We start from the raw sequence: 132,025 nt of genomic DNA, 5'->3' as shown, positions 1-132,025 counted from the left end.
GTGCACTCAAATACATGTGCAATCCAAACCATGTGCAGCTTTGGGATGATGGCCAACAGCACACCAAATGGATTACTGGTGTTTCACAAAGGACCAGAGACACTGATTCAGTTCTGTTGAGTTATCAGCTCACACACAATTATATTTATTAACTGTTTTGCCAGATTCCAAGGCCAAGCTCTACCTAGAGAATTATGCCCACTTTCAGCTAATTATCTCCCCTTCTTTCCCCCAAAACTACTCTAGTTCTGCCTTGCAACACTGCTGGACCCCACCACCAGGGTAGCTCACCTGTTTAACCTGCAGAGGTCCTCCTCCCCCCCACTATAGCAGTATGTTGGTCCTCAGCAGGCCTTGGGCATGGCAGCCAAACACCAATCTCAGTGTCTCCAGCAGTCGGTTCCAACAGTCTCCAAAGTCCATTTACACATCAGTAGTCCATTAGCCATTAATTCAGTCTCCCTTCCTCAAACTTTCCTCCTTCTAATACCCACACCAAATTCTCCCTTCATCAGGTGCTTTTATGCCCGAGGGCCCTATTGCCTTCAAGTGGCTGCAGCTGTACATGCCCAGGCCTTAACCCTTAAAGGGGACAGTGCTGACACCACATCCTATCTCCTTGAGGTATCTTGTGCATTTCCATTACATTGGCAGAGTAAATTTATAACACTGTAGTAGGGAGAGGGAGAAAAATACAGTATTAACTAAAAGCAATATAAAGGCAATATAAATAACTAGGATTCTCCCAGCAGGGGAAAAATCTTCACAAAATCTTTATGATAACTTTATGATATTGTGTCTGTGAGACTGCTCTCCCTCTCCCTCTCCCTCTCTGGTAATCACCAGAAAAAGAACCACCCAGTCTAGCTGTCACTTCATCTAGCAGGTAGAACTGTATGGTGGTAAACAGGGGTTGGGTGCTCAAGGCCTATAGCAGTGGTACTCATACCACTGGTGGTACTTGAGGTGGTGTCCGGTGGTACACATGGGACCCCCAGACCTTTGCCGCCTGGAAGTAAGACCAGCAATGCAACATGACAAACAGTGGTAGGAGGTTTGACTCAACAGGCAGAACTCCAGCATGTGTTTTGCGCACGCTGGAAAAAGCCCTCCTACCCGCCCTTAGCCTCATACCGGTGTTTGTTGCATCGCACATCCAGAAGAAACTGGTGATAACGTCCATCACTAGTTACTTCTCATGGTACTTCCAATAGGTGGGCCATGCGAAGCAATACGGCAGGGGACAAACGTTGAGAAACGTTGGCCTATAGTTTGGGGACCACCACATTAGAGCAGTGGTTCCTGACCTTTTCTCACTTGCATACCCGTTGGCAGCCCATTTCCATAAATTGAACCCCTCATATTAGCAAAATGTTTGTAATTAATATAGTAGTTGTTATTTCAGATTTATATGTTTTCAACTACTGATGCATATCTGATAATACACAAATTAATGACCAGAAACTAGCAGTTGCTGGAGCTTTGTCAGCCAGCCAGCCAGCCTTCCTGTCTTGCCAGCTCCGCAACGCATTCTAATACAGACCTGCCTTTTTCTGCCATTATTCAATTCTTTTTCAAGTACTCCTAAAGGTCCTGGCAAGTACCCCTGGTGGTATACATAACCCAGGTTGGGAACCAGTGCAAAGCATGAGTATGCCCTCTAGTGGCTGTGGGTTCAAAAAGCAAGGGACTCACATCTGTAACTTTTTTGAGCACACCCTTAGAGACTTGCCCTCTTGTGGGTATGGATTGCAAGTTCAGGGAAAAGATTCAAGGCATTTCAGGCTGGTGGTCACGCAGCTGTAGTTTCACTGATCAGTGCATTGGTGACAGCAACAGGGATAAATCTGGTTACAGTTCACTTTGGTTAAGGTCCCATGTAGGAAACTAGGAGGGTCAAAAAATACTGCGGCAGATCCCCACTCTGGAGTTTTTGGCTTACTCCTCACTAACAGCAGAGTTTTTATTTCCATGTAATCAGTGCACTCTCCGTAACACTAAAATGCAAAAGTTCACTGTTAGTCTGTTCCTGGAAAGGTCCTGGGTATATTGTATAATGCCTTAAAGGTGAGCTGGTAACCTGAGCAGGAGTCTGAACCAGAGCCTATGCAGGCTGGATAGCTAAGAGTTTTCTCAATGAAGAAAGTGGAAGATGACACAAATGAAGCTGCCTAACAGCCCAATCCTATGCATGTCTCATCAGAAGTAAGTCCCATTAGTGTCAATGGGGCTTACTCCCAGGAAAATGTGGATAGGATTGGGCTATAAATTACCTGAGAAGAAAACACTCATAGTGTTTAGTAGAGCCTTAGGACCACTAAGACTCTCTGCTACCATGAGACCGGGCAGTGTTGAATGCAATGCTGCAGCTTTACAGATTAGGCCAGTGGTGCCCAAACCCCAGTCTAGGGGCCACTTGCGGCCCTCAAGGTCTCCCAATGCGGCCCTCAGGGAGTCCCCAGTCTCCAATGAGCCTCTGGCCCTCCGGTGATTTGCTGGAGCTCACACTGGCCTGACAACTGTTCTCAGTGTGAGGTCGACTGTTTGACCTCTTGCATGAGCTGTGGGATGAGGGCTTCCTCCACTGCTTGCTGTTTCACATCTGTGATGCAGTAGTGGCAGAAAAGGAAAGGCCAGCCTTGCTTTGTGCAAGGCCTTTCATAGGCCTTGAGCTATTGCAAGACCTTCATTCATTCATAGAAGTTCATCTTTAAAATATACATTTATGTAAATGTATGTAAATTTATTCAAATTTTAAATGTAAATTAATTATTTTTTTCCCCTGTGTCAGAGAGATGATGTGGCCCTCCTGCCAAAAACTTTGGACACCCCTGGATTAGGCGTATGGAGCAGACTAGCCATAGTTGATATTTGAAAGTATCAACTTTCTGATACTTTTGATACTGAACAACAAAATAACTTCATTGAGGGCAAATGGTGTCCAAAATGGGCCATATGCTGTAATTGGTCACCACAAATGCAGACAATGGAATATACAGAATCTAAATATAGGGGAAAGATAGATATAAATTGGAATGGGATGTGAAGTTGAGTGAAAAAGGGTACAAGAATAATATACATGGAGAAGGAAAAGGCATACTTTTTCTTTTATATTTTACTCCCATTCTTTGTTAAGTTTGGCACTTCCTTGTAAGTTCTAATAAATCTCTTATGGATTTATTTTATTAATGTATTTAAATCCCCCTCCCCTTTTTCTAATTGAGTTTTCTTTTCCCATAAGAACTGTTTTTTCCATAAAGTTTGTGAACTAAAGGCCCAATCTGATCTTCTAGATCAGTGATTTTCAACATTTTTCATCTCATGGCACACTGACAAGGTTCTAAAATTATCAGGACACACCATTAGTTTTTTGACAATTGACAAGGCACACCATGCTATTGGTGGGGGGCTCACATCCCCCATTGGCCCTACTAATAAATGACCCTTCCCCAACGCCTGCAGCACACCTGCAGACCATTCATGGCACACCAGTGTGCCACGGCACAGTGGTTGAAAATGGCTGTTCTAGATACACCAGTGTATCTTTCCATAGCCCTGCTGGTGTAGAAGTTAACTTGCCAACAGCCACACCACAGATGCCAGCACAGGATCAGAAAAACATTCTGCCAGTGTAACTCAAGGAGATGCCGGGGCAACTCTACGAGTGGAGAGGCTAAAATGGGGAGGAGGTGGGGACACCATGTGGGAAGGACATGGGAGGGATGAGGAAGTGTTGATATATGTCAGATCATAACTCCCTTTCAGAAGATGGACACACTCCCGATGCTGGAAAATACACCAATGATAGAGCTGGTACAGGTAGGAGGAGCCCCATAAGGAACAATAGGGAAGGGACAAATTGCAGAAAATTGAAAGTCTTGTCACTCCCTGCCCCACCCACTCCCCCACAACAGAACACAGGATACAGTACAGACTACATTTGGACCCACAGTTCCTAACCTTCCAAATCTCTCTTGCCTCCTCACTTTCTTCCTGCCAATAATACACTGCCTTTCCATGTCTGCATCATGAACCTCTTTGGTCAGCAGCAGGAATATGAACACATCACATCATCCCAGTGTATCGATGCGCACCTGGAAGGGCTTTGGTTGAAAAATCTCCTTGTTTACTATTTTGATCAGGGATGCATCTTGGAGTATGGTGGAAGCAATAAGTTTTTTTCAGCAAGCTTGATGAACTTGGCTGTGAATGCAATATTTGCGTGGGTTCACCCTTTTTGGTTGTAAACACAACTGCATCAACATGGCCTAATTTCCTCAGGGCATTACAAATGAAACTCTCCCCCTAATACTCCATATTCACCCATTCAGATCCTGGTTTTTTTTCAAATCTATGGCGGTCCTCACTAGATTGACTCTTTGTCTCATCACTGAGAGGTTGCTGGCACTTCTTTCTGCAATGAAGATCTTCAGATGGCCAGAGACGGACACCCGTCCAGGGAGATGTGTAAGAATTCACACAGAGACAATGTTGTTTGCCTCACAATGTGAGGTGACAAAGGCACCTTATTTAATTGCAGGCTATTGCAGCTGAGCTCCATCTAATCTAAAGGAGTCCAAGGAAGACAAACAGCAGCATGACCATAGAGTGCAGACAATGGAATAGCACCTTTTGTTTTATACTAAGCAAAGCTAGAGATGTCCCAAATGCACAGAAACAAAAATGGAGCTCCTTTCATTTGGGGTTGTAGCTCCAGCTGAAAGCAACTTTCTGTTACAACACCTTAGAGTACCAGACCAGTGCTGGAATAGAAAATGGGACAGAACAGGACAGAAGATTTTGTCATAAACATTATGGATCAGAAGCTTTCTGTCTTGTTCTGAGAAAACCATGTTGTCAAGGCAGATTTGCACCACGAACTTATGTCACAACTGATGCACACTGATGCCAAGCGGGGCTCCTAGACACTCTACATCAACTTACTGTAGCCTAGACGACGTCTTCAAGTTTTCTGTAATGCACAGGTGTTCTAGATTAGGCCAAATAGTGTGGAAAGCACTTCTGCAGGCAGAAAATTGAAAACCACTGTTCAAAGTAGTAGAAAGCCCTTTGGAGCAGACAAAAATGGAGCTAAGCCAGTTGCAGTGGCATCGCCAGGGGCTGCGGTGCCCCAGACAGTGACATTGTGATGCCATGAAATGACATGATGTCACTTTTGGGTTCTCCTGAGCCAGAACAGCAGGTGGAGCACGTGTACACTCACAGTGGTAGCTTTAGCAATGTCTGAAAATTGCTGCGGACTATGCTGTGGGTGTGCATGTGCTCTGCCTGCTGTCAGGAAGTGGCTAGAATGGGGGTTCTTAGCTATTATGGCTTGGAAGCGTGTGGGCAATGTCTGGTTAAAAACTACAATAAAATGAGGAACCGACACCCAACAGGAAAGGAAATATATGAGGGAGAACAAACTCCAAAAGGTCCAAGTTATTGTAAACAAATGTGCGCATATGCATGAATGCATGCCATGCTCACCCTCCACAGAGCCCCACTGTTTAAGCACAGATAACCTTCTTCAGGGGGATTCCAATTCCAATTCAAATTGCACTGCTGTACTACTAAAAATGTTAGGTTCTCCTTGTTAATAAATGATTATTTAAGCATGGGGAAAATTCAGGAGGATGGCAGGCAGGTAACAACATTGTGTGACTCCCCTGTGAAGAATGAGTAAGTAAAGTATGATGACTGTATGATGATGATTGTATGATGATTGTAATGCCATTGTACAAATCGATGGTTAGGCCACACCTGGAGTATTGTGTCCAGTTCTGGTCACCACATCTCAAAAAGGATATAGTGGAGATGGAAAAGGTGCAAAAGAAAGCAACCAAAATGATTACTGGACTGGGGCACCTTCCCTGTGAGGAAAGCCTACAACGTTTGGGCCTCTTCAGCCTAGAAAAGAGGCGCCTGAGGGGGACATGACTGAGACATACAAAATCATGCAGGGGATGGACAGAGTGGATAGAGACACACTCTTTTCCCTCTTGCATAACACCAGAACCAGGGGACATCCATGAAAGCTGAGTGTTGGGAGAGTTAGGACAGACAGAAGAAAATAGTATTTCTTTACCCAGCGTGTAATTAGTTTGTGGAACTCTTTGTCACAATAAGTAGTTATGGTATCTTGCCTGGATGCCTTTAAAAGGGGATTGGACAAATTTCTGGAGGAGAGGTTCATTATGGGTTACAAGTCATAGTAGGTGTTATATAGTGGGTCCATGCAAAATAAGGAAGGCATAGAGATAACAGCTCAATACGTTTATTCCATCTTTAGAACAGGACCTGGCAATGAATCGGAATGAATCTGACACAAGGCAAACACCCCTGGCTTTTTATAGCTTTTAGCTCTGCCCAGACTCCCCATGATTGGTGCAATTGAAACATTAACTAGAAGGCCATTTTGATCCACCACCCGATTGGCCAGCCAGAAGTCTGGGCCAATCAGTCCTGCATAACTTGTTTACATAACAGTAGGTATGCGCAAGCTCTTGGTTTTAGAGACAGGCTGCCTCTAAATCTGATTGCCAGATGCAGGGAAGGGCAGCAGGACGCAGGTTGTACCTGTTGTCTTGTGTGCTGCCTGGGGCATTTGGTGGGCCACTGTGAGATACAGAAAGCTGGACTAGATGGGCCTTTGGCCTGATCCAGCGGGGCTCTTCTTATGTTCTTATGATGGTCCCAGACTAGAATGCCCCATCTGAAAGGGCCACTATGACCACAGCCTGAAGATGAATTAGGTCACAGAAATGATAATAATATGGCTATTGTACAATGTACCCTTTAGGAAAGCAGTCTTACTGGAATAATATTAATGGGACAGGAAATGGCTGTTTGGATAACTATTCTTGCTTGCATTTACCTTACAGGCACAATGGTAGCCTACAAACATCTGGGTCAAACAAACACATTAATTTCTAAAAACTCCATTTCCAATAAAAATTTAAGAGGCAAATGGGACAGGATGACAGCAGATCACAATCGTTTAAAGGTGAGCCTGTCCCAATCACAAGTACACAGTAGTGGTTGGAGGGCCCATTGCAATAACAGGTTAGAGGCATTGAACTCTCTTCCCTCTCCTCCCCCCTCCCCCACTACTTCCAATCTGCTCCTCCAAGCACAGTTTTCTTAGTTGGGCCTTGGTTCTAGAAATAAGATCAGCCGCAAAAAAAAAGTGGATGGGGCAACTGACTGTGGGGAGGGAAGCTACAAACTGGGGGAAATTTCAGCTCCCTCCACTTGCAGCTGCACCTCTTTCTTAAAATCGAGTCCTGCCCTCTGCTCCATATTTCATTGGGACAGACTGACATATAAAGAGACAAACCTGTTTTGGTTGCTGCAGCAGCATCTAGTTTGGGGTGAATATTGCTTTTATGAAATCCCATTTGCTTATATAAGCTGTGTAAATTGGCCTCTTGGTACTGTCATCATTTCATGGTGGGAAATACATTTTCATTGACTTATCCAATGTAGATAACTTATTGCTTCTGTACAGAGCCCGGGTTTGTGTAGCTGCTTTCTGGAATTCATTTTGTTAAATCAGAGGGGAAGTGCTTTAAATACGTTTATGCTGCAATAAAAGAAGGCTTTTCTTTACAGCTCTGCTGATCACTAGGAGGAGAACATTATAACAACATCTGACAACAAATCAATACATCCATCTGAGAGCTGGTGTGATTGAGTGGGTAAAATGTTAGACCAGGAGTGTCCAAAGTTTTTTGCAAGAGGGCCACATATCTCTCTCACATTGTGTCAGGGGCTGGGGGAAAAAATAATTAATTTACATTTAAAATTTGAATAAATTTACATAAGTTTACATAAATGAATATATTAAAGATGAACTTATATGAATAAATGAAGGTCTTGCAATAGCTCAAGGCCTATAAAAAGCCTTGCACAAAGCAACGCTGGCCTTTCCTTTGCTGCCGCTACTGCATCACAGATGTGAAACAGCAAACAGTGGAGGAAGCCCTCATCCCACAGCTCACGTGAGAGGTCAAACAGTTGCCCTCATGCTGAGAGCAGTTGCGTTGGGCCGGTGAGGGCTCCAGCAAGTCTCCAGAGGGCCAGAGGCTCATTGGAGACTGGGGACTCCCTGAGGGCCGCATTGGGAGTCCTCAAGGGCCACAAGTGGCCCCAGGGCCAGGGTTTGGGCACCCCTGTGTTAGACTGTGGGTAGGGAAATTAGCCCAGAAATTAGCCCTGCAGTTCTATGCACTCTTTATGTTCCTATAAATTAAATGAGATTTACATCTGAGTAAACACGCATAAGATCACACTGCGGGACACCTTCTCAGCCCTGAATTCTCTGGGTAGCATCCTCTGAGCCAGTGGTTCCCAAACTGTGGGTCTGGAACCCACCAGTGAGTTGTGACGCGATTTTGGGTGGTTCGCGAAACTGACAGGGCAAATTAGGCTGTGTGTGTCAAGGGTTAAACAAGTTACTATGGGGGGGAGCACTGCTGCCCAATCACCATTATAGACACGCCCTTGGCACTTATAAATCAAGCAGCAGCCTCTAGGGCAGAAGTGGAGCTAAAGGGGGTGCTGCTGTTGTAAGTATGGCATGGTCTGCAATGTACTGCGTAAGTGGCCCCTGCTGGATGTTGGAGCCATTTGGGGCAGCTGTGGCAATATAGCTAAGCAGCTGAGGGGCTGCTTTCATGGTGCCTTGTGGAGTGTGCTGTACTTACTGTGCCGCCACCCCCCAGCTCTGCTTCTGCTCTAGGGTCTCTAAAAAGTTTGAGAACCACTGTTCTAATCTTCACCTTCCTATCCATTAGCATTGGCAAACTAAGCATTTACCTCTCAAATGGTCTTGGAAGGATGGATATACAGCACTTTTAATGCCAAAACCTCATTCTAATCATGTTTTCTTAGACGGATGGGAGTGCCATTTAATATGTTTAGGGAAGTATCTTAAATATTATTATTATTATTATTTAAATAGGTATTTTATTTATTTATTTATTACAGATACAGGTGAGGAAAATGGGTTGGACCTGGAGCTGGTACTACACAGGTTACACATGAGGGTATTGGCCATAGATTACAACATGCATTATTAAAAAAAAAAAAAGCAATCAAACGACTGAAAAAAAACACAATAATCATCAATACAAAAGCTATCATATTTGGCAGTATAAAAATTTAGATTTATCTAAACACTCGATATTGTTTAATTAAAATTATCTATCCAGTCATAAAAAGGCTTCCAATATTTTTTTACTCTACCGAAATCTCTCTTTTATTCTTTCTGTTAAAACTTCCATTTCTGCTATTTCATAAATTTTGTCTATTAAATTTTCTCTAGCTGGAACATCTGTAGAGTTCCATTTTTGTGCAAACAATATTCTTGCTGCTGTAGCAATATGTACAATAAGGTATTTCTTATATTGGTCTTTAATTTCTGATGTCACATTTAGGAGGAATATTTCTGGTTTGAATGGTAATACACAATTCAATATCTCTTGCAATAATTTATGTATCATTTTCCAATATTTCTTTGCTTTTTCACATGTCCACCACATATGATAAAAGGCTCCTTCAACCTCTTTACATTTCCAACACTTATTTGATGAACCAGAATACATTTTTGCTAATTTCTCTGGAGTTAAATACCATCTATAAAACATTTTATATAGTTTCTCTTTAAAAGACACCGCTTTAGTTATCTTAATATTTATATTCCGAATTTGTTTCCAGTCGTCCATCGGTATATTATATCCAAAAAATTTTGCCCAGTGCACAATTGCATCTTTGACTGTCTCATCCTCCATTCTTATCTCAAGGAGAAAACTGTACATTTTAAAAATATATTTCCCCCCATCAATCAAAAATATTTTATCAAAACATATCTTTTTCATAAAAACCTATTTTTTTGTGTTTTTGTAATCTTGTTCTTATTTGCATTTCGTTCCACCAGTTCAATTTTATTCCTTTCTCTTCTAACTCAGACTTACTTAGGATTTCTCCTTTAACATTCAACAAATTGCTGTATGGTTTATTTTGGTCTTTTAAAATCCAGTTTGGATTAGTTGCTATTTCAAGTGGTTTTAGCCATCTGGGTAATTTAGAGTATATCTTGTATTTTATCTGTTCCCATATCCAAATTAAAGATCTTCTTATAATATGTTGTCTAAAATATCCATGCTGTTTAACTTTATCATAAAACAGGAATGTGTGCCAGCCTATTTGTAAATCATGTGCTTCTAATATTAAAATTTTGGTATTCGGTATGAGTCCCCAATCTTTTATCCAGTTTAAGGCTGCTGCTTGGTAATATAACTCCCAGTCTGGTAATCCAAATCCTGCTCTTTTTTTATCATCTTGAAGTTATTTTAGTCTCATTCTCGTTTTTTTCCCTTGCCAGACGAATTTTGTAGTAATTTTATTCATTTCTTCAAAAAAAGTTCTCTTCAAAATAATCGGAATAGTCTGAAATACAAACATTAATTTTGGTAATATTTTCATTTTCAGTAGAGCTATTCTTCCCATTAGGGATAGTTGCAATTTATTGTATTTCTCCAAATCTTTTTTATTTCTTTCATTAATTTAATATAGTTGTCTTCCATTATTATACTTGTCTTTTTTGTAGTTATAATTCCTAGATATTTTACTTTGTTTGTTATATGTAGTCCAAATTCTTTTAATCTTTCTATATCATTATCTTTTTTTAAGTATCATTTTGGTCTTCTGGTAATTTATTTTTAAACCTGCCACTTCCCCATATTCTTTTAAGTCATCTATCAAAAATTCTATGGAATTGAGTTGATCTTCCAAAATAAATACCAAATCATCTGCAAACGCTTGTAATTTGTATTCTTCACTTTTAATTTTGAGCGGTTTCATCCTGTTATCTTCTCTTATTACATTATTCAATATTTCTAGTGTCAAAATAAACAACAATGGTGTAAGTGGACAACCTTGTCTTACTCCTTGTTGAATGTTAATCTTTCTCGTCAATTCTCCATTTTATCTTTGCTTTTTGATCCGAATATATTCCTTGTATCATCTTAGTAAATTTTGGACCAAAATGTAATTCTTGAAGACAATCATAAAGTTCCAATGTATCTTAAATATTATTATGGAAACTAATAATAACAAGCATAAGCTATTGGGAAGTTCTTTTCCACAAGACCTACTGATATGAATGCCTGGTCAAAGTGCTCTTTCACAGTTTCCATTGGCTCAACAGGGCTTGCACAGAAGAACTTCCCAGTAGTGCATGTGGACCACAAGTGGTGATCCATGAAGGAGTGACTAAGGGCCAAATCCTATCCAATTTTCCAACACTGATGCAGCTATGCCAATGGGGTGTCTGCTGCATTCTACAATGATGGAGCACTCATGGAGGCCTCCTCAAGGTAAAGGAATGTTTATTCACTTATGTGGGGGCTACACTGTGGCTACATCAGTACTGGAAAGTTGGACAGGATTGGGCTCCAAGGCTGCAATCCTATCTATATTTAACCAGGAGTAAGCTCCATTGTACTTCTGAGTAGACATGCACAGGATTGGGCTCTAAGAAAGCATCGGTCACAGTTCAAGCACCACTGATAGTTCCAAAGGAACAAGTTGCTTCTATAAAGACTAGAACTATCCTGAAACCTTAAATGCTTCATTGAGCAGAGTGCCCCTTCTGGGCTCCACCTTGCAGCTGGGAAAGTAGAGGCCTTAAAGGGGCAGCCTTCTGACCTGAGCTGAAGTCCTGGTCCTACCTCTTCCACCAAATCAAATCCTGGCTTGCCTGTAGCCTGTACAACAGGCCCTGGGAAGCATAAGATTCCTGATGTGGGAGGGTCTGGTTCTTTAGGGGACTCAGGCACTGCTGATGCTCCTGTTCAGGGGGAGGGGGGCTTCAGGCTATTCTGGTTTGGGGACCTGGCCTATATCTAGAGCTGGCCTTGTCTCTTCAGGATCAGAGTCACTACTCAGACAGAGCAGAGGTCATGATACCGATGGACCATGCCCAGTTTTCTTTCAGCTGGGAGGACTGCTTAATCCCATCTTTTAATTGTTTGTGTTCTGTAATTTCAACAGTGCAATGAATGAATTCAAACTCTCTGAAGCAAAGAAAACTAAACTTTTCATCTTCCCATGGACCAAGCAATTTTTCAGAAGAAACACTCAAAAATCACAGAAAGCAAGCCCGACAGTTATTTTCAGAAAGTAAATTTGTAGAGCCCCATATAGATACAAATAGATTGCCTGCTGCAATAAATTCACCCATCTCATGTCAATAGATCCTAGCTTGTCAGGTGGGAAAATTAAAATGTTATTGATTGGGTAAGTTTAGCAAAGCTTTTGAAAGACTCTCTTTTCAAAAAATGCAGCCTGCCTCGTTTGATGCAAATACTGCCGTTGAATGATCTGCAAATGCCACCTCTGGGGCAAATGATTTCATTCCACACAAGCCCTTCTCTGATCTTTCCCTGCATAAAAAATAATGGTTTTCCAATTCAGCACTGACCTTTTTGAAGACTACCTCCATGAGCCTTGTTACCAAATATCTAAGGCCATGTCTCTATCAGATTCATTAAAGGACTAAAAGGCCCAATCCTATCCAATTTTCCAGTGCTGGTGCAGTTGTGCCAGTGGGGTGTGTGCTGCATCCTGTGGTGGAGAGGCAGTCACTGGGTATGGGAACATTTGTTCCCTTACCACGGGTCTGCATTGTAGCTACACCGGAGCGGGAAAGTTGGATAGGATTGGGCCCTAAGGCTGCAATCCTAACCACACTTTCCTGAGAGTAAGCCCCATTGAAAAAAAGGACTTACTTCTGAGTAGACCTGGTTAGGATTGTGCCCTGAGATGCATGCTGAACTCTGAGCTTGTGGTTGAGTTTAATCCATGAATCCAGGAATTCCTGACCTACTTAATAGAAAAAGTTCTCACCATCATCATCACAGTCATCATCTGAAAGATCAGAGAGCCTACCCCAGACTAACAAGAAAGGGGTGTTTAGTAAGTTTCATGCTTTAAAAATTGACTACTTGTGTTTAACAATGTGGCCCAAGTTAAACCCAAGCCACAGTCTGGTATCTTCACTGGGGGATGCAAGGGTAAATAGAATGCCAGATGCAGGGGAGTGGCAGGGAGATGCAGGTATCTTGTGGTCCTGTGTGCTTCCTTAGTCACTTGGTGGGCCATTGTGAGATACAGGAGGCTGGACAGGATTGGCCCTGGGTCTGGGTGACCAGACGTCATACCTGCAAAAGAGGACAAGGCACCCCAAAATGTAGGACATGCAAGAAAAACATAGGACATGACAAAATAAAAGCTAAAAACACTTGTATATTGATTTCATGCGGTTAAATATATATCATTAAATTTAAAACAATATTACATATGGTTTATTGATTATCAGAAGGCTGTGCACTGCCTGCAGAGTTTGCTCACAGGGAAAAGTTCTTTTCTAGGACACGAGGCTAAAAGAGAGCACACGTCCTGGAAAAAGAGGATGTCTGGTCAACTTTGTCCAGTGGGGCTCTTCTTATATTCTTATCTTCAAATATTTTTCAGTCACAACTGGCAGGTGCTGTTGCAATTCAGATAACCTTGTACAACCCCATTTTCTCTGCAAAGACAACTGTGATGTCATGAGAGCATGTTGGAAAGATCTCTGGATCTGCTTCTCCTCTCCCCATGACTTGTGAGTCTCTTAAAGTTTGTCTTTTCTATGGCCTTTGCAAAATGGCCACCCCTCTGTCAGCACTCTTGCAATCCCTCTCCTAATTAAAATTCTAATTAGTGATGGATACCCTTCCCTGGTTGAGGTTAGGATTGGAAAGGGCAAATCCGAGCTGTAAGTCTGCACATGTGTAGGTGTTTAAGGAAAATAGCTTGGTTAATTCTGACCCCATCACTGCAGGTGCAGTGGGGTCTGAAATCCAGCCCTCACTGCCATGGTCTCCATCCTTCTGAACCTGGCTGCTGGGTACACATTGGCAGTTTCTGCTGCTGTTCATTCATGACAGTCGTGGTGAGAAGGTCACTTTGGGTGCAATCCTAACCCCTTTATGTCAGTGCTTTCCAGCACTGACAAAAGGGCAATGCAGCTCTGAGGTAAGGAAACAAACATTCCCTTACTTTGAGGAAGCCTCCGTTAGTGACACCCAACTGCAGGATGCAGGATGCAGCACATGTCCCATTGGCAGCGCTATGCCAGTGCTGGAAAACACTGACATAATGGGTTAGGATTGCACCTTTTGTCTCCACCCCTTCCCCTCTTTCTTCCTCCCTGTCTTCAGGGTGCTTAAAAGGCTATTATGGCAGCCAGGCAAGTAGGCGGAATTCTTTTCTGGCTTGGATTACGGTTTGGACTGAATGAGGTGCGAGGCTGTCCCCAGTCAGATACTGGCATATTGTAAGCATGTTAACTTTATATTGGCAACACACTATCAACCTCTAAGATCTGCTGCCCCAATTTCTAATGATGACTAATGGCCTTAAAAGGGTTTAAGACACATTTGTGGAGTTCAGCTCTATCAATACCTGTTAGCTGTGATGGGTAAAACAAACTTCCAAGTTTAGAGGCAGTCTGAATACCAGCAGCTGCTCGGGAGTTCATCATGGGGGGAAGGTCTATTGCCTTCATGTCCTGATCATAGGCTTCCTGGAAGCATCCAGCTGACTACTGTTGGAAACAGGATACAGGATGCTATTTTGGCAAGATCCATCTTGCCATTTCTTATGTTTATATGTACTAGTTCACATGCAGAGACATAAGTAATGAAAAATAAATGTAGCCACCACTGTATCCTATGGCCTTTTGACTTCATGAACTTCATGGACTGAGAGGTTTGATGCTATAAGTGCACACGTGTGTCCATAATGTGTATAATTAGAATACATGACCTCTACAGATGGAGTCACATGTCTTCACAATCCATTGATCCTGATTCTGAAATTACATGAAGAATGACACCTAATGAGATGAGAAGTCCTAACCACAGGATTTAGAAGAGGCTGCAGATCTCTGTTGCCTCGCAGGATGTGTCTTTTTATTGTCACATTTGATATCTGGCTACTTGCTGGGTAAGTCCTTATTTGCCTAGTCTCCTTGGTGGTTCAGGTAATTAACTCACAGCCATGCAGGCTGGGATGGTATTGAAGCACCAGGGCAACCTAATTATCAGTCACTTTTCCTAATAATTATCCAGCATAGTTAGTTGCTTATGAATTTGTAGATGACTAGATAATTAAATATGGCCAGGTGTGCATCTAAACAAGGATCGTGCTAGAGCACACTTTAGCAAGCATTGTTTTTGGCAGTCAGAGGGGCAGCCCAATAGGGTTGGGCTCTTGGAATGCTTTTGCACACAGGCTGGCAGAGCCCATAAAAGTGTTGTGCAATCTAACCCCAGAACAATGTAGCTCAAGGCACAGCTGCTATGTTCAAATTACACCACTTTCCCCCTCTACTGCTCTTGGCACATTTGCCAATGAACAGAAACTGCAATGTTGCATACCACTGTGGAATGAATGCACATTTGACCCAAAATGCAGCTTCTGCTGCTGTTCTCCAGAGTTAGGTGGCAGGCAACTTCTGCCCATAGCTTGATGAGCATCCACAGGATCAAGGCCAAAGTCAATGGCAGGGACCATCCAGGTATGGTTTGCATATTCAGAGAGACAGCAGCACTTAGAAAGATAATCTGTTGCTAAGGTGACAGTGTTGCAAGACTATCAATTTGGAATCCTCATCTCAGGACTAAACTAAATATTTGGCAGGACAACTGTGATTAGTTCTTCCCATGGTATGTTACTAGCATGCAGGTTCCCAGCTTTGAGTGTGTGTGTGTGTGGGGGGGGGGGTTTAGTATCTTCTACCTGCATAACAACCCTGATCCATAAAAATGCCTTCCCAATAGCTGCTTTTCTATAGCCACCATTTCCTCTACCTGCTTCATCCATCTCTCAGAAAGTAGCATCTTCCCAGTTCTCTGATCTGTGCCAAAGCTAGAAATTATGCCCTACTTGAGCTGATGCTGAGGTCTGAGTTGACCTGAGCAGTGACACAGCCAAAGCCATTAGGACGTGCTTGTCTAGACTATGACATCTGTAAAAACACCAGGGACGCAGTTCTACCAAGATATGCACTGGGATCCTGCACAAGGTCCCACTCCTTGCATGACATCATTAGAACTCCAGAGGCAGGTAGCAGCCCTTTGTTGACGGGAATTGAAAATATAAGCCCAGACACAGATTGTGCTATTAGGGCAGAACTATATGACTCTGCCTCTTTTCCCAGGTAATTTGCTCCTTAGCTATGATAGTCCAAACTACAGTTTGCACTAGTTTGCCTTCCATGGATCAACAACAGTGATCTGATCATTGCATCTGAACATAATGCACATTTTTAGTGAGTATTTCTAAAAGTATGCCCAGTTCTCAGAGACCTATTGGTGCATGTACATAATGGATACAGTCGTACATAAGAACAATTAAAACTGTAACCCCTGCTAATTGGGTAAGAGGCACTTTTTCAAGTGGGTGCTCCTTTTTTTAGCAGGGGGAGAGTAACTGGCCCATCTCACCCCAGCACTGTCTGTTCTAGTGGCTGTCTGCTGGTATTCTTTTGCATCTTTTTAGATTGTGAGCCCTTTTGGGACAGGGAGCCATTTAGTTATTTGATTTTTCTCTGTAAACCGCTTTGTGAACTTTTAGTTGAAAAGCGGTATATAAATACTGTTAATAATAATAATAATAATAATAATCAACTTTGTATGTCACTTGCAAGGCCGCTGACATTAGGTGAAGGATGAAACAGCCTTAGATATTATGCTTTTCCAAATTCCAGTTGAACGAAATCTTCAAAGACCTCCAAAGCGTGTTCCTCCTGTGTTATTTTATGAGCACATTATAGATTCAAGTCTCATCTGTGGTATCTGGGATCATCATCATAAGCACCACATCAGCAAAAGAGAGAGAAAGGGGCTGAGATGTTAAATAGCAAGTCAGAAGAGGGGGATGTAATCAGATCTCACTGAGAACCTAGCAAGGCAGGAAGGAGAAAAGGGGCTCACATCATTGCAGTGTAACCGTGACGTGAAAGAGGGAGCTTGAGAAGGAGGAAAAAGACAAGGATTTATCAAGTTTCTCAAGCATCATGAAAGTAGTTATCCAAATCTTGTGCTTCTTTCTCTTAATAACCTTGTACAAGTGTGCAGTAATAACTGGGGTAAGTTGTTTTGTTTTTCCTTAAACCTCGCTTGTCTAATTCTAACCACTGAATTCTAATCTCACCAGTGACTGTTTGTTGTGAACTTGTGTTCTACTTGCAATGAAGGTGGATCGTGATTTTGGCATGTAGAAGACAGAACAAAACAAGCAGCCTGATCTGCAGAGAAGCAAAAATCTTGTTGGCAAAAGCCCAAAGTGCATTTTAAAAGCCACATTCTGTTGTGAGATATGTGTATTATCTGCTTTTTAATGTAAGGAGGATTTTACAGAAGTATTTTCTTATACAAATGCTCATGGCTGATTCACATTGTGGTTCCAGTGTTTAGGTTTTACACACCAGTAGTAAAGTTATACTATGCAGGTAAGCCTAACTGAACTCTAAAGTAAATGATTTGTATGTGAACATGCTCAGAGTGAGAGTGAACATAATTAGCCATATGAAATATTGGAATAAATTCCATATTTAACATAGAAGTAGCACTGTTGCTTCCCCAAATCAAGAAATATGCCCACCATCTGGATTTTCAAAAAAATTCACTCTGCAGAAAAATCTTTTAAAAATCAACAGCAGTGAAATTAACAGCAATTGTACTTTGTTGTAAGTCTTGCAGAATCTTCCTTTTTTCACAAAGCTCCAAATCCTGGAGTTATGGAACTGGCTGCAAAATTTGCATCCATGTATTTCAAAGGATGTTTTTAACAGTCTTGGATATATAATTTTTTTTAAAGGGACTATCGAGTTATGTAAATGTTCACAAGTTTGTATGCAATTTAAAAATGCCAAAACTTTAATTTTATTTCACATGCAGGATTTCTGTCGTGCATAATCATTTTTTCCTTTATCTTTAACAAACATATGTGCAACCCAGTCTTATGCACTTATGCAGAAGTATGTCTCATTGTGCTGAATGGCTTTGGGTTGCAATCATACATCTACTGTCTTGGGAGTAAGCACCAATGAACTTGGTGGGACTTACTTCCAAGTATGCATGTATAGGATCATGCTGTAACTCCCTGCAATGGTGTTTAGGATTGCAGCTTAACAATGCATGTCTACTAAGAAGTAAGTCTCATTGTGGTCAGTGGGGTGACTCCTAGGAAAGCACGTGCAAGATTGCAACCTTCCTTACATATGACATTCTCTGTTGATGGCTTTTTTGTAGTTTTGTCAAGTTAGCTTATCTCCAGCACTTCCTAAATAAAGGCATGAAGTTATTTATTCAAAGTATTTTTATGCAGCTGTTCTGCAGCTCAAAGCAGTTTACAAAAATACTTTGTGGTTATCAAACTCAGAGCTGCCTCACAGCCCAATCCTATGCATGTCTACTCAAATGTAAGTTCCATTAGAGTCAAGGGCTTACTCCCAGAAAAGTGTGGATAGGATTGGGATGTTAGATGTTACATTTCAAAAGATCTTCCAGGTACCCTTTCTCCATCAAAGGGTTACATAGCATCTCATGCAGAGATGTATGGAAAACCATTGCAGTTACATCTATGATCAGAAACATTTCATTGTACAAACATTTTAAATCATGGAAGTAGCCCCCCCAAACAGTCCATGAGCCCTTTGATCACTCTTTATCCTGCAAGCAGACCAGTTAATGGAGCAGTTCTTTGTATATATCAGTCAAATGCCTTAACTTTGACACCAGCTTTCAAGTGAAATTCTCAAGAAAAATTATGTCTAAAGCTGATGGCACCTGCTCCCCTAGGTAATCTGGAGGCTACGGATGAAAAGATGTGTGTTTTTGATGTTACGTGCTTTGCAGTTGTGTGCTTGTTTTTCTAAAACACTAAATACGTAGCAGCAATAGGGGAGCCCTGACATGGATCAGGACTGCAGCGTGGGGGAGGGAGATTGAACCCTTAGCCTCCATCATGTCTGGAGCCAGATTTCCCCCTTCAGGTGCTCTTTGTCCAGGTCAACCCAGGTCACATACAAAGGGTTCAGTTTCATGTGTCTGCTTTAATTTACGTAATTCAGTGCAATAATCAACCCTGCTATGAGCACCACTAGCCTCCTTTTATTACTGCACTTTATATGCAAAATTTGTAGCAATTTATAAGAGTGGTAGCCCTGGTCATTTGTCTATTGTTGTCTTCAACTATCAGTCAAGGATTTACTGAAAAACCCAGGCATTCCAGACTGACTTGGACTGCAAGCTGAATGTATAGATGGAATGGTAGCTGGTACACTCCATTCTCTTTGTTCATCTAGTGCAGGGGTGCCCAAACCCCACCCAGGGACACTTGCAACCCTCAGGGACTTTCAATCCAGTCTGCAGGGAGCCCCTAGTCTCCAGTGAGCCTATGGCCCCCCAGAGAGTTGCTGGAACCTGTGCTGGCCCGACACAACTGCTCTCAGCGTGAGGGTGACTGTTTGACCTCTTGTGTGAGTTGTGGGACGAGGGCTCCATCCACTGCTTGCTCTTTCACATCTGTGATGCAGCAGCGGCAACGAAGGAAAGACCGGCCTTGCTTTGTGCAAGGCCTTTTGTAGGCTTTGCTTTGTGCAAGACCTTCATTCATTCATATAAGTTCCATCTGTAATATATTCATTATGTAAATTGATGTAAATTTATTGAAATTTGAAATGTAAATTAATTATTTTTATTCCCTGCCCCTGACACAGTGTCAGAGAGATGTTGTGGCCCTCCTGCCAAAAAGTTTGGACACCCCTAATCTAGTGGTTGGCCCAGTTTGTTTCCGTATGTACCTGGAGAGCAGGCATTTTGGTTGAGTTTCACAGACTGATATGTTAACATATTCATTTTAGGAATGTATTTTAGGATTTTTATTTTATTTTAGGAAATGATTGCTATCGGAAGTTCACTACAATGCATAGTTAATATGTAAAGGAACAGAATTCTAATTCACTTGCACATATGTGCAAATCTCATAGGTGTAGGAACTTCTCATGTACAGGAATGCTCAAGCATGTGGTTCTCCACCTGTAGCCTGTACTACATGTTTCTCAACATGTAGTTGGGACCTGTCTGCAAATGTCTAAGGAGATTCAACTCTGAGTTAAGCAATTTTTCAAATAATGTCATTGACCCTGGAAAACCTCCAGTCTGACTAATTAGTTCATGGAGAAAGTGGGGTGCCTGTAAATATTCATTTACAGGTCTATGTAAACAATCAGTAATGAAAACATGTTTGAAAATTTGCATTATGAAGCAGTTTTTTCCATATGCATGTAATCATGGGTGTTTGTGTTTGAGGTATTTGTTACCAGTGAGTAAGATAGGATTACAGCCTAAGTTTTACTGAACACAATGGGCTTACTTCTGAGTAAGATAAAAACCATTTTCAAATATCTCTAATAATGCGTCATAGATAAACAGTTCTTCACATCAGTAAAATGTCAATATGCTCAACTCATATTTTAAAATCTACAAATAATTTTTCCTTTTTGATGTGAACATCACATGCCATGGAGTCTTTCAAAATTAGTCTATTCTTTGAGAAAGCTGGTATTCTTTCGTTCAAAATGAAGTTGCTTCTCATGACATGAAGATCTTAGTCAGATTATTTACATAGACCTAAAGCAGCAGCAGAATCCAGATTAATTCAAAATCAAGCACCAAGTACAATTGTTACAACAACCCATCACAAAACCTCCTCAAACAACAATAAAAAAATCAATCAAGGCAGAAACAGCTAAACTTTGTTTTCTAATAAGTGGGTACTGATGGCTGCATTCTTGATGGGTTACTTCCTGTTCCTTAAATAACTCTGATGGCTTCAGTATGTGACAACTCATGAATAGGCTTGGCAGAATTTCATTTTTATTTGTTTAGCATTTCCTTGAATAAGACTGATGCATACTTTTCCCTGTCCTTACTTAATTTGAACTATTTGAATTTTAACAGATGCAGGAAATGGCATTATTACATATTTGTCCTGACTTATCTATTTAAATTGTCACAGCTGTGGCGCACAAGTGACTCAGACCACTTTTGAGTGACAGTGGAAGCTGATATTTAAGGAGATGAGCCCACTTGCTGCTACTATAGACCACTCACAGAAACATATTTGATACTCAGAGAAATGTGTAGTCAGAAGGAAACTTATGACTTTTCATCCGACTCTGTGCTCAAAAGCCAGATCCATGATATCCAAACCCTGCTTACAGATTAGCCCACTTCATATGATATGATAACCATATGCTGCCAGAACATTTCAAGAGTGACTAGCTGGGGCTCTGCCAGAGATACTTGTAGGGTATGGAATGATAAGAACAAAGGTGCAGAAGGGTTATTTGGAGTCTGGCACATCAAGGCTCAGCCTAGGAACCTGTTTTTTACACCAGGAAAGTGTAAAGTTTATGTGAAAGTTTATGTGAAACACTAATTAGAGGTTGTTCATTCATAAGTTATCACAAGTCCTTCCTGCTTTTATGCTTTTATGTAGACAAATCAAGAAAAAAGAGAAAGGGAAAGAATCTCTCTGTCTCTGTCTCTGTCTCTCTCTCTCTCACACACACACACACACAGTAATCAAGCTATGTCTCTGTTAACACTTTCCTTAGTCACAAAACTATCTGCTTGTTCCAAAACCTTGGAATACATTGCAGGCGTGAAGCATCAGCCCTGAGGGTGATCAAATTTTTTACTCTGTGACCTCCCCACTCCCAGAAAAACCCACTGTGTAAATCTAGAACAGGGGTCTCTAAACTTTTTGGCTGAAGGGCCGCATCAAATATGTGGCACAGTGTCAAGGGCCGGGGAAAAAATTAAATATAAAATTTAAATAAATACATTAGAGATAGAACTTAGATGAATGAATAAATGAATGGGTTCAAATGTCCAGGACTTCTCCAAGCATGAACACAACCCAAGAAATAAAGCACACACTTAAATGGACCCCCATTCCCTCACCCCACAAGCACAACTCTGGTTGTGTTGGTCAACTGGGCCAGAGGTGCTCAGGGGATCAGAGACTGGTCGCAGGCTGGATAGAGGCTCGTCGCGGGCTGCATCTGGCCCCTGGGCTGGGGTTTGGAGACCCCTGATCTAGAAGTTAATCATTTTGTTGACCTTTGATTATTGGCAAATTTTTAGAACTTGCCCTGGATCAGCGACAGCAGTAGTCTCTTTGTTAAGGAAATTCCCACTTCACTTATTGCAGGAAACAAAAACCTCTCCAAGAATGCCCCATGGCCTTCTGGAAGGCTTCTAGCTGTATAACTAACATCTGTCACCAGTTTCTTTATTGATAATCACAACTTAATCATAGCAGCAATCATGAGTGGCTTCAGAGGTCAGCCAGACGGGGCACACGCATCAGAGGGCCCACCTGGCCAGGCTGACCCTGAACCCTTAGTACTCGTGGCAGTGATGGTGTTCAGTGTGCCAACAAAAAGCAGGGAGGAATGCCTGTGCAGGGTTTAGCCCCTGACCCCAAGCAGTCTGGCTCCAGCATTGGTAGTAACGCAGTGTTCATGGGGTGTATAAGTGAATACTTGAATTCTCCTAGGAAGAGAAAACTATAGGACAAGAGGAATTCCTTGACTTCCTTTGTTTCCCTTTCCTTTCAAAAGCCTGTAATTATTTTTATTTTGACCTTGTTTTTCCTTCTTGCGTATTCCAAAAATAAAATAACATTTCACTGTGTCATGATGCCCACAGATTTTTTTTAACTTCCTAAAACAAATGCAAATATTAGATATAAAATGTCTTGTCTTACTCATGCCATAATCCTGTAGTCCACATCTGTTATGTGATTGACGTCCCCAACTGTTTAAGCAATTTTCTCTTGCTGATTTGATCAGTGTTCTTCAGTGCAAAACTGTGGGTGACTCCCACAGTCATTAAGTGCTTGATGGAGGCCTCTTGGAAATACTGCCAGGGGCTAGCTAGCATGCACAGAATTTTCAAGTGACGAAAGGCTTGAATGTGCAGGCAAGTGTGACTTTGGACTTTTTTTCTGCACTCCTGCAGTATTCTCAAACCCACCAGAAACATTTCTGGCTTCCAAGGGTGACTTGATACATCACATAGGAGGGGGAATAGCTGGAGCAGCAGGGACAATCTCCAAAAGTGGGAAAACTATGCAAGATGCACTGTGTGGTTTTAGTTTTTTAGACTGCAGTTTTTTAGATGGCTATCTTTTTCATGACACACTTTCATTCATGTTACCCTGCCAGGCCATAAAAACATAACAATAACATAACAACCCAATGGTTGTTATAACTCAACACCCAATACAACGGTTTTCAACCACTATGCTGTGGCACATTGGTCTGCCCACAAATGGTCCACAGGTGTGCTGTGTGAGTTTGGGGGAGGGTCATCTATTGATAGGGCCATTAAGGGATGTGAGCCTGTGGCTGGCAGTGTGGTGTGCCTTGTCAATTGTAAAAAAAAATGACGTACCTTGGCAATTTTAGTGCCTTGTCAGTGTACCATGAGATGAAAAAGGTTGAAAATAACTGCTGTAAAGGTTCAAAAATCATAGGCTACTTGCTTATTTTGAAGGCCACTATGATTTTAGACATGCCACCAGCATGGCTGGTCTTCTCCCTTTAGCCATCTGTCAGTCATAACCGGGATGACACTCCCCACCCCCATTCCTAAGAAGCTATTCACTAGAAATGTGTAACTTTAGTTTGCACATTCAGCTTATGTTAGTATTTCCCCCTTAGTACAGTTCACATGGCTAATTGGTATTTCTGTCATGTCTCCTAGGCCTGTGAGAGGGATCTCCAGTGTGGTGGTGGGACCTGCTGTGCCATCAGCTTGTGGCTCCGTGGACTCCGGATGTGCACTCCTTTAGGGCAAGATGGAGATGAATGCCACCCCATCAGCCACAAGGTATTTGCAAATAGCTGCCACTTGTTCATGGCCCACTAACAAGTATAAAATGCTCTTAATGACTGCTGATGCATATTTGGGAAACAAGTATTACAAAATCAGTGATATGCATTTTCTGAGATGTCAGGACCATTGCATGATATAGTCTACCTACCACATACCTTAAATGCAATTGGTTCTCAAGGTGTGACATTTATGAAGTAGTTAATTCATGTTCTTTTCCTTGCACAAATATTTACCAGGGTTGCACTGATGATATATTAATGTTCTCTGTGTTTTCTGTTTACTCTTAAAGGTCCCTTTCTTTGGAAAACGGCAACATCATACCTGCCCATGTTTGCCAAACTTCATATGCTCCAAATTTATCGATGGCCGATACCGATGTTCAATAGATTTCAAGAACATGGACTTTTAAAGAGAAGAATTTCATGACCTTTCATACTTCGCTACTCTCTGCAGTACACAGCACTGAAACACAATCTTCTCTCTTTTGTGTCTATGAGGACCATTACCCTTCCATTTATACAAACATTGTCTGTTGACATGAAAGGCGTTATAGTATCCAAAGCCATCAGTGATCCATTATATTAGTATAGAAACACACATGAACTGAGCTTACAAGCAAATTAGGGGAGATTTCAGAGTTGCAAATGCAAGTTATTCTATTCCCCCACCAGCCCACAGCATGCAGCTCCACCATTACATCTTGTGCTGCATGCTATGGGCCAGCCAGGGATCAGACAGCCCATGATAGATAAGTAAAGACATTTTTACTTACCTCCTCATAGGCTGCCTGATCTCCTCAAACTTATGCCAGCTCTTTTGCCTCTGGGGGTAGGTCCAGGCTGGGAAGGGGGGGATAGGATCTGGTGTGCACCTCTGCCACTGAAATCCATCCCCCTTTTGCCTGTTCCCCACCCCAGCCACCAATTTACAGGTGATGGCGGAGGTTCTGTGGGCCTCCATTATCCACGCATCGTGTTCAGGGCTTTTCACTGGTGGCACTGGCCCACAGAATGGTGGACTAGCTGGCCTGCCACTGGCCCAGGTCTTATGCTCTCCAGATTGCGAGATCCAACAGTGTAAGGCCTGGACCAGATTGGGCCATTGGGTCACAACTATCAGTGTGAGTTGGCTGTGTTTGTGTAAGTCTCTTCCCGATATTTTAAAAAAATCTCTACTGTATTTAAAACCAAGAGGTTGTATGATGGCCAAATATATGAAAATGTAACAGCCTTCAATGTGTTCTCCTGAGACTTACACCATATAATACAATTTTCTGAAAGAGAAATAGTCTTAATGTGCAAAATACCTTGTACACTCTAATAGATGAAGCATGGTATGATGTTTCCACTGTGAACCCATGGATCATGTACCTGACTACAACTCCTGTGTAGATTTGTACTCCTCTCCCTTGCTTTGGCTGAGTGATTGGCTTTTTTTCCCCCCCCAGGCAGGTACTCAGCATGTTTATCCAATGACGCATGTACTTGATGCCTTAAACAAAATAAGAAAAGCAAATCCATGCTTTTCAAACTTGCAGTGTTGTCTAGGAGAAAGGAAGGGAATGTACCTTCATCATTGCCACAAGGGCCATCCAACCAGCACTCGACACAGCCAGCTCCTGCTGAAGCAAAGGAAAAACTCGTTATTCCTGAGCTTGTTCCAGGTTGAAGTTTGTACCTCTGTCCAAAACAGGATGAGGGAGGATTCATAGCAGGCTCACTACTCAAGATCAGTATGCCTGTAGCAGCCCCACAAGGACATTGCTCTGAATATGGATAGAAGCCTGGAATTACAGGGTCTGACTATGTACCTCATTATCATATGGAATGTTTCCCTGTAATGTGTTTACTGTCTTGTGTACTTTGTTGTAATATGAATTATTTTCCTGTAGTTCATCATCAATTATATATGTACGGAATGTCTGCCTTGGGATGGTTAGAAAGCTTTGCTTGGAGAAAGATGATAGCTTTTCAACAGTCACCGGAAAGCAAGATAATTTTTCATGAGTGTGTGCTCATCCCACTTGGGAAACCTGTTTTGCAGTTTTGATATAGCTCCAAAAACTACTAATCCTATTTGACCAAAGTGACATTGGAGGAAAAAGAAATGTGTGCGTACATCCCAGGGAAAAATGGATGACTCTTTTCAAAGTGTTTTCACCTTCCTTGAAAATTATTGTCAGGCCGCACTTGGCACTGCATAGTAGTTTAAACATGACTGAGCACAACTAATAACTTTAGCTATTTGTGGAGATTCCTAGAGACTACATCGCAATCCTATCTTGTGCTGGAACAGGCAGGCTAGGTGGCCTGCACAAGACAGGGCCCCAAAGTGGCTCAGCCAGACGTAAGGGAAAACTCTTCCCCTTACCTCCGGGTAAGCCATTGCAGCCCCAATGGGTCTGCTCAGACTTGCGCCACCTCCTGAGGTGGCACAAGTCCAAGGAAAGCAGAGCAGCTTCAAGCCACTCAGAGCTGCTCGGGAATGGCGTGGATCCAGCTTAAGAGCCGGGTCCCAGGCCTACCTCCCACTCCATGCCCACTCCAGGACCGCCCTCTGCCCGCCTTCCCCACCCTGGAACACCTCCCTCCCACCTCCATCCCGCCCACCCCAGAGCCTTGCATCAGCCGGGCTCAGCTGATGCAAGGCTCCCCAGCAGAGTTGGCGTGGAGGCTGGATTTAGCCTCCGCAGGCCAGCCTGCGTCCCTGCGCCAGTCCAGCCAACTCATGAGGAGGTGCAAACGTGCTTTATGGTATGTTTGCAACACTCCTGGGCCAAGACAAGGGACTTGTGCCGGCCCAAGGGCACCTCAGGATTGTGCCCTATATGTCACTCCACCCCCACCTGCACCCACTGCTGTCTCACCTGCTGCCCTGCTCTTCATTGGCCTTTGCCTGTTTCGGTGACACCATGTGATGATATGCTCCATCCTCTTCCTGTACTTGTTTTTGAAAAAGGAAAAAGGGAGAACCTTTTACTTGAGAACCTGGCTCCTGTGCAACTTGGGGCCAGGTTCACAGAATGCTGTCCCTGTCCCCGTCCCCCACTATGTGCGGCTGCCCCAGCCCTCCATTCTGAGGAAGGCCTAAAACCGGTGCTCCAAAGTCCTTCTAAGGACCTAAAATGTTACTTCTGGTTTCCGTCTGAAAACAAGAAGTGGGATTTAGGGCCTTCTAGAGGCCTCAGCACAGGGTCTCTGTACAGGGCACTGTGGGGGGGGGATGGGGATTGGATGGCATTTGCAACCCTTCCCCCCCCCAGGTATGCCAGTGGAAAAGAAAGGTTGCATGAAGGAGAGTGATGGTCTAAAGCAGTGTTTCCTCAAAGTGTGCTCCTAGGAGCCCTGGGTCGCCCCGAGACTCCTTCAGGGACACCATAAACATACCATAAATGGCTGCCATCTTCGCTGCACTACTCTGTACATGTGCTGCTGCTCTGCCCCCCCCCCCCCAGACTCCACAAACGTGCAGGTGGGACTTCCTGAGATTTCCATTTACGAGGATAAAGGGCTCCAGAGACTGAAAAGTTTGTGAACCGCAGGTCTAAAGCATCTCCCACAAAAAGAGAGGCCCCCTGATGCTCTCTGATCTTTCTGAGACCACTACCTGATGGACAGGGCAACTGGATAGGCTAGTCCTGACTATCAGGAAGCAACATACCACATAAAACTATTTGAAGTGAATTGGGATAGTAACATTTTCCTGCTTACCTCTTTTGTTTGATAATGGGCTGGAGACAGGCATGCGTCTCATGCTTACTTGTTCTTAATTGCCAGTCCAGGAAGAAAGAGGGCAAACTAGAAGGGCTTTCTTTGTAAAGCAGGAAAGAGTTGCAGTGCTATTTAGTTCTGCTCCTGTTTTGTAGACACCTGAGGCTGGTGCGTGCATGCGTGTGCACTTCTGTGCCCGTGTCTGGCCTGCATGTGCTGAAAGTGGACCTGCATTTATCATAAAACAAAGATCTGGGATGATGGTGGATGAAGGTGACTAAGCCTCACTAAATACCATGAGGGTTTCTCTGTCACACCATAAAATTCTGAGAGGATTCTTTACTTAGAAAGGGAATGCTTAAAAGCACCTGTGGGAAGACTAGGATCTCATATTACAAAAGAGGATGCCCCAGACTATGGAGAAAGCATTGGCGCATGATCAAAAGCAGCTGCTCAAGAATTTGTGCAAGAGAGGAGGCAATCAACATGTCAACACTGCTGTGACCACTCTCAGCAATGGCTCTAAGGTTACGTCTGCAATTTGTACTGCTTTTTCATTTTGAGAACAAAACAGACCCCCTGAAATTGTAACAGCAGATAATGAAGCGGTCTGTATATGTCTGCCAAATGGTTTAACTGACTCCTGTATTTCATTCATTCCTATCAGGATTGTGATTTTTTTTTTTTAAGCATTATTCTAAGAACTAGGGTGTAGTCCCATAAAGAAAACTTTGATCTGAATCTGAGGAACTGGGTTCAAATTCTATCTTGTCTTTGGGCAAGTCAACATCCCTCAGCCTCAGGTCCTCCTCTGCAAAATGGAAAAAATAATGGTGTTTTTTACAGGATCATTGTATGTAAGCACAATAAAGATGATAAGGCACTTTCCAAATTTAAAATGTTGTGCAAGTGATAAGTACTGTAATCTTATTGCTTGCAATTTTACTAAGCAATCTTAAGTACTACTACAAATGACATGTACTAATATGTAATAGTCCCCGAAAGCAGATGTTATCTAACCCTGGCAGCTGTGTGCTGGGGGAGAGGGTCTGTTCATGGAATTGGTACTTGCCACACAACATTCCAATCAAATCATTGGTAGAAAAGGTGACCTTCAACATAAGTTATGTTGTATCATGCTTTGTTAACTCAACAAGATAAAGACAGCAACAAATATGATTTGATTCATTTAAGTATTTTGGTATCAAATTCAAATACCCTTTTAAATCAGTATAACATGTACCGATCAAATGGACCTCAAACTGAGGTTTTATGAGGGCTGCTGGCTTCTCTTGGAAAAAGCCAAAGACAGCTGTGTGCTAATTTGGTAATGTACATTTGGGGGGGGGGGGAAGGAACAATAGTTTGACATTTATAGTCCTACATTCTTCTCCACTATTATGAGTTATACTTTCAATACAAAGTACCTGCTTAAAAAAGATTTTCAGTAATTTTTTTTTCATTTTTCAGTTTGGGACAAAGCACACTATTCATTGGATTGCACTTATGGAAACTATCAAAACAAAATTCATTGGAAGAAGAAAGCAACTGGATGGTTTAAATATGTTTTTAAGCCTGCAATCCTATAGACCATGGTGGTCCAACACAAGTCCCACAGGCCGCATGTGGCCCATAAAACCTCTTTTGGCAGCCCTCGAGAATTCTGCCACACCCACTACCTCCTCCTGCTTCAGCAATTTTTCAGTCTCCCTGCCATGCTGTTCTAGCTTCTCCTTTAGAGAAGGAGAAGCTGGAATGGTGCGGCAGGGAGATTAAAAAAGCCCCGCGACACCCACCGCTTTCTCCTCTGTTTGCTTCTCCTGCCACCCAGCCCCAAACACAGAAGTAATTGGCAGTGACATCATCACGATGCCGCCATTACTCCCACGTTTGCCCCTTCAGGGGATGGGGCCAGCGTACTATGGCCCCCTTAGTGATTAAAATTGGACCACCCTGCTATAGACACTTACATGGGGTAAATTCCATTCAAGTCAGTGAAGCTTACTTTTGAGTTATACATTCATAGGATTGCACTATAGATGTGATAATTTGCAAGAATCATGTTCCCTATTGTAAGGAGCAGATTTGAATGTAAACTAATCTTCTTATGCTAATTACATAAAGTTATATATTTAAACAGTCTACAGAAAGAAAAATGTGATGGGTGGTGAAATAAGAATTAACCAAATGTCAAAGCCCCAGTTTCTGAAAGCTGTTGCTAAGTTTAAACACTCTGTCTGGAATCTTGGGATGGTCTGGTGTAGGGACAAAGGACCTTTACTGGTGTTTGTCATCTTACTTAGAAATCATACTAGATAAGCACCACTGGGGTCATGCATAACCCCTAAAAAGAACTGGTATTGACACAGATAAGACTTGGTGCAGCTCATCACTGAAGACAACACAAGGAATATTCAATATGAGTCAGTGGCGCTCCTGGGGGTTGGGGATAAGAATAGGCCCTCAGTTTGGCTGTACTTGTCGTAAGAGGCGACTAAACAGCCACCGGGTAGATGGGACTCATCAGCCTGGGAAGGCAGCTCATCTGAGAGGAGGAAAACTCTGATCCCAAACGTCCACTGCCTTGTGGCTACATCCAGTTATGGAAAAGGCTTCAGGAGTCAACCTCAAGGCAAAATCCGGAGCCAGAGTCCCTGAGGCAGTTCATGGCTGAACACAGTCGCTTTATTGGAACTCCTGCGACGCTGCTGGAACCAACAGTATTGGCTTCTGCCCTTCCATTGGACCATTTCAGTGACATGGAGAGGGGAAATTTGCTGCAAGGGTAACAGTCTATCCTCCATATCTACTTTACCCAGGCTTTGCATACTGGAGAGGACACTGTTCCAGAACCACTATTCAGAGCGTGATACCATAGTCTTCCGAGACTGAAGGATGCCAACAAGAGGCGCTCAAGCAACCTCATTCCACACAATCCTTGCAAAGGCAATGGATGTGGTACTTGGGGGAAAGGACCCTCATTTTCACAAGAACAGATATAGTAACTTTGTTTTGAGCTCCAGGAACTGTGACATCTCTACACAGGAAATCACACTCAACAGGAGACATGCAGACTTTGTTCACTGAATGAAAAGCAACAGTGTGTGTGTATTGTATTAAAATGGATGAATTTGGAAAGGGTTATCTATGAACACACCAATAATGTTCCTGGAGTACTTATGAGGCTGGGTAGCCAAGGCTGAGCCATGACAGGACAAAGAAAATGAATCACAGACAAACAAAAAAAAACACAGAAAAATAGCCAAGCAAGGTAAATGTTGTTGGTGAAAATGCACCTCTGTGTTATTCTTAGACAAACAACAGAAACATTCAGAAAGTGGGGGAGGAATAAAGAGATGATGGCTGGTGTGAGGGAAGCTGGACAGTTTTTAGCACCTAGCATGTAGCACCCATTCTACCTCCTTTCCTTTCCTGGGCAAATCGGGTGTTGAGTCACTGCTACCATCAACACCCCTCTCTCAAGTAAGCAGAGAGCCCTCACACCTTTGTGATTCCCTTTAAAAACCCCAACAGTAAAAAGGGTAAATCAGGATGGGCAGAGAGAAGGCATGCTTGTGCCTTCCTTAATAAACTTGAGTCTGGCAGGAATGTCAGTAAAACTATAAAGAGCTATTCAAAGGGGTTAGATTCAAATCACATGAGATACACTTACAGTCTCACATATACATTTGCATAGGTGTTTGCAGGGTTAGGGTACAGTAGGCAAATTCACTTTTAAAGCTTATCAAATTTCCATGGCATGCCGTTCCAAAATCAATACGAAATATCTATGCTTATTTGAACAATACTTAAAAAGTTCCTCACTGATTGTGTTCAGAAGATACTGTACTTGTTGTGGAATGAAGATAAGGGTGGTAGATTTGCTCTGGATATAACATTCCTGGAAATATACCAAGGGCATAGGAGGATGCTAGCCAATCATTTTGTCCTGTTCAATTGCCTTTCAGTCATAATCTCTGTATTTATGAAAAATAAAGACTGCAATTCAATTCACACTTATCTGGGAATGAGTCCTACTGAACTCAGTGGATGTTCCTTCTGAGCAAACGTATTTAGGATTGAAAATAATAACCTAACAATAGGCAGAGAACCATCACTATAAATGGGGAATTCTTTTTCTCAATGTTAATTCTGAGCCAGCCCAGCCATAGCACTGAGGAAGCTGCAGAGAGCAAGGGGCACAGTTCCAGGGGCCCTGGCCAGCTACAGCTCTGCTGATGTTTTTGAGAAAGAGCTGCTACCTCCCCTTTGGAAATAGCTGCACAGAGACAATATTCCCCGTATTCTGAGGTCATGCCATTGTAAGCCTCTGGATGTTCCCTGGCCATTCTCAGGGCATTGATACAGCCCTAAAGGAAAGGAAATCAAGAAGTGACAGATACCACAGATGCAAATAAGATGACAGTATCATGGCCAACTCTTGATCTTTGAATATGCTTATGTTACGCTGCTCATATGCTTATATTACGCACAAACATAAGCATAAACATATGCTTATGTTACGCACCATAAGACACAAAGCAGAGGTGGGAGAGGCCATAATTTTAATTTGCCTTGGGCAGTAGAAAACTTTGGGCTGGCCATGTCCAGTCATCACCCTCTATGCACTGTAGAGGTCTTGTGCTGTTCAGCATGCGCAATAGTTGATGATGCTCATCATTAAAAACATGTGCCGTTTCTAGCAAAAGTGCTGCAATCCTTTATATTTCCTTTATATTTCATTGTATTGTTGTCTGCTGCCTAAAATCTTGTCCTTCCACATGTGGGGGGATGTCATTATGCTGACAAATTGCATACGAGGGCATGTCACCTGAACAAAATACAAAATAAGATCACACAGTGCAAGTGTTTAGATTTTGCCCTCTCTCACAACAATTTCGGTAGTCTAACACACGCATTCTACCACAAGCTATGGCCCCTTTGTTTCCGCACTGTCCAATGAACACTCGAGACAACAGATATGGGAGAAAGGGCAACTTTATTTCATGTTACCAAGAGAAGCAGAGGCTGAGACCTGCAGCATCCGAGGCAGCAAAAGCCCCTGTGGTGCGGGGAGGGACCTCTGGGCGGTACCAGAAACCTCTGCCCCCAGGCGGGCATGCACCCGACTCCAAGTCACGCCCCGCTGCTGGGACAGCGCGTCTCATCCATGTCTATCCCTTAAGGGGAAGGCAGCCGGACCGCAGATTGCACCACCTCGAGCCGCTGAGCCTCTGAGGTGTGCCCCGCGGTCCTGGCCAGGGCCCCATCTACGTCCTCATGCCGCCAAGCCCCTGAGGACTGAAATAGGGTTCTGCCCTGCCTATGCCGCCTGAAGGTGCATGCCAAAGTCCCATTCACGCCTTCTAACCTGCACCACCTGCCACAAGGAGGGGTCAGCCTAGTGCTTGACCCCCCCCGCTCCCAAACAGGGGCAGAAGCGACTTAAGGCCTGCAGGTCCTTAAGAAAGATGCCTGCACCTTTCTCCGACAAATGACACACATCGCCCCCGTACAGGTAAGGTAGCGACAACACAATTGCAAGATGCATTACCATGCTGCCACCAGCGCGAGACACCAAGCCACCAATGCCCTTGGTGATTTTCCTGCACATCCTTTCAATCTTAGTGCAGCAGAAGGCCCTTCGCCATCCACAACGCCGCAAGAGGTCCGACCAGACCAAGGCGGTACCAGGCAGCCAACACATAAGGGTGCTGATGTCCTCACAGGCTCTGCTCATCAGAGCCAGACCAGACCTCCTGCAAAGGTCATTCTCGCCCAGGTGGAGCACCCAAAACCTCCGGTTGGTGGTTCACATTCAGTAACTTCATCAACGCGGGCAGCAGCTGGCCCCATCTCATCCCCTTCTTGGCTAACCAAACGACCTGCACTGCCGGGCTGAGGCCCAAGTGCGATCTGAGGGGGGTTGCAGCCGCCCTCTTGCGGGCCCAAAAAGACCATAGAGTGGCCGCAGATTAATACGCATACAGGGCTACCACCGTGTCCTGCAAAATGAAAGCAGAGATGTTAATGCAAGGTATCCCTGCTGCTGCTGCCACAGCTTAACACACGCCCTGGGCCACCACAACGTCCTGCAAGATGAAAGCAGAGAGGTTATAGCAAGGCATCCCCTCCAACGCTGCTCCCCCACAGATTGGGGAATGCCCGGAAGGAATGCCCGGAACACCAGAGTCACTGAAGTGAACCGTGCAATACTGGTCAACAGAACATTACCCCTTTCCTGGGTGGGGGCAGAGCACCCATAAAACAGTTGCTAATAGAACGCCCCCCTCTCAAAGAAGAAGGGGCCACAAATCTGTAAGGGGGGTTGTAACCAAGCATTGCCCCTCCCCCAGGAGCTGGGACAGTGCACCCATTAAGTGGGCTGGTAACAAAACATCACCCCTCTCTAAGGAGAAACGGCTACGCGGGTTGTTGAAACCTCCCCTCTTCCAAAGGCCTAGTGGCATTATGCCCACTAAGTGGGTCTGCACCAGAACACCCCCCTTCTCTGAAAGGAGTAGGGGCAGTACTCCTGGTAAGCACATTGTTGACAGAACACCACCACCCCACCGAAGTCGGGTAAGCACACCCATTAGGCAGGCTGGTAACAGATCATCATCCTCCCCTAAGGAGAAGGGGTAGCATACCTGTTAAGCAGGTTGGTAATAGCACGCCACTCTTCCCTTAAAGGCATAGGGGGCAGCACACATATCTCCTCTCTCAAGGAGCAAGGGCAGCATGCCCACTAAGTGAGTTACTAAATGCCCTGCTGATGCCCAGGGAAAACATAATATTAAATGCTCTACTCACATATTAAATGCCCCATCCACTCTACCCCATTCCTTGGGTGCTGAAGCTTGGCCAGGCAGCTTTCAAAGCGGCTCCCACATAGATGGAATGTATGCTGTAAGCAATCTGAGATGGCCAGGGGCTCCCCATATGCCTCTAAATATCCTCCAAAACTGATAAAGTATTAACAAGGAGGAGGTCAGGTGCCTGGGAGGAGATTGTTGCGGGTGGTTGGGCTGGTGTATCTGTACTGGCTTGCACTCGTTGGAGCTCATTTTATGCCCATATACTCATCATTAAGTCCCATTAAAATCAATGGAATACACTCCCAGGAAAGTGTGGACAGGATTGTAGCCTTAAGTCCAGCTATGTCTACCCGGATACAAGACCCCTTATACTCCTGGGACTTATTCCTTGGAAGTTGGAGCCAGGATCTGAGCCCTATGCTCCAAGCCTCTGCATGCCCCAACAGAAGCAAGCCCCCATTATCCCCCAGGGGCTTACTCCCCATAAAGTGGGCGAGGACTGCAACCCTATGACCGAGTCTCTGTGTGCCTGTTCAGAATTGTCATGAATATGTACAGTTTAGGCCTAGTAGCATTGCAAAGCCTGAACCACAGTAACCCAGTAACACAGAAGGGGCTTGCAAGGGGCTTGCAGTCCTAGCTGCCAGGATTTACAATTCAATGGAAGGTGATAATGTAGCACCTAGGCAGCCAGAAAGACGCCCATCAAGGATGGAATGCAGCTGTAGATCTCCAGGGGGGAGGGAAGAGCTGAGAGGGTGAGCTTCCAGCCCCTCTTCTGGAGGACAAGGTTTTTGTTTTTTGTCTCTAGTGAGAGAGGTGGTGGGTGCGCCTCCCACCCCACCAGGACCATGTGGCCTTAGGTAACTGAGGATCTACAAAAGAAGCTGACCCAGGTGAGAGTCAGAGATTAATAGAGTTAGCCAGTTAGCTTTGTTGCTTTATGCTGATGTTTCCTAGAAGTTTTTATGCCTCTAGCATTTGCTGCCTTTGTAACCTTTTTGTAACCCTATGTATTTAATAAAGTAGAAAATCTTTTTACCATGTTGGTTCATTGTCTGTTGGGGACAAAGGTTCAGAATCCTGCCTAGCCATTCAGCAAGCTACCAAAAATCCTCATTGTGAACTAGAAACTTGAAGACTGAGACTTTAAGTAAAGGAAGTGCTCAACTATGGGGCTTACTCTCAAGAAAGAGTGTGTAGGATTGCAGCCAGAGTCCAAGGCTCTGCCTGCCTCCTCAGAAGCAAGGCCCATTATAGACTATGGGGCTTACTCTCAGGAAAGTGTGTCTAGGATTGCAGCCAGAGTCCAAGGCTCTGCCTGCCTCCTCAGAAGCAAGGCCCATTATAGACTATGGGGCTTACTCTCAAGAAAGTGTGTGTAGGATTGCAGTCCACTCTATTCCCACCAAGGCCCATTATAGACTATAGAAGCAAGGCCCATTATAGACTATGGGGCTTACTCTCAAGAAAGTGTGTGTAGGATTGCAGTCCACTCTATTCCCACCAAACAGTCACTGCTAAAGTGAGTAGTCTCATTGCGGGACTGCTCCCCTTACTTGGGGGAAGGGGATGAACATCCCCTTCTCCCGAGAAGCCTCCTGCGGTAGCAGGGAGGTGCTGGATCTGGAGGGAGCCCTCCGTGGAGCCGCCAGGTCCCACAGCTGTGGCAGCTCAGGATTGGGCTACTCATGTTTTACTCCTATTGAGAGCCTGCCCACATGCACAAAGAGGAAGAGGGCTGGGTCTCGTCCCCTTTCAAAAGGTCCGTTGTGGCTGCCAGACCCCGCCCCCTTCACCTCCCCCTTGGGGAGGGACTGAACTCTCGTGTCCCGGCCAGGCAAAACAAACTCCGAACACCTCTTTAATTGGGTGTTCCGGATTGCCACGTCAGATACGGTGGCAGAGAGGAAAATTACAGGCAGCCAAAATGCCAGCAAGTTGAAACAGTCACAAGTAACACAAAGTGTACATTATATGCTCCAGTTCTTAACTAAACTATGTTTGAAGATGAAATTTTGACAGACTAGTGAACATTTCACCCTTGAAATGAACCGAAGAAACAACTGAATCAATATCTAGTGCTGACAAATGCACAAAAGCAGTATTTACTTCTGTGTACAGTGGAATTTGCTAGAGACACTCCTTTGGCAGGATTTCAATGTTTTCCCAAAGCAAGGTGATTGAGCTCTCGTCTCCCTTTCTGCCTACTGCCAGGAATGGGCTGGACTTTCTCTCGACTGATACATGATCATTAATTCTAGACACCAAATAAAGGTGGGCCCATCAAAAGCTATAAAATAATGGAATTACAGACATCGGAGCAATTGGAGCAGCTTCTGCTGAAGAAGAAGGATGAAGCACCTAGCTGTTCTCTTTGCAGCTGTTGCACTCACTGAGTGTATCACCAAGTAAGTCATCGATTTGCTGCAGCTATTTTCTTCCCTAACTTTTCTGATTAACTAACCAAGTTCCCACCCAGACACCTTGAATTGTTGGATTGTTGCTGGCCATGAAAACCTTTTGACGTACATAAAAGAGAGTGACTTAGCTTGCAATCCTAGCCATACGTACCTGGGAGTAAGCTCCATTGTCTATAATGGTACTTACTTCTGAGTAGGCATGCAAAGGATTGGGTTCTTAGACTGCAATACTATGCACCCTTACCTGGAAGTAAGCCTCATTGAACAGGATGAGACTTACTTCTGAGTAGACATGCATAGGATTGGGCTCTTCAAAGGTAAACATATGTTTAAACAGAGTGGCTAGTTTCTAACACTGGCAAGGTCAGTGTTGAAGTCATATTCAATAGCTCAGTAACTGCATGAAGTTCAGCACCTGTCGCTTATCCTTTCACAAGTTTCTCCCTGCACAGCAATTGAAGAAAAGGATACAATCAGGTACTTCTTTGCCATCCAGCTGGAAAAGGCATAACAGGTCGGTTTAAGGCAGCGGTGGACAGAAAGGAGATCAGAAACTCTTAGTAGATCTCTGGGTAATTTTGAAGTAGATCAGCAAGGGATGCCAATTCCCAGTTGTTAGCAACAACAATTGTATAGCCACAACGAAAGGCCTTCCCCCTCCCCTTCTAAATTAGGCTGCTGAAACGAAGAAAGCTTGAGGGAAACCCAAGAACATATTTTGTGCAAAAAACCCGTCAATTCCATTCTGGTGCTGAAAGCAAATCTGTGGACTGCACACGTTCTCTGGGGCACATTGTTCTACATGTCTGCCTGTTCTGCCTCACCCAACCCTCTTGCCAAGCCCCTATTTTGTACCTGATCCTGATTGATGCATCTTAGGGATCTGGTGAAAAGCAAAGAAGTTCCCATGAATGAGATGCCTGCCCAGCTCTAGGCATCTGTCACACTAATGAAGACAAAAAGTCGCCTTAAAAATGTCAATCATTTGGTGTCGGTCAAATACATTCGTGTACAGTTGTTTTCTTTTTTACATTAGCATTTCTACGAGTTAGAGCAGATCAGTGCATTTTCCTCTTTGCTGCAATCCTGTCATCTATCAGAGCCATTCAAGTCCCATTGACATCAATGGAATTTACATTATGAGTGAGTAAATATGTGCAGCACTGCAGCCTATACTGGTATTTCTTGATGCTGAAAAAGCATTTGATCATGCTGCATGGCTGTGGCCTTTCAGACTGCTAGCCCAATCCTATGCATGTCTACTCAGAAGCAAGTCTCATTATACTCAATGGTGCTTACTCCCAGGCAAGTGTGGATGGGATTGTAGCCTGATTCTCTTGAATACAATCCTATGCATGTTTACTCAAATGTAAGTCCCACTCTATTCAATGGGGTTCACTCCTATTAAGTGCATTTAAGATTGCAGCCTAAGAGCCTGATCCTGTGGAGGCGCGGCGCGGACCACAGTCACAAACGTGCCATAAGGCACATTTGCGGGGCTTACCGCTGGGCTCCTGCTGGACCTGGCTCAGCTCTGGCCGGCACTGAACCAGTGCGCAGTGGGCGCCTAGGTTCCGCAGCCCGGTGGTCTCCGTGACTGCCAGGCAGCGGAATCAGAGGTGGGGGCGTGGTCGGGGGCATGGGGAGGCGTTCCGGGGAAGGGTAGGCATGGCCAGGGGCATGGGGGAGGTGTGTCGGGGGCAGGGAGAGGCGGGTTCACGGAGCCAAGCTCCGTAGGATCCAGGGCACTCGGGCAGGGCTGCTCGCCCTACACAAGCGCCTTCACTTTAGCAGCGACCAAACAGTCACTGCTAAAGTGAGTAGTCTCATTGCGGGACTGCTCCCCTTACTTGGGGGAAGGGGATGAACATCCCCTTCTCCCGAGAAGCCTCCTGCGGTAGCAGGGAGGTGCTGGATCTGGAGGGAGCCCTCCGTGGAGCCGCCAGGTCCCACAGCTGTGGCAGCTCAGGATTGGGCTACTCATGTTTTACGGCCCAATCCTATTGAGAGCCTGCACCAGCAGAATGTGCATTCCATCAAAGTGCAGTGTTGCAAAAGAGTCATAAAGGCCGGAGCCTTCCTGCTGGCACCAGCTAAGTCCAGCAGTAGAGTGGGAGGAGGATGGGGGGCGGAATGGTCTGGAGGGTTGGCAACGGGGTGGGTGGGTTCAGCCCAGGAGGGGGCAGGATCACTGGGGCCGCCTTGTGCCAAATCCCGAGGCCCTTTCTGGGTCTAATCCACTGAGATGGATCAACGTGGACTTGCACCAGCGATATCATAATTCTCATAATTTCATTTCTCATTTACTAGGTTACACTTGGAGAAAGGGAAGAAACTGAGACACATTCTCAAGGAGAAAAATTTGCTGGAATCTGTTCTTCAGAACAAGCAATATGATATTGCTTCAAAATACCAGCGAACTATTTTTAAAGCCGCCCAGGTGGCTAATGAACCACTCTTGAACTTCTTAGATGTGAGTTGATATTTTTCTGTTTACCAATTTAGGGCCCAATCCTATCCAACTTTCTAGCACTGGTGCAACCACAATGCAGCCCCGAGATAAGAGAACAAACATTCCCTTACCTTGAGGAGGCCTCCTTGACTGCCTCCCTACCACAGGAAGCAGTGCATGCCCCAATGGCATGGCTGCACCAGCACTGGAAAATTGGATAGGATTGGGCCCTTATTGTGCTACTGAACAACACTTGTCAATAGTTTCCATGCTGCTCTGTTAAGACTCATCCTGATATTTCTGGTACTACTAGCGTAATGCCACAATCCAGCAAAACATAAACAGGACTAATTCCACTAAAAACAATGGAATGAAAGTCCTATTCTGTAGTGGTTATCTACACAGGCACTAGCCTTAGCCTTAGTATGTTGGCAATAAAGCAAAGCACACTTTCCACTTGCACAGAGCAAACTTGCATGGCCTTGGCGACATGCTGAGTCTGAGGCTCTGTGGCCTGTCAACAAGGCGATGTTATAGAGAATCATATCTAGGAATGTGATTGTGGTTAAGCTAGAAAGTCGGCTGGTTATAGCCAGTGTGAGTCTCAGCATCCTCTTGGAAATTTCCCTATTACGCAGACTATTGACTCATGGTTTAGTATTGTAAACAAGATCGGAGAATGGAAAACCCTAGCCTGTTGTGAATTGTATGAGAAGGAATAAAAGGCAGAGAAGGCTGAATCCCCAGAAGCTCTTCTTCTGCATCTGGCCTTCCTTCTGTATCTCGCTACTATACTTGTCTGTTGTTTTATTCATTGCTCTAATGCTTTGCTGCCTCAAGATCTAACTTTCAAACCCTCAGAGTGCTTCTGCTTTTAGCACTCTCCCATCAAGCCACAAGATATAGTCTTGTGTGTCTCCCACCAAGCACCAAGGCCCTCAAAAGCCTTGGGTGCTCCCCAGAGCAGCATCTTGCGCTGCTATATCTGGCGCCCTGGCACAGGGACTTCTAGCCCTGGAACAGGGACCCTCTGCAACTTCTAGCCCTGGCACAGGAACTTCTAGCACCCTGGCACAAAGACCCTCGCTTTCTCTTATTTCAAGCAGCCTGACTTTCTTTGTTGTCCCCCATTCACTGCTACATCTAGCACAGTGAATGGGGACCCTTTCTTGCTCTGGCTTCTGTGCAGGGAGAAACTTGTGAAAGGATAAGCGACAGGTGCTGAACTTCATGCAGTTACTGAGCTATTGAATATGACTTCAACACTGACCTTGCCAGTGTTAGAAACTAGCCACTCTGTTTAAACATAGGTTTTCCTTTGAAGAGCCCAATCCTATGCATGTCTACTCAGAAGTAAGTCTCATCCTGTTCAATGAGGCTTACTTCCACATCAAGCAGTCCTTGACTTTCGGGGTCTCGGGCTGCTCCCCAGGTGGCATTATTGCTACAGTGCAGCAGGCAGAGACTTTCTGCAGTAATCAGGTACAGTAGCCAAGTGGCCTTGATCAAGTGGCTTGTCTTCTAATTACCTGCTGTATTGGAATTGCGGAAGAACTGCCAAGGAGGTAGATGTGGTGTCAGCAGTGGCCCCTTTAAGGGTAAGGCCTGGGCATCCAGCAGAGTGTGCTGCACAGCTGCAGCCACTGGAAGGCAATAGGGCCCTCAGGGATATAAGGAGCACCTGAGGCAGGAAGGGTTTGGTGGGTGATAGAAGGAGTGCAGGTTGGAGAGGAGACTAACTTGGCTTATTAAATTGGGAATCAGACTGTGGATTGTGACTGGATTTTGATTTGGATACCCTGATGGATTGAACTGACCTACCTGGAACCTGACTTTGGACTGTAACTTGGCTTATTGGCAACTCTGATAGATTGGACTGGTTTACAAGGCCCAGTGGATTGGGATTTAGCAAAACACCTCCTAACTCATTGCTCTGACTTTCTGTTGCTCCAGTTCTAACTTTCAAACCCTCAGAGTGCTTCTGCTTTAGCACTCTCCCTCAGGCAACAAGGTGCAGTCTTGTGTGTCTCCCATCAAGCACCAAGGCCCCAAAAAGCCTTGGGTGCTCCCCAAAGCAGCATCCTGCGCTGCTATATCAGGCGCCCAGCCCGTGGGGCCAAAATTATGCCCGGCAAGGGCTAGAGCTCAATCGTCCTTTGGGACCCCAACCAATGGTAAGCATAAGTGTACTTAGGTAAGTATTAAAATAGTACAAGCCTCCGGCTACACACTTTTCTATAAAGCTGAGCACCTTGTTTCCTTTTAAGAGGTCACAGACTTAATTTACCATCCAAACTTTCACTCTGCAAGCAGAGTTGCAAAGAAAATAGAAAAAATATCAGAAACTGTGCTCCTCAGCCCAAGCCACCAGGGCAAGAGACTTAAGAGCACTCCTCTGTGTTCCTCCAGGTGCTCTTAAAAGCCCTTTTTTGTCAGCTTGTATTTCCCCCCTCTGTACCAACTTAGTAAGAAAAGAACTCCACAGTAGGCAAGCATAGGTAACACACAGCAGAACCAAACTAGACCTCTATAAGAACAACAAAAACAATGCCCTCGATATTCCGAGAGAATCACCTTTAAATGTGGTGCTTTGCAAACAGAACAAAAGGAACCATTAGACATTACCAAATAGCCTGTATTTGCAAAGGCCATGGTGCAAAAAAGCCCTCAAAAAATTAACAGCAAAAGAAACTCTTAAACTGTCCATAATCTCCCTTGTGTATTCATCCTATCAGAATAAAAACTATAATTTGCCATGTGGCACAACTCCACAGGCAATGTCCTGCCACTTACCTAGCTACCAGGTAGCCAAGTTTAGGTGAAGCAATAGCCTCTGTTTAAAGAAAAATTAGAAGCATTGCATCCATTAATTTAAGAACAATTATAAGTCAAACATTGTTCTTTTCATCAGTCCATGGAATATACCAATATTTGTCATAAGAAATTAAAAAATGGAGATTCTTGTATAATCTCCATGAAGTAAACAAACGAATTCAACCCATGGAACCACGTTAATTTGGCCTCCCAAATCCAAATTTAATTTTTATGATGTAAAATAACCCCATCTTGTGTTAATAATATGTAAATCAAGCCTTGCAGCCATTTAACTATGGAGCAAGCCCTCAATTTTAAATCAAATAGCACAGACAAATATTCCCAAGAATTATAAGCTTGTCCTAATAATATAGGCAAGTCTTAAAAAATAGGAAACTCCTCCTCATTCTGTGCCACAAAAAGTACAGATTGCACTTAAATATTCTGGCATCATTAATAGATGCCAAAAAATTCACAAAGTGTAGTAAACAAGCAGCCACCCTACCAAAAGAGTCAAATACAGCATACCAATGCTCCTGACTTTACCAGGACAGACATCACTCCAATAGTTCAAACAGCAAGACCAACCCCCCACCATAAACAGCTTCTCTATATGCTGTTAGGTGAAAAAGCATTTAACACAGCAAAACCACAAGCTTATTATCCTAACCATCAAACATACCTTGTACTTGAAATGTGGTGCCACATTCCTGGCAATCAGAAACTCCTAAATTGCATAGTTTTAACCTCTACACAGAATGCAGGATGGCCCAGTGAGTTTAAACCACCTTAAAAAGAAAGCCATTAGCAAATACCATTAGCAATTTTTCTTTTAAAGTAAGTCTAACAGTCCAACTTTGTGTTAGCCTCCTCTTTTTTGTGCTCATCAGAACAAAAACCCATAATTTGCCCTGTGGTACAATGCCACAGGCAAGCCCTCAAAAAACAATAAACTCCCCTTCATTCTGTGCCTTCTATAGGTACAGATTGCACTTAAAGATTTTGGCATCACTAATATATGCCAAAGATTCATAAATTATAGTAAATAAGCTATCACCTTAAGAAAAATCTTATAGTATGAAGCCCTTAAGGCTAACCCCTAAGTTTTAACCCCTGCACAAAATGCAGAGTAGCCCTGTGAGTTCCAGTCACTTTAAGAACCCAAAATATTGACAAAGTTGCTTTAAAGCATGTCAAACAGTCATTATAGACATGTAATGTTTTATTAAGTTTCCTTTTATGTCATAAAATGTGTTTTAAAGCCATATTAAGCCTTAGTTAGTTGTTTTTAGTTAAGTTTTATGTTTTTAAATATTAAAAGCAAACCGAAAGTCACCAGCAGTTTGTTTAATTTAGCAGTAAACCATAGTGTTCCCAAACATAGATAAGAAAGTGTAAACAACCGTGAAGGTCTTGCTGTGTTTACAATCACAGAAGAGAAGGGGGAAAAATGCTCCAACAGTTTAATTTTTCGGTTTGCAAGCCTCTTCAGAATACCACCTAAAGCAAACCATATCAGATCCCCCAGATTTTGTATAGAAAGATACCAGTCAATTTAGTTTTTTTTATAGTTTAATGTATATGTATAAATGATTAGCAAATAGTAATATTTTAAGTTAATTGTGGTGGTTTAATTACATCAGAAAGTTCAGAGTTTAAGTTCTCACAGAAAAGGCAAAAGCATGTAAGTTTTAGCAACAGTTATGTTGCCTTTTGAAGGTCAGAAGTAAGTTGTGTGATAGTTGTGAGAAATGAAGTCATGTGAGCGAAGGTAAAAGTACAATGCCACTGTTAAGAGTATGTAAATAAAAAAAATAAAGTATGTTATAATAAAAAAGTAAGAAAAAAATGTATGTGTAAGATTAAACAGAATTGTTTCCAGTAAGAAATGTATGAGTTTTAAAGAAAGAACTCCACATTGTAAAAAAAAACTTAAAATAATTAAAACAAAGGATATGATAATGATGTGTTTGTTTGTTTGATTAGATCAATATATATTTTAGAGATTTCATAGGCTTAGGAGCCTCCTTGTTTTATTAAGTAAAATATTAGATGAAGAAAAGCACCCCCCATGAAAGGCACAATAATATGTTATTGCCTTTTAGTTTATATTAAGTAAGTTTTTTAAATAAACCCTAACTAATTCATATGTCTAAAGTTTTAAATAATTGTTAGGCCCAGACCCCCATTAAGAATTTAGGGCAGGCTGTGTTATTGTGTTTGTTTTTTACAGAAATGGTGTGTTACATCAGCCAAAAAGCCAAGGCCTGAAAGAATCCAGTTTCTAATTTCCAAACTTTCAGCTGCAAGAACAAACCAAGGCCTGAAATGAAAAAAAATCCAATTTCCAATTGTAAAGCCAGCCCAGACCAGATAACCAGCGAAAAATCCAGGTGAAAGGCCTAAGTGAAAAAAAGGCCAGTCTCACTTTTATTACCATAAAAAGATATTCAAACAAAAAACCAGAAGCAATTGCTTGTCATGATGGAAGAAGGAACCAAAGAACTTTTAAACAATAACATTTGAAAATGTTATAGCACAGATTGAAAACAACCTGCACACAGCTGCAAAATCCAACAAACTATAAACTTTATCTGATTTTAGTATGTAAACAAAAAAAACTCAAAGCCATAACAACTCTGTATGCCCATGAAAACCAATTCAATGATGTGTTATTATCTTTTAAAAAGTCTATGTATGTAATAGCAAAACCTTTAAAATTAGTTTAGCCAATTGATTAAGTTTTAATGTTTTTTCTTGTTGTATTAAGTCATGCAATTTATAATCCCATAGCGCAATTTAAAAATGAAAATGGGGAGATGTAGTGGTTATCTACACAGGCGCTAGCCTTAGGCTTAGTATGTTGGCAATAAAGCAAAGCACACTTTGCACTTGCACAGAGCAAACTTGCACGGCCTTGGCGACATGCTGAGTCTGAGGCTCTGTGGCCTGTCAACAAGGCGATGTTATAGAGAATCTTATCTAGGAATGTGATTGTGGTTAAGCTAGAAAGTCGGCTGGTTATAGCCAGTGTGAGTCTCAGCATCCTCTTGGAAATTTCCCTATTACGCAGACTATTGACTCATGGTTTAGTATTGTAAACAAGATCGGAGAATGGAAAACCCCAGCCTGTTGTGAATTGTATGAGAAGGAATAAAAGGCAGAGAAGGCTGAATCCCCAGAAGCTCTTCTTCTGCATCTGGCCTTCCTTCTGCATCTCGCTACTATACTTGTTGTTTTATTCATTGCTCTAATGCTTTGCTGCCTCAAGATCTAACTTTCAAACCCTCAGAGTGCTTCTGCTTTTAGCACTCTCCCATCAAGCCACAAAATATAGTCTTGTGTGTCTGCCACCAAGCACCAAGGCCCTCAAAAGCCTTGAGTGCTCCCCAGAGCAGCATCTTGCGCTGCTACACTATTCAGTTGTATTAGATGAAACCATGACTAGTGTTTGCTGGACTGTGCCCCAAAAGTTATAAGCCCCATTGATTTCATATGCTTAACTCTTCCACTGACAGCACAATCCTATGCATGTCTGTTCAGAAGTAAGTCCCATTGTGTTCATTGGGGCTTACTACCAGGAAAGTGTGTATGGGATTTGCAGCCTGAATATAATAGGGCTTAAATATACTTAACTTTGGTTGTATCTTGACCGGAATTTCTAGCCAGCCTCCAGTGAGAGAAAGCGAACTCATGTGAAGCCTTTGAAGTACAGATTTTCCCTGCTATAATATATGGCCCTGTGCTGATGAGTGGTGGGACAGGAAAAACAAGAAGAGGCTAAGGTTAAGATGGTTCCCCCCCCCATCCTTTGCAACCACGGAGACTAGTTGATTCTGGCTCTCCATTCAGACATTTAACATTTTGACAAGGTCAAGTTATTGCAAAATGATTTTGCTCTAATGATTCCGCGTAATGAACATTTTGTTTGGGTACCCTCTCATATGGCAATAGCTGGTAGCTACCACATCAGAGCAAACCCAAGATCGCAGTTCACTGTGGTGAGGTAAATAATGCCAGATGATCTACTGCCGCAAATAGCAACTTGACGGAGAAAGAGCCGCTGAGGGTGGGCAATTTCCAGTTGAAAAATGGCACAGAGGGACAATCCCCTTCCCCATATGCTGTTGTCCCAAACAGGATTAGCGTCCCTCCCACATAAGATTTGTTTGTATCTAAGAGGAACTTCCAAAACAGTTTGTTTTTCTGAATCAGCAGACCGAATACTATGGCACAATCTACATTGGAACCCCACCACAGAAGTTCACAGTTGTATTTGACACCGGCTCATCCAATCTCTGGGTACCCTCAATCTACTGCAAGAGCACAGCATGTCGTAAGTAACCCAGTATCCTGAGATCATTCAAGTACTTCCTGCAAGGGCATGAATTGCATTCAGTTAGGCTGGAAGAGAAATGGCAAAACTAGCAGTGAAGGATACTGGGTCCATTATTTCACAGAAAATTCAGCACAACAAGCATGTGAGTGAGACCACAATCTTATCCATATTTACCTCGGTGTAAGCGCCACTAAATTCAGTAAGACTAAATGCTGAGCAAATGTGCTTAAGATTGGACTACAAGTCATGCAAAGCTTTGAGCTTTGTAAAACTCAATTCCCCTTTGAGCACAGGCTCTTTTTTTCTACTGCCACCTTTCTACCCACACCTCCACCAGGCTGCCTTGCTTAGTCTGAACCTCCTCACCACTGAACAACAGTTCATTTTAAATGCAAATCTTGATAGGAATGCTATGCAAATAGATGAGTGGACCAATTGTCTTCCCTGCAGCTGGACAGGTGAGTGGCATTTCTAAGGGGAGGCGCCTAGCATTGATTTGCTCTTCCTACGACCAGGCTTTCAACCCCAGTTTGCTGTTTCTGTATTTGCACTTCCCAGGCAGGCAGTTGCACGTGCTGTATAAGAACACAGGACACTATTGAATAGTGAGTCAGACTATTGGTCCAACATGTCAGCTCTGACCGGCAGCGGTATTCCAGCGTTCCAGGCAGAAGTTTTTCCCAGTTGTATCTGGAGATGCCGGGGATTGAACCTGGAACCTACTGCATGCCCAGCAGTTCACAATCCGAACTAAGTGATAAATATATGTTTAAATTCTCAAGGAAAGGTAAGAGCCTTAGAGCCCAATCCTTAGCTTGACACGCTGGCTTACCACTGGCACGCACTAAGGCATACCACCGGGCGAGCACCCATGCCTCTTCTCCCAAGATGCCGCCTGCAGTAGGCTGAGGCATGCAGGATGTGGCAGCAGCTGTTTTCAGTGCTGCTGAAGCTGTGCGCCACGAGAGCTCAGGACTGGACCACCCTACTCCTATTCCCTCCCTCCATGTGCACAATGAACTGCTTAGATGTATTCTTTACAGGATTACACCCACTAGGTATACCTGCAGTGGCTGTGCAGTCAGTGTGCGTACACAGAGCTTCTCCATGTGATTGTAGGGAACAGCTGCATCCTTGTATGGCACTACTCATGTGTGCTGAATGTACAGATGGCATGGGGTATGGGCCAGAAGGTTCAAACCTATCCCCCCCCCCTGTATATTCATGGTACAAGGGGGACTGAGTGTACGGTAAAGGGGTGATACAAAGTCACTAGCTTCTTGGAATATTTGCACATACGTATGTAATGGTTTATGAGTTTTCAATATCAGGGATTCGATTCATAAGAACATAAGAAGAGCCCTGCTGGATCAGGCCAAGGGCCCATCTAATTCAGCATACTATATCCCACAGTGGCCTACCACATGCCCCAGGGAGTGCACAGACAACATAATATCAGTATCCTGTTGTCACTCCCTTTCATATGGCATTTTGAGATAGCCTGCTTCTAAAACTAGGGGGGGGGCTGCATAACTCATCACAGCTTGTAACATGTGATATCCTTTTTTCTACAAATCTGTCCAATCCCCTTTTAAAGGCATCTAGGACATATATCATCACCACATTCTGTGGCAAGGAGTTCTGCAGACTGTTCATACAGGTGATTTTTTCCCCTAGTAGAATTACCATATATGCCACTTTCATCTGAATGTTTTCTGTTGCTAGACCAATGCCTACCTAAGTATTTCCCAAATGCACTATATTTTGAACTGCTGCAATTGTTTTTCAAGCTAGCAAATAATATAGTATGCTTGCTTGATGTCAAATTAAAAGCAATAAATGCTGGTTTTTTGTACTTTCAGAAAATCATCAAAGGTTTAATCCATCTCAGTCTTCCACCTACCGAAGCACACAACAAACAGTGTCCATTGACTATGGCACAGGAAGTATGGATGGAGTCTTTGGATATGATAAAGTGATGGTAAGCCAAGGTTACAAGGGTACAGGTCACGCAAAGCACACAAGCTTATCTAGGCTAGCTTTTTGTGCACTCTAGTACTTCTTAGCCTGATTGAATTGTGGGACTGTGACTTTAAAGCAGTATCACATAGCCCAGTAATGTTATTTGCTTTGTAGAGAGAGGTATATTATAATACTAAAGTTAGAATCTAACTAGTATGATACTAAAACTAAAGTAAATTCCTAAAGTATGCCTAAATTCCTAAACCTGAAATAGATTCCCATTGAGGTAAAGTCTATTGAAACTGATGGGACTTTTCTCCAAACAAACAGGTTTTTTTTTAGTGGTTGCAAATCCAAAGTAGTTCAGATTGGACAGACAGACAGATATCTGCTAAGTGGCAGTAATTGATAAAATGGAAGCTTTCAAAAGGAGTCTGGAATGAGAGTGACTCAGAAAAGAGTACAGAGGAAAAGTTATTGATCCACAAACAAAAAGCTTACTGGATTTGAAGCCACAATGCTAATGAAGGGGCAGAACAGGTGCATGCCTTGCTCTCCCTGCTGGACCCATTGACAGATGGATCTCATGCCGCATTAAAGTGGAAGCTAAACGTATGTTAACTGTACAGAATGAAACATTTTCCTTTTATATTCCTTTTTTTATTAGAATGTATCTAAGGCCTCTTCCTCTTTTGCACCATCCACCTCTTCCTTATCCAGTTCGGGGAGTGAGAGGAGGAGCAGGAGCAGTAGAGGCAAGTAGGCAGATGAAGGTTGGTTTCTCCTGCTGATCTATTGCCTGAGGCAACTATCTCAGTCAACCTCATGGATGAGCTGGTCCTAGTTGTTTCCAAATAAATCATGACTAAGCACAATTGAAATAAATGAAACAAGTTAGGCAATTCAGCATTATTTGTCTTTGTCTGATCAATGGCATCACATTCACCCACATTATCCAGGTTCAGATATTACTGTCTGGAAAGGGCCTTACAGCCCAGTCAGTTACTTGGAAATCCCATTGAGTGCAATGGGGCTTACTTTCAAGTCAATGTGCACTGACTTGTGGTCTTATTGTTATATCACCAGTGAAAGTCTGCTCTGTGCCTTGTCAGCTTGAAAAGGAACCCTTTGTCTCTCTTAGATATCCAGCTTTACCGATCCTAATCAGATGATTGCTTTGAGCACAAGTGAGCCTGGCTTCATCTTTACCTACTCTAAATTTGATGGGATCCTGGGCCTAGGTTATCCCTCCATTGCTTCTGGTGGACAAACTCCTGTCTTTGATCGCTTGGTGCACTTGGGTTTAGTGGAACAAGACCTGTTTTCCGTTTATCTCAGCCAGTAAGTAGTATTTTGCTGTATTATAATAAGTGGTGTGCAGATGGAGAGTGCATTGAAATAAAACGTACATGAGACTGCTTCACACATGCACTGCTCCCTCTCTTGAGACCTTTCGGCAAGGCCTGAAGACCCTTCTGTTTAAACAGGCCTTCTGAGTTCTTGGCCTTTTAACATCTTTTTAACATCTTTTAATATTTTTTTACAGGCCTGATTCTTTTATGACTTGCTGCTGCTCTATGCTCTTTTTACCTATTTTTTTTACTCTGCTGTTTTTTAGTATGTGTTAATATGTTTTTATTTGTTTTTTAAATTGTTTTTAATATGTTGTAAGCCGCCTTGAGTCCCTTCGGGGAGAAAGGCGGGGTAGAAATAAAGTTATTATTATTATTATTATTATTCCTGCTGCATCTTGTGATTTTATATTCTTCTAAGTCAGTGGTTCTCAAACTCTCTGGGAGACTTTGAGAGCCAGTAAGTTCTTGCGTGGGTGGGAGGGGGGAGGCAGCAGGGGTGGGGGAAGGCAGTGCCCCATCCCTGCTAGGAAGTGGAGCGCGATCGCTCTGCATCTACTTTCACTGCTGTGGGGAGTCCTGCTGCAGGTCATGCCGGGCTCCCCGCACACTCAGGAGGCTGCAGGGACTTGGGTACATGTACCCAAGCCCCTGCAGCCCCCCTGAGTGGCGCAATCCTGGGGATCGCGCTGCTACCTCCTCCCTGCCTCTAGGTTGCCCCCGCCCCTTAAGGGGGCAGGGCCCACAGGCTGGGGCATTGCGACACCCCAGTTTGAAAAACCCTGTTCTAAGTGAGTGGTTCCCAAACTGGTGAGTTGTGACCCACCAGGGGAACCAGAAATGGGCCATTTCCCCTTAAGGAGAGAGACCCAGGAATGTATCCCCGGCAGCACCACAGCAATCACGGCACTGTGGGAACCCAGGGACATTGTAATGTACCTGGGGGCATCCTGAAGCCTCCTAAAGAGTCCTAGAGGCTTGTAGCCCCCTCTGTGACCCTTCATGAGACTGCAGTGAGGTCCAATAGCAGATCGGAGCTCAGGACCCTCCAGGAGGCTGCAGGATGCCCCCAGGCATGTTACAATGACTCTGGGTCCCTGCAGCACCATGATTGCTGCAGCACAGTTGGGCCACCCCCTGGCTCCCACCATACCCCCACAACAACTTAGTGCAGTCCCAAAATCCAAGCAGGACTTTGGGAACTGCTATTCTAAGTAAAACGGCTATTGCTGCACCGGGCTTGTTCCTTACATTTGTGCAAGCCCTCTTAATCACAACCCTATCCCACTCAGTCAACATAACAAAATGACAGGACTATTTTGCAAAGTTTATTTCACTAAACTATGTTAGAGGTCACAAGGTATCTTCTCAGACTTCAAAACATTAAATAGCGATGTGAAAGAAAGATTGCAAATTGCCTGGGACTGCAACATTTTTGTTTTCTAATAATTTGGGGGAAAATTGCAACTAGTTCACTTAACCACAGAGTATCGCTCCTAAGAAACAACTCAATCATGTGAAATAGGAAGGGGAAAGTCAACGGTAATGAGCAAGTCTGGCAACGCTGATATACTGTATAGAACAAGACTAGTGACAAAACAGGCAACAGCACTTCTCTTTCAGGTATTAGTATGCCTGCCCACACAGCTTTTTAGTATTTTAGAAAACAGACACAGACACAGACACAGACACAGAGAGAGAGAGACTGTGTAGATCAAATCCTGCTAAATGAGTGCTTTGCTAACAATCTATATCTTCACATTTTAGTGGGAAAACAGGGAGCATGGTCACTTTCGGTGGAATTGATAAATCTTACTACAGTGGTTCTATTAATTGGATACCTGTCACACAGCAAGGTTACTGGCAGATTGCAATGGACAGGTAAGTAGGAATTATTAGCATTTTCCCATTGTTGAGTGACTACAATTATACTGGCATGTTTTACAAAGTAATTTTCTGCCTAGAGGTTAGCATCTAAAAAGATAGGAGACAAAGGGAAAGGAAGTGAAGGACAGAGGACACTGACACAAATACTCATATTCAGTTATATTACCTTAATTGCATAAACTGTTTCACATTTAAATGGTTCACGTGTTATGCTCCCTTCCACAATTGCAGCACTGGCTAATATCACTGAGATGATTGCTAATCAGCCCAGAATGGGAACTGGAAACAGCTTCCTAAGGACATGGCTATCAAGTGGCCACTAGCTGAGATGGTTTTAAAAGACAGAGGCTGATCAAGAGAAATAGTGCCTAGCAGATAGCACTCACATACCCCTTCCTGATAGGAAATTGGTAGATATACCTGCTGCCACCATCCCAGGTTAAGAAAACCAGGTAGTTAGGAGCCATCTGGGAAAAACTTCCCTTCCAGGAGAGCACAGAATCCAGGGGTTAATGTTAAAATCCAACTACAGTAGTGTTCAAGAGTGAGCAGGAATGCCAACTCACTGAATTGCCAATGAACATGGACTTGGCAGGCAAAGAGTAAAAATATAATAATTGTTAATATTAAAAAAAAAAATTTTAAACCCAGAAAGGAGGAATTAAAATGGAGAGGAGGAAGAGCGAAGTACAACAAGCTGATTGGCGAACAATGCTTGGATTTGGCTGGATGGTCAGCTTGATAGATCTGAATGCACTAGTAGAATTGGATGAACTAGTAATACCCAGCAGAGGGAGCCCAGAAGCAAGAGAAAAACGCACAAAACCCCAAAACATTCACCACACTGGAGTGGTTTGCAGGCTGGCTTGGAGTGGAAAGAACAAGCAAAACAAATCCCCTGCATATGTCTCGTTAGAAAGACAGTCTGTATTGCTCCCTGCATATGTTTCAGGAATGCTGGCCTCCTACACTTACTGGGGAGTCTGCCTCCTGCGAACCAGCAGCCAGTTCCAAAAGTGGCCAAAACCAACCCAAGCATCCTTGTAGATTCTGGACTAGATGAACCTTTAGTCTGATCCAGCAGGTCTCCTCTTATGCCCTTTACATACAGTACTCAACTAGGCTGTAGCCATATTGTTTTCAGTATATCAGACAGTGATTTTCAATCTTTTTTGCCTCATGGCACACTGACAAGGCACTAAAATTGTTAAGGCATGCCATCGTTTTTGGACAATTGACAAGGCACACTGCTCTGACAGCAGGGACTCGCAGCCCTACTAACAAATGATCCTCTCCCAAACTCCCGTGGCACACACTGCAGACAGTGTGCCATAGCGCAGTGGTTGAAAATGGCTGATAAAGAACAGAATGAGAGGGCTGCTGTTGCAGTATGCACTTTTTCCTGTAAGTTTCAGTGAGGTCAATGAAGACTTCCGCAGAGTAAGCATGTTCCAGATTATACTACTGGGTTGTATGTGCTGCGCTAAATGTGCTTCAGCATGTAGCAGCCGGCCTTACCTGTCTCTTACTCTTTCTTTCTGTTTCTTCTTCCCAGTTTCTTTTTTCTTTATGTTGCTAGTTCCTCCCTCCTCTCTTCCTCTTTCATGCAATCATGCACTTAGTGCTGTTCAAAATCTTTCCAGTATTAACCCTGAAAGTGAAAGTGAAAATACTTTCCTCACCTGCAGACAAATCCACCTATAGATTCCTCTCTAGGCCCCCCCCCCCCCCACCATTACCTCTCTACAGTTCAGATTTATTCACATTAACTATTCAAGTCCCCTAGAAGCATTTGAGGGCTTTTGGAAATTTTGTTTTTGATCATTTCTAATTTCTGCAAATTTCTTAGAGTTCAGCACAGGAAACCTCCATCTTCTTTCTGGGCAATCCCATATTGGCTACAATCTAATTGGTTTCAAACAGCTGAATGTGTCATTTAAGGAATTATGGTGACATCTCATTATTTGCAATTACTCAGCATTTTAGTGAATGACCAGGTGATTGCCTGCAGTGGTGGTTGCCAAGCAATTGTTGACACAGGTACCTCCCTCTTGGCTGGTCCACCTTCTGGCATAAGCAGCATCCAAAATGCCATTGGTGCTACTCCAGGAGAGTATTGGGAGGTAAGATATAATCCTTTAATTCTTTGTCATTGTCTCTACACTGCAGTTGGAAGCTAATCCTTGCCATCCTAGCATTGATACCACTACTAAACTTCAGTCAGAGCTCAAGTTTCAGATACAAACCAAGTTTACTGTAAGGTGGCTGGAATTAGATTTCATCCCAGCTTCCTGCCTGGTATAGATGCCAGCATCATGCTCTTATGCATCATGTTGCTTTATGATGCTGCCCATAGGCTTAAGGTATAGATTTTGGCACTTGTAGGGTTGTTTTAGCTCTGGATTTCCCACATCACTGCACTACAAGTCTTCCTCCAACTCTATGATCCTATGTGTGATCCTGAAGAACCATGCCACCCAAGACGCAGCACCTACTGGGAGTAAACTAGGTGCAGGATGGGTGGCAAAGGCAACAGAGGAAAAAGAAAGAGGAAGTGGCTTGGCTTGGATGAAGGAAATGGTTCTAAAGGGTCCAAACCAAGCTATTGAATGAGGTGCCATAGGTTTATTGACTTTTGTCAGCTTTCGTGCCACTGTTCTTTCCGGATGTGATGAAAAAATTATCTATGACAACACTCACTGACTGATGGCAATTTCACGGATGCAAGCAGTCAAATGACCTTCACAGTTTTCATGTGCTAAATTTGCTACAAGCCTATTGTGCAATTATATGCACTTGGTTTTTTTTGAGCATCCTTTGCAATATGCAGAGTTCTCAGACAAATCCACCATGCCCAGTGAAAGGGGCTTATATTTTGTGCTATTGCCACCCTTCAAATTCATTTTACTGACAAACCTGAATGAGTTTTTCCCCCCTCAAATAGCCTCTTTCAACCTAGGATTTAGCACTTCAGCATGACAATGCCACCACCCTCAGCATTTGAAATCTGGTCTCAGAGATCAAAGTCACTGACATTCCTGGAGAGGGACAAAGCAGTAAATTTCTTCAGGTGCCAGGATGCCCATGTAAGTGGCCCCTTCCCCTTGGCTTCCAAGCAGTGGAGGTGTCTCCTCTGCTTTGCTCTCAACTTCTCAGTTCAGAAGCTGAGAACACTTTACAGAACAGCTCAGAAGCTGAAGGGGAGTAGCCATTTTACACAGGTGGCCCAGAACCTGAAGACACTTTCGACTTTGCCCCCTTCCAGGAATGCCTGTGATCATTATCTGAATTGGCTAGACTATGGTTTTATGGATGAAGATGAGAAGCACTGCATTATTTCTTTGATATTTTCAAATCTCTGTTTATGTACCATGATGTGCTGCTCAAATCTGTTGTTGTATACTAGATGAGTGTCAGAATTAAACTCCAAAATGTTCAAGATATTTATATACTGCTTTTCAACACAAAATAGTTCACAAAATGGTTTGCATAGCAAAATAAACCAGTGAAAGGTTCCCTGTGCCCAAAGGGCTCACAGTTTTAAAAAGATGCAGAAAAAACACCATCAATAGCCACTAAAAAGATGCCATGCTGGGGTGAAGAGGTACAGTTGCTCTCATCGGTTAAGCATAAGCCACTTTAGAAGCTGCTTCTTTGCTGAGCCTGCAGGGGTAAAAATGTCGCTTAAGTAATCTGATCTTCTCTGTTGTGATTCCCCATCTGATTCCAAAACAGCATTGCTGAATTGCTGGTCCAACCCCCCAAAATGTTGAAGCTTGCTGCTTTATTTCCTTAACCAGCATCTCTTTCTTATCTCTTGCAGTATGACATTAACTGCAGCAACCTCCCCAACATGCCAGAGGTTGTTTTTGTGATCAATGGAATTCAGTATCCTCTGACCCCATCAGCCTATACAAATCAGGTACGTAATGGATCTCTTTGGCAATCTGTAAAGTGTGGTTATTCATCACAGGCAGCCCAGAACAAAATAATTTTGTGCAGATTAAAGCACAAAGTCTTTATGAACATTTAGGCTGCAAACACAGAAAAAGTGTCCATTGGTATGTGCTTGTTTTATAGGAGAAACTCTTTTTTACCCATTCCCTGTCATGATGTGAACAGCCCCATCTCTCATTTCACAGAAGATTTGTGCTACATAGAGCTCTCCTTCAAAGAATTGCACTCTGAGGTCAACCTCGGGTTTCCTTGGCTGTTCCTCAGAAGGCAGAATGTGGAACCAAACAATGTTTTTCTACTGTTAGTTCCTCTTCACAGAGATGTCACAATTTGGCCTAAATCATTCTGAAGCATAAGGGTATGAAACCAAGCTCATGATACCTACTGCCTCCCAGGATGATCCAGCTGTAAATGCAAACTTTTTGCAGTTCAGTGATTTATAACAAGTTGAAAATCATTTTGTAATTATGGAGCATTTTGCTTGTTTCTCACAATGTGCTTAGTTGTACTGATTTGGATATTAGAGTGCGGTCCTATGCAGTTTTATATAGAAGTAAGTCCCAAAGTGTTTGGTGGGACTTACTCTTGGGGAAGTGTGTATAGGATTGCAGACTTATGCCCAATCTTATCCCCTACCAGTTTACACTATGCAGCTGTGTTGCCAGGCTATGGTGGGAGGGTGACCAAACAGCCCCGGAGAGGAGATGTAAATAAAAATATTGTTCACTTACCTTCATGTAGGTTACCTAACCATCAGTGGGTCTCCACCGACCTGTGTTAGCTATTTACCTGGCATAAGTCTAAAGGCAGGCAGAACCGGCAAAATGGGGATAGGATCTTGCATGTGCTGGCCACTGAGCTCAACCTCTCACACCCTCAGACTGCTTGTTGTTCTGATCCTTCCCTGAACCACCCACAAAGCTGCCACCTTACCTGCTCCAGCACAGTGTCTGGGAGCCACTGGCACATTTGTGCCGGTGGTCCTGCAGCATACAGCAGTGGTGTGCCTTTTGTGATGCTATAGGAGGACAAATGGCAACGGATCACAAGATCTGCTGCCATAGGCCCTCCATAAGATTTGACCATTAATTAAGAATTAATGAACTCTGAATACATAATACACAATATGCATTCATTTTTATTTTTACATTCCGGTTATTTCCCGCTTTTCTTTTGTGACTTGGGGAGAAACAAACATCCTACTTCTTATGCTTTAGCATGTGAATCTTTGCATGCTTACAAAAACATGTTATTTGACTGATTCATATGAAGAATCAGCTGCATCTGATGACCCTCCTCTCCTTTTCTTTCAACTCTAGGATGATGCAGGAGATTGCACTAGTGGTTTCCAAAACATGTCTGGAGACCTCTGGATTCTAGGAGATGTGTTCATAAGAGAATACTTCAGCGTTTTTGACAGAGGAAACAACCGAGTCGGACTGGCAAAGGCAGTTTAAGGCAGCCTTGGAACAAGTGCTGAAATTGGTCATGTAATCAAGTTAATTACTCACGTTCCATACTAATATCATAGCTCTGTATTTGAGTGAATTGCAATTTGGATTATGTCCTTTGAAAAAAAATTATCTGCCCAATGTCTTTAAAGATCATTTGGCAGCATTGTTATGATCTGAACTTTACTGATTTTATATTTGTGTGCAAAGGATTATATAATAAACAGAGCAACAGCACATGCAAAGATTAAAGTTAATGTGAGTGAGGCTGGGATGCCACATTAGAACTCGGAAGGGGAAGGTAAAATTCAGCCCACTCTGGTACATCCAAATTTAAATTACAAAAAAGTTGGAAAGATTCTCTCCAAGCATTTCTTGTGATGCACTTTCATTTGTATGCCTTACAGACCTATCCCCCCCCACCTTCTGGACCAGGTAGACCAAAAATGGGTACACTATATCAAGCGGGGCGGGGGGGGGAATTCAGAGGCTTCAGCAGGAAAAGGAGATTGAAATCCCCTTATCCTTGCATAAGCCTTCTCGAATCTTCACTAGCTAATTTGCCAACACAAGACCAAGGAGAGAAAGGTGGCAGGAATCCAGCCATCACCACTGGATCCTCCTCCTTCAGCAGCCTCCCTGCCCCCGTTATACCCTCTCCCTGCTTCCCCTGCCATATTAGCTTCCTTGGTGGGTGACTGGAGCTCTGATGATGCATGTGGGAAGGTTCCAGCCTTCTAGCCACTGCCCCAGAAGTGTGCTACTCAGTATGCTACCAAAAAGTGCTTTACAGCTTTTTTCAGCAGCCAGTGCTGGCAGAATATGCATTTCACCAGTGCTTTCAGCCCAAATGGTATGGTCACCCATATAACGGTAACCAACAGCTTCGTAGGGTACTGGGTGTACTTCTTAGCAGTACTGGGTGCTTCCACATTTACTGTTTTGTCTGCAGCTGACATTCTTTGTCCACTCATTTTGCAACGTAGCCCTTGTTTTCTGAGCAATCCTTCAGCACTTTTTTAGACCTGATTTATTGTGACCTTAACAAAACTACAAATGTAACAGCAACCCTGGCCTACTTGGAAAGGCAACATAGTGCAAACATGTGCCCACATGCCCACTGATGTTTTGAGTGGAAGAAAGGGGAAGACGAGAGCAAGGCCAGCCCAAGCCCTCCTGATACCTGAGACAGCATGCTAAATGCTGTCCCTTTTTACCCTGATGTGGCAGCCTCTGCTCCTTCCACTTTCCAATGTTCTGTCTCAGTACTCTCCTCCCCCACCGCCACATTCCCTTTTCCTCTCTGTTCTCCTCTTCATTTTCAATCCAGGGTTTGGAATGAGGAGGAAGAGGCCGGCAGAGTTGGGCAACGCGCCCTATCTGCTGCCTGAGAAAAAACCACTTCAGCTGGCCTTGTGGATGGCCAGTTCTGCTCAAGAGGGCCACAGGAAGTAATCCATTTTCCATTTCAGTAACAGAAGGCATCACAGAAGCACAGTGGAAATCTCCATGATCTCTCAGCAGTCACAAGTGTCCTCTCTCAGTTGACAAAATGTCAACTAATGTGCAAATTAAAAAATGAAGAATGTGATTCAATTCCTCCACTCATGAGAAAAGCAGTCTGCAGGCAACTTTTTCACCCCAGAAGAGCTGTTTGTGCATGCATGGGAGAATGGAGTCTCAAATCAGGCAGCCTATTCACATAAACATGCATGTTTCAAGACCATTGATTCCCAAGGAATGCTGGTTTTCCTGTATTCTTTTCTTCTCACCCTGCCCCCACTTGGCAAAAAAAGAGATCTTAAAAGAAACTGGTTTGCAGCCAAATTGGATGGGGCAGAAGAGGAACTCAGTCAATATTTGTCTCACACTCAGTTTCACAAGTGCAGTAATTTTTATTTTATTTTTTAAAAAAACAAAACAGTTTCAAATTCTGTTTCATTAAAGTGTAAATGTGCAAACATGTATTTTTCAACATAAGGAAGAAATGGTGGGATTAAGGCAGTGGTTCTTAACCAGCCAAGGGAGCTGCAGAATCTTTACAAAAGGACACACAATGTATAGGATTGTAGCCTGAATGGGGAGCTGTGCCAATGACCCATTAGGTCAAGGGAGCTGCCAGTCAAAAAAGTTTGGGAACCACTGGATTAAGGAAATAAGTCACTGAAAGAGAACAACCATTTCAGGAAAGGGTTAATTAAATAATCACCCTCAAGTCTTAAAGACTCTCAATGGAGCCACTTTACACTGTACCATCCCTTCCACAACTGGACTGCTGCCACACATTGTAAGGAATAAGTCTCATTGGAAAAAAAGGGACTCCCTGCTGAGTAAATATACTTAGGGTCTACTGTAGGGCTGCAATCACAAGTCAGTAATGCACTTTGTCCAGGCTGTGTAGACAAGTATGACAGGATCACAATGGGAATATGGGATTATACTGATAGTCCAATTCTAACCAAATTCCCATGCTGCAGTGCAGTGTGGCTGGTGCAGTCTCTGCCGCTTTCAGCATGGGAATTGTGGCTGCTGGAGATCTCCTCAAAGTAAAGGGACCTTCATTCGCTGACTCTTAGATAAAGCCCCAACAGCTTCTATGGGGTTACTTGGATCTTCTGCCATCTCCATCCCCCTCCCTAACCTGACTGTGCCCAAAATGGGTATGAGAACCTGAGAGTGGAAGCACAGAAATGATTCCTTTGGCCTCTAAAGACTCAGACATGTGAATGTACCAGTACTGGTGTGACCAATAGTATCTAAATGGTTATTGTCAGTGGAGATACTGATCTCAAGACATTATTGTCAGAAAATAGCTAAGTACAGAATTAGTCAAAACCATGTGTCCTTTCCTTTAAATGTGTGAAAACCATCCACTGCTATGTTAAGAGCACACCTGCAATTCTGTACTGAGGTTACTGAAAGAGGGTGGCAACAGCAATAGGGAATGGCTTAAAACCAGGATCTTAGCTACCCACTTCTGGACTTCTGGCATGTTAAAGATCTGGAGATCAAGGAAGCAGCAGGCAAAGAAAAATTGCCTATATATGAAGAACAATAGCTCCGTGAAAAAGAGCTGAAATCTCTCCAGCTCCATTCAGTTGTATTTGGCCAGGGGAGGGTAAAACAGAACATTAATGGGGAGGTATGTCCGCTGAAGAATTGCCCTCCCATGTCATCTTCTGCTGCTCTCCTGAAGGGTTCTGCATGTTTACCTGGGAAAGGCAGAGGAGGAAAAACATTCCTTTTAATGCTTGAAACAGACCCTAAGGTAAACATACAACCAACTTACAGTATAAAAACTTGGAAGAGGGGACTCTGCCTACCTTTCACAAGAATTATATCCTCTTCCACTTTAAAAAAGCAAATGATAAACTTTCAACATTTTCCTAAAACCATGTTGTGAGAACAAAAAATTTCATGTCTGTTAAGTCATATTATAATGTCAGTGGCATAGCTAGGTCATTTAACATTTGAGGTTCATAAATTTTTGTCACCCCCCCCCCCATATGACAAAATTAATTTGTCAGGGGGTAAGGGCACCCACCAGGATGGAGAGCGAAATCGGGCACCAGTCGGAATGGGAGCCCTAGTCTACCTAGTCCAAATCCAGACAGGAGTCCAGGTCTACCTGACTAAAAGAGGGCTCCAGAGGGAGGTTGGAATGGGAGCCCAGGTCTAACCAGCAAGTAGATCTTGGCTCCAAATCTGGACAGGTCTACCCACCTGGAAGAGGTGGCTCCAGAGGGCTGTTGGAATTGGAGCCCAAGTTTACCTGGCAGGTATTAAGTCCAGACGGAAGCCCAGGTCTACCAGACCAGCAAACCTTGGCCACAGAGGCCAACCAGGAGCCCAGGTCTGTCTGCCTGCAATGCTCAAGCCCCCCAAATACAAACAATGGATCCACCCCTGGTATGTCCCCCCCCCCCCGGGGTGTCATTTTGCTAGCACCTTATTGCTTCCATGATGTGTCATAACAACTTCTCATTGGCTCTTTAAACAGTCTCATTGATCTGTTTTGAGTTAAGGAAACTGTACTTTTGCTTACAGAAGACAGTTGCAATTTTTTTCTGGTTTTTTGGCCATAACCTTTGATAGAAAAGATATTTCACTTTGATTTCTTTCACTGCATTCATGCATCAAATGGTATATAACATGATGGTATTATTCCTAACAACCGCAATTTTGGTCACTAGTGGTGTCACCCCCTCTAGGGTGGCACCCGGAGCGGACAGCCCCACCACCTACCGCTAGCTAGGCCACATAACATCATGATAACCCTTAGCATTTGTATAGCACTTTGTGTGTGCAAGTGCTTCACACATGTTATATTGATACTGTCTGTACAACAACCCTGTAAGATAACAACCCTGCAAGATAAGTCAGTATTATTATCCCCATACATCATCTGCCGAGCGAAGGCAGAGGAAAAAATAGCCACTTACTGCTCTAACAAAAATACTTTTTGGGATCACACTGGCTTCTATTTGCAAACCCTGAAAACAATACTGCTCTCTCACGTGAAGTTTCTTGTGCTCTTAGGTTGGAACATAAATGTTGGCAACCTTCAGTCTTGAAAGATTTTGGTATCGCGCTCTGAAAGGTGGTTCTGGAACAGCGTCTAGTGTGGGACGAACATAATTGAACCAGAAACAAAAGGAAGGAATCTCTGGAAATGCAGGTACAATACAATGCAGCAGACACTGCAGAAGACACACAGTGGAGAAGTCTCTCTAGCCACACAGATGACCTCCGTAATGGCCCAGCCATCTCTACAAACAGAGGGCCACAAAAATATGCACATGGATGGCATGGGTCAGATGCACTGTCTGGGCAAATATGACCCCTAAAACATGCCCTGTAGGCAGACATATCCTAAGAAAATCTGACTATTTAACCTGGCCCACAGTGGTAGGCCACTGTGAGATACAGGAAGCTGGACTAGATGGGCTCTTGGCCTGATCCAGCAGGGCTCTTCTTATGTTCTTAACTATTAGGCACTGATTGAGGTTACCTCTATCACTGAAAAAGTGACTCAGTTATGCTTCTGACTTACCGCAGGGATGCTGGAGGGAGTAGAGGTCATTGTCATCTCAGTATCAGAGAGTTTGGTATCCCTTCTGCAACAAATCAAATTCCAGTATGCCTCTCGCACCTGAAAATGCAAAATACAGAATCACGGTTATAATATAATATAATAATATACAGTATTTATATACCGCCTTTCTTGGTCTTTATTCAAGACTTTATTCAAGGCGGTTTACACAGGCAGGCTTATTAAATCCACGCAGGGATTTTTACAAATTGAAAGAAGGTTCTCTCTTTCAAGAACCACCACATTCAAGATGTTACACTCTGATCTGGTTTAACATTCTGGCCTCCATCCTCCCACGCTCCGAGCAGATGGAACAGCTCAGCTGCAGCTTGCCGGCTGCTTCAAGGTCGCATGGTGCCGGTGGCCTCGAACTGGCGACCTTGTGGATGTTAATCTTCAGGCAAATGGAGGCTCTACCCTCTAGACCAGACCTCCTGCCCATGTAGGGAGAACTATTTATTTTGCCATTGTAACTGTTCTATTTAGTGGACTCAACTTCTGCCATGCTTCCAAGGGATGTGTGGATGGGGTTATCATGCCCCTTTCGCCCTCATACTGCTTTAATGCCACACATCCACCTACTATTATTACTTTGAAATGTGTTCCATCCATTTCCTTTTCCCCACCTATCCAGTGTCCCATTCTAAATCTAAAGATCATGCTCATTCCCCCCAGTGGCATAAAGGCTCCTTAGGATTGGGCTGTAAAGCTGCAGTCCTATGCACTCTTACCTGGGAACATAGTGGGACATTTGGGATGCACATAGTGGGATGCATACTTACCCACTGAACATAGTGGGACATTTCTGAATAAACATGCATAGGCTTGCTCTGTAATACTATCAGTGGGAGTTCTGGAGTCAAATCTGAATCTTTGCTCTTGTAACATAAAAATGTACTTTTGTAAGCCACAGGGAAAAGGAAAAAAGGGATATCTCAGATCCTGAAGCCCAGGAGCCCTTAAAACATGGATCTGTTCAGATTGTGTTGGGGGACGAATGATCCTGTCTTCGGAATGAGGGTAGAATCAGGAGGGCATGAAAGTTTGTTGGCCAGGGGCCCAGAAAAAACTTAAGCTAATCACAGAACATTTGTTCTGTGTATTCTCTAGACTTCAACACACAGCCTATAACCTAATCCCACATTATACTGGATGTTGCTGCCCTCTGTTGTCCCCTACATCACCTTTTTATTGAGCAAGCAGTGCACGAGGAAGATGAAGACCCCCTGCAAGCTGTTGGTGAGGGTAAACAGGTATTCCATTACTTCTCTCAGTGGGCCAAACTGGAAGAGGCCCAGGCACCAAGTCAAGCCCAGGATAAACAGATGGGCTATGGCCTTAAATGTTAGTGACCTGCAACAGAGTGGATATCATCAGGAGAGACCAATGTTAGGAAGACAGTGACTATCAGAGATCACTCTCTATTCTCAGTAGAGAGTTATATACCCTTAGAGTTATACACCCTTGTCCCTGTTTGATAGAGGCTATCAGAATCTGTTGTGAAGGGCACGCTACACAAGAAAGGAGAGGATGTAGTCAACCTAAGCTCACTGATGGGAAATAGTTCAGCATCACTGTTGACACTAGCAAAGGAAGAGTAGCCCCTGTGAAAAAAGGAGGGAAATTAGATTTAACACTCAGCTCAGTGAAAATACTTAGTATTTTCCCATTATTGGAATGATCATCCCAGTACCCAAAGCTAAAATGCACAGATGTGTGAAAGATTTTGGTGTTCAGAGCCAGGTTTCAGGTAATGGAACAAATGGACAGGAGCTTCCTCAGCTCTCTTCCAATGTTGATGCTGCCATCCTATATTGAGTTCCTATGATGCTGCCATGCTCCTAGCTCTAATGCATACTCACAGCTACTCTTATTATTACTCCTACATCATGTCTTTCAGAGTAGAACTTTAGAACTGACAGAGATTCTGGAATTCTTCAGGAACACATGTGCCAATTGCCAGATGTGATTTTTAAGTCACTAGTAGTGACTGGATACCTAGAAAGCTGCATCCAACTTTATGGTTGGTCTTACCTGGTATTTTTCAGAGTGCTGACCTTTGAATTGAGAGATGCAAGTTTTTCACGCAAAATCTTCAGAACAAGGCAGAAAAAAACAGTGTTGACCTGATGAAGAAGAAAATAATTAAAAGGATAGCATCATAAAGGTTCAATTTGAAATTGTAACATAAATTCATAGCTCGTTCGCTTTAGTACTGAGGTTCTCAAACAGGTGTGTTGTGCTGTCCCAGCCTGAGAAGCCCTGCCTCTGGCTCCTTAAGGGGCGGAGGAGGGGGTGGGAAGGCAAACTGGAAGTAGGTTGCAACTGCAATTTTTACACATTCAAAGGCTTGGGGAGCCCTACAGAGGTTCTGTGGGGCTCCCCGCACCCCCTGGAGATGGGTAAGTTTAAATCCCCCTTCCATCCATTCCCAGCAGCATCTTGATCTTGGGGATCTTGTCACTACCTTCCCCCTCAAAGATTTACCCTGGTTCCCAAACTCCCAAGGTTCCCAAGGAGTTTGGGAACCACTGGCCTTAGTGGGTTGCGATCAGATCAAGTAGCTTTTCTGAGCAGTGGGGAGGCCCGCAAAGGGGACTGCAAGCCCCCGCATCCTCTGGATAGTTGGCGCTACTCCCAGGGATGTTATGAAACCCTTTGGTCACAGTGCCGCTGCGATAGTTGCAGTGCTGTTGCTGCCCCACCCCCACAAATACAGGGTCCTCAACTTCCATGTAGAAGTTTGGGAACCACTGCTCTAGTGCAAAAATAAATCTGATACTCATTGTTCTGGAGGTAAATGTGAGGTTGAAGAGTCTGCCACTGTTCTAGAATTAAATAAGCATATGAAGCAAAAACAAACTGAAGCTGGTTTCATATCCAGCTGGTTTCATATCCAGCAACCTTGAAAGTCTGTAGTTTCACAACCCACAAAGGCCTTCTCTTCCTTTAGCAGTTATAAAGCAGAGAAACATTCAGCAAGGTCAGGATGGTCCACCACAGGGTTCAATGTCTGTTTACCATCCTTCCTGCTTGCCCTCTAAAGCTGAAGGGCTGATTAGGAGAAGTTGGAACTGAATGAACTACTCCCAAATGTAGCACAAACTGCACCCCCCTCCTTTTTCACAACTGTTAGATCCCTTTTGTTGCTTCTGAAGCATTTCCTCCAACCAAATGATCAGCTCTTCATGGAGCAGCCATATTAAATTTGACGGAAAGCCATGTAAGAATGTTTTGTTGATATCAGAAGAATTCAAAGTAGGTTTTGCATTTATTTCTCTTTCTCAACCCAGACTAGACACTATAAATTTTTTTTTCATTTTTCTGATCTTAGTGAACACAATCACCAGTTTTACTCACCACAATTATGGCACAAACAGGCCCCATGAAACTCCAGATAAAACCTTTATCAGAATTAAGCCAGCAGCTAAGGGGAAAGGGGGAAAAGAGCAATACACTATAAGCAGAATTTTAGAAAAATGCAGAAGTACTTAAAGACCAGTGTAGTTTTCCTACAGACAATCAGTAGACCCTGAGTATATCTAGTACACAGGTTCAGATCAACTGGCATAGACCTGCATTGATTTATTAAGTGCTCAGCTCAGATGATATGCATTTAGGAGAATTCAGATGAAAAATCACAATTGTATTCTGGGCAAGGAGTTTAGGACGAAATGTTTGACCTAAGTCTTGATGCAGCATAGATTTTGGACCAGAGCAACACTGCAGATTGCAGCACCAACTAATTTGTTTCCACTGATACTTAGTCAGAATTGATGCTTCCACTGATGCTTAGTCAGAATTCACTTTCTTCCTTTGAATATAAGCCATAGTGTTCAGAACTGGGGTGTAAGTGAACTATATTCCACTGTTACACATGCATTCCTAGGCTTTGAAGAGAGATCACTATTAATTCATACATTCATTTTCAACCCTTCTTCCTGGGAGCTTGGTGTGACATACATGGTTCACCCCCCTTTTATCCTCGCAATAACTCCATGAGGTTGGTTAGGCTGAGAGATTGTGACTCAGAGTCATGAGATTAGGCCCACCCCTTCATATCCAAGAGGGGTTTGAACCCAGACCTCTCCAGTCCTAGTCTAATGTTGCAAATACTGTACCACACTGACTAACTTGGTAAAAACAAAACAAAACAAAAAAAAACCTTCATGAAAACCAGCACTTACTGATAATGAGTCCCATAGGCCCCAGGAACAATAGCTGCAGAAATGCCTACAATCAGGGCAGGAAGTCCATAGCCACAGAGGTACATGGATCCCTTCACATACTTGTTGGCACCACCATAATTAGCAGTTTTCAGGTTCTTGACAATGAGATAGAGATTGATACCTTCCAAGAACATCCAGACAAAACAGGCCAGGAAGAGGTACTGCAGCATTCCAGCTATGACTGAGCATAAGACCTGGATCAGAAATAAAAATGTCCTTTTGCCAAGGTTTCATTCTATCATTACTTCAGCACTACTAGATTTTGGATAAGAATCAGAAATGGATTGTGAATGGCTGTTAAACTTCCACCAGACACCACTATTGTTGTTGTTAATGACAACAACAACAGTAATGGCAGTATGGGAGAAGGAGCCCAAAAGGAAGATTGACATGGCATAATGGAACTCATATAGCAATATCATGACTCAAGGTATAATCAGAAAAAAGCAGTTCTATTGCTTTACTTTCTCCTCTGCTCTTCTGAAAGGCTTGGCAGACTTGAGACATTTGTGACTTGCCAATTAGATGTGCTCATACAGAACATTGGGCCTCAACAAAAACCCCATGTAGATGTACCCATACATTAGTATAGGCGTAATGTATAAGAGGGCTTGCATTAATATCCTTCTTTGCATCCTCCTTAATAATAATAAAGTGGACTGAATTACAATAAATTGTGTACAGTAACCCCCAAAAGATGAGGGGATAGGACAGAAATAGGTCTAGTAGTCTAAATTGTCAATATTAAGAATCAAGCCTAACCTAAATCAGCTAAAGCAGTGGTATTCAGACCAGGGCATTGCGACTCCCCAGACTGAGGGCCCGGGCCACTGCCCCCTTAAGGGGCAGGGGTAGGGGGAAAGGCAGCAACATGATCCCGCCACTCAGGGGGGCTGCAGGGATTGGGATGCACTCCTCAGTCCCTGCAGCAGCCTGTCGGAGGTGTGGGAAGCCTTGCGCGAACGCCTGCAGGGCTCCCCAGGTTATCAGAAGTGAAAGTGGAGCGATCGTGCTCTACTTCTGGTTTTGCGGAAATGGAATGCGATCACTCCACTTTCACTTCTGATTACCTGGGGAGCCCTGCAGGCATTCGCGCAAGGCTTCCCACACCCCGGGAAGGCTGCTGCAAGGACTGGTGAGTACATGCCAGTCCCTGCAGCCCCCCTGAGCGGCGCGATCCTGGGGATCGTGTCTTTGCCTTCCCCCCACCCCCACTGTCTTCCTCCCTCCCCCGCGAAGACTTAGTGGCTCTCAAACTCTCCCAGAGTTTGAGAACCACTGGGCTAAAGTATAATTGGACTTGCTCTGTTGAGCAGAATATCTCACACAGGTCCTTCTGGGTTGTGTTGGAGTACCTGGTTGTATGTTTTGTCTATTCCTATTATGAAGAAGAGATCAGCAAAGAAGAGGCACAGACTCAGCTGCAGGTGGATAAATGTGCTGCTATTTTTAGCAGAGCGGCAGGCGATGAATGTCACAATACACAGGAAGAGGCAGATGAGCGAGATGATCAGTCCAATGTTGCCGATAAGAAAGAGGACTAGACCTCCCTGTAACACAAGGCAGCTATTCTCAGAACCAAACTTTGTATTTTTGAATAAGCAGGTTATGTTTAAACTTTATATACTTGTGTATAAGTTTATACATTTTTGGGCACAATCCTGACCAGGTCTACTCAGAAGTAAGTCCTATTTTGTTCAATGGGGCTTACTCTCAGGAAAGTGTGGTTAGGACTGCAGCCTTTATCTCTTAAAATTTATTCTAAAAACCTGGGTAGACTTATCCACGTGACCTCCCTGAAGGACATTCCAAGGCCTCCGTTCATTGCCCAGGAATGGATCCAGCCACAATGGCTAAGCCTAGACCTGATGGGCCGGGCGTCAGCCAGCACAGCGCAAAGCACACTGGGGTGCCACCTTGCAAGTGCTGCCACTTCCTGTCTTCCTCCCACTGGTCTACTCCATTGCTTTTTGTATCTGAAAAGAACTTTGCCCTTTGGCAATATAAGGTCATAAAATTGGACTAAGATTCTTCAATTTGAGTTTTGCAAGATGAAGAATAAATGGTTTAACAGTGGCTTGTGCTCTCCTGCCACAGTGATTCCTGTGCTAAGGGACAGAGACATTTTCAAACACAGGTTCCACATACATGCTTAGGAACAGTAGCCATCAACACAGCAAAACTGGACAGGTACTGGCAACTGCATTTTGAATGGGTGGCATTGGAATGGAGTTTATGACAACCCTCAGGAGACCAGGCACCATTCCCAACTGCAGAGTTCAGGTGGACACAAATGACCGTTTCGTGGAGACCTTTGTCCTGCAAGAAAGAAGATTGGTTGAAGGGAATTGCATAGGAAGTGCACAAAGAGCTGTTGGTTATGCTATCCTTTAATACACAGATTAGTGATTACTTAATAACCCTAGGAAGCCACAGGTATAAGACAGACAAAAAAAATTACATCCATGATTAAATTTCAGAGAAGCTGGCATATTTGCTTATATGTTTGACTGGCAGGGGACAAAGCATGCCTTCAAACAGAGCATTTACATTTTCCACAGGATTCAGGTTGTCTTAATACATCTCTTAGAGCTGGATTCTACCTAATTGCACACCAGCATAACACAGGCTCCACTGGCGCCCCAGGCTTCCATGTGTTGCAAAAGCACCATAAACTGCTTTGTCACAGTGTGGAGTTCGGGCATGATAGTACAAAGGCCAAGGCAGAGCAGCAGGAGACACCACCAGAGCAGGCGAGTCTCCTACCAGGCTGTGCAGGGGCAGTGGGAAGGTGTGAAATAGGGTAGGGAGGGCTGCAGTAGGGGCGGGGTAGGCAGCAGTGGGTGTGCACCACATCCTGTCCCCCTTTTTGGGCCTGACATGGGCATGCAGACTCATGCCAGGCATGTAGCTTGCACAAGTCCCAGTAGACCTGTTGCATGGACTAGGGCAGGGGTGTCAAACATAAGGCCCAGGGGCCAGATGCGGCCCGTGGAAGTTTTTTTATCAGGCCCAGCTGCTGAGCAGTGCTGAGGTGTTAGTGCTGAGGGCAACCCACATGAAAATTGACAAGATTTGTGTATTTTCTCTTCTGTCATTTGCGGTGAATGAGCTCCTAAATGAGAAAAAGTGCTTATTTTCGGTTATGACCTGTTTAATGACATCACTTCCTGCCTAATGACATCACTTTCTGCCCTCAGCAGGAATCATGAATGGTATTTGGCCCTCGGTATGAAACACGTTTGACACCCCTGGACTAGGGCTTTCCCAGGGGCAAGGGGGCAAATGCCTCCTCACTGCAAGGAGGCCTCCAGCCTGAAAAATTTCCCTGCAGGATGCAGTGCAGCCCGTGCTGGCCCTGTTGCACTGCTGTGTGGAAATTTTTGCTAGATTGGGCTGAAAATGTGCATTCAGAAAAAGATGTTTGACATTTCCCAGTCTCCTACATAGACTTCCTTCACACACCTCAAGGTGACTAAAAGTGAGGTTGATGGGGCTGGAAAGATTCTTTGTCTGGCTGCTGGCGGAAGTGCTCACTACCCTGGAGTTCACATGAATGCTTTCTAGCATTCCGTCGCTCTGTAGAGTCCCGTTCTGCAGAAGATTTCCTCCTAAAAGTGATTCCATTCCACTCAGTGATATCAAAGCCACAGCAACAGAATCTGCAGGGAACAGAAGGAAGATATGGGGCAGAACAAGGAAAGCACATATTTTTCCAAATATGGCTTGATCTGTGGGGGAGAACATGTTAACAGTTGCGTCTGTTTCCCTTCATGGGGACAGTAGATTCTACTGGACTAGACAGAGGATATTTTCATCCTTTAGGCTTTCCACATTGCAGATGCACATCTCTTCTTCCTGTCTCCTATCCATGCTGAGAAGGAAGAGAAAATACCCTCTGCTCTTGGTGGTGATATGGAAAAGCTTAGAACAATCAGGGGGGCTAGGAATTAAATAATCAGAGGGGTTAGGGCAGGCTGAAAAGTAACACCAGAGCTTGTCAAGACAGATTCCATGTTGGTCTCTGAGCTGATTGCTCAAGGTACCCCAAATAGTTCAAAATAGTCAAGGTTGTTGCTAAGCTAAAGTTTGAAGGGTTTACAGATAGCTCATACATGAGTGGTTTTAACCATCTGAGACAAAAGGGCATTGGGGAAAAACCCTAACTCTGGGCTGGCCAGTCAGTTTCCTGTATCTCTTTGCATAACTTTTTACTGTATACCATATGTGCAAGTTTGCTTAAGTATACATGTAACTATCCGGGGCTGCTTGGGTAAAGAGACACAGCCCCACTGGGGCTGCTGGCGCTCCCCCCAGGGTAAGGGGAAAAGTTACCCCTTGACTTGGGCCAAGTCTCAGCCTGAAACTTGCGCTGGATACAGTGCAGGCCCATCAGCCTGCCTGTTTCAGTGCAGGTTAGGAATGTACTGCCTGTCCCAGTTTGTATTTGGTTACCCTGTTTAGGGTCACAGATGGATCGATATCCATCCTTTTAAAGGTTGCACCACCCCACCCTGAGTCCCTCTGCCTTTATACCTTTAAGAAGTGGGGAAGGGGGAAACGGAGCAATGTGATCCCCAGCATTGTGATGCTGTCAGGGGGAGGGCTATCTTTTACTTACATAACAAAGCATTTACAAAGTACAACAAATTACAAACAAAGTAAGTAAGCAGTAAGGGGTGCGGGTCGGTCCGCAGGGCTCCTCAAGCTCAGAAAATGTAAAAATAACAATCCCAACCCACTTCTGCAATGCCCCAGTTTGAGAACCTCTGAGCAAATGAGTTGGGCCTTTGTGCTCCAGAATGCATAGAATTGTTGACATTAGATCCCAGGTATAGAAAAAAACATATAATAGTTATTTGCCACTCATCATGTATGATTAATATACATCCATGCCGTATTAGGCTACACATATACATCCGGCAGCCAGCAATGTAGAGCATAAAGAAAGAGTCCAGAAGACTCTTTACCAACCTTTAAAGGATATCAACCAATCATTTTTTTAAAAACAGACACGGGCTTTTAGAAAGGGAAGGGGGCCCAAGTTACACATCTGTAGCAGGCTCAGATAAATTATGCTCAAACACTTGCACTCGTAATCAATGAAGACATCGAGACATACAATTGAGATACAATATGTCTCAAATGAGACATTCAAAATTATGCACGGGAAGGATAGAGTGGAGAGAGAGATGCTCTTTACACTCTCACATAATACCAGAACCAGGGGACATCCACTAAAATTGAGTGTTGGGAGAGTTAGGACAGACAAAAGAAAATATTTCTTTACTTAGCGTGTGGTCAGTCTGTGGAACTCATTGCCACAGGATGTGGTGGTGGCATCTGGCCTAGATGCCTTTAAAAGGGGATTGGACAAATTTGTGGAGAAAAAATCCATTACAAGCCATGATGTATATGTGCAACCTCCTGATTTTAGAAATGGGCTATATCAGATGCAAGGGAGGGCACCAGGATGCAGGTCTCTTGTTATCTGGTGTGCTCTCTGGGGCATTTGATTGGTTCCTGTGAGATACAGGAAGCTGGACTAGATGGGCCTATGGCCTGATCCAGCGGGGCTGTTCTTATGTTCTTATGAAGCTGGTAAAAGCTATATGGTGAAGAGAGTAATTTAAAAATTGGGTTTCTCCAATGATAGGGAATGCAAGAGGATCTCTTTAGAAGGACTAAAAGGGGAATTGTGAGTAGTTGCCATTTGTGTTCCTTCATATCTGTACAGATGTTACCTGAGAAATCATCATTTGCATTAATGTTACTTGAGAACATGTTACTGAAGGATGCCAACTGTTCTACTTGAGAAGTCATACCTTCGGTGGGTGCATTAGTTACTGCTCCAGAATAAATGTCCATTTGGTCTCCTCGTGCAACAAACCTGACAGTTTTGTTTTTTAAAATGTGCTCTTTATTGATAAGCTTTGTCTGAATCACTAAAATGAGGAAAGGAGAGACTTCAGTTCCTGAATACGTGACATTTTATTTATGTTGAATATTTAAAATCTGCTTTTCAACTACAGGGAGAGAAAAAAAACACAAAACAGTATACATAACAAAAAGAAATAAAAAGATGGTTCCCTGTCCCAGAGATGGTTCCCAGATGGGCAGCCCAATCCTATCCTATCCTACCCAGGCCCAGCAGCACCAGAATGGCTACCACTGCATCCAGCAACCCGTGGAGGCCAACGTTTGTCTCCTTCCTCCAAGTAAGGGCGCAGGCCTGCAATGGGGCTACTCGAGCCTGTGCTGGCTATTTTGCCCAACACAAAGGATAGGATAGATAGGTATCGATACCATGGTGTAATTTCCAATGGTAGTTCAGCCCAACTATGCAGCGTGTCTGCCTCAGATTCATATTGCGGGGGGGGGGGGTGTATCTGTGTGTGCTTGGGTGTGCACATGCACCTCCTGCCTCCACTTTCTCTTTTAATGCTCTGGAAGATGAGCAGGAAGAGGCAGTGATGGCATCTGCAGTTCTAGTTCCTGCTAGGCTGAAAGGTGGGTGGCTCCCAATCTGGCAGGAGGAAAGCAGCTGCCACCTCAATCCTCTTGCTTCTGGGCCAAGGGTTAGCTGGCTCTTGGCTCCAGTAAGAGCAGCCATTACTGCTATCTCCTCCTCATCCAACTCTTTTCCCTAAGCATGGGAAGTGAGAAGGAAGGAGGTGGCAGCAGTTGTTACCGCTCTTACCAGGGCCAAGGGCCAGCCACTCTTAGCCTAGCAGAAGCAGGAGCTGCAGCCACTGTCACCTGAGGAGCAAGTGGGAAGAGGACACAGTAGCTCTTGCCAAGTTCAGAGTCAATCGGCTTTCAGCCCTAGCAGGAGTAGCAGCCGCCTCTTCCTTGTCTTGGAAATGAGCAAGAAAAAAGAGGCAGTGGACCTAGGTAAGGCCAGGCAAGCAGCCAAGCAGGTGGATGATGGAAGCAGGGCACCTCCTGCCAGACCACCACCTCCCACCAGTCTATAACCTGAAGTGACTGTCTCACACCCACCTAATGGCTAATTTCCCCAAAGAGTTTTAAAATCCATTTGGATTCATTGTTCCCCAGAGCAGGGGTGCCCAAACCCCAGCCAGGGGGCCATTTGTGACCCTTGGGGAGTTCCAATTCAGCTTGTGGGGAGCCCCCAGTCTCCAATGAGCCTCTGACCTCCCAGAGACTTGCCGGAGCCCACACTAGCCCAACATGACTACTCTCAGCGCACAGGCCAACTGTTTGGTCCCTCACATGAGCTGCAGGCCGAGGGCTCCCTCCGCTGCTTGCTGTTTCATGTCTGTGAAGCAGCAGCTGCAGCAAAGGAAAGGCCGGCCTTGCTTTGCACAAGGTCTTTTATAGGCCTTGAGCTGTCATGAGTCTTTCATTCATTCATATAAGTTCAATCTCTAATATATTTCTTTGTGTAAATTTATGTAAATTTATTCAAATTTTAAATGTAAAATCAATTCTTTTTCTCCTGTCCCCCAACACAGAGTCAGAGAGATGATGTGGCCCTCCTGCCAAAAAGTCTGGACACCCCTGCTCCAGAGACACACCATTCTAACTGGTGTCCCACCGTTGCAGAGGTCATGGTCAACAAGAATCTGAGCCTTTGGCATGGACAAGTGCATAAAGTCAATTCCTGGTCACTTCCACTCAGGTCAGTGAAAAATATTGAATGTTGGCTTGCCATGTCCCATACAACAACAGTACATGAAGACTGATGTGAGAAAGGAAAGAAAAAGTAGACACAGTCAACTATTGAGCAGCAAAAAGACATGGGCTTGATACTGGCAAACCAAACACATTTCTTTAAAAAAATAATTAAATAAAAGCCTTTTTTCCTTACCTATTGAATTAGTAACCACATTCTGAACTGAGTTATTTGGCGATTCGTAAGCTCTTCTTAATGCGATTGAGCTTAAACTTTCCAGAACCAGTGTCACAACTGAAACTATCTCCTCCTTCGTCTCAACACTTGAGAGGGAATTACTGACCAAATTTTCAAATGATTCTGCTGTGTCCTGTAGGTTTACAAGCAGAAAACAAAGTTCACAGCAATTTCCAATGCAACCCTGGGCACATCTACTTAGAAGTAAGTCCTGCTGAGTTCTATGATCTTCACCGGCAGGTAAGAGAGGCATAAGTTCAGAATATGCATACTGCACAGAGTGTCACCTCTAGTTTACCTCTCAAATGTGTTCAACCGTCTCAGTTCCTATAAGAAGCACCCCCTATTTGATTTTCATCTATCCCGATCTTTAATGCATAAAAAGAGAGCACACAGCAATTGCCTCAACAGCAGAAATACTGGGGTCAGTTCTGGGTAATTCTCACCTCTAAGGAAGTTGCTGAGCTGTTACTCTTACAGGCAGATTGCAAGTGCTGGAAGGTGGATGTCAGTGCTGAGCAGAACGAGCTATTGCTTCCATGATTTAAGTAATTCTAAGAGAAGAAAAGACAAATACTTTGCAGAAAACACCTGTCATGGAGAAAAGGAAATATGCACAGTTGTTCAAATAGCCATTGGTTAGCCTATGGAAAGGGCTGGTTTACATCTGATGTCATATACATGAGCAGACAAACCTTTGCTAGGCCAACTATTGCTGCAAAAAGCAAAACTACTACTGAACTACTTCATCAAGTAAAAAGGCTCACTACCAAAAATGGATGTGTCTGTGGGTTACTATGTGCATTTTAGGAAGGAAGTTAAAGTTGTCTGTGTTGATTAGTTCTCATGGCAGCTTCAGTAAGGGGGAAGTACCAAAGAAAAGAATTTGTGAAAAAGATTTTGTACCAAAGCCTTCCTTCTTAGTGTGATCCTGCAGTCCTTGATCTCCCATTTAGATGCACTGGGATATACTTGGGGACCATAACAGTCCTGAGAAAACTTGTGTTGATTTCACATGCCTGGCCCCCACATCTGATACCCTTACTGCTTCCACCTGGATGCAGATTTAAATAAAAGGCTGTTAAATTTTATTGAGAGAAACAGTATGAGTGCACATTTCCTTCAAAAGAATTGTGGCAATAGATTTAAAAAATACACAAGAGCTTTTCAATTAGATAGGCTTCTATGTCCTCTTCAGTTCAGCCCTTGTAAGACAGAAAATAGCTGGGGGGAAAATGTGTAGCTAATAATTGTAACCCCACTAAGGGCACAATCCTAACCAACTTTCCAGCACTGGCATAGCTGTGCCAGTGGGGCATGTGCTGCATCCTGCAGTTGGGGGGCAGTCATGGAGGCCTTCTCAAGGTAAGGCAATGTTTGTTCCCTTTCCTCAGAGTTGCATTGCCCTTAAGTAAGTGCTGCAAAGTTGGTTAGGATTGAGGCCTAAATATCTCATTTACCGATTTATCTCACAGATCTAAATCCTCACTTGGTCATATAAGTGGTTGGAGTTCAGCAGCAATACCTGAAGGGCAACTTGATCCAGATTTGAGAGTGCCACAGGAAAAAGCGAGAATCAAGAGGGCATACAAGCAGATAGCTCCAGGTGACACAAGCAGTAAGGCAAGACTAGCTGCCAAACAGATACATGCACAAACACATATGGTAACACATATACACTATTATTTTGGGACCATGGTTTAGGACCAGGTTATCTTCTCCTACACGTTCTGGCCTGCCTTCTTCGGTCTTCTGAGGGGTCTCTCCTGCAAGTGCTGTCCCTGAACCAAGTCAGAGGAATGAAGGCACGAGGCTGAGCCTTCTCTGTAGTGGCACCACAATTTAGGAATTCCTTGTAGAGGAAATAAGAACTACCTCCTCCCCGATGACTTTTTGGTGAGGGTTCAAAAGATTTTTGTTTTGTTGGGTGTTTGGGTGATGGGTTGGTATCTTCCCTCTATGTCTCTATGTGCAGTGTTCCATTTTGATGCTTTGCTCAGACCTGGATAGTTGACCCCAATTGCATTTAAGTGCCTTTACTGATTATTTTGGTTATTGTTTTGTATATTGTAAATCTGTTGCCTTTATAGAGCTTTGTGAGCTGCCTTGGGCATTTGCTTTGGCATGGTAAAGGGAGGCTAATCAATATTTCATTTATGCCATTTAAAGAAATAGTCCCATTCTAGAGCTATGAAAGAAACACTGAGGTACAGAACTAAGTGCCTAGCCAATATAAATGAATTCGTGGCAGATAATTCATAAGTGAAAACAGCTGAGCAACTGCAGCTTCTTGCTGCCTTATATACTAGCATTAAAAAGAAGCAGGTATTACAGCAATAGCAAATGTACCACACAGATTTAATGCCCCACCTCCTCCCTTGTTCTGTTTTCCTTCATACTACAATCCTGGAATACAGGAAGAAAAGAATCTGAGCATATATACAGTGCCTTCTCCTCATCACTGAACAACTGCAGTCTCCCATCTCTACGCACAGTTAGAATTCAGGAGCAGTTTGCCTCTGAGCCTGGGGTTTGTGGTATGAGGGCTGAGCCTGCAGTTCTTTACTTCCATAGAGAAGTCTACTTCTGGTTTCCCCTTCTGCACTCATCTTCCCTTATTCCTGTAGCCCAGTTCACAAAGTGTCCATCACCTTTTTCCAAAATAACTTTAAGTGCTTTTTGTGATTTCAGCTGTGCTGTTCCTCTTTGACTGATGTAGTCTGTCAGTTAAAGGAATAAACAGACTTCCCTTGTCTAAATTTCTCCTACCCCTTATTGTTCCCAGTGTCAGTGGGCTAGGAGAAGCAGAGAGAACTAACCAATAGTGAAAGTATGTGCTTTGTAGTTAGCAAGAAGGCCTTGGAAAGGAAAGTGTGGGGGACACTGACATTCTTGGGGGGGATGGGGACAAAAAGCTAAATTTCTTCAGGTGCATGGCTGCTAGTGTAAAGCAACCCTTCCTCCTCACTTTCAGAATCAGTGAGCTTTGCCAAAAGACCAAAATTAGCAGTTGCGTTCAAAAAGAGCAATGAGACCAGTTTCCTTGCTTACCTTAGTAAGAATTTAGGATTACCAGATATAAATGGGGACAGAGTGCCTATACCTTTAACTATAGTACAGAAGACAGAATTTTGGCAGTCGCAGCTTTTTAAACCCTTCCATGTTGAGCTGCACCTACCAAAATTCCCTCCACTATACTGTGGGTTAAAGGTATAGGCACCTCTATCCCCATTTGTATCTGGCAACCCTACTTATAGTTCTATAATCAATACTTATAGTTTTGAAATCATTGTAAAATAAAGCAAATAATATACAGAGCTTTATATACCACTTTGATAAAATATGTCACCTGATCCTGTTTTGGATACTATAGGCACGCAAGAGACTGTAGCTGATGCTGTCAAATCAGGATGTTCAGGATGCAAAATCAGGCTAAATTGGTGCAAGTGGACAGTAACAAATGCCTACACCTGGAAAGGTAAGATCATTGCAATTTTTCATAATAATCAATTAACCCAATATTCCCTGTACCTCACTCGATGAACCATCATGACTGAACAGCTCAATTTTTAAAATGATAGCAATTTCACATATTACGTGGCAAACTTACTTGGTTCATTGTGTTTGAACACATCGCTGCATTTTTTCTCATTGTATCCAATTTGCAGCCATAGGGAATTCCTGTCAAGGAACACATAATGTAAAACTGTAGTAAACTGCCCATGTAGGACTATGAGGTTGATTGTCTATATTGTGTTTATAGATTTGTCTGATAGAACTACGCAGATTTAGCTCTCAAATACATTTAATGTTTACTGATGTTGGATGTAGCTCTTTCAGTTATTTCTTCCAGACTGGGGCTTAAATGTATCTAGGTTTCTCAATAATAAGTGATTTCAGCATGGCATTGCAAACACTTTGCTATTCCAGAGTTCAGACAGAATTTCTGTTGACCAATTTAGGCTGCAATCCTAAACCACACTTTCCGGAGAGTAAGCCCCATTGAACAAAATAGGACTTACTTCTGAGTAGACCTGGTTAAGATTGTGCCCTTAGCCCATTTAAAGCAGACTGTCCAATACCTGCATCTACTTAAGATATTTCAGCACTATAATTTTGCTAATGAGCTAATGAACATTTTACTAGCTAGGGAAGACCAATCATGTGCAGGAAAAAAATATTTGTGTAGTGAGGTCAGAATAATTCTTTACATTCCTTTCACCTAGGGTTGCCATATTATCGGGATGGAGAGGTTAACAGATTTTAACCCCCTCACTTGGTGCCTGTTTTGCCCATTAGCTGGCCTGGATTGCCCCCTTTCATTCATTTTTTTTGTGTGTGTAAAGGAAGTTTCTAGCTGCTGTGGAAGCTGAGATATGAATCAAAGCATGCAGACAACAGTCTGATTGTTCAGTGAAAAGAACCTGCTTTGACATGTAAGGGAAGCAATGATAATGTACTTTACTTTCCACTCTCACATGTAGCCCATAAGAGCTAGAGAAATTCTGTATCACAGTTGAGTTGTTTGAGGGTAAAACTTGCTTGTTCCCTTTTTAAGTCATTCCCCCCCCCCACGCACAAGTGTGAGCTGTCCATAGAATACAATGAAGAAATCCAGAATTTTAGCCTAACTTTTTTATTAAGCAGCAATGTCAACCCCCACTCCAAATAGCAACAAAGGCTGTTTCAATTCAGGTGTTATTTCTTCTTTTTCAAATGTGAATTTTTAATTTATTTTTATTTTTCAAACATCTGAGATACGTTTGCATGCAAGTCAGGGGAGCATAAGGTTTCCTCATGCAACTGAGTTCTATAGTTGATGTGAAAAGGAGGGCAATGTTGACCTTTGCTGCAACTGAAGAGTGTTCTGCAGAGGTGATTTTTTGGCTGGAAATTTAAACCAGCCTCAGCTTTATAACGGCAGGTCTCTTTAAACCACTATATTTTAACCACAGCCTCCCTAATCTGTAATATGGATAAACTGGCATTGGAATGGCAATGGAAAATGCTTAAAAACTAAACAACCAACCAATTTCATAATATGAAATAATCCTGAACCTGATCTGGAAAGATCATGAGCTTTGCTGTTGGGGGGTAGTAGAGATAGCTTTGCCCAATCACAGCTTTGCTAAAATCCTAGTTTTTTTTATTGTATTTTCACTTCTAACCCACAGTAGGGGGGTGGGGAGGAGACAAGAAATTAATATACTTAGGTCTACATTCCTAGAGGGAGAAAAACAGAAATTTTCAAAGATTCTAAGAAGTGTTTGTGAGTCTAATTCTTAAAAATCTATGGTATCTGGCCAATGAGAACCTCCCTTCTTAGAGCCCAATCCTGTGCTCGGCGGCCTGGCTTTGTGCTGCTGTGCACTGTCACAAATGTGCCGTAAGGCATGTTTGCCAGCCTCACCGCCAGGCTACCACTCGTGCTAGCCCAGCGCCGGCCGGTGCTGGGCTAGTGCGGGGTTAGCGTGCAGCGGGCACCCAGCCTCCGCGGCTTGGCGGTCTCCTGGACCACTGAGCTGCGGCATGGTAAGCAGGGTGGGGAGGGGGGCAGGGAGGAGACATTCTGGGGAGGGGGAGACTGGCGGGGGGCAGAGAGAGGGCAGGGGGAGGCGTGACGCGGGGAGGGATACAAGGATATCTGCAAGAGGGATCTGAAAGCCTTAGGAATGAATCTCAACAGATGGGAAACCTTGGCCTCTGAGCGTTTTGCTTGGAGGCAGGCTGTGCAGCATGGCCTTTCCCAGTTTGAAGAGACGCTTTGCCAACAGACTGAGGCAAAGAGGCAAAGAAGGAAGGCCCATAGCCAGGGAGACAGACCAGGGACACACTATACTTGCTCCCAGTGTGGAAGGGATTGTCACCCCTGAATTGGTCTTTTCAGCCACACTAGACGCTGTGCCAGAACCACCATTCAGAACGTGTTACCATAGTCTTTGGAGACTGAAGGTTGCCAACAGATTTAGCTTGTAAAGCCAAGTAATATTAAAGAGAAGTAATGTATGCCCTCTTGTAAATCTCCAAATGAGTCTGTTCTTTCAGTTGCCTGAGGCAAGTGGATGAAAAACCTCAAACTCTCCCCCACTCTTCTAACTCCAAATGTTAGTGCTGCCATGAACCTGACCCCAAACCCACTCTTTCCCACTGCCCTCAATCCCAAAACACTATGTATGAAGAAATTGCAGTTTCTTGTTTCCTAGAAAGAAGTGAGTGGAGAAGGTATGCCTCAAGCTTAGTAACAAACAACCCAATCCTATGCAGAATTGGGCTGTCACACGGAAGTTCCACTATTGCAAAATGGCTCCTGACAGCACGCAGAGCAGTCCGTTCACAGCCATTTGGGGAGTGCTGCTGCAAGAGGCGGCAGCGCCCCATGTCCACAAACGGACCCTGCTGTGCCCGCCACTGCAGATATGGCAGTAGTGGGGCCAGGGGAGGGGGCAGCGAGGGAGCAAAACTGGGTGGGGAGAAGAGGGAGGGGTTGCTCTGGCAGCAAAATTGTGTGCCAGATACTATTCCCTCGTTTTGCAGCCTTCCCACCACTTTCTTCTCCTCACATACATGCCAGCTACAGAGCAGGCACAAATCCAAGGAAACCCATTGCATAGAGGGAAGCTTGCGGAGGAGTAAGGGGAAATAATACCCCTTCAAAGCCTTCTGATTCACCCCTCCCCCCATACAGTGTGCTCCTTTTGGTGTGGCTGCACCAGCAGGAGAGGGAGAAGAACAGGACTGGGCTCATAACACTGGTGTTGTTTTTTGTTTGCAATAGTACCAGAGTATACAACCAACTGTTGTTTATTTACCAGGGACAATTCATATTTTCTAGTTCCTTTACCTGGAAAGATCACCTTCTTTTGTCCCTATTCTTGCCTCTTGAAGTTGCTTTGTTAAAATTTTATTTCTGGCTTGCTGGTGGTATTGTTGTTCAGGGCTCAGCTCCCAACCACAGGCCTCTATGATTAAACTTTTGACAATGCAGTCCTATGCAATCCTATCTCTTTCCTACCTATGTGATGTCAAAACTTAGTTTTTGACAGAATACACACAGTAGCAATAATGGAATATTGTCATTATTTATGTCATTAGCAATAGAGGAAAAATCCTATATTAACACGTTACAATTTAGCTCAAGATGATGTATTTTGAAGACACACTTACGCACACAATTGTAGATATTGACTGATGCAATTTTTTTTTCCCATACCCTCTCATAGCCATCTGGACAGACACAGTTGTACATGTTAGAACCATCACCACAGTGTAGTTTATTGTCAATGCCCCTGATTTCTTGATTGTTTCCAGAGGTACCTAGTAGAGAAATAGAGTGTTTCACAGACAGACTTTTCACTGACTTTTCAACCTCTTCATAAATGAGCTGGAGAAAGGATTGAGCAGTGAGGTGGCTAAGTTTGCAGACGACACCAAACTTTTCCAAGTGGTGAAGACCAGACGTGATTGTGAGGAGCTCCAGAAGGATCTCTCCGAACTGGCAGAATGGGCAGCAAAATGGCAGATGTGTTTCAATGTAAGTAAGTGTAAAGTCATGCACATTGGGGCAAAAAATCAAAATTTCACATATAGGCTGATGGGTTCTGAGCTGTCTGTGACAGATCAAGAGAGAGATCTTGGGGTGGTGGTGGTGGACAGGTCAATGAAAGTGTCGACCCAATGTGCGGCAGCAGTAAAGAAGACCAATTCTATGCTTGGGATCATTAGAAAAAGTATTGAGAACAAAACGGCTAATATTATAATGCCGTTGTACAAATCGATGGTAAGGCCACACCTGGAGTATTGTGTCCAGTTCTGGTCACCACATCTCAAAAAGGACATAGTGGAAATGGAAAAGGTGCAAAAGAGAGCGACTAAGATGATTACTGGGCTGGGGCACCTTCCTTATGAGGAAAGGCTACGGCGTTTGGGCCTCTTCAGCCTAGAAAAGAGACGCCTGAGGGGGGACATGATTGAGACATGGTGGACAGGTCGATGAAAGTGTCGACCCAATGTGCGGCGACAGTGAAGAAGGCCAATTCTATGCTTGGGATCATTAGGAAGGGTATTGAGAACAAAACGGCTAGTATTATAATGCCGTTGTACAAATCTATGGTAAGGCCACACCTGGAGTATTGTGTCCAGTTCTGGTCGCCGCATCTCAAAAAAGACATAGTGGAAATGGAAAAGGTGCAAAAGAGAGCGACTAAGATGATTACAGGGCTGGGGCACCTTCCTTATGAGGAAAGGCTACGGCGTTTGGGCCTCTTCAGCCTAGAAAAGAGACGCCTGAGGGGGGACATGATTGAGACATACAAAATTATGCAGGGGATGGACAGAGTGGATAGGGAGATGCTCTTTACACTCTCACATAATACCAGAACCAGGGGACATCCACTAAAATTGAGTGTTGGGCGGGTTAGGACAGACAAAAGAAAATATTTCTTTACTCAGCGTGTGGTCGGTCTGTGGAACTCCTTGCCGCAGGATGTGGTGCTGGCGTCTACCCTAGACGCCTTTAAAAGGGGATTGGACAAGTTTCTGGAGGAAAAATCCATTATGGGGTACAAGCCATGATGTGTATGCGCAACCTCCTGATTTTAGAAATGGGTTATGTCAGAATGCCAGATGCAAGGGAGGGCACCAGGATGAGGTCTCTTGTTATCTGGTGTGCTCCCTGGGGCATTTGGTGGGCCGCTGTGAGATACAGGAAGCTGGACTAGATGGGCCTATGGCCTGATCCAGTGGGGCTGTTCTTATGTGCTTATGAGACATACAAAATTATGCAGGGGATGGACAGAGTGGATAGAGAGATGCTCTTTACACTCTCACATAACACCAGAACCAGGGGACATCCACTAAAATTGAGTGTTGGGAGGGTTAGGACAGACAAAAAAAAATATTTCTTTACTCAGCGTGTGGTCAGTCTGTGGAACTCCTTGCCACAGGATGTGGTGACAGCATCTGGCCTGGATGCCTTTGAAAGGGGATTGGACAAGTTTCTGGAGGAAAAATTCATTACAGATTACAAGCCATGATGTGTATGTGCAACCTCCTGATTTTAGAAATGGGCTATGTCAGATGCAAGGGAGGGCACCACGATGCAGGTCTCTTGTTATCTGGTGTGCTCCCTGGGGCATTTGGTGGGCAGCTGTGAGATACAGGAAGCTGGACTAGATGGGCCAATGGCCTGATCCAGTGGGGCTGTTCTTATGTTTATGACAGAAATTCAGCTTCTGTCATAAACTTTAGTTCTGAAAGTAAACACTAAACCACTTTAGTTCTGAAAGTAAACACTAAACCACATGTGGCCGTGCTGTCTTTTAACAAGGGATGTTTAGCAAATTAAAACTGGTGAGGCTTAGGAAGATGGTGGTGACCAGCAGTGTAGCCGGGGATGACGACAGTAAATGTTTCAGGGGCCACAACGTGCCATGTAAGCAGCCCCTCCTGCTTGCCATCAGAGTCATTCCAAGTAGCGACAGCAACACATAGGCCTTTGCTGAACTAAATGGTGTTTCCTATGCATTTCCGGTGCTGCCAGGATTACATACTTGCCATTCTGCCTCTCTTTAAAATTGCCAGCTCTCCAGGATTGGCTTGGAGTCTCCAGAACCAGCATCAATCTCCAGGTGACTACTGAAAGCAGGGGCATTCTGGAGCCTCCTGGCACCCAGAGTCAGGTGATGCAGTGATATGGAAATGTCATCCCCTATGTCATTGCATTGCCCCTGTGCCGGTGCGCTACACCACCACCACCATCCCTGCTTTCAGAATGGCTCCATTTTGGAGCCAAATGAAGCCAAGGGAGGGCAGGTGGGCTAAAAATCGTAGTGCTTGCTGCTTTAAGCAACGAATACTATGTGCGCCCCCATGGACAGCCCAGAAAATACACGATGCCCCAACTCCCACACACACACTACCTGCCCCTCTGACACCCCCCTGCGGCTTAGCACCTGGCGCCTGCACTCACCCCCAGTTTCCCGCTCTACTTGTTCACTACTGACTGAAATGAATTCTGGATGTTTTAACAAGGCCTCTAGGAGTTTCCAACAGTACATCATGTGGTGAGAAAAATCTCCAGAAATAGCATCAATCAGATTTGGCAACCTGCTCTTTGTCTGTTACTGCCAGATGGAAATGTTGCAGGACACAGATTTTGAGGAGATGGGTTAAATGGCATTTGTCTCCATAATTCTACTCAAATCTATGAAGACACAACTGCATGTGCTTCCTTCTTCCATAATGTGTTCTCACAGACCATGAAGCCATTTCATTTGGGTTGTTCCTGTTTTGTCTTCTACCCCCTTAGCCATGAATGTGATGGTTCAAAGTGTAGAGATTCATTCATAATCTAGAGCTGTTTTTGAAGATATTTAAAACCCTATGATAAGAAAAGCAAAGCAAAAGTATGTGAGTACTTACGAGAAGTAGTTTCTTCTTCTTCAATAGAAGCAGTTGTAGTTTCAGTTCTACTTTCAGTATCTCCAACAGAATAGTTTATATCAACTGTGAAGAAATTAGTGGAAAGTATAAAACCAAATCATTCCAGACTCTTTTGTCTTGGGTATATGAACATGATGGCCTTATGCTCAATATGCAGAGATTGTTTCATTTGTTACCTAGACCACTTCAGGTAATATTAAAAAACCTATTTTAAGAAAAAGCAAAGCAACGAAGTACAGTACTTACAAGTGGTAGTTTCTTCAACAGATGTAGTTGCAATACCGCTTGCAGTACCTCCACTAGAAGAGTATGTATCAACTGTGAAGACATTAATGGAAACTGTAAAGGCAAGCCATTTCAGACTCTTTTGTCTTGGATATAAAATATAAAGATAAAATTCTTCATATTAGAAACAGTAAGGCTACAATCCTGCCTACACATACCTAGGAGTAAGCCCCATTGACTATAATGGTAGTCTAATAGTAATAATGTCTGAGTAGACATGCATAGGATTGGGCTCTAAGCAATTTAGGGATGGGACTACATCTACACGTGATTAAATTACTCTTTAATATTTACATGCAGGGTTTTAAAAAAAGTTATTGTTAAAGTTATTTTTAAAAGTCATTGTTTAAAGTTATTTTTAAACTACAGATTACTGTACTTTCTTTATGCACAGCCATAAAGTACAAGTCTCAGATGTCAGGATGGTATAGTGATGATGAACAATGAAGTTTATCTATCATGATTAACCAGTGGTGTAATGGTAAATTTTAAAGTTCAGGAGCTTTTCATGTTGTTCCCCCCAGCCATATCTTATTATCAACCAGATCCTATCTAAATCCCTAGGTAGGCATGCAGCAGAGACAGGGATTTTCAGTTGCTGGAGGTCTCCTCAGAGTAAGGGGACATTTGTCCCCTTGCCCCAGCGTAAGCCCCAGCAGCTGCAACAGATCAACTTGAACATGGTCAGTGACCACACAGGCAGATCAGGACTGGGAAGGAGTCCTTCCCAGTTAGGAGTTGACAAATAGATGGCTGTTGATTTTGGTATCCAGTGGACAGATTCTGTGAAGTATTTTAGTAAAAACGTAGCTATGAACTTGGATTAGCTGTTGAGATTCAGTAATGTGCCCTTTTTCAATCAGATGGAAAGAGATGTTCTGCTCAATCCTATGCATGTCTACTCAGAAGTAAGCCCCACTGAGTGCAATGGGTTTTCTATACAAATTTATCTGCAAGTAATGGAAAGCTGCAATCCTTGGTAAATTTGCTTGGAAGCAACACTCATTGAGGGCACAATCCTAACCCCTTATGTCAGTGCTTTCCAGCACTGGCATAAGGGCAATGCGGCTCGAAGGTAAGGGAACAAACATTCCCTTGCTTTGAGGAGGCCTCCATGAGTGACACCCAACTGCAGGATGCAGCACATGTCCCATTGGCACCACTATGCCAGTGCTGGAAAGCACTGACATAAGGGGTTAGGTTTGTGCCCTGAATGCAATAGTGCTCTACTTCAGAGTAGACATGCATAGGCTTATGTGGTTAGTCAAGTGGTCTATGTGATTAGTCAAATCAAAAAAGATATAACCCTTGTGAACTCGCAGCAATGACAGAATTGGAACAGTTTAAGAACATGGTGTCCAGCCTGGATTCAAATATCACAATGAAATTTTCTGCCAGGAAAAAAACAACACAACTACTAAATGCATGAATTTATGTATCTTTGCACAAGCCTCTACATAAACTGTATGTAGATTTGTAAGATCTTATCTGTTGATGGTTGAAGAAGAAAGCCATGAGAAAAGAAAATCTTTTTCTACAGGACTGGCACAATAATTCCCAGCACAATGACACAACATAACAAAAGCTGTATCCAGTGACATATCTGTACCCACGATCTACCTCTACCCAGTGGCATATCTATGCCTCCTCCTCACCTCACTTCCTGAATTCCAAAGGAAGAGGAAACAAAGCAGAAGAGGAAATGTGGAAGAGAGGAGAGTAGAAAGCAAGACAGTTGATGATACTCTAGCCCAGTGGTTCCCAAACTGTGAGCCGCGGCTCCCCAGGGAGCTGCGGAAACCAGTCAGGGAAGCTGCGGAATCCTCATGAAAGACCAATTGTCCTATACAATCCTCTATAGGATTATAGCTCTAATGGGGAGCTGCGGCCAACGGCCCAGTAGGGCAAGGGAGCAGCCCGTTGAAAAAATTTGGGAACCATTGCTCTACCCATCAGTCTCTTCTCCCTCACACTTCTGCTTCATCCCCCTCTTCCTTTTTAAATCCAGAAAGAGGAAGGAAGTGAAAGTGCGGAGACAGACAGACAGAAGCAGGTAGCCCCTGCCCATCTGCTGTCTGGGCAACCAATCTGCTGCCAATCTGCTGTCTAGGCAATTCTGCTGTGTTCTACTTACACCCACAAGTGTAGAAACTGAATGATATACTGCGTGGTTTGTTTCCATATCTTGATAAATCCTTCTTTACAGACATGGCTGAATTCAGAAGCATGGGGGTGATGTAACATGTAGCTCATGCTACTAATTTCAGGCCAAACCTCTTGCATCCCTTCTATCAGCATCAAACTGTTAGTTTGCACCGAGAGAGCTTCAGCTGCTATTCTAAACAGCTTTGCTATCTTTCCATCAACAGAACTAAGATTCCCTGGACCTTTTGGAATGCTTTTCCTACCTATGTTGTATGGCTGAAAACTCGGCTAACGTTTGACAATGCACAGAGTCATAATGGAATATTGTCATTGATCATGTAATTAGCAAGCGACGAAAAACTCCCTTTCCATACAAGGCACTTTAGCTCCAAAGGGTGTATTTCAAAGATGTTGAAGAACTGCACTTACACTCGCAAGCGTAGAAATCAAATGATACAGTGCGTTGTCTCCATATCTTCATATATCCTTCTTTACAGACACAGTTGAATTCAGGAGAAGCACGGGGGCAGTGCAACATATAGGTCATGCCGCTAATTTCTTCATCGTCATCATTAGCTGCTGGAATAATAGAGAGTATTTCCTTGACAAAAATTCAGCTCAAGCTATATTAAAGCACATGTGGGTGTGCTGCCTTTCATCCAGGGTCATTTAGCAGAGAAGAACCCAGGAGTCTTAGGAAAGTGTTGGTGACCACAAGGGCCTTCCCAATTTGCCATACAACAGGACTAAGCAGTGCAATGCATTTCAGCAGTTGATGAGCAGCAATGGAAAGGGAAAGGGCCCAGCAGCCTTACTAGCAGGTGTTGCATGATGGCATGGGACAGAGGCTGCTGGCCAGCAGCACCTTATCAGCCAATGACATAAGCAGCCTATGCCTGAACTGGATTCTGCTGGTCAGTCACTGGCACCTGAAAAGTGCTGATCCAGGATCTCTTGCCTCCTTGGCAGAATACCTGTCATAAAGAGTACTGTGGCCCCTTTCTTTTTGTAGGAAGTGGGGGGGGGGGAAGCAGAGCAGTCAGCGAAAGCAAAGCATTCCTTCCCTATGGTAAATTATACTGCCTGGTTAATTGTTATCAATAACAAGTTGGTTAAGGTTTCATAAAAAGTACTTTACTCACAATTCATAGTTGCTTACATACATCTTCTAATTGGTCAGAGGATCCTACAACTTTGGAACAGAGAACCCTAGAGCTGTTCTCTTAGTGTGAGGGAGGGGGATGTGGTCTGCAACTGTAAAGACAGAGCACACATCCTTCTTCTGCAATCTGGGAGGCAGAGAGAATGTATGGAGAAAGGGCAGGAAGAAAATAAAACGAGGGACCACGCTTCCTGCAGGATCACAGAGGACAGGTCAGTTGTCTCAGGTGTCTGGACAGTATTCTGCCCTCCAAAGTCCTGCAGGCGGCACTGCATCCAAATTCCAACACCCTTCAGTTACTGCTTCCTATCCTGCACCCTACTTCATAATCAATGTTAAGAAATATGCTACTTCTGCCTGGATAATTATAATGTTACTAGATGATGACAGTATGCCTAAAAATACATGGCACACCTTTTCCTAGCCTTGAGCCAAGTCAGTCAGTCTAGGACTAAAGAATTAAACAGTAATTCTTAAAAGGGACAAGGGGAGCCCAGAAAAGGCTGCATTAAACTGAGCTTCACAACAGGTTCTGAGAGCTTCAGGCAGTAGTTTCCAGGTATCTTCTCTCTCTGGACAATCTGTGGCAGCTACCCTTTGAACTAAGGGGAGCATGAAAACTTGTGAGCCTCGCCTGGTTTGGGTGTGAATGATGTCACTTAGCCTGTTCCAGAAGAGGAGTCTACTAACTTTGCTTTGAACAGCTGATTCTGTGACAAATGCATGCCAGTGCTCATCCAGTCCTTGCAACTTACTCTGTGCTGTGGGGCCACTTCTACATGGTTTATATACTGATGCTTAACAAGTCAAATTGCTGTGTCAGGAGCTGCATTTGATAATGCAGATAATAATCCAGCACTCCAAGGTGCAATGTGGTCTGCAATCCTTCCCTCACGTCCTGCTGTATGGGATTTACAAGTGCTAATGATGGAGGAACGGCCTATAACAATCCTGCTATCTTCAGAATCAAAAAATGTTTTAGAATTTTGTCATACACCTATGACGTAGTTCAGTGGCTGAACAGATAAGAACAGTTAGAAGTTAAGAAACAGTTCCTTCCTGTTATGCATCTATTTCAGTCTGATTTGCATGATAACCCTTCTTTGTGTATAGGTGGATTGGATAAAAAATCTTAACACTACAGAATCTGTGGCTGCTTAGCAGAAGAAGCAGCAAAGCAAGATAAATCAGATTTTATCCAAGAGTTTCAACTAAGAAGGCAAGTGAAGCTTTGAGGATGGTAGATAACGACTCACATCCAGGGCTGGCCCATCCATAAGGCCAACTAATGTGAGTTGCATCATTGCAAGGGATCTGATAGGGTGGCTGACTTAGGGTGCCTTTTACCCCAAGTCTGCTGCCACCACCTTCCATCAGCCTGTCACGGATGCAAGCCACACTGATCTGCATAATGGGATGGGGAGTGAGTCAGTCTTGGGGTTTCTGTACATGGGATACTGCATGTAGAAAGTCAAGGATCCAGACATAAAAGCTTTGTGCAGTTTTCCAGTTTCTACTCTCCTTCAGCTCTGCACTCTTTCCACCTCTCCATACAAGACACCTGACTTCTGACAGTTATTGGCAGGTACGAACAATTCTATTCTGTGCCTTACCATGTGTAGGCATGTTGTGGAAAAACAAATATCTGTACTGGCCCGTGCATTGTAGCCCTATGTAAATCTACTTGAAAGTAAGCCTCACCGTGTTCAGTTGGATATGCTCTATGTAATTGTTCATAGGATTGAAGCTTAAGGCTGCAACCCTATACACACTTACCTGAAAGTAAGCCATACTGTACATAGTGGAACTTACTTCTAAGTAAACACATAGGATTACCCTGCCTGCTGTTGAGCTTGAGCTTTGTGCATTGAAGGAAGGACTAACTTCCCAGGCTGAGTCCCCTCCCCCCCCTCTCTCCTTCTTGTGCCTCTCTTACATTCAGCTGTGACCATATTGGCTTTTAAATTATTGGTTCTGGTCACTGTTGAATATAGGAAAGAAACATGATGGATAATAGGCTTTCACTGCAAAGAAAATAAGATAGCATAGGTAAAGGGCATCTCATCCACTGTTTATTGGGCATCACACACACACACACCCCAGCAATAGATAAAATATATTCTACCTTGTCCATAGGCATTGAAAACAAGAAATCCAAGACCTACAATCAATAAGGAAACAACATGATGTTAAAATGAGCTTTCTCCTAGGAGAGAAAACCCTTGGTTAATTATATTTAAAAAAATTACCATGCAGCAAATATTGGAGTAAGCAAAGAACATACTGACAGTAAATTCATCCTTATGAAATCTTGCGCTGCAGCCTTCAAAATAGAACAAATCTCTTTTGCCTTTTTGCTGAAGTATATCTCTTCTAGTATACTCTGATTATTCTAGAATGGAGTTGGGTCTATCACATATTGAAAACAGGGTGTACTGGAGCTGCTTTGAGTAAACATGACTGCAAGCTCCTGTACACCCCAGTTCTAATAGGAATTACATAAAAGCAAATCCTACTGGTTTCATACATAATTTGTTCTGTGCTCAGCTCCCAAGAACTTGGGAATGTTTCTTAAATAGGTACAGAATGTTGTGAAAGAATTCCACCTGGGGTTGTGTGAACAACACAGCCTTTCCAACAGTCTCAGGATGATTCCCTTCCACCAAGGTAGGGATCTAACAAAGATTACCCCACATCATCCTAAAGCAATATATGTGCAGCTTTCTGGGATCAGATGCGCTGAATGGATTCACCTATATTTCCTGCCCCAAAGTTCAGTGTGGATATAATGCTATTTATGCCTGTAAATACATCAGGGGCAATGTTGACAGGAAGAAAATATAATGAAATAATACTCCATTTGGTTTCAAAATGTTAAATTCTATACCCCTTTACAGAGATGGGTGTGAGACAGCACTCAGTTGTAGAGCACCAGCTTCCCTCGTTCAGCCCCCAGCATCTTCACGTAGGGATATGATAGACTCAGAAAAACCAGTAGCAGCCAGCGCAAGCAATATGTAGTCTGAATCTGTATAGCACAATTTCATATGATCAATACTTTTTTTATTAGTCCTCTCTACAATACTGTACATGGGACCATGATGTGGATTGCTCTCCTATGGGCTGTTCACTTTTGTCTGCCTATCCCGAACTTGTTCACCTAGGAATTTCCTACTCACCCAGAATAAGGCAGCTGAGTGTGCTCCTCATGGCTGTCTTGGCAGTGAGCTAGTGCATGACTTCTTTGACACCCGTAACTCAGCCTCTCAAAAAAAAGGAACCTCAAAGTGTGGAGAGCAGCTCTTTTTATAGCAAATTTTGCATCATTCTTCACTTCCCAGAACCTTAGGGAAATCGAAATTCACCAGCACATGTGCACACATACAAACACACACCATACACTCCATCCTTGTTATTCAGCACATATCCTTATAGCTTGTAAACAATTTACTTATGAAATTTATATTCCCACCTTTCCCTTCTCCATCAAGGAATGCCTATGGTGGCCTACAGTATTTATTTTTTCAACTAGCAGTCCAGTCCCCAAGGGGCTTACAATCATTCAGAAAACAAAAAATAAGAGGCTACTCTCCTTCTCCTCAATGGACCATTATTAGGAACATGACCACTGAGGGGAGGGGAGCACAGACTACCCTTAAGGGTATTTACTTAGGGCACATTGCCTTATGCTGAGTCAGATAACTCAGTCACCAGGTTCAGCCTTATGACTCAGCATTATGAAAGTCACCAAGTTCAGCATTATGACATTCCAAGACTGTTGGCAGTGGATCCTTCCAAGGGCTGTTACCCAAGATCCTTTAACTCAGGGGTGCCCAGACCCTGGCCCTGGGGCCACTTGTGACCCTCAAGGACTCCCAATCCAGCCCTCAAGGAGGCCCCAGTATCCAATGAGACTCTGGCCCTCCGGAGACTTGCTGGAGCCCGTGCTGGCCCAATGCAACTGCTCTCAGCATGATGGCCAACTCTTCGACCACTCGTGTGAGCTGTGGGTCAAGCGCTCCCTCCACTGCTTGCTTTTTCACATCTGTGATACAGCAGCAGCAGCAGCAAAGGAAAGGCCTTTTATAGACCTTGAGCTATTGCAAGACCATTCATTCATTCATATAAGTTCCATCTCTAATATATTCATTTATGTAAATTTATTCAAATTTGAAATATAAATTCTTTTTTCCCCGGCCCCCGACACAGTGTCAGAGAGATGATGTGGCAAAGTTTGGACACCCCTGCTTTAACTGGAGATGTAGGCGACTGAACCAGAGATCTTACACATGCAAAGCATGAGCAGCACAGTGAAGCAATCAAAAATACAGATGATGAACTGAGCACCTGACCCATAAGACTATAAGAACTCCTGCTGACTTGGTTACACTGGCCTGTTTGTCTAAGCAGGTTGGGCAGTGGTGGGGTGGGGGTAGGACAAAATGCTGGTGATTTGTCTCTTCTTTTCCATGAAATTTCAGCTCTACATGTAACTTATCCTGAAGAATTGACAGCAAGGGCAGTTGAACACCATCTGTCATTGCCTCCATAACTGGAAGAAGATAAGCTTCTACCACTTCTGGTTCCAGTGTGTGTATGTATGTTATTAATGACCAGGTAATATAACACAATGCGGTTTCTACTGACTCTTTTACCTGGCATACCATCTAATAGTATTTGCCATCTTTGCTGATATGAGGACTCCCACATTTCCTTTACTTCTGCTATGTATCTTACAAGGGGCATGTGTATGCTATCATGGATCCAAATGTATCCACTGTATTTTTCAAGGAAGATCATGAATGTTTTTTTCAAAGGGAGAACATCCATAATTTCCTGCCCTTGATGCAATCTGAAATCCATTTTGTACTTGGCACAGTAGAACCTAAGTCTGCATAACACCTGACTGATCCAGATTTCAGATTTAGGGGCTTTCCCCTCTGGCTCTGAAACAATTATTCCTTCCTCTCCACCCCCTGCTTTTTTTGTTGTTTAGTGCACATTTAGACTAAAGAAGAGTTCTGGGGGGGATGTGAAAGCTTGCTCATTACTTTGTGATGTTTTAATTGTTTGGGGGGAATTTTTTTTTCCTTTTCAAATGGAAGGGCAGTGATGCCTGAAATTTATGTCATCACAATTATTGCTAAGTACTACAGTGACCTCTAGTGGCCAATATGCACAAACACTGGCTATTGTGGGCATACCTGTTCGGAGGACTGCTTTGTAAAAAGGAGTACACTTCTCAAACTGTGGATTTCAAAAGCAGAAAGTCCTCTAAGTAAGGGACTATCAATGACAAAGCATCTTGAAATGATAGATGCCTGAGGGACTGTTGTATTAGGTAGGAGATGTGTGGCACGGTTTCTGCTGGCCATCATCACCTAATGTCACCCACTATGAACATCCCAAGTTGTGGGCGTATTTGACCTGACACATTTAAACCAATTAAACTACTGACCATTAAACCAATTCCAAGCTCACTTACATTTGTGCTATAAACAGTATAGTGCAAATGTACAGATAGATATTTCTTCAGTAATATATATGCAAATAGTTCAAACTTCAGTAACAAAGGGCGCAATCCTAACCCACTTTCCAGCACCGACATAAGGGCAATGCAACTCCAAGGTAAGGGAACAAACATTGATCCTAACCTTGAGGAGGCCTCTATGAGTGCCCCCCAACTACAGGATGCAGCACATGCCCCACTGGCACAGCTATGCCAGTGCTGGAAAATTGGTTAGGATGCACTCAAAATATCTTTAACAAGCCAGAGGAACAGGGCCATAGTTAAGTTTCCTTGCTAGGCAGAACTTCAAATATGCAGGCAGGAAACCAGTTATTGCCTCAGAAGAAGACCAGGTGAACTAAGTTCCTGAGGTAAACTAAGGTGGTTGCCTCAAATGGCAGGTTATCAGGCATGGAAGTGACATGGCTGCCGTGCCTCGCCTCATCTTTCCCTGGCTTAGGCAGGGTTATGCATCTCTTTGAGGGCTATCCCCACATGTATATGCACTTTCATTCCTACCCACAAGTACTCTTGGGGGAAAAAACACCCCCCTTTTAGACACGGTGGTTGTAGTATGGCAGGGTGCTTTAAAACAGTCTTGACTAATTTTGGGTAGACATAACACTTTACATTAGCTTTCTCGCCCTTGAGCACTGTGTTCTACTCACTGACGTAATAGCTGATAAGGGGTGTTTATTCAGGGTCCCTTAAAGAAACCTAATGGTGATTGACCAGAGCTGTGCAAGTCAGGTGGGAGGAGTTTGGAGCGCTACTTCACTTTTGGGGATACACACACACACACACACACCATTTGCCACAGTTGTTCTAAAACGACAGTTGTTCCTCTTTTGAAAACAAGCTCTCAATCTTTAAATGGAAGTTGTCATAGAACAAAGTAAACAGCCAATTCTGCCCCATACTTATGGGCACTGGCATAGCTAGAGTGGGGGTGGAGCACTAAGTTTTGCAGGGAGCCTCCCCGCAGCATGCCAGTGGCCCCTCCCCTTGGGAGCTGCTCGCCTCCATTTTGCCCCCCCCAAATGGCTCCAAAGGGGAGCCACTTGCACTCTGCAGGGAGCCTAAACTGAGACGAATGTCTCCCAAGAGGAGGGGGAGGTGCCATTGCACTCTGCAGTAAGGCTCCCTGCAAAACTTAGTGTCCCGCCCCCCCTGCTACGCCAGTGCTTATGGGCAACAATGCAGTGCTGCAGGTAGGGAAGTGCACCCATTGCCCCACCCTGGATGCAACCCCACAGCACAATCAAATCTCATTCTTTTGTCCTCTTTTGTCATTCTTCTTCCTAGAAGATCTACTGTACTGTGTTAGGCAAGGCCATCTCCTGGGGGATCTACCAAAGGTGCAATTGCCAGACAAAGGCTGCAATCCTAACCACACTTTCCTGAGAGTAAGCCCCACTGAACAAAATAGACTTACTTCTGAATAGACCTAGTTAGGATTGTGCCCAAACTCTATAAGAGGATGACTTGATTAAGGAATATTGTATGGTTTTTGAGAACTCATAACTTAAATCATGCTATAAAATATTTCCTTCAGACTGTATATTGCTAGCAAAGTGATCAGATAAGAGAGATTTGAGGTTCTGATTGAGGCAGACCTTTCTTTATGATGTGGTTAGCTCTTAATAATACGTAGCATAGCTTTCTGTTTCTCTGTGATATGTGTTTCCTGTACATAGCCAACAATGTATACAGTTCTGTTCTGTTGCAAAATAAATTAAGATCTACTAGCTTCATTAGATTGTATTCTGGGAACTTTTTTGGGAAGCAGACACTTGTGACCAGTTGTGTAGATCTGATAGTTATGAAAGCACGCAATTGCTTTCATTGCTGATGGCCAATGTGCTTGTATATGACTATGCATTTCTGTGGGAAATCCGTGACAGCCCAAACAGTGAGAGAATTTTTTCTGTCGGTCAACAGAGAAACTGTGCCACAAACTGCAAGTTGAGCTAGATTACATTTCTGTATAATGAGTCAGACTATCTGTCCTCTTTGCTGGCTTCATCTGTTCTGAGGCATTCAGTAGCCGTAGATTGCTGAGGTTGTAGAATGCTTCATGCATAGACCCAGACTAAGCATTTTTTCATATCCTTGAACTGACAAGGGACTTTCCACAACAAACCAGATCGTTCTGCGGTTTGGCTCCAGGACCCCCTGTGAAGAAAACTCACTTTTGCTTCTGCTAACTAACCACTGATGATAGCCATTGATCTTCTCCTATTTTGGCTTCTTGGACAAACCTATGTAATCTGGGCCTAATAAGTGCTTCTTCCAGTACTGAAATAAGGCATTAATGGGAATTTTCTCACAGAAGTTTCTCTTGCTGAGTCTTTTACTTGTTGCAAACCATGGATATTTATGTGCCCCACCCCCGCAAGCAACTCATAGTTTTAGAACAGTTTCTGTTGACTTTCAATAGGTTTTCTAAAACTATAGATTGTGCATGCCCTGCACACTGTCAGGCTAGAAACTGCAGCAGGGGCTAAGTGCTCAAGCCTACCCAACCCTCAAAGTGATGTTGAGCAGTTTTGTGCACTACTTGGAAAAAAATTATGGATCAAAAGCCTGGATTTGCATGTTTTCTGTTAAAAAGCATATCAGCTGAAGTTTTGTATGAAAAAACAGGTAGGCCAGAGGATTGGTATGCTGTCTCTGAAAAAAACCAGGGGAAGACCACCATAAAAATCTGCATTTTCTTTCAAGGTATCTTCACATTTCTTTCCTCATAGCTTGAACTGGCAGACAGTAGGCCCTGTACAATTTCCCCTGTAATGTAAAAAACAGAAAAGCCTTGGTTTTTGAGCGAGTTGTCCCTCCTTTTCTTAGCATGTCCATTCAGCACTGTCCTTTCCCATCCTTTGCCTTGCTTCTTCTTTAAAGAAACAGATAATAATAATATTGTTTATTATAATTATATACATAATCCTAAACCAGAAAGATAAGATCATGCAGTCAGCCCAAACTACAGGCACGAGTCCCTTGTGCCAGCTCCTGGCCATTGTGAAATGGTTGGCAACCTTCAGTCTCAAAAGACTATGGTACAAGCCTACAGCACCCGGTATTCCCAGGCGGTCTCCCATCCAAGTACTAACCAGGCTTGACCCTGCTTAGCTTCCAAGATCAGACAAGATCAGGCATGTGCAGGGTAACAGTTGCTGTCTGACTCAGCAAGAGGAGAGGCCAGTGCACAGACGTGTGGAGCAGAGCCAGCATGGCGCCTGAACATGGTGAGTGCTGGCCTGGGCAGACAGGCACAGGGGGTGGGAGAGGGCGGTGGGAAGGCGGATCGGGCCTGGGGGGAGATGGGACTGGCCATGGCAGTGCAGGCCAGATCCTAATCCCTGTCCCCGATTTGCACCAATGAAATTGCGGGTGCAGATCTGAGTAACCCTATAGGGTTGCCTGGGACATTTCTTGGAGTAAAGGGAATAAAATCCCCTCTCTCTAAGTTGTGTCTGGGCCCCAATCTACCACACGCTGGATATAGCACAGGCCTATCAGCCTGTCTGTTCCAGCATGAGTTAGGATTGCACCCTAAATGGGGAAAGAAGCACCTTTTAAACTGGCAGTTCTCTCATATTTAGCAGGGGGAGAGCCACTGATCCAACACTGATCCCAGCACTGTGTCTTTACCAGTGGCTCTTTGCTGGTGTTTCCCTGCATCTTTTCTAGGTTGTTTCCCTTTGGGAACAGAGAATCATTTATTTTACATATTGTGTTTTATAAACCAATTTTTGAACTTTATTTTTGCTGAACAGTGGTATACCATATAAACATCACTGGGAAGGGTTTTTTCTCATTTGGAAGGATTTTTAATGTTTTAATTTGTGTTTTTAATTTGTGTTTTTATGTCATTTTTTATTCCTTGCTGTAAGCTGCCTTGGGTCCCTTCAGGGAGAAAGGCGGAAGAAAAATGTAGTTAGTAAGTAAACAAACAAACAAACAAACATCCTTACAATCAGAGCCACTGAGAGGAATTTTATCAGGGGGTACAAAGTTTCTTTTGGACTCGTTCATCTTTCAAATGTGAATTTGGCTCCCAGGCCCCCTTTTTGGCCCCCTTTTTGATACCCCTTTGCCCCTCCCTCTCCAAGGTTCTGCCCCAACCTACCTAAATCCCTATGTTGCAATGCAATGGCACTACCGTTGTATCTTGTGGGTGAAGTCTAGCTGCTGGAGGTCTCCTCAGGATAAGCCCCAGCAGCCACTATGGGGCAACTTGAACCTGCGCCAGTTCAATCTCTGGTGCAAGTCCAAATTGATCTTTGAAGGTGCATCAGGCCCAGGAAAGAGGGTCAGGATTTGGCATAGGCCACTGTTGCTGAACCCATCCCCTCCTGGGCCTTATCTGCCCTCCTCCCTGCCCCCATCACTGCCCTATTCCATTGATCCCTGCCCCATTAATCCCTTCCCTACCACCCTTCAACCCCACACCAGCTAACTTGGGCTGGTGGATCTTCAACTATCCACTGGAGCACGGGAGGCTGCTCCAGCCTTTCTATCAGCCAGCCAGCAGCACACACTGGAGGAGGTTGCTTTGACTGCCGTAAAGCAGCCTCTGCCAGCTTAACAATAGCCATACCAGCAGCAGCCACTGCAGATAGCATTGGGTCATTAATCATTATAATAATAATAATAATTTATGGTGTATCTCTAGAATCTATATTTTGTACCAGGACCAAACCCAGGAATTTGTGAATAAAAAGTACCTCTTAGCATGTGCAGAGTGCTTTTTATCCCATAAATGAGCAACTGCAGCTTGCACCCACACATTTGGAATTCTGGTTCAGATGTCATGGCTCCCACATAGGCCTAACCCTGAGCCATAACAGTGTCACTATTTGGCTAGTTAATGTAAGGACTGCAGGGATGTGTTGTAGCATTAGTGCCAAGTTGGAAGTTACAAAAGTCAGTAACAGGGAAAATGGCTGTGGCAGCTGCAACAAAGGCAACAACAGAAGGCCAAAGATTTTTGAAATGTTTGTATAAGTACATGCATACTCTCGCTAAGGATAATGCCAGTGTTCCGTACCTGAGTGGCCATTTCACTTTCACAATGGATTCCCCCAGCCAGGCACTGAAGTCTGCCTGTATCCAGTCCAGATGCCTGCTGCATTTCTGAAGTGAGGCTCAAGGACAGCCAGCAGCTGAGTCTAGTGAGGAGTCAACTCCAAAAAACAGTCAGCCATCCATCCCTGTCTGAGGGAGAAAGTGTGAGGACAGCAGCTAGGAGGACATTACTGAACTCCTGGTCTGTGATGTCATCTTGCTCTGCCCCCTCACTTGATTTTCAAGATTGTCCTCTAGTATTTGCCAGGTTAGATGTATCCAAAAAAACCTAAACTTCTCAGGTGGGGTCTAGTGATGTCACAAGGCAGGACCGGTGATATCACAAGACTGCCAACTCTGCAGAAATGGAAGGCAAAAGAAATTTGACATGGGGGCAGAGCCCAGCAATAACCCAAAAGTGGGCAGAGAGTAAATGTTGCCACCTGTCTGCCTGTGAAAAAAAAGAAAAGAAATGATCCTGGAGAAACAGGATCATTTCTGGCAAAATTGCAACCTTCTACTTCCAGACCAAGGCTGAGGCCACCATCACTACTGCCACCTGGAAAGCATGCCAACAAGCCCAGGGCTGAAAGATTGTGGGGGACCCCCCCTTTTTTTTTTTAATACCCTTCTCTAGACCATTTCTTTACTTTCCACTCCAATTATTCTTTCCTTAAAATTTTCATTAATATTTCTTGTATATGATCTATATGTGAAATGTTACTGTTGGTTCAGTTATTATTATTACATTGGCTACCTATTTGACTCTAGGCCCAAATCAATGTTCTGCTGTTTGACCTTCAAAGCCCTAAATCACTGGAGACCCAGGTAAAAGGTTAACCTGTGTTAGCCAGGTTAAAGGGCCACTGGCTAACACATGAGACTGCCTAACTTTTAAGAACTTCCGAGACTCTGTTTGCAGTGGCCCCACACCCTGAAGAGAGTTTACCGCAATAACGAACAGGGCCTTCTCTGGTTGTGGCATCTTGCCTCTCTTTAATGCCTTATTGCTCTTTTTTGTTACCTTTAAAAACATGATTTTATGTTTATATTTGGGTTCTCTTGGTTTGTTTGCCAAAATTTTAAAGGGATTATTGTGATTTTATATTTCTTAATTGCATCACAAATCCCTGTAATTAAAAGGCAAGATACCAATATTTTAATTACAATATAGTGAACAAATTATTAGTAGTACTTTCAAGTCTGTAAGAGTTTATTGCCATATTTAACACTTGGCAGTGAGTCTGTGAATCAAGGATCCAACAGGATAATAATAATAATAATAATAATAATAATAATAATAATAATAATAATAATAATAATAATAATAATAATAATAATAATAATGTTGATTACTTGACTCTTTGGGAAGGGGAGGACTTCTGTTCTGAGAGTAGAGGCATGTCCATGCACTTTAAGACCTTAGAAAGACATTTCTCTAGATTAATTAATGCAGTGAACTAGACTGTGTTTTGTGTGCATGGTATCTTGTACCATGTGGGTGGCTGCTGGTGGGGCTGGATCAGACCTTTTCTACTCCTATAATTCTGTAATCATCAGAGCAGCTTAAATTCAGGCTCCTAAAATAGTTAAGGGAGCACTGCGTTTGCCACCCTTCCTTTCACAGATATTCATTCAGCTTTCTGTGTTAGGGTTGACCTTTGTATGTTTGCTTTCAGCAGCATCTTGGCATTCAGTCAGGAGTGGATTTTTTTTAAGCATTTTTAAAAATAAGTTATGCATGTTGCAATTTAGGAAAAGGTTGAATAACTTGAATAACTGCAGGCATAAAACATTATCTGTTACATGCTTCTGTTATCTGAAGGCAGGAGCTTAAATTATAGGATTGTTATTCTGTTGGAATAGAATGAGTTACTAGGAGAGTAAAGTTGTAAAAATTAAAGCAAATCTGTCTATCAAGGCAGACTGCTAACCATCTGACATCTAATCCCTAGATGCACATCCGTTATCTAATTGACCTTCTCATCGTTGTCATAGCAACTGGAAGAAAAAAAGAAGAGATTCCCAGGAAACTGGAGGAAAAAATGATTTCACAGGAGATGAGTGGGTTTCTGGTTATAGTCAGCAATGAAAGAAGGTCCAGAAGAGGCAGGCCAGACCTTATACACCAGTTCAGCCCTTCATAGGAGAAAGTCTTGGGAGTTATTGCCATCTCTGTGTTTTGCTTTTGATAGCAGCCTGGGGTGTGCATGGTTTGCACACCCCATCCTCCAGCTCTTTTTTCCTGGCTCACAGTTCAGGACTAGAGGTATGTTTTCCTGTTTAAAGAGGAGTCCATACTCCTCCTCCTTCCATTTTAGCTCCTCTCTCAAGGCCAATTCTCATGATTATTGGGCATGTAGTGAGGACTTGAAAATCCTGTCCCTTCTGGCCGCCTGTCCATACTATTCATTAACTTGCAGCCACCATCATGTGCAGGATTTAGCTGTTTGCATCCCACTGACATTACCCAGTAGTAGTTTTTTTTGTTTTTTTTTAAGTATTTGCAGTAATTGGCAGACAGTTTGATCCTGGGCATGATCATAGCTGCACACAACCAGCTGGCTATGGGCAAGGAATTTGCATGCACAGTGTGTTCAGACACGCACTGACGCTAATGATTGTATGAATCAGATCTGGGTAAGAACCGCTGTTCTGTTGAACTGTTCAGGTGAACATGTCCAAGGAGAGGAGTTAAAGCATGGAACAAGCAGGAGTGTAAAAAGCTCTTCAAAGGGGAGCATATACGTCTATTTCTAAACTGATTTCTCCCTTTCCCAATGTGTTTCCAGCTGTGTTTCCTTTTCCACCCCTTCTGAGATGCATCTGACCATTATAGACTGGACGGCTTCCACTCTAGAAAGCAGAATAGAGTTCTGGATGTTCTTATATGACTTCACTGACTCTGCTGCTCCTTGTGAAGAAAGAAGTGTGGAATGTATTCCTATGTGTATCAAGTGTGCATGTGAATAATTCAGCTGGAAGGTACTAACCACTCATATTCCTAGAGAAGTGCCTAATATTGTTTGCATGGAAGGTGACCAATTGAAAAGGAAGACAGGACTCCCCCGCCCCCCTTCTTTTTAATAGCAATTTAGGTGTTATATCCCACTATGACTGGTCACTGTTGTTGGGGGGGGGTTGCCCAAAAGCTTGTATATGTTTTACCAGCTATTTTGGTCACAAGGCTTGTGCTTTCACAAGCTATTTTGGTCATAAGTCTCATGCCTACAGTTCTGGGAAGAAAAATGCATATGTAAGAGAAGTGCATGAAAATTAGGACCAAAATAGCAAGAGAAACTAATGAAAATAAATGAAGCGCAACACTTGGTCTGAATGTCTCTGAGTTACAAAAGATGAGAGGCTGCAAGAGAAAGCTGGGAAGTCAGAAAGTGACAGTGGGAAAGGGTAGATGAACCAAGTGATGAGAAAGTGCAGAGATGAAAGGACTGGAAGACTAGGGCTGGAAATGGGTGGACAAACTAGGGACACAAGGAAGCCTAGAGGATCAGGAAGGCTTCCAATAGGAACAAGGTGAAGAGGATTCATAGCCAAGAAGAATGAAGTACAAAAGAGAAACTTAATTGCATCCTATAGATCCTAATTTAATTACCTATGCTGAAACTTGGTTTTTGAAAAAGGACTTACGCAGTCAGATGCTCAGTTGGCAGAATTTGCTATATTTAATTTCTTCTCAATGCTGAATTCTGCCCAGTTATATTGGCCAGCTTTAAGCATGTTTTTTCTGTATGCTTCTATAGTTTCTTATCTTGGCCACAGATTCCACTTTGAATGAACCAAAACTTCACTGAGTCAATTTCATTTGATATATGTAGTGAGACCTGGGGGAACTATTTCAGGGCCCAAACCTATCAAACTTTCCAGCACCAGTGCAACCATAATGCAGCCTTAAGGTAAAGGAACAAATGTTTCCATACCTTGAGGAGGCCTCTGTGACTGCCTCCCCACCACAGGATGAAGCACACATCCCACTGGTACGGCTATACTGGCACTGGAAAATTGGATAGGATTGGGCCCTCAGGTTTCAAAGGGCAGGAAAGAAATTTCAATGGTGGAAGAAAATTTACAGCAAGGCTGAAAGGATGACTACTTGATATATCTGATATATGCTCATTCATATTTTCAAAACCCTATTGCAAAAAATAAATTTATTTTAAGAGCACTTGATCCAGTTATTTTTTTTAAGTAGCTCATAATAACCAGAGATATAGAACATTCTGAGAAATATTCAGATGTTGCTTGCACTGGAAAAGGTATCACTTCCTTACCTCTCCTGAAAAAGCATTCCTAAGTGAAAAAAAATCTCCTGGAGACAATGAAACAGTGTTGGTTTATGCCAGCAATTAATATGGCCCAATGTAGAGCATAGGTGTATTATAGAAATGTGCATGACCTCTATAAATCAGCACCTTTTCTTGGACTCCAGTTGAGTTACAAAACTGGACAGTGCAGGAATATGCCAAAACATACTGATCTCAGGTATTACTCTGTAGATGAATTCTTTTCCAATTATGGTTGCTGCTCTCGAGTCCTGCAGTCTTTAATTCTGACACTCGTTTCCTAGTTTGGAAATCAGAATGCAAGATGTTTTCCTTGCTCTCCCCAACCCTTATTTTGCACATTACAGAGGTTTAAATTTATATATAAGACCCTGACCTTTACACCTCCCTTAGCAATTTACTACTACAGGCATTGATTAATATTGCTCATGCTGGCAGTTTTCTTAATTTCTTAATTTTTTTAAAGCAAAAAAAGAGAAAGTTACAGGTCAATTAACAGTACATAGCTGAATGAAATTTTTGCAGTGCGATGGCGTTACAGAGGCTTATGCCTATTTCATGGATACTTAAATAGTTATGCAAAGTTATTCTAATTATGCAGAAATTATGCTTTTATCCCTTCATGTTGTTGTTGAGCTTTTTTATTTATTTATCTCATTTCGTCTTTCTAGTCACAGAAAAAGCCTGTCATTCTTAACTCCTGAAAATGTTGTGTGAAAATTCTCCTCTTGATGAACTGATCAGTTTTTTACCAAATGAAAGTGACATTTTTATAATAACTTCAGTGACAACTCCAATTTAATTTTATTTCACAGCCATGAAACCTGTGAAGTAATGATGAAAACCTCTGAGCACATGCAGAGTGCCTTTCCCTTCACTACTCAGGGCACCTGCAGACACTGCTGGGATCAGTGACAGTGGCAGGCCAACAGGAAGTATCTCATTGTAGAGGTACTTCCTGTTGCACAGTTTGCAGCTACCAACTCCATTTTGGCATGATAGTAGCATTCCCTCCCATGCAATTCCTGTTAGTTCATCTGGACAAGCAGCAATTAAAACAAGGCTCACCCCCGAATGTGTAATCTGAAGGCAATCAGCCATAAACCTATTTGTGTGGAAAGCACACAAAATGTCCATGTCCCCCACAGATCTGGGAATTTGGCTTCCAAAAGGCTTCCAAGCAACATGTCTTTTTAAAGAAATTAAACACTTTAGATCAAAAATTCTCACATTAGGAAACAAGCGTTGATATCAAAGCATAGAACTAAAATATTAGGCAGCCCAGAATATGATTGTAAAAAGAGACAGAGGATCAAAGAGGAGAGATAAGAAATACTCCATTTATTTGAAAAGTCACAAGATGATTGATAGCAAAAATGAAAGGCTAAAAAACCAAAACAAAGTTACGTTTAAAAAAGAGAGAAGAGGAGTTACACAGTGTGGACACAGTATCAATCAGGCAATCAGTCAGAGCCCCTCAGACCCCTCAAGGCTTCTATCTTCTGGAACGGTTCAGTATTTTTTTGTCTTGTCTCGAGAATAATTTTCATTTGTGTTGCTCAGGGAGTCCATACTCCCATTCCCTGTAACCACACTGGAGAGTATTCTCTCTACCTCCCTAGGCAATATTTGTCTGTCTTCGTTCTCTGTCTCCCTGTGGTAGAAATAGTTAAAATTGGAGACAATGACTGGCACAGGAAGTGCAATGGTGAGCACCCCTGCAATAGCACAAAGAGTCCCCACTATCTTTCCCCCTAGGGTGGTAGGACACATGTCTCCATAGCCAACAGTCGTCATGGTGACCACAGCCCACCAGAAGCCATCAGGTATGCTGGAGAAATGCGACTGTGGTTCGTCCACCTCTGCAAAGTAGATGGCACTAGAAAATAGTATGACCCCAATGAAAAGGAAGAAGATGAGCAAGCCCAGCTCCCTCATGCTGGCCTTGAGGGTCTGCCCTAAGATCTGTAGTCCCTTGGAGTGCCGAGAAAGCTTGAAGATGCGAAAGACCCTGACCAGACGAATAATCCTAAGGATGGCCAGGGACATGTTCTGTTGGCCATTTAGTTCATTGTGCTGAATCAGCTCCGTGGTGAGGGTCACAAAATAAGGAATGATGGACACAATATCAATGATGTTCATGATATTCCTGAAGAACTCGGCTTTGCTGGGGCAGACAATGAATCTGACAAACAACTCAAAGGAGAACCAGATGATGCAAGCAGTTTCTATCACAAAGAAGGGATCTGTAAAAGTATTGGGTACCACAACAGCTTTGGTTAAGTTATTTGCTCCGTATGTGATATCCTTCATCTCCCTCTCATCTCTGAACTCAGGTAAGGTCTCTATACAGAAAATGATGATAGAGATGACAATAACCAGGACAGAGACCAAGGCCACTCCCCTGGCAGCACTAGAGCTTTCCGGGTACTCAAAAAGCAACCAGAACTGCTTGTGAAAGTCATTGGCTGGCAGGAGAGTGATGGGGTCCTTGATGAAACCTTCATCTTCTCTAAACTGGTCCATGGCTTCTTCACCCAGTTCATAGAAAGTTATCTCATCCGCGAAAACATCAATAGGGACATTGGCAGGGCGCCGGATTTTCCCTCCAGACTGGTAGTAGTACAATATCCCATCAAAACTGGGCCTATTCCTGTCAAAAAAGTACTCGTTCCTCATTGAATCAAAGTAGTGTATCCGCTTCTCTGGGTCGCCAAGCAGAGTCTCTGGAAACTGATTCAGAGTCTTGAGCTGTGTCTCAAACCTCAGCCCAGCAATGTTGATGATGACTCTCTGGTCACCCTCATCCATGCCCACATTCTCTGCCCCCAAGTGGTCACTGAACTCAGCAGGCAATTTGGAGAATATGGTCTCATTGTTGCTGTTCTCACTATTGATGAGAATTCTCCAGTTGGACAGGAGGCTGGCACAGCTGGGACGCCCTTTGTGTGATTGGCCAGCAGCATTGAGGTCATTTGAAAAACAGGGCTCTTCCATTACCTCGTCAGTGTTGTCAAAACTGACCAGTGCCACCTCCATTTCCTTCCAAGTGGACACGTCCATCATATGGGGGAAATCAGATTAGTGGCATAAATCCCCAGGTTTGATACCAGCAGCTTGCGTCTTTCCCACGCTATGGTGATCTGCAAGTGAACAGACAGAGAGGATTTGTGCATATGTGTAACTCCCTTGCTTGCTTAAAATAAAATGAATCTGTGTCCAGTCTAACTCTTCTTTAAACAAGCAAAATTAATTACCTTTAATGCTATTAGTTAGCACAGCTGACATTAGCCCTTCATGGGAGGATTTTAATAGGTATTTTGCATGCACTTGTTATTACAGCAGCAACTCCCAGTAACTTGCAGTGTCCAAGGTTATAGGATAGGCAGCGGCAGAGCTTGGACAGTTCCCAGAAATCCATAGCCTCTGCTCTTTTCCCCGGCACAGTAGATCATCCCTTCAAATAAGGATGCTAGGGGCATATGTAAGTTTTACATTTCCTCTTCAGTTCTGCCATTTTTAGCATGCAAAATTCACTTGAAGAGGCTTATAATGGAGCAGAGGGAGAGGAGGGCAACTCTTGCAAAAGGGCACCTCATGCTGAGGCTGCTGAGAACAACAGAACTTTCCATGGTTAGTTTAGAGGAGTTCAGTCTTAACCTGTTAGTGTGGCGGCCGCTTTGTCATGTGCCATACAGTGGGCTCCCAAACTATGGGAACATGGGGATAATTTTTTCTGGCTTCTTTCTGAAGAGTAGAAGCTGCATTTTTGCATATTTCTGCATGACTCATATTGAGAAAGTTTGTGGGGGTTGTGCTTATTGCACAGCACACAAAGCAGTGGCCACAGGATCAAGAAAATAGGAGCTGCTAACAGCAGTGTAGCTACAGGGAGAGTACAGTACTACGTTTTTCAGGCGCCTCAATTTGCCATGTCAGTGGTCCCTCCCCTTCACCTTTGGAGCCATTCCTGGTGGCGAGAGCAACACCGAGGCATCTCCTCTGCATTGCTCTTGGCTTGGGAATGGCTCCAAAGGAGAGGGAGAGAGGCCACTGACATGGCACATGGAGGGGCCTGAAGAACTTAGTGCTGTGCTCCTCCTGTAGCTATGCAACTGGTTGCTGTGTGCCAGGGAAACTGTGTGGTCTGTACTGCAGCGTCAACATGCATGGACACTTTTCACAATGACACAGACACATTTCTAAGCAACACAATTCTGGAAGTCGGGTTGCAATACTATCCACACTTACCTGAGATTATGTTCCAACGGGCTTACTTCTAAGTAGACATGCTTAGCTTGCATTTACTGTCCATTACAAAATCATACTAATGCCCCCATGAAGTTGGTATTCAAGCAGTCCACAAATAAGGTCAGGGCAGCTTTGCAGCGCTAACATGAACTATGCTTTGGGGAAAGAAATCCATACAGGTGTACTTTCACTAAGCAGAGCACTTTTCACTGCACTGGGTATGCAAGAGTAGAATGTGTGAACACTGGGACTGAAATCAATGGGAGCCGAGTCCACTGGAGAAGACTTTTAAAATTCCAATTTCCTGGAGTGTTTTTCATTTGAAGAATCACATTTGGAATGTGTATGTGCACAGTATATCCAAACTTGTCAACATCTGAACGTGAAATCTGAGATTTGAAAGTCAAGTTCTGTGAAACATTTGTCTGGCAAAAACACAGTTCCTTTTTGTCATGTCTAGGTAACATTGTGACTATCTATTTTAATGCTTTGGTATGCAATCCGAAGCTACTTTCTAGGGCAATGATTTTCAACTTTTTTCATCTCCTGGCACGCTGACAAGGTACTCAAATTGTCAAGGCACACCATCGTTTTTTGACAATTGACAAGGCACACCTTTCTGTTGGTGGTGGGGCTCACATCTCCCAATGGCTCTACTAATAAGTGATCCTCCCCCAAACTCCCACGGCACACCTGCAGACTATTTGCGGCACACCAATGTGCCACGGCACAGTGGCTGAAAGTAAGGAAGGATGATTCAGATTATGCTGGCAAAAGCAAAGTATTTCCTTACTGGACCAGGCTTTCTTTAGCCTTACCTAAAGGTTCAAAATAGCAGCCAGCAATAGCCAGCCAGAGCAGATGTCAATTCATTCCCACCCTTCAACGTGATGTTGGAACCTGAAGAATGAAGGAAAAGCTACTCCTTGAGAGCCTTTTAGTGCAATATTAACAACTCTTTTATTTAGCAGGAGGAAAATAACTGGCCCTCCTCGCCCCAGCAGTGTCTTTTCTAGTGGCTGTCTGCTGGTGTTCTTTTGCATCTTTTTAGATTGTGAGCCCTTTCGGGACAGGAAGTCATTAGTTATTTGATTTTTCTCTGTAAACTGCTTTGTGAACTTTTTGTTGAAAAGTGGTAGATAAATAATATTATTAACTGTAGAGTTGTTAAAACTTGTTGTGTATTGTCCAGACCTCTTCCCTCCTATGGCCTTCCCACACAAAGGCAAATTCTCCACCTGAAATGCCCCCTTGAGCAGAAGAAAAAGAACAAAAGAGAAAGGGTTTTTCCAAACATGGGAGGAGAGCTTGTCTTCCTGAGCTCTGAGGCGAGCACCAGCCAGCCATAGACATATAGTTTCTGTTGACCATGTCACCAAACTCACTAAACAAATTCAGACAAGTCTGAGACTTGGTCTGTCTGCTCTCTAATTGACACCATTGTAGTTCCTTCTCTTTTCTCAACAACAGAACTGCCGCTGCAGTCTTTTTTTTCCCCCCTGTGTCAGACCTTTATTTTGGAGTGACCACTTGCTGAAAGACCAGACATGCCTCAGACTCTGAGAAGAAAGGAAGGAAAAACAGATGAGAAAAGGCTGTCTTATATAAGCAAAGAATGAGATGCCTTTACACTGCTCCCTCCCTAACTTCTGTGATACCTGCCTAATTCCATGCACTTGATCTGCATCATTAGAAAGCAATTTGCACAATATACATATTAGGCTCCCCAGATGCTGAGGAGTGGACTGTGGCAACCCTCTCATCTGCATGAGCGACCAACAGCACAATCCATTGCATGCTTACTCAGAAGCAAGAGTTGTTCAATGGGGCTTATTGCCAGTAAAGTGTACAATGCTCACAGCTTTGACAATCCTCTCACTTTTAAAAAACATTTTTAAAACATATTTATTTTCCAAAAGTAGAGATATTTTACACACACACACACACACACACACACACACACACACAGAGAGAGAGAGAGAGAGAGCGAGAGCGCAAAACTAATTAAAAATACATGTTCACCATGATAGGAAAATTTGTATTGATTTCATTTTAATTTTCTCTCTTCAGGCAGACTTAAGTCCCTTTTTATATTTACCAAGTTTATTCAGGATATTTTCCAGTGGGATATTCATAAATCCTTGACAAAGTTCCAAGGGAACCGGATTAAACCTACCCAATCTGGAGGAGGGAGTTTTGTGCAGTTCTGAGTGGATATACATTTACACACTAGATTTTTGTCCACTAGTAACCATCAGTGGAGATGCATTTATTGGAGATGTAATTCACATGAAGCCTTGTAGCCACCAGGGGCATGCTGTGGAGTCAGAAGCAATTTTGGGTGGAGTTGGAGTCTGAGGCGGAGTTGGAGTTGGAGGTTTTGTGTAGACTCCACATCCCTGCTAGTTATACTAGTTGGCTTACCATTGCTGACTGGATGATAACCCAAGAGAGCAGGGCTGTGGAGTGGGAGTTGTGGAGTTGGAAGCAATTTTGGGTGGATTTGGGGGCTTTGTAAACTGATTCCACAGCCTGATGTCCCTAGTGCTGCAGACTACTTATGTGAAAATTTAGGTGCCTAGCGTTCAGTGAATGACACTAAAAAGTGCCTCAAAACAATCCTTTGAGCTTCTCATTTGCTCTTTATGCCATGTGTCAATGATGCTGTAGCAGGACAATAAGTGGGAGAGAAAGCAAATGATAAGAGTGTAAGAAGAGCCCTGCTGGATCGGACCAATCTAATCCAGAATTCCGTTTTGCACAGCGGCCAACCAAATTCCTCTAGAAAACTCCACAATCAGGAGATGAAAGCCAGAGACTTCTCCATTGCAAGTGGCACTCAGGAGCATCCTGTAGCAGCAAATTCCACAAATTAATGACAATTATTCTCATGGATGGATAGAGGAAGTTCTTTGCCCTTTCACACAACACCAAAACCAGGGGATATCCACTAAAATTGGCTGGTGGCAGAGTTAGATCAGACCAAAGAAAACATGTCTTTATCCAATGCATAAGTGATCTGTGAACCCCCTTGCTACAATATCTTGTGAAGGCAACTGGACAAAATGCCTTTAAGAGGGAATTGGACAGATTTATGTTGGAAAAGTCCATCACGGGTTACAAGTCATGATGACTATATCCAACCTCTGGGTAGAGGTTGCATATAGAGATAGTCTATCTCTGAATACCAGATGCAAGGGAAGGGAAACAGGATACAGGTATCTTGTTGCCTTGAGTGCTTCCAGAAGCATCTGGTGGGTCACCGTGAGACACAGATGGGCCCTTGGCCTGACCCAGCAAGGCTCTTCTTGTGTTCACAAATGCAACTTTGCATTACAGACCCTTAAACAAACAAAATCAAGGCCCACACAGGAGATGCTGAAACGCTGCTTCACAGCAAAAAGGGGAGCACTAGGATCTTTTTGTTAAATTGATGCTAAGTTTTGAAGTGCTCAGTTACTCCTCAGAATGAGGCAACAATGAAGGGCATTTCTGCACAAGAGCTTCTACGTACCTGTCTTCGAGGTGTAGCATTTTAGCCAATGTAACTTTTAGCACAACACTGGAAGTACACAGTGCACTGCGTAGTACAGGCCTGCGTAGGCCAGCCCAGGAAAGTTCATGCTGAGTGGCATGGGGGGAGCAGGGTGGCAGCAGGGAGTTTTAGAGGTGGGGAGAGGGTTCCAATAACCCCCGCAACGGCCTCATCTCTTACCCCCAATCTATCCTTTCTGTATCATATCCCTGAACTACTTATAGACCCATCATCACACAATATTTGATACCCTTGGACATCCTATGCACTTTCGGACGTGACTGGAGGTCACCTTGGGGTAAGGAGATATTTTTCCCCAGCCACCCCAGGGGGCTTTTCTGATCTGCACTAACTGTAGCTGGCACAAAACAGGGTAGCCCGTATAGGGCTGCCCAGGCCAGGAGAAGGCATTAGGATACAGTGGAAGAGACCTCCACCAATCCCACCCCCTCTTAGGCCTGATCCACCTCCCATTTCACCCTCTTCTAAAACTCCCTGCTGCCCCCATCTCCCAGCACCCCCCCCCAATGCCACTCAGCATGAACTTTCCTGAGCTAGCCTGTCACGGAATGGATCCAGGGCCAGTAGGCCAGCGCATGTCATTGTGCGCCTCTTGCATAGGTGCAAACATGCCTTATGAGGCCTGCACTGGCTCAGCCCAACATTAGGATTGCATTCTTTATTAGTTAGCTTCTGTGCCCTATAGGGGGCAGCATTAATTCCTGGTTTCCAAGTTTATTTTTCTATTTGAAGTGAAAAGTTTTTAAAAAGACAGGGAAACCAGTTATTAATTCCCTCACTGAGAACAGATGCTAACTAATTAAGGGTCAATTCATCACTAATCCTTGAGCTGTTCTGAACAGGAAGCAATAAAATGGGCAGAACTTACAAAGAGGAACCTTTTAATTAATGTCACCGGGACACCTTACTGAATGAGGCATACTTGCAAGTAAACATAAAAGTTGATGGATCAAAGGGAAGGACATTACTGGATTAGTACTGCACTATACTATGCACCCTATGCATCATACACACATACAACCACCCACCCATGTCCCAGTGGCCCCATGTAAATCTGATCCCATTTTTTTTACTCCCCCCTCCTCTCGTTTCTGAAGTCAGGAAATGCATGTTTTAACTGTAAAGATTTACTTGCATCTAAACCCTGAAACCAGGCAAAAAAAGACAGGAAACTTCCTAGCCCTAACTGTGGTCTGTTTGAGGGTACACATTGGCACCCCTTTCAGCAATCAAATGTACAGTGCCATTATAAAGCTACAAAATAACATGTAATATGTTACTTAAATTTCACCAATGATTTGAAATGGGAAGTTGTCTCATTTACCCCTCTGTGTAAGTCATCTAACATCTGCTTCCCAGAATCTGATTAACTAATGCCCTTTATCTGAAATCCTGTACTGGACAAAATAAAGGTCATTTTAGGGTGCTTTTCCCATCATATTGTATTTGTAAATTAGTGTATTTATGCTGTATTTTCTCTATTTTCAGCCACACCAACACCACCCTGCTGCCCTTGTCCTATCTCAAAATGCAGTTATATAAAACTGGTTAAGCTTCAGACAAGCGGAGATCTCTGATTTTGTCAATGACTGTTGCACTCACCATAAATGAAAAAAAGCACCAAAACAGACGTAGCAGTGCTTTTCCTTACTTCAGTTGCTTAGTTAAGAAGAGTGGTGAGTTTTTCAAGCATGTAACCCTCAGAAATATATTCAAACTTAGGACTTACCGGTAGAAGGTTGAGACTCATCACAGCTCAATGCATCTCCCTCATGCAACAACTTAATAAAAAAACCAGTAGAGGGGGAAAATGATAATTCACATCTGCCCTTGAAAAGTTCTTCTGAATAGGATAAAGGCAGTAAGCAGCCAAGGCTCTGTTCTGCTATTTTATCAACTTTACATCTGGATATCTGGTGTCTAGGAAGATGGGAGTTAACACTTGGTGCTGGAATCCAGCACTTTATTTTTCCTGCTTCTTCATTTTAAAAAAGAGAGATGGGGGGGGGGAGAGAGAGAGAGAGAGAGAGAGAGAAGATTTTATTGCCTGTTGTGATTGGCTGGCTTCAGGAAGAGAAGCTGAGGAGTACAGTGAATGTTCACGACACTGCAAACCTGCATTTGAAAGATGATGGTGAAAAAGCCTGGCTTGGCGAACGTGGTAGGTAAGATCCAATTACTCTTGGAACAGCCTCATCTCTTACCCCCATTCTATCCCTTCTGTATCATATCCCCGAACTACTTACAGACACATCATCACACAATATTTCATACCCTTGGGCTCCAGATCAGAACATATTCACCCCAACAAGCTGACATGTGCACCATGAGAGCTAAAGCAGGAATGTATCCCTATTTTTCCATGAAAAACTGGGATCTTCCAGGTTTGAGTGCTGAGAATTTTCCTACAGCCTCTCACTAGGCAGCCATAGCAAAGCCAAAAGCCAAACCTAGGTCTTGGGAGCTGCACATTAATGTTGAATGGATGTTATGTTCTGCTCCACTGTGTGGTTTCATTATGTCATTCTTCTATGTTGCTGTTTGCAACCAGTTCTCACCCAGAGACTGTAGCAATACCTTTTAAGTGCATTTGGGTACTGATGGTAGCTATAATGCTTCCTGTCTCGTTCCACAACTGTTCCTTTTGCCCATCTTCCTGTCTCATTTTGCAAGCAGGCAAGGAGGGTGGACAATGTACATATGGAGGAATGATATTCATAGCATGATCATTAACAATTATTTTATACAGCACATTTCAAGTGTTCAGCATGCTTCACATTCACAACAATCAGGACTTTGTTCAACACTTCTAATGCAGGATGAGGAGAGATATAAATAAATAATCTCACAATCACCCAACAAGGTAGACCGCTACTATTCCCATATTGCAGAGAGAGTACAGCTTACCTGAGGTGGCCTAATGAGTCATCAAAGCAAGATATGACCCAGGCATACCACTGCTTGTAGGGACTATGCCTCAGCAACTCTCATATAGTGCCATGAGTATACAATATGTTTTTAGAAAAGCAACATAACCAGGAAACAGATCCCCGCCCAAAAGAACATACAATCAAAATGTCAACTTTGGGGGGAAACTGTAAAAGGAAAGCACAGGAAGAAGTGTGGATAAATGCATATGAGCAAACACATTGTGCATACTTAGGCTTTTGTGCTCCTAGCAATGAGATCAAGAATGGTTGGGTCAGGTGCATGTGCCCCCCCTCCCCAGTACCTGTAAAATATTTTAGAGCAGTGGTTCTCACACATTTAGCACTGGGACACACTTTTTAGAATGAGAATCTGTCAGGACCCACCAGAATTGATGTCATGACCAGAAGTGACATCCTCAAGTAGGAAAATTTTTGACAATCCTAGGCTGCAATCCTACAAACACTTAGCCACGAATAAGTCCCATTTACTATCACTGTTAAAAGAATTTACATAGTAGCTTCTTAAAAGTACAGGTCTGTAACATTTGCCCAAATGCAGTCACATACCATGGTAACATCAAGTCTAATATATTAAAAATAAAACACTGAAAAGAGTGGGGACCAACCTGAAATTGGCTCACGACCCACCTAGTGGGTCCTGACCCACAATTTGAGAAACACTGTTTTAGAGGTATACCTGAACACCATAATGTATGTAGTGACCCTCAGACTGACATTTGCTTGCAAGCCTTTGCTTCCTCTTCCCAGATAGTCAGTATTTCCCAACAGAGAAGGTACCAGGCAGGAGGTCAAGATCCTTCTGGTTGATTTTCCATTTCTAAAAGAAGAATATGATCATTCCACCCAAAGCCCATTTTAAACATCACAAAGAATAAGTTAACATCACCTGAAGGGGGGGAAAAAAACTTCATTAGCTGTTGTGCTTACCTCTTGCCCAAGACCACAGGGACAATAGGCTCTTTTAACTATGCTGTGTTTCGGTTCAGTTGGAGCCAGGCATAGTAGGAACTATGGTTCATCCAGTAGCCAAATGAAGCCAGCTGTCTCAGAGAAAGGTGCAAAGAAACCCCATGGGTTGATAATGGCAGAATAATGTACTCCCAAGAACCGTTTTTTCCCCAGATTGCCTTTCAGTCTGCTGTTATGTTTCATGTCATCATACTCTGACAGATTATATCCTTTTAAAATAAACAACCAAAACAAACAAACAAGCCTCTGTAATGAAGCGATGATTAGCTCACTAGTATATATCCACTTTGCTAATATTTATTTTCCTTCACACTTGTTAAGTTCTTTTCTGCAATGCAATACTACAGCAGTGAGTTCCAAAAGTACCATTTATTTGTGGCAACCCAAAAAAACAAAGCATCGCCAAACCAAACGAAAAAGGGCTCCCTTTGTACCAATGCTCTGCTTCTAAAATCTGGGTGCTTACTAGAAGTTAACAGAAACTTTCAACTGTGAATTACTGGGTTACATATTTTATAAGCATGGCATGAATTTAATTGTATATGACATTGTATATGACAGAGTTAGGATCCAAAATAGGACGTGTAATCCCAATTCACTATATATATTACAATGTACCCTCCGTTTAAAAAGACCTCAATTTCACAGATTTCAGAAAAAAACAGACATTTTCTACTTCATTACAAACCTGTTATTTGTGAAATGACCTGCTAAGGACCTCCGCCCTCTCCTTATCCCGGAATGCCTCTCCCTACCCCAACAAACCTTACCGCCACCCAGTGCTCTCCCCTTGCTCTGGGTGGCATTCGTCTGGCGCTGGAATCTACAGTTGTAGAGGTGCTGTAAACATGTAGTAAAACCCATCTAAAACACATCTACAACACCCAGCCCTGGTGGTATGCTCATACCATCGGCACTAAAGAGCTCAAGACTGGGCTCTGAGTGAGCAGCCAACACTTTGAAGCACAGCTATGATTATTTGCATTTTGTTGTTTATTCTATAAACAACAAAACAACTTATAAATTTTTTATGTCTTCTACCTGCATGCAAGATAATGTCTAGTAAGGCAATCAGTGGAATCGCATACTACACCACCAGTTGATTACTTGAATCGCTACTTGAATTGTGATCCTATATGTTATGGATTCTAATGAGTAATCCTGAATTTGGTCCTACTCAAAATATGTAATCTGATGTATTACATCATATACTATTTGTTACAACATCATATATAGCCTATACCAGTGTTTCTCAATATTAATAATAATAATAACAGGTATTTTTATACCGCCTTTCTTGGTCTTTATTCAAGACTTTATTCAAGGGGGTTTACATAGGCAGGCTTTATTAAATCCCTATTAAATAGGGATTTTTACAATTTCAAAGAAGGTTCTTTCTTTCAAGAACGACTACATTCAAGGTGTTTCATTCCGATCTGCCTTCACATTCTGGCCTCCATCCTCCCACGCTCAGAGCAGATGGAATTGCTCGGCTTCAGCTTATCAGCTGCTCCAAGGTCGCACGGTGCCAGTGGCCTCGAACTGGCGACCTTGTGGATGTTATCTTCAGGCAGACGGAGGCTCTACCCTCTAGACCAGACCTCCAACTGTGGGTCTGGACCCACTAGGTGGGTTGTGAGCCAGTTTCAGGTGGGACCCCATTTATTTCAATGTGTGTGCTTTTTTACTAGACTTGATGCTACCGTGGTATGTGACTGCATTTAGGAAAATGTTACAAATCTGTACTTTTAACAGGTTACTATGTATATGCTTTTAACAATGATAGTCAATGGGCTTACTCTTGTTTAAGTGTGAATAGGATTGCAGCATTTGGGATGTTTGGGGAATTTCTTTTTAACATAACAACAGCTTGGTAGGGTTAATAGATTTCTTTATTTTAAATAAGATTTTAAACTTATAATTATTGTAAACTTTAAAATTACTGAATTGATTGGATTGGATTTTGTCATATGGGGGTGTTAACAATGTTCCTGCTTGATGATGTCACTTCCAGCAGTGACCTCACTTTGAGATTAATGACCTCACTTCCAGTGGGTCCCAAAAGATTGTCATTCTAAAAAGTGGGTCCTGGTGCTAAAAAGTTTGAAAACCACTGGCCTAGGCCCATGAAAATTGTCTTGCTGAATTTAATATTTTCTTTCATTAAAATATATGGGACTGAAAAGTGCTTAACTTTTGCTGGATCATGCCTAATATGAACAAACAATTCATTGCAATTGTTTCTAAGAAGAAAGCAGCTTTTAAAAAAAATTCTGCTGTCAAACACTTTAATTGAAATTGCAAAGAATAGGAATTTATGACTGAAAAGAATGTAGAACTGCTATGATGGCTTTTGCTTTTCTCATCCCAGTTCCAGGTGCAGGTTAGTTACTGAAAATTCTTCAAATTCAATTATACTTTTTCTCTTTCAGGGTGCAGCCTGCAAAGACATTTGACAGAAAATGTGCACATCCCCATCCTTTAAAAAGCTTCTAACACATGAAGAAGCAAAACACCTTCTGCCTCATGTGTCAAAAGGATAACGAGCACTCTAAAAAGCAGCTCTCACCCCTATAGCAGATTACCAATCATGTCAACAGCCCAAAGAACTTGGCTTTGTAGCTGGTAGTTCATGACTTCTCTTTGCCAAAAGCTGCACTACTATGTATGTAGGGTTTGCAATGGATGGCACACAGGAAATACTGTGTGACTTTCACAACAAGCAAAAAGGAACCTTGAAGAACAGGGGAACCCAGCTTTGCATCTGCTGCTGAGGAATGAACTGACAGGAAGTTAAAAAAACTCAAAAGGAAATACTTCCTCTCTGTAATCAGAGACATGATCTCTCTCCATACTGTACAGTGTGTGTTTGTGCAACAAATGCTGTCATCGTGGAGGGTGGGATCAGGGCTAGGGAGTGTGTCAAGGGGGATGGGCTTTCTGTCCCCCTCCTGATGTCCCCGACAATCTGTTGTCTCTTCCCAAAGAGGGACCAGGACTTCAGTGGCTCCATAATCAGGCACTTGGCTTGCAATTGTATATTAATATTTTACATCCCTATTTCTTTTTCTGTGGTGTAAATGTGAATTTTTAAAAGTTCAAAACTTTAAATAAGACTTTTCTTCCCCTCAAGTTAAATAGTTATTGAATTCATTTTATAGAACTACGTCTCAGGTATGGTAACCTACCCAATATGCACAGTCAGCTTATGTACAACCCAATTTCACTCTGGTCTCCATCTCCCAAGGAATAGGAGGAAGTCTGTTGCAGCCCTGTATTTTGAGCCTTGCCAGAGAGCTGTTTAATAAACCTGTGATATTACCATCACCTATATGAAGACTTTATTAGTAGTCAGATCTGAACCTTATAGTTTTATGACAGCACCAGGTATCTGTTCCGGAAAAAACGGTCTAAATCAGCGCTATAGGAGACATCCCTGAAGGAAACTGGTACTGATTGGCTAGAATGTGTTGCTTCCATTGGTTACAATAGCTGTCAATCAACTCAGGATAAAGATAGTTGAAGCAAAACAGAGTGCTAAAGGAAATGGTGTTATCAGAGGTATTACTGTATACTATTTAGTATCTGTCTATTTTATCTGATTTAAAATACTGATATCTCACCCTTTCCTATCCACCAGCGAAGCTCAAAGGCATTAAAATTCAATAACAAAATCAGTACTATTATCAGTACTATTATAACCTCTGCTAACTGAGTAAGAGGCACTTTTTCAAGTGGGTGCTCCTCTTTTTTTAGCAGGAGAAGAGTCTCACCCCAGCAGTGTCTTTTCTAGTGGCTGTCTGCTGGTGTTCTTTTGCATCATTTTAGATTGTGAGCCCTTTTGGGACAGGGAGCCATTTAGTTATTTGATTTTTCTCTGTAAACCGCTTTGTGAACTTTCAGTTGAAAAGCGGTATATAAATACTGTTAATAATAATTAGATGAAGCCAGTTTATTTTATATACATGGATCTGGCTCAACACGGGTCCCCAGGACCTGTGCTGACCCAGACTTGGCCCAACCTGAACCCTCTGAAGGCGAACCTCCACGGCCCCCCTCCAGGCGCTTTCCCGGGCCTCAGAATGCCTTCTAAGGTATAAAAACATCACTTCCAGTTTCCCTCCAGAAACCAGAAGTAGCATTTGTGGCTGTAACAGGCACTCTGAAGCCCGCAGGTGGACACAAATGGCCTCTGCAGGTTTCAAAAAGCCCTCCAGAGACAACTGGAGCACAACGCCGCTAACTTTCAGATGGTTTAAAGGGCTGAAACCACAGACTTCCTTATCCATGGTTTTCTGTACCCAAGGGGGGGGTGGTTGCGAACAGATCCCTCATGGATACAAAGGCCCCACCTGTATTACAAATTACCATTACTATCACTATAAATTACTATTATTATTATAAAACAAATAAGCTAAACAACCCCCCCCCAAAAAATACAATAGCAATCTTTAGCATTGCAGAGAACTATAATCCATGAAACGAATCAATGAAACGTTAAGCCCCATAAAAATGTGTTGACTCCCTCTGAAATGCCAGAAGAGAAGGAGCAGATAACCTCCACTGGAGTGAGTTCCAAAGGCCGGGCGCCACAGCAGAAAAGGCCATGATACAAATTACCCCCCAATCAGATTTCCAGCGAAGACGAGACCTGCAACAGAGCCTCCTAATCCATCTCTTCCCAAGTCTTCTTTTGCCCATCGGACTTTTTGGATGCCTTTGCTAAATGTATATGCTTATACATTTGATAGTTAACTGGTAAGCTACATTTCCCATGGCTATGTTATATCTTTCTTCCTCAGTGCTATGTGATTTCTTAATTTGTGCTTTTATTTTACCTTTTGTTCAAAATATCAATAAAAGCAGTATTTTTAAACGGTCCGCATACGTAATAATCAGAGCACAAATCAGAACTGGCCAATGGCTTTTTTACGCTATGAACTGGATCATACAGTTTACTTGAATAAGCAGTATAACGCCAAAGGAAGGAACTCATGCAAGATTGCGGTCCTTCCGTTTTAGAAACATTTGACCTTTTAAGAACATATGAACTGGCTCTCAGTCTCTTTATACTACCAGAACAGAGCCTTACTGGAGTTAGACTCTCACCCAGTATTGGCAATGCCTGCCAAAACTGTTTCTAACCGACATCTCTGGCCCAGAGGATTGTCTTGCTGTGCGCGCAGTGACAGCCAAACCTGTTTAATCCTTCCTCAGTTTGCAGACTTTATTCAGATTTTGTTTTATAAATAAAAATCAGATTAACAAATAACCTGGTACACACAGTACACACAAGGCAGATGAGGTCTTTTTGATACCCAGACATCCAGTACGTATTAATCAACCGCGGATTAACCGGGTCAGTCTGTAATTTAATAACGAGAGAGATCAAAGATAAAAGGCAAAGTTTCCCCACAGAAAAAGCAACTAAAAACCATCAGACATTAGAGGTGGCCTCTGTCGGTTAAGTGGAACTAAATGGGTTTTTTCACAATGATATGAGGGCCTGCCCCAGGAAAACACCATTTCATGTCAAATATTGGAGTGTGCTACTCAGATTTGTTTGTTCAGCAGAATCTCAAACATGGTGCTTGCTCTTGAATATTGTTTGATGCCGTTTCTGAAATGTGGGCCTGTTCTTATATTGCGATACCCAGTTTCACGGAAATCTCCTTCTTTATACTGCAGTGTAGGGAAAATGTGGACATTTTCCACATGTGGAAAAAACTACAGATTAAGTTTTCCACATGTGAAAAATGTAGAGAAAATGTGCATCTTGCCCCCCAACCCATGGGGGCAGAACCTCATATCTGCTACCAAATTCCTCTCATCGATTGCCCTGGATCAACTCTGTGACTTCTGGAGCTGTGCTTGTTTTAGGAATTTTTTGCAGTTGAGAAATGGACTCGCAAGAAAACACAGTTGCAATATAAAATTGTAGGAAAGCCCTGAGTGCCTGCAACATCTTCTTGAAATAATCAGGAAAAGCTTTCCCAGCTGTTTCAGCCCTGAGCTCAAGCAGTTCTGCTCGAATGGAAGGGAAGGGAGTCACCTAGTGGTATGTGAAAGCATTCTAAGGGCAAGGATTTATGAAAGTAACACTGTCTTTAATACAGTATAGTATAAGCACTGTAAGGATTTTTTTTTTTAGAAGGTCCTGAATCAAGAGATGTGACATTAAATAAATTTAAATTAAATGACATTAAATTAGACAAAGAGCCAAGAAGGAGTCACTAGAATAAGCAGAAGTTACTCACAAGGAGGACAAATGAGGTGCCACCTACCCACAGGCCACTAAGCCTTAATAACACCTCATTGATTCCACATACTGAATGGCTATTGTGGTAAGAGCTGTTCACATGTTATGCTGTACCCAAGTACAGAATTTCTGTGTATCCAAGTACAGCTATCTGTGCCTGGGGTAGACATTTCTGTGTGAATGGCTGTACCTGGATTCATTTTTGCCGACAATCTGTGTGCATTGTGCACAGGTGATACCTGCTTTAAATGGAATGTGGTCTTTGCAGGGCTGGCCCTTAAGCACCAGGGCTTCAGTTGGCAACCAAATGCTGCCTCTGCAACCTGGTGATACGCCAGCTCCTCCTGTACCCTGGTTTGGAAAAGGAAGAGAGGATGAAGCAGAAAAGGAAGTGTGGAGGAGATGAGAGTTGTGGGTTAGAGCATTGCCACATTTCCTCTTCTGCTTCAGCCTCACTTTTCCAATCTAGGGAGGAGGAGGAAGTGGCAAGTGGGCGGACAGAGGAGGGTATCCTCCCCACTAATCTGCTGCCTGAGGTGACTGCTTCAGTTGACCTCATGGGTGGATGGCCCTGCATCTTTGGAGTCCTTTCATGCAGTCCATGGTGAATGCTACTTAAACAGAGAAACTACCTGCCTAAAGGTATACCCACTGGCTGCATGGGTTTAAGATGTGCTGGGAATACTCTTTTGATCACTCAGTGGTCAAGGAAAAGCACTCTGCACATGCTCAGAAGACACATTGTTTTGATACCACAAACGAAGTTTCAGGGCTAAGCTTCAACAGTAAAAATATACGTATATTCAGGGCTAACCCCAGGAGAAGGAGCACAGGTATACATGTGCCTGGTTGTACAAACAGACACCAGAATGGATCTTGGGCAAGGAAACAATGCAAGGAAAAGGAGAGGGGCACTGGTGCAGAGACCACATCTGCAAGAGAGGGAGCCTCAAAGGTGGACCGAAGAAACATGTCATTGAGCAACAGTGTTCTTGAAAAAGAGTTTCAACTTGTTGGGCTCTATGAAAAACACCTCTTCAGTGCACTTTTGAGGTTTCCTGTTTCATTACTTCAAGGAAACAATGGCACAGAAATTCCAAGAGATGTGTGACAAAATGAGGGCCAGAAAGGATGGGTTCCAAACACACAGATTACTTCTGAAAAGACTGTGACATCACCCCATCCCCATGGATGATCACTCCAGAAAGGCCAAACAAGAGAGAGAAGCTTAACCTAGCAAGCATGACCTTGAACAGAAGCAAACACAAGCTGAAAATTCTCATACGTATCAATGGAGAAAAAATGTCATACATTGTGCATTTGCTAGACCCCTATATCTGCAATGGATTGATAATGCCTGCTGGTTACTTCAAAGCTTACCACAGGGTGTCTCTATAAGTTTCCACAACCTCCCATCCCAGAAAGCACCAGTATTGAGTACCACTGTCAGTACTTGATGAGGCTAGGTTTTGAGGAAGATACAAATTTGAAAGCCAAGCATAAAACAGGATACCATTTTTATGATGCTAATTTCGTTTATTCAGAATACATTTCCTTTCTGATATGCAAGACCTGATCCAAGCCCAGCGACATCGATGAAAGTTCTTTGGAGCTCATGTCATTTGGCTGAACACTCCTAAATGGAAGAGAACATCCTTACACAAAGTAACCACATGGTAAATTAGCTGATTAATGTTCATGTATCCCTAGTGTACTTCTGAGGCAGCACACCGAGCTTTTGTCATGTTCTGTTCTATGACAACTGATAGCCTAATTACTGATCTAATTGCTGTGCAACACGACATCAGATCTGGCCAACAGAGACATTTTCATTTCTTTTTGAGATATACCGAGACTGGCACTCGAGTTCGTATTCCCTCTTTACTTCACGTCAGCTTCTCAATATGGAATAATAGCAAATCTAAAAGCCACCTTTTGTTATGCTGCAATAACTCACCTAATAATTGATTTGCACCATGATTTGCACTGATACAAAACTGCCAGCTGCAACAGAACAGTACTTTTCAAACTCTGTCTCAAGAAACCTTGCAGTTCTTATGGAAGGTTCCTAGGTAGATCTGTCGTGGCAGACAAGCTACCCAGAAAAAGAATTTTCTCATCATTGCTGATCTTTCTTTGCTATGTGTGACCACAGCATAGTGCAAGGGGCAAGGGTGAAGCCCTAGAAAAGCCCCCAGAATCCTCAACAACACAAGGGCTCCTACAGATGATGCCTTGAGATTTCTCAAAAGGCACTGATGTTCTACTTCAAAATGTTTCCTGAAGGTAAACAGTTTGAAAACGACTGCAATAGAGGGCCAGGCTTCTTTATCCTCAACAGTTGTAGAAAAGAGGGAGTTTCAACAGGTGCAGTGAATCTTAGCCCTGCGGGACTATGCAGTGAAATTCTCTCTCTTATATTACTATTTCCAGTATCTTCCTTGCTCCTAGCCACTACTTTACAATATGGAAATGCAATGGACTCTATCTTGCTCTGGCACATCTGAAGGTGGGAAAGAATTCATGCATATTGACTCACAGCACAATCCTATGTATGTCTACTCACAAGAAAGTTCCATTCTGTCCAATGGGACTTATTCCCAGGTAAGTATGTATAGCATTGCAGCCTAAGTGACTGGGTCACTAGCCATCAAAATATCATGCGGAAGTTGTTTAATGGCATTCAGTTGCACACTGAAATCAATCATTCAAATGCTTTCCATTGTCTAGGACAGAAAAAGGTCCACCACTAGTTCATGGTCCCAGATCTGATTCCACCAACTTTTAATTAAAGTGTGAAAAGAATATTGCCCACAATGTCACTCATACGGAAAAGAAAATGGTTTCCAAATTTTTCCAAAATTGGACAAGAGAGAGAGACAAATTTCTTTGGGGTGGTCCAGCAAAGTCTTTTCAGTGGAATGACCCCAACTGCCTTATAGGGATTTACCATCTGCGAGTGAGTTAAACATTACAGCAAATAACATGTCTGCTTCTCCCAAGCACTGCCTGACAATAGAGTGGCTCTGAGATGCTAAAAGTATAAGAACATCCCCATTCTAAAACAATACAACAGAATTCAAAGATGACTCCACATAGCGCTGGAACAAATCATAAAAGAAAAAGCTTATTCCAGGTTGATAACAAGATAACACCTGTTTCCTTCTTTATCTTGAACAAGACTGAGCAAACACACGGTATGTGTAAGTTCTAAGCATTTTAAAATGAAATGCAAATCATTTAAAGCCTTGCAAAGTAAAATAAACCATGACTATTTATAAGACAAAAGGACACCAAAAGCAATTCACACATCTGATTCAAACAGATTTCCTTACATTGGAATTACTGGTGGCGAGGTACACAAACAACGGCATTGTAAGAAACAGCATCTACAAAGTTAAGAAGTATCCTGAAACTGACTTTTATCTTCATTCCATTTAAAATAATTGAGCTACTCCTGAGGGATGGTTATAGTATACCTACTGTGTACTTCTTCCCTACATTTTTTTTCTGTTTGTCACATAATTCCTCCCAAATAAGCTCTTCTTAGCAAAAATAAAAGCAATTTAAATGTTCAGCAACTCACCTTAATTACAGGGATACCTTAAATACAGGGGTATGGAAAAGGCTGAGAGACCTCCAAGTGTCCCAGATGTGAGTGGCGTCTGCTTGTTATCTCTGATACAACGATAAGCATTAGAAAGAGTTTGCCTTGGCTAAGGCTCAGATTCAGAAATCCAATCCACTGGTGAAACCATATCCTCATGTTGTCATAGGCTTTAAAAGGAATTGTTCTCAAAATGTAGGCGCCTCAAACAGACTGGGTGTTCTACAGTACACTTAAGTGGCAAGAAATGTGATCCACAAATGACTTAAGTCAGTATAATTGCAGTGAAGCAAAGTTAAATCAAGGAAGTTAAGCCTGTTTGAATGCAATTACACCCATCCATGGCCATTTTGGCCCACATTCAGAAACAAACTGTATCCACCTACATAAAGTCTCCAACTCCATCCAGGCTGGGACATGTTCTAACACTTACCTTATTCTTTTATGTCAGTGAACTCTGGTTAAATCCTAGATTTCTATGTAGATCAAAAAATAGAGAAGATGCTGACCTCATGCATGTTTACATGGATGGAAATACAATCCAATTGATTTCCACTGAGAAGTGAAGCCAGATTCTAGGCATATTTTAAGTACAATTGAACCTAAATCCCCACATAGTGATGCAGCAGTACCAGTGTGAGCTACACTGCATCCTGTGGGGGATTTTTGGCTGCTGGAAGACTCCTTGGGGTAAGGGGACATTTGTTCCCTTGCCTCGGGGGTAAGCCCCAGAAGCCACAATGGGTCAACTCAAACCTGCACCAGCAATATCACTGGTGCAAGTCCACATGGATCCATGCAGGTAGATCAGGCCCAAAAAGGGGCTTCGGATTTGGTATATGCCACCTCTGCTGATCCTGCCTCCTCCTTTGGCCCCCATCTGCCCACCTCCCTGATCTTGTCTCCGCTCCATTCTGCCCCTCTCCCATTCCGCTTGCCCTCACCCCCTTTGACCCCTCCCTGACCTCTGTGCAGGCTTACCTCTGCTGGTAAGCTGTCCTCTGTTGCTCCACTGACATGCATCGGAAAGGTACAGCCTTCCTGCTGTTGTGTTGGACTCCCTATACTGCTGCAATGTGCTTTATGGCACTTTGGCAGTAGCCTGCTCTGGCGGAACACATGCACCACTGATAGCAGGCCTTGAACAGGATTGGGCCATTAGTGATACCGTACTAAGTTCTACTGATTCCAATGGGACTTTCTTTCAGGTAAGCAAGTGGAGTTGCAACCTTTCCCACTGGTAAATATGTTAAGACTACAGCTGAAATAATAAGGTATCATCTGAAGAAATACACTCTTTAGTGTTCTTTTTATTTCAGTGGAAGTCTCTGAATTCTATTAATGAACCCATTTTTGCCTGGCCCACATTTGGTCCCTGCTGCATATATGAAATGTTGGGCAGAAATGAATATAAGCACAATTGATTTCAGACAATTTTTTTCCAAATAGTATGTTTAGCTTTGATAGTATATAATAAAGAGAAGTTAAGCAATCTGCTCTCCCTGTTGCACACTGGTCATAATTTAAAAGATCTAAATGCACTTAAGCCTACTGAAATCCATGTGTTTGCTTAACTTTTCACCAGGTTATGGCTAATGGTTATCATACAACACAAACAAGTGTTGTACGCTTAAGAGCGCAATCCTAACCCCTTATGTCAGTGCTTTCCAGCACTGATATAAGGGCAATGCAGCTCTGAGGTAAGGGAACAAACATTCCCTTACTTTGAGGAGGACTCCATGAATGACACCCAACTGCAGGATGCAGCACATGTCCCATTGGCACCACTATGCCAGTGCTGGAAAGCACTGACATAAGAGTTTAGGATTGCACCCTAAGGCTGCAGTCCTGTACACACTTATTTGGGAGTAAGTCTCATTGAACTCCATGGAACTTACTTCTGAGTTGACATACATAGGCTTGTGCTGTAAGTGGGGCTTAACAGCTAATTGCCCATCACTGTTTTTATTCTTCTGAGAGGCAGATTCATTTCTAACATTTGCTACAAGTATGAATAAGATCAAGAACTGTATCAAATGTCTGTCAACCAAGGATAACTGGAAAGTCAGCAAATCTAGTTTCCTCAGGATAGTTTCACTTGTGTTCAAAACATCTCAAGCTGGGCCTAAAATGTGGAGAGAAGATTGCTTGAAATCCTGGCTTGCTTTTGAAAGCATTGATCACTGTCTTCAGTAATCTTTATGCTTGTCCTGGTTAAGTTTTGTTTCCACACCACCAAGAACAAATGAAATCTAGAAAAATAGATGGTGTTTTTTTTAAAGCTAATTTATGCACCTTTTACTCCACCATCTTATGTTTGTACAGGATAGCATTGGAAGGAGAGGAAAGGGTGATCATGTAAGATTTTTTTTTTAAAAGGATAATTCCTAGTGATGATAGAATGAAGAACTAGAATGGGCTGAAATGACATATGCCCTGTACTCTCCAGGGGATATCTTATCCATACTGCTGAAGTCAGTGGCCACTCTAACTTCAAGTCTGCTAATTAACATCTGTCCAAGAAGTAGGTACCCCCCCAAATATCACATCACTACTCAGCATCTGAAAAGAGGGAGGCAAACCTCTGAGAACCAAGAAACCTGAAAGCAGAGACTTTGGATGGAAACAAAACCTTCCTAGGATAATATTCTTCTTCCTATTTACTGGCTGTGACCATGTCCTGCCTGCCATCTGGCAAACAGCAGACTGCAGATGCTGGTAAGAGACGGTTGCCAAAAGCCTTGCATTGTGTTTCTCAGCCAAACAGGTAGTTTGACCTCAGAGATTAGGTTAGTCAGTTCTCTAGTAGGAAGGTGCTGTACTGCTGGGTCAAGAGAAGGGGAAAGTAACACTGCTGTGTTTTGTCAGTGTTTGGAGCAGGCACCTTTTGTTCTGGCCCTGTTCTTCTATCATTTTGCAGCAGCCTAACACACACAAAAAATGAGGCTTTCCCCATCCCTTGTTTTCTGGGCCAAGAAATATTTCACCTACATTATAGGCTGCAATCCTAACCACACTTTCCTGAGAGTAAGCCCCACTGAACAAAACAGGACTTACTTCTGAGTAGACCTGGTTAGGATTGTGCGCTTAATTCCTGAACAGCAACCTGCTGTTCAAGAAAACAGGCCACAGGCATTCCATGATAACATCTATTCCTGCCATTTTTGCACTCACTCCCCGCACACACACACCCAGACCTCTGTGTCAGCTGAGTTTGGACAACGCAACTCACCCTCTCCCTGGGGGCTGTGGCAGCACAGGGAGGCCAGTGCACATTCAGGCGCCGGCCTGTCTCCCAGAAGAGTGGGGCAAAAGTGTTTTATGGCACTTTTGCAATACCCCTGGGCTGGCGCACGAGACTTGCGTTGGCCCAAGTTCATTGTAGTATTGCACTCTTTGTTGTATAGGATGGCACTTGTCAGTCTCTCAGCCTACAAGTCCTAGAATTTTTCTTACACAGTACAGTATAAGCATACACTCTCTCTCTCTCCCCCCCCCTTTTCTTTAAGTTCTGTTCTCAGTGTAGGCAAATGGAATGTATTTGGTTTTAATTTAAAATACATACATTGATGTATATCCGTGAAAATGAGTATATGAAAATGAGTAAGCAGAGGGGCTGGCTCTGGATGGTTCTTTTTGGTATAGAACTGCCTGACATGTGATCACTGTAAAGCACCAGGCCTGCGATGACAGCCTGCAATAACAAGTCCATCTAACAGCCCTTCTCCTTCAACTCACTTGTGCTATGCCTGCCAGTGTCATGTTATCAGTGCAAGAAACTAAAATCTGTTACTTGACCATGAATTGGGGTCAGCAATGCAAACTGATCATGGAAGGAGGATGGTCAGGGCAGGTCAACCTCCTGCACTGATGAGGGATAGATTTTCAAAGTTCATTTAGCTAATTGTTTCATCTTTTCTGGAACAGTAACCAGAGTTTAATGTGAGCCAGGCCTCAGCCCCACAGCCAGTTTTTAATGCCAGGACCCCCAAACCTTTAATCATCTGAAAACGAAGGAAAGGAGAAAATCCATTTTCCTCTCCAAGGATTCATACACCTTCAGAAGACTTTCTCTGACAGAGTATGGGCACAATCCTAACCAGGTCTACTCAGAAGTAAGTCATATTTTGTTCAATGGGGCTTACTCTCAGGAAAGCGTGGTTGGGATTGCCGCCTATGTGACTTCCAGGAGTAAGTGATGAGCCCCAGTTCATTGTTATTTGGACACTTTCTCTTTCCTCCAATCTTTCCTTGTTTAAGTCTATTATTTCATTCTGATCTTTTCCTTTGATGTTACCTGTTCTCCCTTCCACTACTTTTTCAACCAAAGGCAGAGATGCACAATCAACAACACTGCACCATTCCTCTATAGAAGAATCCTACTGATCCACCCAGCCATATTCCCATTCATGCAGCGCAAACTTGGAGAGATTTTAATGGAAATAAACTATGCCTCTGAAAGGCATTTTATTTCAGTCCGCAGTATTGCTGTCATGTGTGTCTTCCATGTAACAAGGCCAACCCATATGATGAGAGCTGACCACTTAGGCACCCAATGAAATCCCTAGAAAGGACTTCAGAAAGGGATTCACTTCATTCGGGAACAATTGTTCGTGCAGGATAACATAAGAAGGATCTGCCATCTACAATTGTACAATGGCCTAGCACTTCATGGCCACTTAGAATATACTATTGTTGTTGTTGTTGAGTTGATTTTTTGTGCTCATAGTACTGGGGTTGCTGTGTTGTGTTTGGTTGCAAACTGAAGCCTGTATCCTGTGCTGTGCTGTAGGTGGAACAGAGGTGGTGGAGGAAGTTGATGTGTCAATCAATCAATCAAACCTTTATTAGGCATAAAAATTAACACATAATATCTCTAAACAATCCAATATATAAATATATGTTAAAAAAGCAAATAAAGATAAAGGTTTAAACACAACAATTTACTTGCGCGGTAACTCCAGGTTGCTTAGGACCAACAGATTAGCCCTCTTCAAGTTACTCAGGTGTAAAAATTTCGCAACTGGAAGGGTCACGAGTTTAGAATCTCCTGCCAACAAAAATTGTAGGCAAACATTCTCAGAAAGACCTTTTTTAGTTCTTAATAATGGGAGAAGGTACTGATCTCTAGGCACTTGATTGCCAACACAGTGCAAAACGAAGTTGATGTGCTTTTCTCCTCTCCAATTGCTTTTTATGGGATTTTAATTTCTATGCCAGCTCCAACATCTGTGTGGCTGTACAGAAACAACTTGACTTTCATTGTTTTGTTCTTTCAGCCATTTCCAGTTATAACCACTTTTCAAATTTCATTCATTTGCTTTCCTGTTTTGTCTGATTTCATCTCTGCCAGTCATGGAAGTGGTACATAAGAACAGCCCCACTGGATTAGGCCATAGGCCCATCTAGTCCAGTCCAGCTTCCTGTATCTCACAGTGGCCCACCAAATGCCCCAGGAGCACACCAGATAACAAGAGACCTCATCCTGGTGTCTCCCTTGCATCTGGCATTCTGACAAAGCCCATTTCTAAAATCAGGAGGTTGCATATACACATCATGGCTCGTAGCCCATAATGGATTTTTCCTCCAGAAATTTATCCACTCCCCTTTTAAGGGCATCCAGGCCAGATGCCATCACCACATCCTGCGGCAAGTTCCACAGACTGACCACATGCTAAGTAAAGAAATATTTTCTTTTGTCTGTCCTAACCCTCCTAACACTCAATTTCAGGGGATGTCCCCTGGTTCTGGCGTTATGTGAGAGTGTAAAGAGCATCTCTCTATCCACTTTATCCTTCCCATGCATAATTTTGTATGTCTCAATCATGTCCCCCCTCAGGCGTCTCTTTTCTAGGCTGAAGAGGCCCAAACGCCATAGCCTTTCCTCATAAGGAAGGTGCCCCAGCCTAGTAATCATCTTAGTCACTCTCTTTTGCACCTTTTCCATTTCCACTATGTCCTTTTTGAGAAGTGGCGACCAGAACTGGACACAATACTCCAGGAGTGGCCTTACCATTGATTTGTACAATGGCATTATAATATTAGCCATTTTGTTCTCAATACCGTTTCTAATGATCCCAAGCATAGAATTGGCCTTCTTTACTGCCGCCGCACATTGGGTCGACACTTTCATCGACCTGTCCACCACCACCCCAAGATCTCTCTCCTGATCTGTCACAGACAGCTCAGAACCCATTAGCCTATATGTGAAGTGTTGATTTTTTGCCCCAATGTGCATGACTTTACACTTACTTACATTGAAACACATCTGCCATTTTGCTGCCCATTCTGCCAGTTTGGAGAGGTCCTTCTGGAGCGCCTCACAATCACTTCTGGTCTTCACTACTTGGAAAAGTTTGGTGTTGTCTACAAACTTAGCCACCTCACTGCTCAACCCTGTCTCCAGGTCATTTATGAAGAGGTTGAAAAGCACCAGTCCCAGGACAGATCCTTGGGGCACACCGCTTTTCACCTCTCTCCATTGTGAAAATTGCCCATTGACACCCACTCTCTCTTTCCTGGTCTTCAACCAGGTCTCAGTCCAGGAGAGGACCTGCCCTCTAATTCCCTGACTGTGGAGCCATTGGTGAGGAACCATGTCGAACGCCTTCTGAAAAGTCCAGATATATAATGTCCACGGGTTCTCCCACATCCACATGTCTGTTGACCTTTTCAAAGAATTCTAAAAGGTTTGTGAGGCAAGACTTACCCTTATAGAAGCCATGCTGATTTTCCCTCAGCAAGGCCTGTTCGTCTATGTGTTCTGAGATTCTATCAGATCTGAGTAGCCCCATAGGAGCTGCCTGGTCCTGACATAAAGGAAACCATGTTCCCTTATCCCGAGGAGACCTCCAGCTGGATCCCAGGACCCACAGTAGTGGCTGTTGGCACCACTGTACCTCGGTACTGGCATCCAGGATAGGATTGGGCTATTAGATGTTTGTTTTGTTTTTAAACATAAATAATGAATACATGAATGAGTGAATGCATGAATGAATAAAGGTGGTATAGAAATCAAATTGACATTGACATGTACGAAAACGGTAGGGCCATCCATTTCAAGACTGCTAAAGGTAATAGCACTGTATGGACTCTATTCAAGCGGCCAGACAAGGTATATAGGATACATTTG

General features: G+C 43.3%; 4 protein-coding genes and 1 pseudogene across 4 annotated transcripts; 2 read left to right on the top strand and 3 right to left on the bottom strand.

Annotated features, from left to right (window-relative positions):
* Window positions 1–17,128: 17,128 nt before the first annotated feature.
* Window positions 17,129–24,435, top strand: PROK1 (prokineticin 1). Its single transcript, XM_066626334.1, has 3 exons — window positions 17,129–17,200; window positions 23,895–24,020; window positions 24,316–24,435. Exons 1-3 carry the CDS (start codon window positions 17,129–17,131, stop codon window positions 24,433–24,435), a joined length of 318 nt encoding a protein of 105 aa, XP_066482431.1.
* Window positions 24,436–36,909: 12,474 nt separating this feature from the next.
* LOC136648970 (embryonic pepsinogen-like) lies at window positions 36,910–57,197 on the top strand. The gene is made up of 9 exons (XM_066625322.1): window positions 36,910–36,965; window positions 39,288–39,450; window positions 46,462–46,579; window positions 48,445–48,563; window positions 49,686–49,885; window positions 51,664–51,777; window positions 53,762–53,906; window positions 55,607–55,705; window positions 57,060–57,197. The coding sequence occupies exons 1-9, from the start codon at window positions 36,910–36,912 to the stop codon at window positions 57,195–57,197; spliced, it is 1,152 nt and encodes a 383-aa protein (XP_066481419.1).
* A 1,890-nt stretch (window positions 57,198–59,087) lies between these two features.
* On the bottom strand, window positions 59,088–91,684 carry LOC136649091 (adhesion G protein-coupled receptor E3-like). The gene is made up of 19 exons (XM_066625507.1): window positions 91,600–91,684; window positions 90,546–90,581; window positions 87,688–87,837; window positions 85,075–85,146; window positions 84,808–84,891; window positions 81,553–81,702; window positions 77,999–78,069; window positions 74,835–74,942; window positions 74,347–74,521; window positions 72,338–72,457; window positions 69,978–70,174; window positions 68,661–68,831; window positions 67,868–68,062; window positions 66,471–66,706; window positions 65,644–65,710; window positions 64,318–64,409; window positions 63,468–63,636; window positions 62,245–62,343; window positions 59,088–60,403 (listed from the first exon to the last, which is right to left on the bottom strand). Exons 1-19 carry the CDS (start codon window positions 91,628–91,630, stop codon window positions 60,323–60,325), a joined length of 2,304 nt encoding a protein of 767 aa, XP_066481604.1. The 5' UTR covers window positions 91,631–91,684; the 3' UTR covers window positions 59,088–60,322.
* Window positions 91,685–96,993: 5,309 nt separating this feature from the next.
* Window positions 96,994–97,113, bottom strand: LOC136649886 (5S ribosomal RNA; annotated as a pseudogene).
* Window positions 97,114–104,812: 7,699 nt separating this feature from the next.
* On the bottom strand, window positions 104,813–106,366 carry KCNA10 (potassium voltage-gated channel subfamily A member 10). The gene has a single exon (XM_066624631.1). The coding sequence runs from the start codon at window positions 106,364–106,366 to the stop codon at window positions 104,813–104,815; it is 1,554 nt and encodes a 517-aa protein (XP_066480728.1).
* Window positions 106,367–132,025: the final 25,659 nt, after the last annotated feature.

Source organism: Tiliqua scincoides, chromosome 4 (assembly GCF_035046505.1).
Source record: "Tiliqua scincoides isolate rTilSci1 chromosome 4, rTilSci1.hap2, whole genome shotgun sequence".
NCBI classification, from domain to species: domain Eukaryota; kingdom Metazoa; phylum Chordata; class Lepidosauria; order Squamata; family Scincidae; genus Tiliqua; species Tiliqua scincoides.
This window is presented reverse-complemented; position numbering and strand designations above follow the sequence as displayed.

Coding starts and splice junctions, on each gene's coding strand:
- LOC136648970 (XM_066625322.1), top strand. CDS start 36,910: ATGAAGCACCTAGCTGTTCTCTTTGCAGCTGTTGCACTCACTGAGTGT. Junction 36,966..39,287: donor CTCACTGAGTGTATCACCAA/GTAAGTCATCGA, acceptor CTCATTTACTAG/GTTACACTTGGAGAAAGGGA. Junction 39,451..46,461: donor CACTCTTGAACTTCTTAGAT/GTGAGTTGATAT, acceptor CTGAATCAGCAG/ACCGAATACTATGGCACAAT.
- LOC136649091 (XM_066625507.1), bottom strand. CDS start 91,630: ATGAGGAGCACACTCAGCTGCCTTATTCTGG. Junction 74,943..77,998: donor GTTCAAACACAATGAACCAA/GTAAGTTTGCCA, acceptor TTCTTCTCTTAG/AATTACTTAAATCATGGAAG. Junction 74,522..74,834: donor GCTCAGCAACTTCCTTAGAG/GTGAGAATTACC, acceptor GTAAACCTACAG/GACACAGCAGAATCATTTGA.
- KCNA10 (XM_066624631.1), bottom strand. CDS start 106,366: ATGATGGACGTGTCCACTTGGAAGGAAATGGAGGTGGCACTGGTCAGT.
- PROK1 (XM_066626334.1), top strand. CDS start 17,129: ATGAAAGTAGTTATCCAAATCTTGTGCTTCTTTCTCTTAATAACCTTG. Junction 17,201..23,894: donor AGTGTGCAGTAATAACTGGG/GTAAGTTGTTTT, acceptor CATGTCTCCTAG/GCCTGTGAGAGGGATCTCCA. Junction 24,021..24,315: donor GCCACCCCATCAGCCACAAG/GTATTTGCAAAT, acceptor TTACTCTTAAAG/GTCCCTTTCTTTGGAAAACG.